Raw genomic sequence first — 144179 nt, 5'->3', positions numbered from 1 at the left:
AGGGAAGTACAGAGATTTCCCATATATCTCCTCCCTCATGTATGTATAGCCTCCCCGGTTATCCCAATCACTCAGTAGAATGGTACATTTTTTTTACCAAAGATGAACCTACATTGACACATCATAATCACCCAAAGTCCAGAGTTTACCTTAGGATTCACTCTTGGTGTTGTATATTCTGTGAATTTGGACAAATGGATAACGACATGTGTTATAATATCACAGAAATATTTTCACTGCCTAAAAATCCTCTGTGCTCTGACCATTCATCTCTCCCTCCCAACACTCCTGTCAACCGCTGATCTTTTTATTGTCCCCACAGTTTTGCCTTTTCCAGAGTGTCGTATAGTTGAAATCGTACAGTATGTAGCCTTTTGAGATTGGCTTCTTTCATTTAGTATTATGTATTTAAGGTTCCTTCTTATCTTTTCATGGCTTGATAGCTCTTTTGTTTTTAGCACTGAATAATAATTCTGTTGTCTGAATGTACCACAGTTTATCCATTCACCTGCTGACAGGTATCTTGGTTAACTCTGAGTTTTGACAATTATGAATAAAGCTGCTATACACACCTGTGTACAGATTTTTGGGAGAACTTCTTTCTCTGGTAGGCAGGCTATGTGGACCGTAACTATGGATGCAATCAGAGAAGAGTTAATGTAAGGTTTCCAAAACTAAGGGGCACTTAATAAGTATTTTCTAGTTGAAACAAATGAGTGATATGGAAAGAAATATCCCTCATATTTAATCCCCACATGGACAGAGACATCAAAGAGAAGCAAATCTGGCTGGTGTCTCCCACTGGGATGGGCAGCAAGAATGGTAATTCCTATGCCACGTCAACATTATGTTCAAAGGCACTTGTTTTCCACTATTGTATCCACGGGGCTTTAGGGTGCTGATGTGTAGCAGGTGTTAAATATATAATAAACCACTGAGTTGAGAGGACGTGGAGACCACGTCTCAGGAGGTTTTAATATAAGTTGTCACACATACAGCCCTGGAGGCAAAGAGCCCTGGATCTTAATCAAATATGGAACCAGAGAACCAAAGATGCTGAGAGTGAGAAACAGTTGAGTAGGCAGTACAAAGTAGTTTGAACACATCACAATCCAACAATACACGCCTGAAACAAGGACGTGGGATCTTACGTGTCATCAGTGGACACATGAGTATTTGAGCCACTTACACTCAAAAGAGATGGGATAGGGCAAGCCCTGGAATTTTCACTGGGTCACTGAATAGTGCCACATTTTGGAAGAAAATGATTCTCCTCTTGCATAAAGTAAACTTGGTTATACAAACCATCAGTTTCTTCTACCATATAACCCTAAGGTGAAGGACATACTCTCTTTTTCCTTCTGCTCCAGTGCACAGGACTAGCCAAAGAGTCATAAGCTTAACTGGCAGCTGTTCACAAACACCTGGTCTGTACAAAAATGTCCACTTGTAAGGTTAAATGAGATATCACACGTCAAGTGCTGGGCATGGTGCCCGGCACAGAAGAAGCAGTGAATTCAGATTAGCTTCAACAACATGATAAAGACAGGAGGACTATCCTTACATATTTAAAGACTAGAAAAACAATTTCTTTTCTTAATAAATATTACCAACAAGTGTCAGTGAGGTTTATTCAGATAGGGGCAACAACCTTGAATTGCAATTTTTATTATTGTCGCTGATTTTTTTTCTGAATATCACGTGTTTATAATGGAGTAAACTTAGGCAAACCCCTTTAATCAAAACCTTTTTAAAGCTTCTTAGGAGGCTTCATAGACAGTAAGAAGGAAATTCATATTTCTCTCCAACATTGCTCAAGGCAAGCACATTTTACTATTTCTCAAAACCTAATGTCTCCATCCAGGGAAAGCAAATTGAATTACTCTGGAGCACACGCAGGCATTAGCTCATCCGCACATTGGGGATGCTGAGTACACTGCAGTAAATGGCATGGATAGGATCCTGCTGCTCAGCCACAGAGGAACTACAGAGGGACGTTTGAGTGCTTCATTGTTACTGGGATTTATAGAAACCCTCTTCCCCATCCAAGCAACTTGCTCTTTCAGAACGTATTTTTGAAACATATTTTTTGTTTTAATAACGCAAGTATTTAAGCCATATTGTAAAAAAAAAAAAAAAAAAAAAACCTCTCAATCACTCAGAATTGCATGGCCACCTGAGCGCGTGAATTTGACATTCAGTCTCCCAGTGATAGACTGACACCACCCAAACACATAAAAGTCGAAGGGATGTGTGTGTGCGTGTGTATGCATCGTGTGTCTCTTCACAGCCAGAAAGTGGAGTAAGGTGTGAGCCAACCCACACAGCTCAAATCCAAGGAGACGTCAGCAGGAAAGGAAATATTGATGATCTTCAGTTTCATCCCAAATGCAAAAGGGACCCTCTCCAACTTGGCAAAAGTGAAAGCATGGTTATTCATTCCCCTCCCAAGGTTACAAAATGTCCCTCACATTCCCCAGGTGAGTTGAGGCCTGGACACAAAGACAGGCTGAAGCTTAGTTGGTCTGGGAGATTGAAGGAAGGGTCTTGTTAAAGTAGCAGATGAGAAAGAGGTGAGGGTCCCACTCAGCGCTTCTCGAAATTGCTGCTCGCTAGAATCAACAGGGAAATTTTTCCGATGCTCAGAACCAAGCAAGTAGACTGCAGAAGAGCTGCAGAAGAGGCCAGGCATGAGTACTTTTGAAAAGACTCCTGGATGATTCTAATATTCAGCTGAGGTGACATAAGCATATCTGGACAAGATAATTTTCCCACCCAAGGGTGAGACACACATTGCACCCCCAAGAGTGAAAAATACGTCTGCCTTGTCACTATCCTGAGCAAATTTAATCTGCACTTATTCACGGCTGTAATGAAATGCCTGGCACATATCAGGAACTCATTTATATTTAATGAATAAATGAATGAATGATCACTAGCTAGCAAAAATATGAACCATAAAATAAGCTTTCCCTTTACTCTGTGTAACTAACTCACTGCCCAGAAACCCTAAGATTTGCATAATATTTCACGAGTCATTCAACTTTTCATAAGTTATCATAAAGAATTTATGAAAAAGTTACAAAGATATATATACAAGGTATTCATCACACTGCAGTTCATAGATTTCATAAGTCAATTATGATATATCCTTACAATGGAATTCTATGCAGATGTTAAAATAATGCTGTAGGTCATTTTTTAATATAGAAAGCTGTCCATGATATAGATTATTGATAGAGAAAGAACACATTAAAAACAGCATGGATGAAATAATCATTTTGATTTAATAAATAAATAAATAGCATGTGTGTGTCTACAACAAAAAATTCAGGAGGTATAAATTTTAACGTGGTTATCTATGGAAGATGAAATAGGGATGGATTTCACTCTCTTCTTATACCTTTTCTTTATTTCCCTCAACTCACATTATTTTAATAATTGCAATTTCTCCATAGGTAAGATTTTTTTCCCCACAGTTGGGAGCAGCTATATTCCATCTCTATTCCAGATCCATCTTGAATTCAGAACCATCACCACTTGTGAAGAGAGCCAGACCAAGACACAACAGTGGAAAGGGAGAAGTTGATCGTTAATGCCCTTTTCCATACCTGTGGGTCAGCCGCCGTTAGTCCTGTTGACCACCCACCCCCCAAGTAAGTCTGAGGACTGATAACTTTGTTCCAGCAGATCCACTTACTTTCATAAAACCTATTTCTTCAGGATATCTGCTTCTATATGTGATGGAGCTGGGTTATCTAGTATCACTATTTCCTAATAGAAATGAGTGTGATGCCTAATCTGTCATCGCTCACTGTCAGAGATAGTTGCATTTTGAAGCAAATATTAAAACACAGAAATGCCTCTAATGTGACACGACGGCTTTCAGAAACAGGACCATGGTGAGGATCTTATTTCTCTCTGATGGGGTGAGAGAGGCATAGTTGAGGGGAGAAGTAAATGCTAGTAAGGATGGCAGTTAGGCTTGTTTGGGTGTTTTCTGTGCCTCGTACTGTACTAAGCACTTTGTGGGACCTAGGAATATAAATATTATAAACAACACCATGATGGAGCTACTATTACTATACCCAGTTTATAGACGAGAAAATAGAGGCTTCAGGAGATTAAAACCTGCCCAAGGACATACAAACAATAAGTGGCAAAGCAAGAATCATATGATAAGCAGCCTGGCCTCAGTTTCTGCTCTCTGACAGACTATACAACAATGTCGTATTATGTCATTTCTAGAGCTTCTAAAAATCACAACCTAATTTAATTCAATCTTCAATGCTGATTATGTTAGTTTTGGAGGTAGGTAGATATTATGGGTGAATAAAACATGACTGGGGCCCTCTAGGGTCTTAGACAGATGTAGAGATTTAGTCCAGTCGCGGAAGAATAAAAACAAAATTCTCATAGAATTAAAAACATAGAAGCATGTTTTACCTTCTAGACTAGTGGTTGTCAAAGTGTGGTCCCTGGACTAACGTCACCCGAGATCTTATTAGAAATGCAAATTCTCGAGCCCCAGCCCAGACCTGCTGAATCAGAATCTCCTGAAGTGGGATCCAGAATCTGCATCTAAAGAAGGCTTCAGTGAGAACCACTGCTCTAGGCGCCGTGTCATGTGATTCACAGCAGTTATCTCACTTAATCCTCACAACAGGCTTTTAACGTCAGTTCATGAGTCCAGATGAGGAAAGGGAGGCATGGAGATCTGAATTCATGCTCCCCAAAAGGCATAGCTAGCAAGAAATAAGGCTGGAAATCTAGCCAGCCTCAGCGAGAATCTCTTGCTGAGGTGGTGCGAATGGGATGGAGCACAGCTTTTGACTCTGTCACTATTTCAACACAACCTTCTTTGTTAGCATGTGGCTGCACTGTTAAAAACACTCTACAAAGGTGGACCAAGGAATACAATTAAATGGAAAACTAAGATACATGTGGGCACTTATGTCATAATAAGATTCTACTTATGAAAGGATGCTTTAGTGTAATTAGACTCCGGGAAGCCAGAAAAAAAAAAAAAAAAGTGGCTCTTATTTTAACTGCTTCACAGTAATGGAGGGTTGCTGGAGAGCTGAAGAGTTATTCATACAACAGATGCTGTGAAGATATGTGCTGATACCGTGGGTTGCTACATAACCCCACTGCAACAGAGCCTCCAGCCCTCACGCACATAGACATAAGTCCTCCCTAAGCAATGTCTAATGCTTGCAGCAGAACTATAAATCGAAGTTAATGGGAGAAAATGCAACTCCTCCATTCAGACTTTCTGAAAATATTTGCCTGCGATGTTTTGTGCAACAGAGATTGCAGACACACACCAAAAGACAGTATTTATTCTGGGTTGGCTTCATTTGGAGAGCTAGATTAGGGAGGGTAATCAAGTATTTCACTTTTACCTAGTAAATAAGTTAAATGGTCCCTGTGGTTATTCATTAAAACTTTTATGATATGTTCATCAATTACCAAACAGCTTGAACAAAGCAGAGGTAAATTAACTTTCTCAAATCCACATGGCTTGCCAAAAAGAGTGTACTCAAAGCAATTTCATTGGTTTAAAGTTCATCCAAAATACTATCAGCTTGGAGTCCAATTTTGAACTGTCAAGGGGAATATATGCAATAGTAATTTCAGATCATTATCATGGTATTCCAATGCAAATGGCCACAATTTAATTCATTATCACTAACATTACATCTTTATTTTGCTACCAACTGGTGACTGACATTTCCAGGGCTACAAGAAGCAAATGCTAATTAGACCATGGTGTACTCTTACCCTTTCTTCTTTTGCTGCATTTTTCCATCTTTTGGGAGACATCCTGGAGGCTACTTGTGACCAGCTCCTGGCGCTTGACACTCCTTCTCCCCTGCCCTCAGCCAGGCCACTGTCCCTGGGATAAAATGAAGCTCCTGTGGATTTCCCGTTCTGCACATTATGCCGCTGAAATGGAGCCTATGTAATGCAATGATCCCTTCCTTAAACCCCCCCACCCAACCTAATTTCGGAAATCTAAGGCACTCTCCAGGGTGACAGAGCACAGGCATGAACATGCAGACAAACTGCCATGAAAGTTCAAATTTGCATTTAGACTGGACAAAAGGGAAACACATGGCTTTCTGCTCTTCCTGGCGTCCTCCGAGTTTCACAAATTACTAATCTCTGAAATGATGCCAGAAGAGAAACTTCCTCTGCTCCTCTCATTCAGGCTCAGGTGGCCTCCATTCATCTCCGAAAGTGTGTCTTTTCACTCGCAATGTGAGATGAGAAAGAGTTGTAAAATCTCAAACAGCTTCAGTGAAATATGTTCAAATGAAAGCAATTAGTAAGTGTAAAATTGAAGATCCTCAGATCTTTGGGCCACCGATTCAGGGAAAAGATAGAAAACATGGATTTTCTTTCCGTTTCCCAGATAGGACACAATAATGCTGCCTTCAAGACAATGTCTGTCTCCAGAAGCTCCATGAAAATGTCATTTATTCTCTCCTTATTTAGCTATACGAATAATAATGATAGACGGTCATTATGTGCCAAGTCCTCAGTAATTGGCTTTTCATACTTCAATTTTCAAAACAATTCTGCAAGATAAGAATTCGGTTACCAGTGAGGAAGATGAGTCTGGCCAGTCAAAGGATAATAGTAACTCCACTTAGCCAGGGTGACGGGTACGTTTTAGTGGCTGCCTTCCCTTCCTAACATCACCATCCACCTCCCTTCCCATGTTCCCTGAACTTCCCAAGTCAACTATTTTCATTCAAATCCTCACATCAGGATCTGGTTCTAGGGAACCCAAATTAAGACAACAGAACATGGTACGATCCAGGAATTAAAAATTTACCTGCCCCATGTGTTGAATGTGGAATAAGTAAACTATTCCAGTATTACTAGAGCAAAAAGTAGACAGATTAATAAATGACAAGGAATAAAAAAAAATGGATAGATTTGAAATGCTTTTCTCTATAGTGAAATCCAGTTGGGCTAGAAAGTACTTATCCTTTAACATGATTGGTGCATACATAATTTAATTATAATTTAAGGTTTCAAGCACAGTTACAATTAGGTAGATGTACCATACTTGGAATTACGCTTTAGAAGGTTGGCACGGGCAAAGCCATTGCTGTACTTACAATGCCTAACGCTGGATGCAGCCCTCAAAAGCATGAACTTGGACCCCTCAAAGGAAGCACTTTTCAACAACAACTTTCCAAAACTGGTTTTCCTCATCCATCATCTAATCATTAATAAATTTCACATTAATAACTGTACATTTCAGACTGAGAACAAAAGGAGGCCCCATGTGCCATTGCTCCCCCTACTTCCAAAAAATAAGTGTCCTGCTGAAAAAGTACGTGCCCGGGGGCCTGAGACTAATAGGAATTTCAAGGCCTGTTTTATGTTTGCAAGTTAATCTTTCTTTGTCCTCCATCTCAGCCAGCAAACACAATTTCATAATAACGCAACTCATCTCAGTGTTTTTGAACTTGCCTTTGGATTGGGGATCATTGTGTCTTTGCCTTCAGATGCCTCACTTTGATGTATTCTATTTCAAAGGGAGAGATAAAACCCAAAGTTCATTCTCACAATGGGACATCCTTTAAAGCCAAAGAGAAATGTTGGTCCTCTTTGTGGCACACAGCAGCCCAGATTCACTTTGAGATGCTCTCTTGAAAGTCCCCGGGAAAGTGCAGAACGGCTTCCCGTGATTTATTTTGTGCCACTGTCAGGACAGAATTGCTATAGCTGTCTCCGTTGCACAAGTGGGCAGACTGAAGTTGTGAGAGCGAAGCAGGGCAAAGACCTCAGGGAAATAGGTTTCCTCGTTGCCTCTTCCTAATTACTAGCCATGTAGCTAAGCTCTTCAGCACTAATGGCTCCACTGGGTATAAATAGCATCTCTATATATCTTTGGAAGTCTAAATCTGGGCAGGAGAAAGGAGGAATCTATAAAAACCTACATTCTTATCTCCCTTTCTCTTTTTTTCTTTCTCCCTCTGAACTTAACTTCAATTATACAAAAAAAAAAAAGAGTCTTTTGTATACTTCTCCATTAGATGTAACACATTTCACTTTCTAAAATTGTTTTCTGTTGGTCCTTCAATCTGCCGTCCTATTTGGCTCTTAAATTTCCCATAGTCTCGAAGAAATCTCTTTGTAAATACTTTCCCTCCACCTTCAACTTCTAATAGATTGCCATTTCCATAGGGATGCAGAGGTTCTTATTTATTTTTCTATCCTCAGTGCCTAAAACAAAGTCTAGAATATATTATTCACCTAATACATGTTTGTTGAGTGCATAAGTGAAAAAATAATTGAATGGAATTTTTATCATTTTTCTTCTTTTAAGCTACCTCCTTTTTTTAAGCATGCTCACAGCTGTGCTATCTTGCCAAAAAAAAAACACTTAATGTTTTTGCATTCTGTACCCTCTGAAATAATTCACCAGTTTGAAAGCACAAGATGATATATCCCTTCCTACTCTCTTCCCTAGTGTGAGTATCTTTATAACCAAAGAAATGGAGCAAGGGACCAGCCTTAAAAAGATAAGGAATGCTATTTCAACCAAAGCTAAATGCAGGGGCTGTCACCCTCCACTCCATGCCCACTCCTACCCTTCTTGGATGACATGTCACATCAATACCCTGATACTGCTATGGTTCTCACTGGTTGAATCTCAACCGTGGTTTTAATGGCAGCAGTGGTATAACTGAGCATAAGTACAATCTGGGATCAATGGTGAGCTAATATTTTATTGAAAATTTGCGAAATATTTTCGGAGTGCTAAACCTGCAAGCCATCACACTACGCACTTAAAGGATTTTTCAAAAACAGATAGCAATCCAACACTCCAGAAACTAAGATTCCAGCAAGAAAATAAAACATGCAGTGTGGATAAATGTCCATGCTTCATGGTTGACAATGATTTATCCCCTAAAAGAGCTATAAAATAAAGTACCATTGGGAGAAGGATTTAGACTAGCTCGGTGGACCACAGAAAGCTTCAAAGAGGAGGTGGCATTGGAACGAAGCCTTGAAGGAATGAGTACGTATGTGAACACTTTTAAGTGGTATGCTCTTAAACAAATAATAAATTAAAAGTCCAGACTCACTTCATTTCTTTGTTGTAAATACCCCTACCACAGCCAGCAAACAGCTCTCAAAATTCCTGAAAAGTTAACAATTAGCTGTCTTGAACTAGCTCCAGCATGTCATTGCTTGATAAATTTCAACTTAGGCAATCCCTCTTATGAATTTAAATGCTGTATAAGAAATTGAAAAAATCCAACCATCCCCATACAGAAGGACATGTTGTTGCAATGAAGGAAAAGTAGTTTAGGGGCGAGAACCAGATAAGTACTAGTTGAAGTACTTTTAGTTGACCCCAGACCGAAAAGTCATGATTACACCCAGGAAAATTATCCCCCATCTCTGAGTAGCTCTGGGTCTTGGCAATGTGAAGAAGTGTTGGCAGCTTGACTTAGAGCATTTCATTAGAAATTTGAACATGTGTTCCTGTCTTCCAAATATAGGAACTCTACCTATAATACTATGGATTTGGGAACACTATATCTATAGAACTCTTTCTACAAAGATTTTTTTAAAGGCAGTCATGAAAGAAGGAAGGAAGTTAAAACAGAAGAGGTCTGAGTATTCCTCTATGAAACCTGAGTTGGCGGGAAGTCAGGGTTTCTTTGGGCAACTGCCTGATGATGGGAGAGAATTTGGCAAATGCAACCCAGCCTTCTGAATGTGCTTGTGTTTTTGTTTACTGAGCCCAAGGGTTTATTTCTCAAATGAATTCCTTTTTTTATTGTGATGGTAGTAATCATGGAAATCCTCCTGGTCATAAGCTCTGTGAAGGTTCCTTGGCAAAAGGGGCTATAAATATTGGCCCTATACCACATTTCAATATTTTGGTTTGAAACACAGTGGCCAAAAAGCTCAGGAAACGTTTTCAGAAAAGACCCATTGTTCTGGCCCTCAGCTGGAATCCTGAACAACAGGCTCCATGTGCTGTCTCGCTGCCATCATCCCAGGCATGAGTAGAAGACATTTCCCCAGTCACATTGCTCAGTGTCCAACCCCCAAAATGAGCAGAGATCTGTAAAAAATGCTTCTTTATTGAGTGAAAGGGTGGACTATTTGAACACCAAGCTTCCTCATCAATCTCTAATGCTATGAATCTTACAGCCATTCGGTTCTGAGAAAACTGACCTGCAAAGGAGAAAGGCGTGATGGTGAGTTCACTGGAAGGATGGCTTCTGAACATGAATTGGTCTCTAACTTACACAGGTATTGGATCACCCAACTCCTACCTTTCCTTCCAACTCTACAAATCTAGAAATCTGCTGTCAAAAGAGTTCTAAACTTCTCTTTCAGCACTGGGCTCTATCTAAAAGACTGGTAAACAACATTCATTCAATACCATTTAAGAAACATTGATTGTCTTCCAGGTGGTACCTGCATTTGACATTAGGGAATCAAGAATTAAAGAGAAAGGATCCCTGCATTCAGTTGCTCACAGTTGGATAGGAAAACCACAAACGAAAAGACAACTGAAATATACTATGTTAGCACAGAGACCCCTCCCTCATTCCCTCCAATGAGATCCAGTCTCCCAATGGTCGTTAGAATTGTGTAATAATCGGGCCATTTAAATACCTATCAGGTCAGCCTAGTTGCCCATTAGGTTTGGCCTAGACAGTGGAGCAGGTTATGCTAAACAACACAAGTCTATCAAATCACAGTGGAGGTTTTCATCTCAGCCAACCTCATCTTTGTTGATTCACTAGGTGCTTTCAATGTTATCTCTGTAACCACTATAGACATTAGGATCAAATAAAAGGGGTTTTATTCCCAGCTCTGCCACTCTCTAACTTTAAGATATGGCACGGTTTGCACTCAGGCATCAGCTTTCTCTTCGGCTAAGGGGAGTCTATTTCACTCTTCATCACAGGCTCAAAGGCAATGTCTGAGAAGAGGCCGCTTCATAAATGTGACCAATTATTCATCTGGGTGTTATGTTATATATGCATGCAGAGCATAGACCCTCTACTTGTTTTCATCTGTAATATTTGTGTGAAGCAGAGCTGGGCAAGTGTGTTCAAGAGAAAGGTCTACAGTCATTCTCACTGGATCTTTAAAATATTCATGAACAATTATGATGTTACCTTTAATTTTTCCTTTATTTCTTTCTTACCAAGGCTGCTATGTCTAATTCTGGGTATCAATCCTACTTTAATCTTCTCTTCCCTCTGTTTGTCTCAAATTATGAATGCCACTCCATTCCAACAAATTGTCCTAATTACTGTAAAGGGGGTTTATTCAGGTGTCTATGGAAACAGAAAAAAGAATCCAAATTTGGTCAAGTCAGGTGGGGTGTCAAGGAAGGCTTTGAGAAAAAAGTGACAACCCTTGTGTTCATTTTGAAATATAAGTGACCACTAGAGAGGAACCAAGGAGGGGCTCCGGTGTTCTGCAAAGGCCCTGGGACAGAAAAGCTCGTGCAGCCCCTGGTAGCTCATGCCATGTGCAGTGAAGAGCACAATATGAAAGGATGTCAGCTGGGACTGGCAATAGTTGGGACTAAATTTTGAAAGATTCTTGAACCTATGCTAAGGGAAGTGAACTTTATCTAGAAAGCAAGAGTGGAGTGAGCCCCTGAGGGTTTGAAGCAGGGGGCTTGCATGATCATATTTGCATTCTTTTTTTTTAATTTTATCGAGGTCATGTTGGTATATAACACTGTGTAAATTTCAGGTATGCGTCATTATATTTCAACTTCTGTATACGCTGCATCATGTCCACCACCGAAAGTCTACTTTCCATCCATCACCACTCATATATGCCCCTTTACCTCTTCTGCCCTCCCCCTACCTCCTTCCCCTTTGGTAATCACCAATCTGTTCTCCGTATCTATGTGTTTGTTTGTTTGTTTACCTTCCACATAAGAGTGAAATCATATGATATTTATCTTTCTCTGTCTGACTTATTTCACTTAGCTTAATACTCCCAGGTCCATCCATGTTGTCACAAATGGCACAATTTCATCTTCTTTAATGGCCGAGTAGTATTTCATTGTGTATATATATACCACATCTTCTTTATCCATTCATCTGTTGATAGGCACTTGGGTTGCTTCCAATTTGCATTCTCAAAGAATCACCCTGTCAGTGGCACTGGTCATAGATTAGAGAAGTGACAGACTGACAGTGGGGAACCACAAATTAAGCAGCCCCGCTGTTCTATAATGGCCTTATTCACCAACATCTTGCAATTTCTGAGTAATCGACACTCATGAAATAACAGATAAGTAACCACATATTCCAGATTAAGTTTGAATGGGAGTGGGTAAATAGGCAAGGGTGAGAGAAGAGTAAAGTGTGATTGGCAGATCTTGCCATCCATTGCCCTACTAATTGGCTATTCACATCTTGCTAGTTTTATGGGCATTTCCCATTTGAGAACAAATCTAAAGCTTGATTTATCCCCTAATTATCAGTGAGAGAGGAAAACAAACATAAAACAAAGACCTCACTTGAATTGTTTATTTCTTTTAACTACCTAAAGATTATAGCCACAGGCTTTTCACTAACTTATAGGAAAGGAAATACAATAAATAGACAGGTGAAGACTACTCCTCTAGGGGGTGTTGTGAAAGCAATCTAAAGCAATGAGTGTGTTGTGGAGACATTCAATATGCATCCATCTGCATATCTAATGAGTACCATATAATCAGCTTCCGGTACTAAAGGCACATTTCTGAAGCTCTCTTCCACTGTTCAGTTTGCAGACTGTCATGAAACCCCATCACATAGGACAGTCTTGGATAAAGGGGAGATGGCTTTAGTATTTAAGGAATTATAATGTATATGGGTGTTTAACCATACTGGTAAGTGATTAAAAAAATACTGAAATATAAAATAATTATAATAATATAAAAAATAATTAAAATATAAATGATATGCATATCTTGATTTTTAAAAATTATCTAATGATGAGTATTTACCAGGTGCCAGGCACTGGGATAAGTACTTTGCACTCATTATATCATTTAATATTTAAAGAAGATACTATCACTCCCATTATATAGATGAGGAAACTGGAGGTAGAGGAATTGTCCAAAGTCATCTCTGTCATTGGAAAATGACAGAATGTGGTTTCAAGTTCAGGTAAGAGACCCTTCTCTTAACTGTTGCTTAATATGGCCCTGAGTATGGGACCCTATACAGTCTGGATCCACTTAGCTTTCCACAATCTCCTGATGCAAACTTCTCTCCTCTCAAGAAGGTTTTGCATTCTATTCCTTGCTACTTCCATGTAATAAATTCTCTTTCTGGACTTCCCTTGCTGCTTCTTCATTCATCTGGTGATCCTCTCTTCTTATTTCAATATTCAGTTCAGATTTTATTTATCTCAGAGGCAGGAGTTCTTTACAAAAAATGACTAACTAAATAAATGAACTAATTAACCAAATTATTCCCTCTTCCACTTCTCAAATCACAAGTTAAATCATGGTTGGCATCATGTCTAGGACAACTGAATAAATATATATGGGTATAGAAATTAAATTTGTATATTGATTAACATAATAAAAATGCTAATAGATACTCCAGCCATTACTTAAATTAAAATTTTATGAGGAGTTTACAGCTGAAAAATGTGTTTCAAGAGTTGATATTTGCAGTCTGATGGTTCAGAAACGTAAAAATCCACAGAACAACCAAAGATGGGTGAAACTATTAAAATCACTCTTCCAGATGAAATATTGGCTTTATTTTAGGCTTTCCTTCAAAATCTGGATATATCCATTTATCATTTAATATTGTTGTGTAAAGATGAAAAAAAATTCAGTTATTTTCATATGTTTTCAAGAACGGATCAACAAATATTCCAGGAGACCCAAATATACCAGTCTGAAATGAGAATTGTAGATACGCTACTCAAATCCTAAATTAAGAAAGAACTCGTTGTCCAGGTGCAAGCACTGTGATGAGCCAGCAGCCTCCAGCTCTTAGCTTCATCAAGGTCATATGGGCTTTAGGTCAAGGTCCTACTCTTCCGCAAGCATCTCCTCGCCAAGGCCTGAGCAAAGCTGTAGTATAATGGCCTAACCATTTCTAACCTCTGTTCTGGAGCTCCAGGTGTTACTCCACAAAACGCTTTTTGTACTCCTTACTCTGTCTTGTCTTGTTTCCCAGAGAACCCAACCTGTACCTATTAGACACACAGACACACACACACAGACACACACACACAGACACACATACACACATTAGACCAGTAGACAGGGATGCCAAGATGGAAATCCAGGTTCTGCTTTCCTCCTCTCCTCACAAGAGACTATCTTTCTTGTCCTCATCACAGCTAGAAATGTGGATAAAAATATTTCACTTTGAATTGTTGTCCTGTGATCTGTTTACTTACTTTGCCCCCCAATTCCTTGTCTGTATTAAAGCAACACCAATAAAAAAACCCCGCTAATTCCCAGCTCACGTAAATTACCAAAAGCTAGGCTGGCATCTAGCATGCACTTAATACAAATTAGCTCCATTTTTCCTGGAGGAATTACTCTCATTTCATCATTTATTGCTCAGATATTTCTATTAAGTAATAATAATTTTCATAGTATCAAAAGTATCACATTCTATACTTCCTCCTTCTCAACTCTAGGTATGGGATCTATTTCGATAATATCTGTGAGTTATCCAGTTTTTAATGAAATTGATGTAAGCTAATGGGATCTACTTTGCTCCCCAGAGACCAATACTGGCTACTTACAAAAACCTCCCAGATAACTCACATTAGCGGAGTTTTTTTATGTACACATGGAGAAAATAGAAATAGCTGAATAGCTGAATGTGCTAGTTGTAGTCTTATCACCGAGATCCTTCCGTTCCTTTCTCTTTGGGGACCCTGATTCAGCAGCGAGGAAAGATGAGAGCTGTCCTGGAGCAGGAGCAGAGTCATCTTTCTGCCCAATGATAGCCCTTTGATTGAACGCCCAGCAGTTGGAGGTAGCCAACTGGCTACTTACAAAAACCTCCCAGTTTTTCTCATCTTTCCTCCCTGCTATTTTCTCTCATTTGTTCATTCCTAATTCTATTCCTTCAACAAAACATTTTTGAGACTCTACACATGCCAGGCTGAGTGGTGGATACTGAGTATTCAGAATTTTTAGAGTCCTTGCCCGCTTTGAGTTCACACTTTAGAGAAGATGATGGTCTTATTCTCCATGTTGAACTAAAGAAAAGAAACTTTATTTATTTTTAAATATGTCCCAGTGTCTTCCCACATGTTGTATTTAAAAACTTTTACTCTACTGAAAATCTAGCATTTAAACTTTGACAAAATTTAAACAATGTAAGAAAAAAAGGAAAGTTTTCTCCTTCACTCACCTCCTAGCCTCACTCCCCAGGGCAGTCACTGAAGGAATTTGATATGTACGTGTGTCCATGAATATGTGTACATATGTGTACATACGTGTGACAAAAGATGGATCCATATATTTTTACACTCAGGAATATATTACGAATGTCCTTTTGTATTAGTATATGTTTACTCAATTTAATTGTACAGCAACATTTTGAGGTAAAATTTATTTCTCATCTCCATCCCCCAGCCTCTCCTCTCGCTCAACCTGACGCTTTCGTCTGTAATAGGTTTTCCTCTGTGTTAGCCTTCTATTTCCCCTTTGGCCAAAGAATCAAGTAATCATGACCTTAGGGGTAATTTTGCCAGAGAGAGAGAGAGAGAATATCCAATAGTCCTCTTTGCTATGTCCTTAGGTTTTTCTTTTTAAAAATTGTGTCTGAAGTCCAACTTCTGTTCCTAGAGTTTTTGCTTCAATTGTACTCTTGGGGCCAGAAATCATAATGTCATCTCTCACAAGCACCTCACACAAGAGCAGGAAAATTTGTCAGCAGGGCAGATTTGTATCCCCTTCTGACTCCGCACCTTTGCGTCGGCCATATTTCCACCTTCCCTGATCTAAGGATGTGACTGACACAGATGTCTTCGGTCCTGAGCTGGCCAGTTCAGGCTATACTTGAAATTGGTGCTTGTCCTCATTTCAGCTCAGCTGCTCCCTGAAAACGGGGCCCATCCTCTACTGGGACACTGCAAAGAGTTTACAGTCCTAACCTCAGCTGTAGCTCCTCCTCCTTATTAACAAGGAAAAACAAAACGAGCAATGAGGAAGAGAAAGGGACACCTTTATTTTCTTTTCAGGGCCTCTGGAGGTTCACAGGGCTATTTAAAAAAAAAAAGAAAAAGAAAAAAGAAAGAGTATGGCTTTTAACTCTGAAAATATTCACCTTTTAACACAAGGACTCTGCCCTTGAACTTCAAAACTGTGTCCTGCCTAAAAGACCAAAGGGTTTTTAAGGTAGACTTGGCCTAATGGTTTCTGAGCACTTTTCCCGTCGATTTACTATTCTCATCTTTACATTTTTTTTCTGAGTGATCTATAGAAAGGATTGAACTGAAAGATAAGGAGCGCTTATAACAGATATTCAGAGGCATTTAAGAGGGAAACCCTCTGACACAGATCTGACATTCTCTCCATTTATACAATTGAGAAAACAAAGTACATGAAGGTAAGAAGCCTGTATCAAGCTTGGTTTCCAGCCTGCCCACCAGTGGGATAAAACCCAGCTTTCTGGTTGGTTACAGATGTGTGGGTGTCTTCTTTTCTGGTTATTAGTGTTCAAGTATATTGTGAGGTTATTGACACAGCATCAGACTGTGTAACATGCATAGTTTTGTTAATAATTGATATCGTGGATATTAAAAAAAGATCATTTCAAAAACTAATTCGGTAAAAAATACTGCAATTATGATCCAAAAAAAAAAAATCCCAGAAAAGAAGCAGTATGACAGATGTTTCCAGGCACCAGGAATGTACTACTTAATGTAGTTGAGGCCTGAAAAGTACAGAGGTTCGCTATTGCTGTTATATCATAGCTGCAGATTGATGGTTGGTAATTAATCACTCATTTAAGTCAAGTTAAGTCATTAAGTCATTCTAAGACTTCACTAATTATAGAAACATTGCACTAGAATCTCATTTAGAGCGTATCCAGTCTTAAAATGTTTACTCTACCATGCCATTTCACAACCGAGGGGCCTAACACCCAAAGACAGTCGATGATTTGCTAGACATCTTTGGGAACATTTGAGAATTAACAGGTGGCAGTGTGCTGACACATCCACATCCCAGCTTAACTCACCTTGTAATTCTATATATCTACAATAAAAGCGTATTTATGCAAAAGTACGTTGGGAATACAATACACTGCTTAAGAGCAATGACATTGATGATTCGGTCCAGCATTGATAACACCTCTAGGGCTCACTCGCTTCGTGGTCTTAAGCAAGTTAGTCACACACACACACTGGCTTCGTTTACTCATCTGTTAAATGGAGATGTTAAGTTAGCCTTACAGACTCGATGTGCTGAACTGCTCCATTCCATTCACATGGACCCCATATGGAAACGAGGCCTCGGGAAGTTCACCCACCTGACCTGCTTCCATGTGGCCAGTGTCATCATTAACTCTGCAACAAGGCGCACAATTGTAAACTCTTCAAAGTTGAAACTCGGAAGGGCAGGTAAGAGTCCTCTCTCCCACTGATCACTGTGAGCATAATCCACCATTATGGTATCAAGCTGCTGTACTGTTGGGCAAAGCACTTGCATTGTCTGCATCTGGAAACCTGTGCTAGTGACTTGGAACCTAAAGATCTGGGATATAACTCACTGTAAGCTACCAGTTTTGTGACCTAGAACAAGTCATTTTTTCTTACCTTCAATCTCCACTTATGATAACAGGTGATATTACCTGCCTAGTAGAAAGCTTGGGACAGAATAGGTGATCACTTATGAAATAAAAGCCCAAATTGACTGTTTCTATATACCACTGCAAGGAGTGCTTCGCATGTGCTGTTTCATCTCATCTTCACAACAATATGGGGTAGGTATGGTTTGTTTCCTGATCTATAAAATGGGGATAATGAGGCTCAGAAACGTTAAGTAATTTCCCCAAGGTCACACAGCAGCTTAGACTTCTTAGACTTCAGCTCCAAGAACTTCAAACTCTGAGCTTTTATTTACCATAATATACTTCTGTGGCTAACTAAATAAAAGAAAAAATGAGCTCTCCATGCAACAAGGTTTTTGGGTGAAAAAAATATTTCTTTTATTTAAAAGAACTTCATAAATGGAAGGCGTTATTATTATTATTACCTATCTGTTGGGACAAAAAACGAAAGTGTTTGGTGAGTGAAGTAAATGCCTACATTCCCTAGGCAGTGTTGGACCTGCCTGAAACTTCTTAAACTAAGGAAAAGGATAAGTTTGATTGCAAGGCATCCCGAGCTCAGAAACACTGACCGCATGACCGACGGGTCATTTCTATTTGACGTCAGATGGAGGTGTTTAAATTCTCAGTTTCAAGATTGATTGAAAATCAGATCATATCATCCTGTCTGCCAAATCTCAACTTTCAGCTATTATTCTCCTCTTAACTTTTTTTTAAACTTTCTCCTACAACAAAAGGAGAGATCTATTCTCTTATTCTTCAATTTTCAACAGCTCTTTTCTGGGATCATAAGCAATTGACTAAAGAAACAGATATATTTTTTTATAACGTGCTTTCCTCCTAAAATATGTGCTCTGTTGAGCAGTTTAGGACAAATCATAACACTATCATTTTTCAAATATTTAACCAAAGCATCCAAGGAATTATTTTCAATGCTTTTCTGACCTGAGATGTTTGGCCAGATTATACTATTTCAGTTTATAAAAACTATGACCAGACAGTAAAAAATAGCCAATTTACTGACCACTTTTATCTATCTCGAGGGAAAGGACCCTGGATTAAAGAAAAGTCCTTCACTTTCCACTTCAGAAATGACTATCTTAAATGGCACTTGCTTCACTTTAAATTGACGTTGTCTTTTTATTGCTGATATCCATGAGTTTTATTTGGCTCATCTCACAATTTAATCTTTATCCTCTTTGAACAATGTGTGATTGCTGGGTGGAAAGGTGGTTCTTCCTCACTCCAGAAGCTCTGTTCCATGTGTTGGGAGCTCTTCCAGCTTCTCTCCTCCTGCCCTTCACTGGGTCCTTCTCTTGTAGATAAAGAGGAAACTCTTGATGTGGGAGTTTGGGAAGACGAACTATGTGTGCATAATTTATCCCCTGGCTCTTTCCTGTCTTCCTTCTGGGCTCAAGCTCCCAGCAGAATTCATATATTATACTCTCGCCTTCTGGGCTTGGGGCTTGTCTCAGACCAGTGTTGTGTGGGACTGGATGATAAATTTGTTTAATTTTAGGTTTTACTATTTGAAGGACATTCTTCTGGAGACATTCTCTATATTCTTTAATATCAGCTTGCATTCATGGTAAAGATATTTTTGTCCCTATCTATCTTATTCCTTCTTCTTGGCACACCTTCAGTTGGCACGAAGCTGCAATGAGGTAGGGGGCTTCTATATATGAGACCACTCAACAAACCTCAACAGGGCCATCCCTGGTGGCCTAGTGGTTAAGTTCTCTGTGCTCTGCTTCCGTGTCCTGGGTTCAGTTCCCGGGCATGGATGTTAGTGGCCATGCTGTGGCAGCAGCTCACATACAAAAAAAGAAGGAGATTGGCAGCAGATGTTAGCTCAGGGCAAATCTTCCTCAGCACACACACTCAAAAAAAAACCCCAAAACAAACACCTAAACAGAGAAACAAGTGTTCACAACCAAAATAGGAGAATTTCCTCTTTGTATAAGCATCAGAATTCCAGAAAGAGTTCAATGGAAAAGGAAAATATAGGTCAGTAATCTCATGAGAAAAGAAAATAAACATTTGTCCCAATGTATTTTGGAACACCTGTCTCTAATCTACCCCCCAAAAATTGATCTCTAATAGTGGGGGAGTGGGGGAGTGAGCATGGGGGCTTAGAGAATAAAGGTTATAATAAGATAAAAGAAAAAGAACTCCTCAAGTCCAAAAGGGGAGGAAAGGCTATAGATTTTCCATATTTTATGTTCAAAGTTGTCAATACATCACAAACAATGGTACAGTAAATGAGAATATTTGCTCTGAAGCCATGATGGCTAGACCCAAATCCTGGCTCTTCTACTATGTGTTTGGTCTTGGGCTTTTCATATCACCTGTCTGAGCTTTAACTTCCTCTCTTGAATAGGACATAGTATCTACTATATAGAGTAGTTGAGGAAGTTTAATGAAATATACGCAATCAAGCATCACGCGTGAACATACTAGGGACTTCTTAAGTGTTGCATAGCAGTATTGTTACATTACAGGGTAGGATGGGTTTGTTGGTGGTTGTTTATTGGAAGTGAAGATGAAAAGATGATTGATGCAATGTTTGGTCTTTCTTATCATTTGGATAAGATGGTCATGATAAATCCGTGACCAAAACCAATAATGAACTCAACACATAAAGCACACCGAGAAATTTACCCACAATGTTGCAATCCCAACTTTTTAAAACGATATTGCAATCCCATTTTTCCCTGTTTTATTGAGAAATAATTGATATACATCACTGTATAAGTTTAAGGAGTACAGGATGATGGTTTGATTTGCACGTATTGTGAAATGATTACCACAATAGGCTCAGCTAACATCCATTTTCTCATACAGATGCAATAAAAAGAAAAGAGGAAAAAATTTTCTCCTTGTGATGAGAACTCGTAGGATTTACTCTCTTAATAACGTTCCTATATATCACACAGTACTGTCAGCCATAGTCATCATGTTGTACATTACATCCCTAGTACTTTTTTATCCTATAACTGGAAGTGTATACCTTTTGACTACCTTCTTCCAATTCCCTCTCCCCCCACACTCCACCTCTGGTAACCACAAGTCTAACCTCTTTTTCTATGAGTTTGGATTATTTTTTTTTTAGATTCCACATATAAGTGAGATCATACAGTATTTGTCTTTCTCCGTCTGACTTCTTTAACTTAGCATAATGCCTTCAGGTTCCATCGGTCTTGTCACAATGGTAGTATTTCCTCATTTTTTATGGCCGAGTAATATTCCATTGTATATATATACCACAACTTCTTTATCCACACATCCATTGATGGACACTTACATTGTTTCCATGTCTTGGCTGTTGGAAGTAATGATGTTCTGAACATGGGGGTGCATGTATCTTCTTGAGTTAGTGTTTTCATTTCCATTGAATATATTCACAGAAGTGGAATTGCTGGATCATATGGTAATTCTATTTTTAATATTTTGAGGACCCTCCATACTGTTTTCTGTCGTGGCTGCATCAATTTACATTCCCACTAACAGTGCACAAGTGTTCTTTTTTCTCCACATCCCCACACCAGCATTTGTTATCTCTTGTCTTTTTGATGATGGCCATTCTAACAGGAGTGAGGTGATATCTCTTTGTAGTTTTAATTTGCATTTCCCTAATGGCTGCTGCTATTGATCTTCTTTTCACTTACCTGTTGGCTTTTCAGTTTTCTTCTTTGGAGAAATGTCTATTCACATCCTTTGCTCATTTTTTAATTGGGCTATTTGCTTTTTTGTTGTTGAGTTGTATGAATTCTTTATACATTTTGGATGTTAGCTCTCTATCAGATATATGATTTACAAGTATTTTTTCCGTTCCATAGGTTGTCTTTTCACTTTTTAATACATTCTTTTGCTGTGCAGAAGCTCTTTAGTTTGATATAGTCCCACTTATTTATTCTTTATTTTGTTGTTTGTGTTTTAGGTGCATATCCAAAAAGTCGTTACCAAGACCCATGTCAAGGAGTTTCATTCCCACGTTTTCTTCTAGGAGTTTCATGGTTTCAGGTCTTACATTTAAGTCTTTCATCCATTTTGAGTTAATTTTTGTGAGCGGTGTAAGATAGGGGTCGAGTTTCATTCTCTTGTATGTGAATATCCAATTATCACAGCATCATTTATTGAAAAGACTGTCTTTTCTCCACCGAGTATTCTTGCCTCTCTTGTCAAATATTAGTTAACCATATATGCTTGGGTCTATTTCCGGGCTCTCAATACTGTTCCACTGGTCTATTTGTCTGTTTCTATGCCAGTATCATACTGTTTTGATGACTATAGCTTTAAAGTATAGCTTAAAATCAGGAAGTGTGATGACTCCCAATTTGTTCTTCTTGCTCAGGATTTCTTTGGATATTCAGAGTCTTTTGTGGTTCCATGTAAATTTCAAGAGTATTTTTTCTACTTTTGTAAAAAATGCCATTGGAATCTTGATAGGGATGCAATCCTAATTTTTTTAAATGAAGTAGTTACATTTAGATTAAGAGAATGTATTAGACAATATGATGGTATTTCATATCCCTGCAACTTTGCTTGCCCTCTCCACTTCTGCCTGGAATGTCTTCTTTTCACTTTATGATCTGCTGTATGAGACCAAGGTCCACAAACATCTTTTCTCTGAAGCCTGGCCTGATATAATTAGGGATTAAATTACAAATTGTTAAAGAAAATACAAAGCAGAAAATAATGAAAACGATATTCTTTAAAGAAGAATATGTATTATAGGTATCGTTTTCAAATTCTTTTTTTAAATTCCTCATTAGATTTTCTTTATACCACCAGCAGCAGTTGTGAAAACTTAAGTTGTTTCTCCGTAAGTGATAGATACTTTGGGAAATGCATCTGATAAAGACTTTGAAGCTCAATTATGACTGGAAAGCCAAATATATAGAACATGTCGTGCATGCTCTTACCTATTTAGACAAGACAAAAATGTGCTCTGGAAACCATCAGGTTATGAAATAAATAAAACTTTCTTATTTTCCCACAATATGGATTATTACAGCACTGCATGTGTCTGTTCTATTTTTGTGTTGCTTCATTCTGGTTCCTATTAATTCTTCAGATCCAAAGACTTCCTCTAAGAAGGATAAAAATACAATCTCTCCCAACAGATGTGTAGAATAAGTGCTTGTTCCATTGACTCCTAGAAGAGTCCTTTAATTCCAACCAGAAACCCTTCTAAATAATTGTTAGACTTTGAGAATGCTTGAGGAAGCAAGTTATACTGAGAAAAAGAAGTTGGAGTACATGACTTTTTTTATTACACAAATGGATATGCAGTTAACGATTCTGGTTGCTTCCTGTATTTTGGCAAGCTTGGATCCTAGGCCCTCAAAGATCTTCTAATATAGAGGAATTGTAACTGGAGTCTGTAGATCTGTAGAGGGTTGATAGATGGGCTTCAGATGGCCTATTTTTCCTTCAAAGAATATTTGATGTTTTATGTGTTTGTATGACTGCATTTATGAATTTTTCTGGGAATATTTTGTCAGGAAATTGGCATATACTGCAAAATTAAACAAACAAATGTACATAAAAATACATAAAGAAGTTAAGTACCACTGAATTATGAGTCCACTGAGCCCACTGCTACTGAGCCCACTAGATCTAAGTGATGAAGTCCCACAAAATATTAAGAAATCCAAATTATTTGATAAATCACATGAGATGAACCTGCAAATCAGTAGTGGGAGAATTCATATTGAAAGGGAAATACTAATAGTATTGATTTTTATCTATAAACAAGTTTTTCCTATGTTCATAAAAGTTCTGTATTATATCTACAGGGTGAGCTGGAACTGTTTAACCTCATAATTCCAAAACAGAATCACGTGTTTCTCGTCTTTGATTCCATCAGGTAGCTGGCTGTGGTTGGAGAATTAAATAGCAGTTACTAAACACATCTTTGGATTTGGGATAATTATTTAAACGTTAATCATGAAAATTAAGAATCCAAGTGTCTCAACTATGGGTTGCAGATTTGGCATGCAAGCTTCTCCATAGGTTTGAGGATTTGCTTGGGGTAGAGTACAATTGCCCAATATTCCAAGAATATAGACTTGAAAGGGTAGCTTTTTTCTCTCCCAGGAAAGCAGTGTCTGGTGTAAACACTCCTCTAAGCTTCAGTGAGAATAGAACTAAAAAGGAAGTGAGCTTCAAATCCCAGGCTTCTGGTTGTAACAGCAACACTCTACTTTCCTTCTATAAATAACAATTCGTGTAAAACAGCAGGACTGTGCTTGGCACACAGAACATAACCAATGTGCAATAAATGGTAGCTTTTCTTGTCATTGTTCTATCATTCTCACAATAATTCCATTGACTATTTAGCATTATTCTAATTTTACAGATGAAGAAACTGAAATTTAGGACTCTCAGGTAACTTTAAATAAAGCACAAAACTAAAAAGTGTCAAAGTTATGATATGAACCTAGACTGAAAGAGAAGTAGCTTTAAGAGGAAGAGAAGTGGAGATTGAGGTTTGAATACGTGAAGTTGGAGATGGCTGTTGGATATCCAGGTATGGATATTGAGTAGGTGATTGGGCCTGGAATTGTTACTGAACACAAATGCAGGTTTGTTTACCCGCTGCACAGGAGGGCTAAAAACTGGAGATGCCAAGCTTGTGGCAAAGAAAGAGGTTTATTATCAAAAGGCAGACAGGTGAGGAGATGGGAGTTAAAACTCACATCCACCTCCTCAAAGGGAACATGGTAGGGGTGTTTATCTGGGGTTTTAGGTGGGGGAAGGGAGCATGTGCTGTGGTTCTAGGTAAGGGAGGGGTGGGTGTGTTGGGTTTTAGGTAGGGGAGGGGAACATATGCTGGGTTTTAGGTGGTGGAGGGGAGCATGTGGACCTGCTGGTTGGCACCTTCCCACCAGCCTGCATTTGGCCTTGAAGACTGAATTTCTTTTCCCTTGACTGGCTGGAATTTTCTGATTAGTTCTCATCTTCAGCCTGACTTTGGCCTTGAGGCTGAATCTTGATGTCTGGACCTTGACTTCCTGGGAAAGACAGCTCACTCACATACTAAGGAGGGACAGAAAGACCTGGTTAGTTTTAAACAATAGTTGATTGTGCTGAATATGCACAATTGTAGTTAGCAAGGCTCATCCCAAAGGTTTTGCTCTCGGGCAGATTTTGTAACTTCCTCATTCATGGTTTCAGAATTTAGGAGATTAAGTTGGAGGCACAGACTCAGGAAATATTTGCATGTAGGTTGTAGTGAAAGTAAGGGAAATGGTTGAAATGGAGAAGGGTTAAAAAGGAGAATGCGGAGAATGCAGAGATTAAGAGAAGATGATCCATAACAGTATTGGCAGATGCCAACATTTAAAATACTAGCAGAAGAGTATCTCAGAAACTGCTTCAAATAAGAAAAAAAATCAGAGAGGGAGGAGAGAAAACAAGAGAACCTAATATCAGAGATGCCAAAGGAAATGATAGTTTCAAGAAAGGACTCAACAGCATCCAGTGCTACAGAGAAGTCAAATAAAAGAGAACTGAATTGAGTCAGTTGAAGTTGGCAAACAGAAGACAGTTTGCCAGAGCAGTTCTAGAGGTGTAGCTGGGGGAGAAAGTATATTGCAGTAGATTTAAAAGAAATGTAGGCAATAAAGTTGAGAATACTGTTCATAGCAAGAGCTTGCTAATGACGAAAAGGAGAGAGATTGGAATTTTAAAAAAAGAAAGAGAAAAAATATCCTCTTTGATCTTATTTTCACCCTCACAAGAGGAGAAAATAGACTTCAGACTGTGGAGGAGAGACAGATGAGGGACAAAATTAAAAGGGCAGGAGAGAATGAATCATCAACCAAACAAGCTCGCGTATGAGACACAAGGAGTGAGGTCAAGAGCAGAGGAAGGCAGATTATCCTCTGTCCAGAGAGAGGCTTCTTCTCTGAGTGTGGAGAGTGAGGGTGCAGAAACAGAAATGTCTATGACATGGCAGCAGGCAGGATCATGCTGTCCAACCTCCATTTCTGAGAAGGAAGAGGCTACGACACTGGATTAGAGTCCTACAACAGCAAGTCAGAATGAAGTGATTAAAGTTTGGAATGGATGCTTTGGGACATATGGGAGGTAGCTGACCAGAGCTCTATGAAGGATTGTGAATAGCTCTTAGGGTACATCTGAGGATAAAGAAGGTACATCTGCAAAATTGTGTAATTCCCTCTCAAAGCACAGCAGTCAGTGCGTAAGAATTGAAAAGGCAGAGTGATGTCTGACTGGATATTTAGTGCTCAAAGCTCTCCTGAAGGAAAGCATTATTATTTCCTCTTTGCACATGGGGGAAATGATGCCTTACCTAAGTGATGCAAAGAGCAATAGGCAAAATCGAGCTCTGATCTCACGTCCTTCGCTGTGGCCACACTTTCTGCACAGGTGTTCATCCACCGTGTTAACCTGCACCAACGGTTTTCAATAAGAGTGTTCAGCTTGCATAGAAGATGAATATTTACCTTGAACTAGAGCTTCTAATAATTATGTTCCCAGAAAAGGGCTGGCTTTAAGGACAATGGAAATGTCAGGTACTTCAGAAGATTTGTGTGTGTGTGTCTCTGTGTATGCGTGTTTTAATTCTTTTGTGAAAAATACATCTAATGTAGTGGAGCTTGCTTTGCCTTCAGTGGGGGCTTCTTTGGTTTAGGTTTTATGGGGGCCTCAGCCACTTCCCTTTATTTATAAAAAACAAAGAAGGAAATGTCTCTGGGTTTTCATCACTATTTTGTGGTTAAATCCCAACCTAAGGGATTACGAGTGCTTTTGTCTCTCCAACCCCATCCCATCTGATTCATTTTAAGATGATCTCAAAAACAGATTTCTAACTAGGAAAAGAAGGTAGATTGTAATGTATCATTTTTAAAAAGGATTGAAAAAAAGACTCGATGACTTCTTTAAAAATCAAATATTTAGTCAAAGTATTTTAGGCCATAATAGCCTTTGACATGCACAGGATTCGTGTTATTAGTCAGGACACAGGATTTCAGCTGTTAGAATAAACATTCCCTAAGTCTCAGTGGTTCACATTTGCTTCTTGCCCATATGAGTGTGAGCAGCTCTCTTGGTGCCTCTTCTCCAGCGATGACTCAGGGCCCCAGGCTCTTTCTGTGCACTGTCCATTATACATGGATTTCACGGTTGCCATAGAATGGAAAGAAATAACATGGAGGATCATATGGATGAATGTATTGCCAAGTCTATCAGTGTAATACAGTACTTCTGCCTCCGTTTCATTGGTCAGAACCAATCATATGGCCCCAATCCAACTGCAAGGGAGGCTTGGAAATACAGTCATCCTGCATGCCAAGAAAAATAAACAAGATTGATTAGGTTAATTAGGTTAATCTCATCCACAAGCAGATGACTAGACTACTGTTCTGCTATTATGGTATACATGAGCAAACTTTAAAGTTATACAAAATATCTAACATTTCTGGGTGATTATGTGCACTAAATAGAATGAATGAATTTCAGTGACTTGGTTTTTATTGCCTCTCTTCCTTGCAAATGATCACCTTCTATCTATTTCAACTTGGGTAGATTAGACGATGAAAAAGAGAAGCTGTTAGAAAACTAATGTTTACTGAGAATCAAAATGAGGAAACAAAGTCTCAGAAAGACCAGTGAAACCTCCAAGGCTGTTAAGAACTAGAGCTTGGATTGTACCAATGCCTCTAGGAACCCACAGCTTTGCATGCAATCACAAGCATTAGAAGGTTTTTTTGTGTTGAAATCTCACCCACATTTTAATGTTCACTTTAAGGTGTATTCGAGCCTTCCTATAGCCTTCAAACATGCTGCTCTCTATGTCTAGAATGTTCTTTGCTTAGTTGCAACTCATTCATCAAATCTCAACTTAAAGAAAGCTTTCCTGAAAGGATTACTCTTTTAACTCTATGTAAGTGCCTGTCTCACTTTACTTTTGTCTCTCCCAGCATCCTTTTTGCCTACTTACTATCAAGATGTAATTTAAAAACGAGAAAGCACCACAAAGAGGAAAATCATGTCTTCTCTACCTGAATGAAAGTTGGGATGGTGCCAATATCACTCTTTCACACCCCTATACCCAGGACTTCCCAGAGTCACTAGCATTTAGACGCTTGATAAATAAATGAATTAATATGTTGACAGGTTTAATACAGTGCCCGGAACACAGTATTTTCAATAAAGATACTATAATTACCAGATAGGAAATCAAGTCTTGGAAAAGTTAAGTAATTTGTCTGAGGTCCACTACTAAGAAGTGATGAATTTCTGACTCTGAAGCCCAGGATTTTACGCTACACAACATGGACCGGAATATTTATTCTGGTTGTCATGATCTCTTTACAAGGGCATGGTAAATGATGAGTCCTGGATCACTCGTACGTTTGCTTATGAGCCAAAAGTATGCCATGGCGGAGATGGTTCTGTGTCCGACTTTAATGCTAAAACTACAAATGCAATTTGACTGATCTCTAAATTTCCTTTTAATCTTCTGTGGCCATTTTGGGAAACACAATTAGGCACATGGCCAGCTGCCACACATCCCACTAGGTCCCTTAGGTGTCTTTGTAAATCCTTATAATAGCCCTTTGTGATGATTTTAAAGAGGAAAAAACTAAAGCTCAGAGAATCTAACTTTGCAATATTTGAAAATGTATAAAGTGTGGTGGTGCTAGGATTCAAACCCAGGTCTGTATCCGAAAGCCATAATTTTTTCTGTAAGCACAGACTGTCTTTGGATCCCTGTGACTATCTCTGATATTCATTAGGCTGAATGGTCTTGATGGCATGCGGCAATTTAACTCTGACATAGGGGAGACCATTACCTGCACCCACCGTTCCCCAACTTATTTTTTTTTAAAGATTTTCTTTTTTTCTCCCCAAAGCCCCCTGGTACATAGTTGTATATTCTTCATTGTGGGTCCTTCTAGTTGTGGCATGTGGGACGCTTCCTCAGCATGGTTTGATGAGCAGTGCCATGTCCGTGCCCAGGATTCGAACCAACGAAACACTGGGCCAACTGCAGCAGAGCGCACGAACTTAACCACTCGGCCACAGGGCCAGCCCCTCGTTCCCCAACTTTTGACATGCATGAGGACAAATACATCTTGGGAGGCAGTAAAAAGATTTATTTTCCATTTCCCCTTTTGGTACTTCTTCTCAGATAAGCACAGGTAGTTGTGTGTGTTTCTATACGTCTGTGTGCTGTTCATGTGCATATTTAAGTCTTAAAGAGTGATAACAAGATACATGTCTTTCTGTTTCAAATATTGTTCATGAAACCTTTAAAGAAATGGAGAAAAACAGAACCATTTCCCATTTTCCTCTTCCATTAGGAGTTGTTAGACAGGTGGTCCTAGTAATAAATGCATCATTCTTGTGACCAAAAACCTGAAAATCGTGAGGAATTATAAATCACAAGATTACAGCACATGTCCCAAGGAGAGGGCCACCATGAGGACTCTTGGAGTTGACAAGTATTCATTTTACACAACAGCCTCCCATTCTTTTTAGCAGCAGTTTCTCTTGTAAAGTGATTGTACACAAACATCACAGAGGTGAGACTCAGGATAAAGTGAATTAAAATAATTGAGGGATCCACGGTTGTAAAATCATTTTTATATATGTTCATTACATATTGACAACAGATTAAAATGGACTCCTTGAAATGACTATGACCGTAGCATTCTAAGCATGGGCATTTGAAATGCTTCATTTTTAGGGAATTATTACATTTAGAGAGTATTACATTTTTAGGGTAAGACATCAAATATGTCTCTGCTCAGCCATTTGACTTGGTTTTCTGTGTGTTGCTAGAATTCATTAAATTTCTTTATTTATTAAACTATTATTTCATTAGTACCTAGTTCCTAGATTTCCTCTGTAAATTCTATGCTTGAGGTGAGCTCTAAGAATAAAATAAAATGTCTGCCTTGAGGATTTCTCTATTTAATAGTGACACAAGAACAGGCACATGAATAAATCATTACGATTTTTTAATAGAGACCACTTTAAGCTAAATCAAGACAGGCTTGTGTCATGCTAGGTATTAATCTTGGGCCTGGCATTTATTTCTATGTGACCCTAGGCAAGTAATTAAAACTTGCTGTGCCTCTGAAGTACCCTCCACAGAGTAGGCAAAGGGTATTTTCCATTGATGTTAGTCTTGGTCACTCATCCTGCTTTGGGTAAAGGACTCTTAGGAGACACCATATGAGCAGAGGCTTTAAATGAGCTGTGTGCTTGGCTTGGCCTCTCACTCTTTCGCCATCTGTCCTGAGGAGAACACGTGTCAGGTGGCTGCAGATCCAAGGTGAATGAACAAACAGGTAGAATAGATCTGAACCCAACATGCAGCCCAGAGCCAAGCTCAGCAGAGCATCAGGCGATATGCAGATTTTTTGGACAATAAAATATATGCTTGTGCTATAAGCCACTGAGATCTTATGGTTGGTTGTTACCCATCAAAAGGTGATAAATACATTATGTATCAGTATAAGAAAAAGGTGTTTTCAAATGCATAGAGGGGATTGGTTTTCAAATGCGTAGAGGGAATTGGTTCTCTTTTTTTCTCCATTAGCTTTCTGACGCTTACATGTTTAGAAAGTGACATTTTTACAGCCTTTAGTTAATATCAGCGTGAGATCTTACTTGTGCTGTCTGAAATGCCTAAAATATGAAATTCAGTATGCTCAAAGCAGACAGTTAACTAGCACCCCCAAAATTGTCAAAGCTAATTTAGCAGAGAAGATTTCAAAGAAACTTTTGAAAATCTAGAACTGGATCATCAAAATCTTAAAAATAAATTTGATTCCAGTTTGGAAACGATGTTTAACACTTTGGAGATGAAGATCTTTATGTGAGCATGGGTGCTATATTAATAAATTGCCTCTAGGAAGCTTTCCTTGCTTATTTGGAATGTTTTAATAAAATCAAGAAGAAATAGATGAAGTACTTGTCCTGATTACTGGAGAAGGATATCTACCTGGACACAGCGATCTTTGTTCGTTTAAAAATTTTAAACTATGCAATCCAATATGCCTGAAAGGTCCTTGGCATGTGCCAATCAAAACCCAAGAAAATTGTGTCATTATCCCTCAGTTTCACTCTCTCCCTCCTCATGTTATCCATGCACATAATAAAACATTAGGAGAATTTTTAAAAAGCAGAGAGAGAGAGAGATGAAACATCCCAGAAGGTCAGAAATCAATGATCCTTTTATAGATGGGCCTCCTGGGAAACCCATATACTTTGCTTTTAGCCAGGGTCTCAGACTGCTTCTTAAATACTTGGGTTTTGATGATATAAATCAATAGTTTCTTTAACGGAGGTCCTCCAGGGACCAAAGGATGCTAACTTTGAAATATCAAATAATCTCTGCCAGCACAGGAAAGGCTTCTAAGCACATTCTGTGGTTATGCATTGCTATTTAACAGGCAAGAATTAAATTTCAAGAAGAATATTTTCACTTTAAGACACACTGCCTTATTTGGGTTGGCAAGGAGGTGCAAAACAGGAGTTCTTACATGCCGCTGGTGCAAGGAAACCTTGCTAAATCCTTTCTTAGCATAAAATGTGAAAATTCAAATCACGCATGAAGAGAAAAACTGCATACACTTTGACCATTGGCTTTTATCCCAAGCAAATAGTCTTCGGTGTTGTGAAGGATGTAACTTTATGAGTCCCGACGGCAATATCATTTATTTGGAAATAGCTAAAAGTCCCACTATGGTGTATGGGGTAAATTCTCTGTATAAATTCATAAATCAGAACACCGTCCTCCAGATGATTTTTGCAGAAATGATTTAGTGATACTGAATGGCATTTAAGCTATAAAGAAGCAGCAAGCTACAAAATGTGTTACCAAATATGCATGCAACAATCCCATTTTTAAGAAGTTTAATTAGACACGAAAAGGGTTAGTAAGATAGAAAAAATACTAACAGAGGTTATCTCTGGGTGTGGGATTATGAACGATTTTCATTTCCTGCTTTGTGCCCTTATTTTGTTTCTCATCAAACGTGCTACAATGAATATGTATATCTGTAATTAGATAGTATAATAAGTGCTACTTTTAAAAAATGATCCCTAAAGAAAGGTTTCTAAACCTCAGCACTATTGACATTGGGGGCTGAATAATTCTTTTTTTTGAGGGCAGCCTGTGCACTGTAGGATGTCTAAGAGCATCACTGGCCTCTACTCACTACGGGTCAATAGACCACTGCCACAAACACACACACAGTTGTGACATCCAGAAATGTGGCCAAACATTGCCAAATGTCCACTGGGAGAGGGGGGCAAAGTCACGCCCAGTTGGGAAATCATTATCTTAAAGTACCTACATATGAATAAAATTCAAAAGTCATTAAAGGTAGAATCTAAAACAAAGAACCATTACTAATGATTGTATATTTCTGATGTTCTAGTCTGGCATAAAATAAAGGCAGGAGGTAAGGTAGGAAGTGAGGGGTGACATCAGTTTGTTAAATTCAGTCTCCATGATGATTTTGAGAAGGAGACAGTCCTCAACAGGCAGAAACCAGCCTTTGTGGCCTCAATTTTCTTCCCCCATATTAGCTCATTGTTGTACTCCAGAGAGACTGCATGATGTTGTGAGGTCTTTTGTAAATCAAAGATACTCCCATAGGGCAGCGGGGCATGAGGTTGTAGAGGACACAAGCACCTGAACAAAGGGCTCTTCTCCTTGGGTATTTGTTAATTACCTATAAAACATGGTTCCTGTGTCACAGGAAAATAAGGTTACTTGTCCAAGTTGCCATAGCTAGGTTTAAATTCTGATTCTTACTTAGGCTATTCAACCATATTAGACTACCTTCTCAATTTTCATCTCCTGACATGAAAAACACATGTATTAAATGGTGTGCTGCCCACCTCAGGGGGCGCTGAGTTGTACACAAGCATGTGCGTGGGACCCTTTCTGGCAAACTTCAAAACACTGAAGAAATTTAAGGAATTGTTATAAATACTGTTATTATTTTTACTCTGTGGTAGACACATTTCTACCTCTAACGCTAGGAAAATATGTAGAACTTCAATTTGATTGCATATACAGAATTAGGAAGTTGGATAAGAAAATGGTTTTTAATCCATGCCAGTCATTGTTCTGGGTAAATTCACTTGTTTTGTTTAAAGAAATTTAGTGTCAAATGTCCAAAATGAGCAAACTTTTCCCTAGTGGTATCTTTTGCAAATAAATTAAAATGTGGAAAGATATATGAACCTGGAAATTGAAAGACACACAAATTATACTAGTGAACAAATGGTAGTGTAGTGGGTGGGAGGCTGAAGTTTTTAAAATAGACACCGTTATGAGACACTTTCACTGTTACCTCGTTTCTGCTCTATAAATCTGCTAATATAATATATTTGGCCAATCAAGCTGGTGTTATAATGAGTAACCATCAGATTCAATTAGATCATAGTTATAATGTCACCTTGCATTTAAAGACTGTAATCAGTGCTTTATGCTCTTACAGTATTTTTTTATAAAATATTTGTTGACTTCCTGGCTATTCTTTTTTTTTAAGGTACACTTTTTGTGTGTGTGTGTGTGAGGAAGGTTGGCCCTGAGCTAAGATCTGTTGCCAATATTCCTCTTTTTTTTCCTCTCCCCAAAGCCCCCCAGTACATAGTTGTATATCCCAGTTGTAGGTCCTTCTAGTTCTTCTATGTAGGACATCACCTCAACATGGCTTGATGAGTGATGCGGAGTCCATGCCCATGATCCAAACCAGTGAACCCCCAGGCCACCCAACCGGAGCATGCAAACTTAACCACCTGGCCACAGGGCCAGCCCCACAGTATTTCTTCATCTTTAAACACTACTGGGAAGTACTCAAGGCAATTCGATTGCCAGCATTTCAGTGCTTATTCATGATGGACACACATCAGGGGAGCATACCTCTGACATTTACATCCTTCTGGAACCACATTTCCCTCTGCAATTGCCATTGGCTGGGCAAGGACCCTCAAACATGGGGATGCACTACCCCAGGACTTACAACTTATTTCTGTGGTGTTACAAATCTCCCAACACAGTGAGGTGCGTTCACATGGCTACATGTCTCTATCCATCTTGCTGGCATTGCCCTCACAGACTAGGAAGAAAATTTAAGCAAGTTTTCCAGATCTGGATAAATGAAGCAGAGTCTTCCTGGAGGGAGGCTCAGTGGTATGTCACAAAGGTATGACAACAGAAAGCTAGTACTAGGCTGGCTCTGGACTTCTTTTATTTCCTCCAGCAGACAATCCTAGCAGTCCTCTCCAGGCTTTCATGTGCCCTATTCACTGTGTCTGGAACCTCACCCAACCCCCACCTCCGCACCCCTTACCCACCTTCATCTAAACAATATCAGCTCGGCATCAAAGTTCTACTTTTGAGGCTTTCCTACACATTCTGCAGCTCAACTCCCAGCCCTGGGTTGGGTGTCCTAGCTCTGTACTCCAATGTCCTCTTTTTATGATATTTATAACCCTCTAGTGTAGTTGCTGGTAACTTGGTTTCCAGAACAAACTGAAGGAAGGAAAACTGTTTGTCTTGTTTTCCAATATTTTGCACAGTGTCTGGCAAAATGATAGATTGTGAGTATAGATGTATGGATGATTCCAATACACTCCTAATCCATTTCATTATCTGGCTTTCTACATTAGTTGAATTTTGCTGTTTAGAATAAAACCCCCAAGGCCTAGTGGTTTAAGACAACAATTATTCCCTTAGCTGGAGTTTCTGTGGATCTGCTGGGTGATCATTCTGGTCTGGACTGGTCTCCACAAATCCCTGCTGGGATCCCCGATGGGTCGGCAGCTGTCTAGAGGTGAGCCTGAGATTCTTCACAAGGTAGTTGCAGAGTTCCCAAGAGCCGCAGAGGAAGGAAGCCCCTGCTGTGGAAGTACTTCCCCAGTCTCTGTTTGCATGAGAGATGAACCATTGGCCACAGCAGCACACGTGACCCCAACAAATCCTTGTGAAAAAGGACCACCCGAAATGTGGCAACAGTGAGATGTGAAAAAATTAGGCATCAACACTGCAGCCTCCCCACACTTTTGTTTCTCAGTGAGTCCTGTAACTGATTATGTCTTCCTTTCTCCAGATAGCCGGGTGTCTGCCAACATGAGAACCTTCTTTTCTTTATCAATAAGAAAAACAACTATGGCTCATTAATACCAACAGTGATTTACTCTTGAGAGCAAGTAGTGGTGGGGAAGAGAAGAGGAAATAAGATTTTGAGGCTACTTGCTAAATACACTATGTGTTTTCTACTAAGCCATTCTGCAGGAACAGTAAGAACTCACTTTACAAGATTTTTAAATACAGTTGTTTGTACTATCAGAGCAAAATTATGTACGTTACTTGAAATATGGTGATTCACCCATTCTCTTTTACTTGCCCCAGACTCTTTCCTTAACCTCTGATTAAATAAACTTGTGACAGTAAAGTGTACACTTCCAGCAGTGGCTGCTCAGTCACAAATTCTCAATACAACTTTTTTGGTAAAGCTGATTAAAAATGAAAGTGTATTATTTTAACTGGCTCCCTCCTTTTCTCCACACATCCTAAATCCCTTTCATTATCCAGCTTTTCTTTCCCAAGAAATTACAGGGGATATTTACAGCCTTAAGTCTCTTTAGCCAACTTCAACTGACCATGTCAGCCTGTGTTCACAAGCTGATTTCAGAGAAGCCCCTGAAACATAGAAGGATGTGTTTACTAGAATGTGGTTCCCTGGGGAGGCACCAGGCACATCTGTAATTCTAAGGAGAGTGTAATGAGGAAAAACTAGTGGCATCCTGAATGGCTCACAGCTGTTCTGGAAGCTGATAAATAAGACGCTCGACAGGAGATCCCTAATTGGAGCCAGTTTTTCTTAAGTGGATACACAATACGATGCAAGACTGGGTGTTGAAACACTGATAGTGTTGTTCACATGTAACTTAGTTTGTCTTGTAAACAGCTCCAATTTCAAAGGTAGCGCCTTCTTTTTTCAAAAGGGAAAAAATGTTCACTTCATCAATTTTTTTCACACTAATTAGAGGCAAGCTAGCATTATTTTTCCTGGTGTTTTTCTCCACAAAAACTCTGTTAGTTTGGTCCCTTCCTTTCCTTCTTTCTCTCCTTCCTTCCTTTTCTCTCTTTCTCCTCCTCCTCTGTCTTCTTCTCTCCACTTTCTTCCCTGCTTCCTTCCTTCTTTCACTCCTTCCTATCTTCAGAGATCCCAGTTCTTCTTCTGTGCTGGCATCAAAAGCATTTTGAATTCACTATTCCCTTTCAGACCCTGGCCACCTAACTCTAGTGGTAGGACTTACTTGCTTGAAGATTGTGGCCTTGCGGCCCTTTTGAGAGAATGTCTGTAATATTTCAATTTTCATCAAAGAAATGGCTAAATAGCTTCTAATAAGAAGATAAGAGATTTCACATGCAGAGAAAGGCTTGAATGTATTTCTCTTGAAACTGTTTTTACAAAAGCTGCTGGGAGTAGCTTTCCTCTCCTAGGTCATATACCTCCTTTGCATTATAGGAGAAGGCATTGCCCTTCTGAGGGACTTACCAGCCCCTCCTGGACCACCCGCCGGGGACGTTGACATTAGCACCATTCTCCATCAGACAGCTGTTAGAGAACTGGCTTAGAGACAATTAATTTTTAAAAAAAGAAAAAGAAAAACAATAACATGACCAATACACTATATAAAACTCACTATGCTCACATCTCCTGATGTTTAAAGACCGAGAGAGGAGGGGAGAAAAAAATCCAGAACTTTTTCAACAAGATACACGCCTTCCTTCTACAAATGGAGGCTTTTACTAGTTCCCATTTAAATAAAATAAAAAAATTCCTCCCAACATAGGACATTTTTGCTTTTAGAAATATTAATTGCCACAGAAATATTTTTTGTCTTTCCCCATTTCCATTCTATCCAGAGCATTTCAACCCTTCGCTCCTGGTATGAAATGCAGTCTAAATTCCAGCATTCAAACTTCATGTGACAACATGCATAGCTTCAACCATCTCGGCCATATTGCCCTTCAATAAATACAGTGCACTAGAACAATGATATGTTCACACTTTCGCAGCCCTCCAGTGCTCCCAGATTGGGGTGGGGGTGGGCATTCCATTCTTCTATACATTTAGCTGTGTTCAGAATGTGGAGGCAGAGTGAGCATCCCCATGAGCAGATATAAATCTTGAACTAAATGGAGGTTCGTCAGAAGTAAGGATAGCATCCTTCTGGCACTGATCCCTCTTTCCTAAGTTCCCATGTGAAATACCATGTGGAAAAGCAGAGTAAAGTAAAACTAACTTCAAAACACCAATAGAGTCCACAGTGTCCGTCCATTCATCAATTGTCAAAGTATTGTTTGTGGTCTAGGCACTGCTAACTGCTACCGATACAGAGATGAGGAAGATACTGCCTTGCCTCAAGAGTTCCACGGTCCAGTGAGCTGTACCCTGGAAACTAAGGTCAGAAGAGAAAAGAAAATACCAGCAGGTGCAGTTAGATGGTCTTAATGGTCCCTCTGGGAGTAGCTCCTTCTGATTTGGGAGGTAAGTTCTTTTGTGAGCAGCCGTAAAGTTTAAGCAGGAAGCGCCTGCACCCCTGTCCATCATACCTCATCCCCAAGGAAACACATTAGACAGGGTTAATAATTTTAAATACTTATCCAGACTGGTGATGATTTTTCTCTCATGTGGCTTGGATCCATGGAAAAAATGTTTATACCCCCACAAGGTCTTGACAGAAAGAAAGAGAGTTCTGGATCCTGACGAGATGCTGATTTTGGCATGACCTTTTAGAAAAGATGCCATTTCCAAGGCTGGTGGTGGACTGAAGGACAGTAACCTCTAGTATTGAACTAGCTAGAACCAATCACCAACTTGCTGATACATGGAAGTCAAGACAGATTTAGACAAAATGTTCCTGAGGAAAAATAAAGTCATAGCCATGCCAGTCAAGGGCTCAAAGAAAAGCCAGAGAGGCAGGAATTGTGAAATTTCTCTCCTATATCAATCGTTAACCATAAATATAATACTCTCTTCTTTCTCTGAAGGCTAGAGAGTATAGAAAAAGATTTTCCTTGACTCATTCTTCTCAACTGAAAAAGAATCTATATAGTGGGATTTAGAAAGCTAAGCATCCTTTGACAGATTATTTTCAATGAAAACATTTCTTCACCTCTAAAATGAGAAAAAAAAATTCTAGATGCTTACCTCACAATGGCTGAGGCTCAAATAAAGTTGTCATCCTGATATATATTTGGCGGTTACTATGCATCAGGGGAACTATTTCTTTTAATACCATCAAGAGTTCTATGATATATACGTTGTTATTATCCCCATTTGTATATGAGGAAACTGAAGCTAATAGAGAGCTAATAAGTAACATGCATAAAGTTAACAGCTAATAAGTGACAATACAGATAATAGAATTCTACGCTTTGTGAAGTTGCATGAATTGGCTACACGAAGGCCACATTCTGCCTTAAATAAAACAATAAAGCAAATGTTGGTTCCACTTTAATTTTAACATTCTCTGATGAGTTAAAATTAAAACAGGAACACAAGGACATTTATTATTAATTGCACATTCATTCATTTTTCATTTGGGTAGACATCATCAAAAGCCAAGTGGTGACTTCCTTGCACACTCATTTTTATACTGTGTTTATAGCTCTTTTAATAATGCAAATATTTATTATGGGCATCCCTGGAGAATCAAAGGTGCTCAACGAAGGGATTTTTAAATATCACGATCCACTGCCGAGTAAAAACACCAGGATACTTCTACTGTTTAAAGGGTCAGAGCCACAGGGTCTGTCAAAAGGGTCACTCAGCACAAAAACAAGGCAGAAGGTTATCCAGTTTCTGGAATAAAGTAGCAGCAGGTGTAATCTTCACCAACAGAGAGAAAGGAGGCATGAGGAGAATTTCTCCAGGGTAAGCAAAACCCCATCACAGGCCAGAAATGGCACCAAAGACAGTATTACACAATGAACTTGAAGACTGTAAAAATTCAGCTTTCCAAGTATTATTTCCCATGCCAAAAGTTAATTCCATTCAATTTTAATAAATATTTCAGGGTTTAATATATATGAAACATCACAGTAAGTCCTGGGCACTTTAAAAGAAAGCAATAAATTTAGTCTTCCTTCAAAAATCTTAGTCTAGTGGTAGAAGTAGGCAAAATTGAGCTTATAGAAGGACTTGCGGACTCTGCTAAGGATTTGAGACTTCATCCTAAAAGAAATATTAGTTAAGCCACTGAAAGCCTTTTCTTTTTTTTTGTTCAAGAAAAGTATGTAATTGTCTAGTAGCAAAATGGAAAATGAAATGGAGCATGCCAGGCTAGAGATATGGAATCCCCTTATTGCAATGGTCTGACCAAAACCTCATGAGGACCACACTGCAGCAGGAGCCACAGGGACACAGTAGACACAATGGATTTGAGACACATTTGAGGTTAAAAGCAGCTAATTCATGATTATTTGATGTGAAATATCCAAAGAAAGAAACGCTTAGAATGACTATAAGCTTTCCGTTTCAGGCACCTTGGAAGATGATGTAGAAAAAAAAAATGGAGACAGAGAATGGAGGAGAAATAGTAAATTGTTGGCTAATGGGAAAGATGTTGAACTCCATGTTGGACTTGAGTTTTGATGTGCCTGGGGGCATCCAAAAGGAGATATTCCGCAGGTATCTGAGTATAACATAATATCTGTTAATATTTGAGTATAACAAGTTATGACTTGTTCCAAAAATCCATTCCTTTGATATTTTTTTCTAATGAATTGTTCTAACCCATATAAGCCTTATTAGCAGGAGACCCACATCCTACCTTTTGAATCCTCTAAGAAACTTGGGAACTTAGCCCAAGGGAAATCAGTCACAGTTCCACACAGCAAGCAAAGGGTATGGTCAGTTCACTACGCTGTTTCTCATGGCTGCGCGATATCCCTGGTCCCTCTTGGCCTGAGAGATGATGTTTTTCCACTGCCAGAAAAAGGTCTCTGAACAAGCCTGCAAGGTGAGGCCATTCCTCTTCCCCAAAGCTAATCTTGTCAAAGGGTGATACGTACTGGGACTTCCAAATGAAGACCTTCAGTGCACTCCAACATTCTCAACTTATTTCTCTCCGAGCCTAGTTGAGCCAGAGTGGCTCATCACATTAGCTTCATCTTGGGTCAAAGTGCCTTCCTCCAGGTCATCCAGGTCCTTCAGCTACTCCCGGTGATCCAGTCTATGTACTCCACCTTCTCCTGATGAGTTTCTCTCTTTCTCTGGCAATAATCTTGGTTGGGGCTATCCTGGTTAAGAGGAAAACAAGAGCCCATTGTGAAGCACAGAAAGAACATGGTAGGCTTTCAATCTTTTACTTCCCAAAAGTCAGTAAGACTTGGTTTCATAGCTTTTCATACTTGGGGTCACAGAGAGCAACATCCACGATCAAGTCAGAAAAGCTCCAGATCCAACTGCATTTCCATGGCAAGCGTTCCTTATATTATTACTTTTATCACTGAGAGAAAGTAGACTGATCCTCAACAGGAAAATAGCATAAGCTTCTACAACTGACATGGACCAGATGCTGCCTCAAGATGTTCTTCCTTTAATAACAGATTGGACACAGGAGAGTCCTATTCAGTAAGTTGCTTCTGGTTATTTGTTTATCCTCCCGTATTTCTGCCAATGGACTTGCTGGCTATGGAAGACTGTGGACTCCCATGTGTAAGCCTGAACAGGACACTCACTCCTGCTGTTCCCTTGTGGCCCAGGCCCCCTGCACAACGCATATATTGAACAACTAGAGGAACAAGGCCTATCACTTAATGAGCAGCTCTAATGTTCCGGGCACTGTCCTCAGCAATCCAGAGCTGTTGATAAAAGGCTCCCAATGGGCATGTGTGTGCATGTGGAAGCAGGCTGGGTTAAGAAGGAGGCACATCCTTTCTGAAAACTACCTGAATCTTGACAACGAAGGCAGCTCCATTCTATCTTTCAGGAAAACATCCTCATGGTATAGACAGTAGAGGGAGCAATTCTGCAAAAGAAAGGAGAATAAGGGTGTGATAAATGCAGAATGTGTCTATGGAGGATATTTCTTTGTGAGAGCTTTGGATTCTCAAACTACAGAGATAAAACACTGCAAAATAAAATCGCTAGAAGAAGGGGTTAGCATATGATGCATATTAACATTTGACGTTTTAAGATTGAGACCCTTTATTTCAGTAAATACTCCATAAATCTCCTAGGCAAACCATCTCCATTTCCTGGATCTTAATTGACACTTAGCTCTTCTGCGAAGCCGCGTTTGCGGGTGTAGACCATCTGAGAGCACAGGCCTTCCATTCAAGGAATGTCTTCTGTGCCCACTCTAATCTATCTTCAACAAAGCAACAAATTCCTATTTAAAACTATTTAGCTAAATACTCCAGAGATCAAATATAATTTCCTTTAGTTGCTCTCACACTGTCACAATTCTAATTATGACACTGCTGGGAATACTCGCTTTCTTAAAAAATGTAAAATGCAACATAAAAATTTATGAAGCGAATTATTGCAGGTATTACTATTCAAGGGTGCAGTGGTCTCTCTGTAACTCAGTTTCCTCAACCAGCGCCCTTTTACACTTCATTTTATGGTCAATGTGACGCCTCACCGAAGAAAGAATATTAAAAATAATTTATTAAGATTAAATTGCTTCTTCAGAAGGCATGATTTTATCTTTCTCATTTTATAAGAATTCTATTTTAATTCGCTTCCTATGCCATCCCTAGCATGAACTTAAGGATTTAATGGAGTAAGGATTGAAGGCTGATATTGATAAAATGATTAATTTTATATTTGAAGGATTGGTTTGTTTGATTTAGGAGAGAATTTCAATGGTCAATTATCCCTGGACTCTATCTAGTACAAAGGGCGGCCAAATAGTCATTCTCATTCATTACTCACCAAAGTGAATTGGCAAAGGCATCTTTGTGATTACTCTTGATATATTTAAGGTTAATATTGGATAGAAATACTGTTGCCCCTTCCACAAAGAGAGAACAGATGCTTTTCCTAAAAAGGCTAATTTTTAAAAATATTAATACCTTAAAACATAGCTCTCCGAATACACTTAACAATGTTGACCACATATTCAGTCAACTCTACTTATTAAGTATGCCATGGCTTATCTGTCATCTTCTGAGGACAGTCAGTGTACTCAGTAATTGACTTGTTTTATTCGAGGTCTTTTGTGCATCCAAGTGGCTACATTCAAACACACATCAAAATTAGAACGGGTTTTAGTGCTTTAAATCAAATTCAGTGAGATTTTATTTCAGGCTTTAATAAAAGTGATTAACAAAATTATCAGAAACAAAGTTGACCAAAATGATGGTAGAGTGACTATTGTGGGCACACAAAGTCATAAGCTTTTTTTTATTTTTTTGGCTTGACGTATGCTAAAAGCATGTGAATAATTTGAGGCCATTTCTAAAGTGACCCAGAATCAGAGACAGTGAGGGAACCTAATCTAAAGGGATTTCAACAGATAGCCCCTGAATCCCAGAGAACAAATAATGTGTCTAAGTGTATGTAGAAAATGAGCGATAAAACTGGCCTGGAACTCAGATAAAGAACAACTCCAGAATTCCATGCTATTCTGTTAATTTAGATGGAGTGTTACCACAGGGAAAAATAGTTGAATAGAAACGTAAATTAGTTGTGCCCATTAATAGGAATTATTTAATATGCATTCATGATTCGACAGATATATGGAGAGCAGCAGAGTGACCAGGAGAGACAGAGAGAGAGAGAATCTTCTATGTACCAGGCAATGAGTCCTTACCTTTAAGAAACTTGCGATCTATTGGGAGATAAATCAAGAATATATGAATTATAATGCAGTGCCCTAAGTGCTCTGACAGGGAAATTTAATGTGATACAAAAGCACATGGACTGATATCTTACCAGACAGGGTGACCACCTGTCACCCTAGATCTTAAGAGGAGCTGATATAGCAGCTGAAACTTAAAGGATGAGTTGGAATTAACCAGTAAGGGAAAAAGGAGGAAGGAGTGTTTCACAAAACTACAAAAGTCTGCAAGAAACCAGGAATAATGTATCTTTGATAAAGTATGCTATTATGGGGGAATCAGAGTGTGGGCAAGAAAGGCAAGAGATGAGATCAGAGAAGAAAGAAAGCATTAGGTTACGAAGGGACTAGTAAACCATGTTCAATAGCTTAGATATTATTCTGAAAGTAATGCGGAACCATTCAAAGGTTAGAATAGAGCAGGACATTACCATATTTGATTTTCCAAAGAATTTTCTTTTTGGAATGTGAAGAGTAGATTGGAGGGGACTAGAGGTGAAAGGCAAGCCTTGCAAGACACAGAAATGAGCTTGAAGTCTGATAAAGACATATAGGCAAGATATTGATGGTGGTCTAGAAAGATCTTGTCACTCTGGATATGCAAAAAGGATTTGAAAATACATAGGAAATAGAGTGGACGGAACTTAATGATGTACGTGGTAAGGTGTTAAGGATGAAGTCCAAGTTTCTTGACTGTGCAAATGGAATGACTGGACCATCCACTGAGATTGACATGGCTGGAGAAAGAACTACTTTCTGGGACAACAGACGTGCTCAGTAATTGACATGTTTTGTTTGAGGTCCTTTGGGCATCCAGGTAGCTACATATCCAGTGGGCAGCTGGAGGTACACATATGGAACTCATTAGAGAGATCTGGGCAGGAAATGATGATTCAGAAATGACCAGCCTGTAGATAGTAATAAAAGCAAAGCCAGTGGTCAAGAACAACCAGAGAGAGTCTGCAGATTGGAATGAGAAGATGGCTAATTGCAGATCCTTCAGGAACAACGCGTGAGGCAGACAGCTTCAGTTATTTGGGAAAATCACTTATAAAAAAATGGAATTCCTTACAGTATATATTCTCTACAGATCAAATCTAGAAGTAAATATTTTAGTTCAATTTGTACATTGGTCTCATTAGTGATGGTTAGTCTTGAAAAGTCTCTTTTTGGAGCCAGCGGGTTTAAAAATAACACAGAATGCTAGGCTTTAATTTGACTACTGGATTTAATACATGTGACAACTTGTAGAAGTTAGATAGCCTTCCTGAGGCTCAATTTCCTCTTCTATAAAAGAGAAAAATAACCACCAACTCAGAGAATGGCTGTGAAGATTACGTTTTGTTGCAATTGGCAGAGTTGGAATCACTCCACATAATACCTGGAACATAACAGAAGTTCACTAAATATTAGTTCCCATTCTTTCCATTAGTTTATCCAGATGGGCCAAATGAATTAGTAAAACATATATACTGTGCAGAGCAACAAAAACTTTTATTTAACTATCTTATATGTTCATAGAAATAATTTTTAAAATTAGATTCAGTCTCAGTTCTTGAATAGTTTCCCCATATTTTAAGAATATTTGCTTTTTACTCCAGCTCCGAAAGAGAAAGTGGCTATTTATATTCAGGGTCGACTTGGTTTCATGAGCCATAATAGAGTCAATTTTTGCAGTTCATTGACTTGGCCATTGGGTAAGCCAAATCACCCATTAAAATACCATGGTCTAGTTATTTAAATTGCACAGATATAGCTCAACTAAAAAAAGTGAAATAAAATTGTATTCTGGATTATGTAATTGGATTTGGCATTTTACATTTTGATTATTTTGCTACAGGTTTGAGATTGGTATTACCGACCAGTGAACATATCTGCTATTCAATTTAAAATGCTGAAAATGAAAACATGTTGTTTTGCGTGGTCCAGCATATGCACAGTAAATTCAGGATAATAATTACAAGGCTTTAAAAGTAGGCATAACTCAGGTTAAAGGTCCACTGCTTCTCAGTGACCCGAGTACTGGATTTAGGGAAGCCATTTCCACGAAAGATACTACATTGGTGATTCTCAAATCTTTCTGTTGATAGAGCAATTGGAAATTATGATGCTCTGCAGAACAGCATAAATTATAAAATGTTAGACTTAAAAATAGTTAAATACATTATTCCTATGTAATCAGAGACTATCTTATATTAGCGGGAGGTAATATACAAGTCGTTACGGTCACAAGTTCCAAAATCAGACTGCATTTTACATATGGGGAAACTGAGGCACAGACAAAAAAAGCTCCTTAGCCAAGGTCAAGCAATTATGAAATGGCAAAGCCAAAATTCAAGCCCAGGCAATATTAATAGCAACTCTGTTGAAAAGTGTTCGTAAGATTTGATAAGATATGTCATGGGAAGTGTTTAGCACAGTGCCTGGTTACTACTATCTATTGACTCTTTACTAATACAGACAAGACATTGTACATGCCAATATTAAAAAATAATAATAAAGGAGGAAAAACCACAAGCGAGGGAATTCCATTTCCTATATTAATTGTCCTCCTGAAGTTTTGGAAAAGTTTTCTTTCATTTAATGGCAGAATGGTATTGCTACTGTATTTTCGTATGTGGTTACTTGCATAGCAAATATACGCTATTTGATTGCAAGACTGAGTTCTAGAAGGAAACTGCCTGGAATCTAATCATAGCACTGACATTTAACAGCTGTGTGACTCTGACAAGTTACATACACTCTCTGGGCTTCAGTTGTAAAGTGAGGATAAATATAATCTAGAGAGGATTAAATGAATTAATATGTTAACATGTGTACAATAATGCCTGGGATTCATAAAGACTCAATTAATGCCATATATTGCTACTATTACTGTTTCCAGCGGAGTCCTCGTACAATGCAGAATCATTGTAAATTCAAAGATAAAGAGGAATAATTTCTGATACCGATATACAATACACATACATGTACATAAAAAATCAGAAACTACTTTTCTACTGTGAGTAATTCACATAATTAAAAAGTCAGGCTACTTCTATATTTTTCAAATTAGAATTTAAAAACATACACTAACTCACTCTTTTTCACACAGGCTATAATGATAAAGAAAAAAATTCTAAAAGGTGCAAATGACATAACAAAGAAAAAAAATGAAATTGCAAATACGTTCTAACCTGAAAAGCCAGGAGAAATATTTGTGCTTTATGTCCTCCTCTCAGGAGCGCTTTTTCTCCCAGTTCTTCACAAGTCTGTTTTCTTTTTATCCTACAAGTCTTTCTTGAATATCACTTCTCAGAGAGAATATTCCTGAACCTCTGTTTAGAAAAAGCATCCCCTTTTCATTCACAATCAAACCTCCCTCCTGTTTATTTTCTCCATGATGCAAAAGACAATCGTAATTATTTGATTTATTTGTTTTTTTCTTCTCTCTCTTACTAGAACAAGAACTCAATCAAGAGTAGGATTTTTCTATATTGTGTCACTGCTCATTGATGACTTGCCTAATCCAGTATTTGGTATACATTGGCACTTAACGAATATCTGTTGACTAAATTAATAAAGAGCGTAATATCTTTATATGCAATTCGTGTTTGGTGCCTTATCTGCACAAAGATCCAATAACTTGGCCCTGAATTCATAAAATAAGAGATTTGGACATTTCTGCTTAACTGTGGGAGCCTCTTGGCTTGCAGGGAGCTCAGGAACCGGAAGGAAAGGGACGGTGGGACCTGAGAGGATGGACAGGGAGGCCCCCGTGGTGAGAGTGGTAGTACAAACACACAGGGAAATTCAAACGAAAGTCCACAGGCATTGGGATAATTAGAGGCGCTATTAGCTCCTGCCTCATCCTGAAATAGATTCTTAAGTGGTCTCTGTCTCTGCTTCCTCCCCATGCCTGCTGGAGAGGTCTTTCTGAAATAGAAATCTCACCAAGTTTGCCTGCTTAGGGCTCTGCACTGGCTCCACAAGGCCTTCTGAATAAAGAACAGGGCGTGTCACGGGAACGTCAGGATAGGCTTTCCTTGTCAGGCTGCACAAGTCGCTAGTCTTTTGTTTTCACAGATTCTCCACGGACTCAGAATCATTATGATAGATTCACTGAGTAGAAGATTTGCAATTCCAAGGACTTCCCACTCTCTCCCATTAATCCATCGTTTTGCACACAGCATTCTTCTGCCTGGAAAACTCATCCTTATCTTTCAAAATTTGTTTAAGTTCTTCCGGTTCAGAATGGAATACTGCACACTGACATTTGTCCTCAGGTGTGGCTTACAGATATATTCCCTCTTTTTTCATAGCCATCATTTGGACATACATCATTTAGATGAAACACACACATACACAAAGACCCAGACGCCCTTACTAAGAATAAGCATTAGGACTCTGAGAAAGAGGAGTCAAAAAATTCACATTCAAGGGGCTGACCCAGGGGCATAGTGGTTAAGTTCACGTGATCCACTTCAGTGGCCCAGAGTTCACAAGCTTGGATCCCAGGTGCCGACCTACACACCTTTCATCAAGCCATGCCATAGTGGCATGCCACATACAAAATAGAGGAAGATTGGCATAGATTTTAGCTCAGCCACAATCTTCCTCAAACAAAAAGAGGAAGATTGGCAACAGATATTAGCTCAGGGCCAATCTTCCTCACCAAATTAAATAAATAAATAAAAATAATTCGCTTTCCGGGCCAGGCCCATGGCCAAGTGGTTAACTTCCTGTGCTCTGCTTTGGTGGCCCAGGATTTTGCCAGTTTGGATCCTGGGTGTGGACCTAGCACGACTCTTCAGGCCATGCTTAGGCAGCATCCCACACAGCAGAGCCAGAGGGACCTACAACTAAAATACAAAACTAGGTACTGGGGGGCTTCAGGGAGAAGAAGAAGAAAAAAAGACTGGCAACAGATGTTAGCTCAGGTGCCAGTCTTTAAAAAATAATAATAATTCACATTCAAGAATAGAAATATTGTCCTAGCTATGACATAATCTATACCACTCTCCTGGTTAACAGTTGATATAGTATTTTATATTATTATGTAGAGTGTTATCAATTTTCTTTTTCTCAATATTACGCTTTCCAATTAAACTCTGAAGGCTCTCATTGGAATTTCCACCACAGAGTCATCTATCCCTTGATGGCCATTCCCTAGTTAAAACACAAAAAAAAGTCAGAAACTTTGAAATTAGTGCTGCTATTATTGTCATCATTATTTTTGTTGTTTCTAAAGCTAGTTCAGATTTTCAGATAGGACATTCTTCCGTAGTTTCTGCAGACGAAAAAAAGCCAGGGTAAAAACTCTCATATGTATTCACATTTCAGTATTCAGTTATTGAAGAACCAAATATAAGTCATTGTATTATATAGGAAAGAGGAAAACTGGAGAGAGAGAAGGCATAAGGGAGAAAAAACAAATGCATGGAAATACACATCATCGTGTATGTGTACTTGAGTGTGTGTATGTATTTCTAAATTGTATATGTGAATTGTATTAATATAAAAACTGGATAAAAATTGCATATACAGACATATATGTATATACATATAGAGAGAGTTATATACATATATATACAGATGGTTCTTGTTATTTGCAGTAGTTATGTTTTATAAAGTTTCCATAAACACTAAATTAGCAAATACTGCACGAGTGCTCCTAGGGTAAATACAAAGTTAGGTTCCTGTGAGCCTCTTGTCACAACATTTTCGTCAACTGATTAATACGTAACCTTATTTAATGTGTGGTTCTGTTTAAAGACACCTTATTTAATATATATTGTTGATTTATTAACACTAAATGCACAACCAACAGCATGAAGCTTATCTAACACACATATTTTCCTTGTAAGGCACATCCCAGCCTTCTTACTCTTAGGAACACTGGACAGCACTTCAGCACTATGCTTGGGCCCATCTTAAACAGTGAAATCACCAAGAAAAGGCACGAAAATGTGAAAAATATGGCACTAAATAGACCATGGAAAGGACTTGTTTACAGTATGAGAGCTGAAACGAGAAGGCATTGGGTTGCTCTGTTCTGCCTCAGCTGGGAATGTGCACGCTGGGTCACTCAAGTTCTTTTGCATGTCCACAAATGACCATGAAAGCACTTCAAGTATTGCTTTTGGGGTTACAAATATATTTTCAGGAGTAGGTGAATTTGCTAATACAAAAATCCATGAATAACGAGAATTGATTGTATGTAGTAGTTCCCCCTTAGCTATGGTTTTGCATTACATGGTTTCAGTTACCCAGAGTCAACCACGGTCCAAAAACATTAAACAGAAAATTCTAGAAATAAACAAATCATACGTTTTAAATTGTGCACCATTCTGTGTAGCTTGATGAACCTCCTGCTGTCTCACTCAGTCCTGCCCAGGACATGAATCACTGTGCATACTACCTGTCCATTAGTCACTTAGTAGCCATCTTGCTTATCAGATTAGCTGTTGCAGAATCACAGTGCTCCTGTTCACGTACCTCTTATTTTACTTAATAACAGCCCCAAAGCACAAGAGTAGTGATGCTGGCAATTTGGGATATGCCAAAGTGAAATTATTTTTTGTTAATCTCTTACTGTGCCTAATTTATAAATTAAACTTTATCATAGGTATATATATACAGGAAAAAACAAGTACAATTATGTGCTGCATAATGACGTTTTGGTCAACAGTGGACCACATATACCACGGTGGTCCCATAAGATTAATAATGTATAGCCTAAGTGTGTGGTAGGCTACACCGTCTAGGTTTGTGTAAGTACTGTAGAGGAGGAAGAAATTTTCCTCTACCCTTCTAGGTTCTTCTGGCTGGTAAGAATTAAATTGAATTGACATAAGACAGATTAACAGGAGAAAAACAAACAAAAGTTTAATAACATGCATGCATAGGAGAAACCAAGGAAAACTGAGTAACTCGCCAAAATAGCAGAAGCCCTCACCTTAAATACCATCCTCAACTAAAGATGAAAGAAGATGTTGGAGGTGGAAGATTCAGGGATTTCAAAGGGAAGGAAGGCAATACCCAGGTAGGTGAATAGGAGCAAATGTTTGGAAAACAAGAGTGTGTCCACAGCGGGGAGCCCCACACACAGATTTTCCCAGGTTGCTGCCCGTCTGCCTCTTAGTTTATGTTATGCTAAGGTGACAGCTCATTTCCTGAGATAGATTATTTTTACCTAAATTCATTTAGATCATTAAGGGGAAGGTGAAAATAAAAACTTTCAGAGTCTTTGTTTGTTAAAAGTAATCAGGCTAAAACAATCCTCAGGTTAAAGAGACACATTTTGGGGTGGCAAATTTTGTTCCCTTTCAGTACCCACTTTGACGTTTGCACAATGATGAAATCACTAAAGGATGCATTTCTCAGAACGCAACCCTGTCATTAAGGGACACATTACTATATACATAAGGTTCAGTACTATCTGTGATTTCAGGCATCCACTGGGGATCTTGGGACATTTCCCCTTTGGACAAGGGGGATTACTATGTATATATATATAGATATATACACACACACACATTATTATATACAACATACTACATGCAATATATATTCCATATAGTACATATAACTTCTGCATGAATGAAATCAACAGGGTCAATGTTCATCTTGTATCCTATTTGTTTGATGTATAAGATGAGCTAAAAAGTGATGCAGGCTCCATGAGCCAAGGAGTCAAAAGAAAAATTTCTTGGATTCTCAAGGTCTGACAGTAGTGTTCTTTTATTCAGAGGATAGTATGGAGACAGGACCCATGGGCAGTGAAGAGCTGTAATGTGTTGAGGGTTAGGGCTAAATTTATAAGGCATAGGTACGTGACTTATTTTTACCAGACAAAGGGAAGATGATGTAAAAAGTCATTAAATGGTATCAGCGCAGGTGGGGTCTGGTTATTGTGTGGTCGTATGACTTCAGATATGAATCGGGTCATATAGATCAGCACATAGGCCAGGACACCTTGGGCTTCTCTCCCTGGGGCAGCCTTGATCTACATCAAGAAGTATCATTAAAATAAAGCTTAGAATAGAAACCTACATGTATTTCCAGGTAATCTATTTAATCATGGTCCTTGAAATGGTGGTTAGAGGCTTTTTTTCAGAGAGATTAGGTTTCTATTACTTCTTCTTCTTTTAAAATGTATAACACCGCTGCTTCTTTTAAATAATAAAGATACCTATTATCATTGGCAAAATATGGAAAAATTTAAGAAACATAAAGTACAACTCACCAGTCTTCCTACGATGAGATAAAGATCTTTAAAAACTTGATGCATTTCTTCTCAGTGTCTTTTTTATGCAAGGTGTGTAAACATCTTTAAAAATAAAATTGGAATTATACTGTTTTCTATCCCGCTTTTATTGTTGTTTATTAATGCTATATCAGCATCCCCTCTTCATTCTATTTCAGCTTTCCTTTCCTCCCAATCTCTCTTCTCGGAAGGACACAGCCCTCTGAGATTGCTAGATGCAGTCCAGGCTCAGCAATCTGCTGCCTTTGCTGAATCAATGCGTGCGAGGGCCTCTGCTGGGGAGACAGAAGAAAAGTAAAAAGACTGTATTGCATGACTTTTTTCTTTAATTTTGGTATTCCTTGAGAGATTCTCACTTAGCTAGAAAGAGAATCATTTGCAGAGGTGCAAGGAAGCTTACCCTAAAATAGATTGCCTATATCATAATTGACCTTTGCATAAATGCATGCATTTCATAGCAATTCGGCTCAATCAAATTTCCTGGGCAGACATATTCACACAATTTAAACACCAGAATTAAAGTTTTACAATGTACATTTCAGTAACTCTCCAAAAGCCAAAAAGTTCAATCTCCATGTTCACTCTCTCATGACATTATTGTTTTCCAATACAATGAGAGTTAATGGTGGACTTTTCTGTCTTTGTGCGCTACAAGAGGTATTCTGGGCTGGAAGAAAGGAGCAATTCCCACTCTTTTGTTCTCTTACATGTTGCATGATTATCTTACAACAGACGATTACTAAGCAAATTTAATCAACTGCAAAAATATATAACACTATCACAGCAAAATTCTCAGATAATTGATATTTTCCTTTTCTAACACTTTATTCTTTACCCTAACAAAAAGAAACTACATAGTTCCAAAACCGAAGAAAACCAAGATATTTATGAACAATTAAGTGAATTGAGTCAATTTTTAAAATGCTATAACATATACGTAGTTTGTTTATTGTGTGAGAAGAATTCATTAACTACCCCACGAGGAAGTGCTGTAGACGGAAAAATTAATATATCATACGCTGGCATATTCTGGATTCTTTGAATGCCTTTTAAATTGCCGTGTGGTCATTCGGTAAATGTTGAAATTAAGCTAAGCTAATTTTAGGCTGTTAATCTTAAACTATATCCAAAAAGGTAATCATTAAAAGTTATTTACATATGGAAGTGAATTAAATTGACATGGAAATCATTTTTATTAACTATAAATTAAAACAAATGTTCTTCCCGGTCCCCCCAAAAGTGACAAATAATGCTGTTATTGTATTTAAAAGTGTTTAAAATCTTGTTGTAAATGGCATAGCTCTAGGCTTTAGCTCAATAGAACGGGGTTCAAAACCAGACTGGAAAATCCCAATTCAACAAGCCGGGAAGGTCACTGATTTCCTTTGCTTTTAGAAGCCGTCTTGCTTCCTTCAAAACACTATTTAGCCATGAATGGCTTCTTCTACCCATTCAGTGAAGTATTTGCTCCTTGTCATGGGACATGCCCATATAAGGGATGCTTTTGATCCACCATCTTTGAAACGATCAACAAATCATACTGACACTCCCGTGGATTCTAAGTCCTTGACAGTTGTGCAATGTGTGGTCCTCACTCCCAGAGGAAGAGGCAGTGAAGTATATACTTTTACTAACTCTAAACGTATTTAACATTTATTGGGTTCTTATCAACTTTGGAAACTCTGTTAAGCAGTTTACACATATCTCATTCCACGCTCACAAAATCCATACAAGATAATTATTAGTAGTGTGCCTCTTCAGGAAAGTTAATTAAAATTTGTAAACTTTCATTTTCTCATATTTAAAATGGGAGCTAATTAGCAAGAAAGCTGATTAGGTAGTACTAAGTGAGAGAGACAGGATTCCCATGCAGGCCTGTAGGTCCTGTGAACAAGCTTGACGTCAACCTATCTCGGTCATTAACACTTTCAACTCATTCACTCTGGGTAAGTAATCTGCCGGTTATCACGACTGCACGATAGAGATAATGTTACTCACTTTACAGGAGTATTGACAGGATTAGATGCCATACAATGCGTGGATCACAAATCAGTTCATGTGGTGCATCCTTGGAGCTTCGCATGTGTTAATTCCCTTACACAAAGAATTGGGCTATTAGTACCATGACTATAGTCAGCAAAATAACTGGGACACATGGCATAACAAGTATGTATGCTACATGTGGTGAAAACACAACCAAATATTTGCAACCAACACCGCCTTCGGCACACTAGTTTACATGTTCAACATGGCTACTGGGCGCCTATGAGAGGGCTGAAGTGGCTGGAAACGGTTGTATGTTGCAGAACATCATGTTGACAGTAGGGACTGTCAAAGCAAACACTGCACCAAAGTCAAACAGACGGAAGGCTTTCAGCTATTGCAGTAAGTGCAGTTCTCAGTGGGAGCTCACCTCCACTGAAACAAAGAGGGGAACTTTCAGACCATCTTGGTGAGGGTAACACCAATGAAGGTGGGACAGCTGATGGGCGGCAGCTCCACCTTCTCCCCATATCCTATACCTGGCACCACAAGCTATTGCCATCTTTTCAACTCTTGTTTCCATAACAGAAAATAAATAGAGAATCTAACAAGTCATTTCAAATAAAGAGAAAAATAATCCAAAGAGCTTGATTTAGTTACAGTTACTGAGGTCCTTAAATCACTTAATTACACAACAAATTTAGGTTTAAAACATGCGCATTGATATTTGTTATACAATAGCACAATGACATCCATAAAAATATTCCAAAGAGCCATCAACAGAGTTAGACATAAACAGAATATATATTAAATAAATAATGGAAATAGCCAAATCTTTTTAATATTTTTCTAAACAAATCCATATTAAATGCCTCTGTCACCAGCATGTTGATTTATGGCGATATTTAGTTTGGTGCATAAGCTTCATTTTATGACAGTTCAGTTAAGGAGACATCTCCCCATTTCTGAACTGTGTTGACTAGAAGTCTCCTGTGGAGTCAGGTTTGTCAGTTGGTTTATTAACCAAGTGTCATTTTATACCCTATTTTCTAAATTTTGGGCACCCAAAAGAGCTCAGTCTAAGATTCTCCTCTCTATCAGGTATCTGCCTAATTAGTCTCATTTTAGAATACCTATTATTCAATGCACAATAGAACAGAACAATTAATTTGGACCACATGCAATTATGCTGAAAGGTCAGGTGCTACCCATAATAAAACTCTGTTCAAAAGTGTGTTTGGGGAGAGCATTAATATGGTTATCCAGGAGACTTGAAGGGGCAGAAAATCTCCAAATGCAATTAAATGGGCTGTAAAGTAATCACTTGCAATTTTTCATTTCTAAAGCAGAAGACTTTTTGAATGTTGGGCAAAATGAATACTTCCAAGACCAATCAAATTTGGGAGATTTACATCAAGAGGTGACAAATTCACACTCTAAAGAGGAAAGCACATTATCTGGCCAGCAACTTCCTGCGTGAATTTCAAGTTGTAAAGAGCCTTCATCCAGCAGTTGTTACAAACCCCTCAAATACAGTTAATAATGAAAATGCTGGCTTTATCCACCTTGGGTAATTTGAACTGTATAGCCATAAAAATTACAGTTAGAAGTATGGATGTGTGGATTATAAAGTATCCCCAGTACCCAAAAGTCCATGAATTTATAATTCCGGGTTCTTCAACAATATTATGTTTGCCTGTTAAATGCGAATTTCTGAAGTAAATTTTACTCTGGAGGCAGTTCCAAAGATACCTCTGTCACTATTAAAGGTATATGTATACTTTATAGCCCTAGGCAGGTTTATAAAATGCTCATTGTTTGCTCCATGTGGAGAAGCTTTTGCTGATAAAAGAAAAAATGGTAGAGGGACAGAAAGGCAGACAAGTACACTAAGAATTGACAACAAAATGCTTTTTTCTGCACCAATCTATTATAGCATACATCTAGAGACAAACAACATTTTGGTTTCAGAATAAATAGAAAAAAAATATTTACAACATGAGTGATGGAGGTATTTTTGCTTATTTTTTTCATAGCAACAGAAAGACAGTACATCTGGAATTTTTATACATTTAGATTTCATTCAAGAATTGCCCATGCATTAAACCAGTACCTATTATGCAACGCAGTAGACTGTGTGAGATAAAAGCACGATTAAGGCATAGTCTTACGTCAACGATTTTCCTTTAGAATGGAAATACTGAGAGTGCATTTGCACACCAGAAAAAGGCTTGCACTCTGAAATTAACAGATCTCAGTTTCAATCTTGATCCAATTGTTTGACTAGCTGTATGACTCTGGGAGAGTTCCTTAAGCTCTGTGTGCCTCGATTTTCACATCCGTAAAATGATAATTTAAATAATAGCAACTACCCGGTACTCTCAACTTGTAGTGACAGGATAATTAGCTCAAACTAGCTTAAGCAAAAGGAACATTCATTTATTCATACAACCAAAGTGCAGAACGGTAAGAGTAGAATCATCCGGAGAAGGACTAGAATCTCGGACTCAAATTCCCATGAATTTTGGAATTCAGCAGCCCATCTCTTTACTCGTAATTAGTACATTTTCATTGGGACAATTTGCCTCTTTCTGTTTCTCAACTCTAGCGGTGTTTTGAAAGCTCTTGTTCCACCAAATCAAAGGAAAGATCCTGTTTTTAAAATACGAAATTAGATACCAATGTGAATATTTATTTAGGAGGGGTCCATGCAAATAACCTGAAAGTTACCCTTCGTTAGGTTCTTGTAAATCCACCTAAACTGTAAACTCCTTAAGATCAGAGAATTTTGCTTCTTTAAACTATGTACCCATCTTTTGTTTACTGAGTAGGGCCCAAATAAATGCCCCGTATTGTGTGTGTGACTGTGAGTATGTGTGTGAGTGTGTGAAGAACCCCAGATTAAAACCTCTCAGTCTCTATATTTCATAGATTACAACATCTAATCTCCTCAGAACAGCATTCAAGATCCTTAGCGATCTGTCCCAAAGTTTACCCTCTGATGCCCACACCCTCTTCACTCACTGTGTACTTCAGTTGCATCTAATTAACTGACATTTTCGAGTATGCTGGATACTTCTCCATCTCCAAGCTTATTCTGAGCATTTCCTTCTCCTTGATGTGACTTTTCCCATTTCTGCCTTTCAAAAGCCCCCTCTATCCTTCAGGGCCCGGCTCCGCTATGATCTCCACCATGAATGTGCTCTGATCTACCTATTCATAAGCTGTTTGAACAGGCATATTTAGTACTTCCAATATCCCCAGTGTTTGAGGTAAAGGGATGAATAGGTACGCTTCTTCCTTTGAGGGATTTACAGTTTAATGGGACGGGTTTTTCTATTACAATGTGATAGGATCCGATGAAGCCATGTATAAAGTACAACGGAGTCAACCCATCCAGACTGGGGTGGGCAAGGGCAGACTTCCTAAGGATGTACTGCCCAGTCTGCAACTGCTGCTTTCCTTCTACATTCCTGTTCAGCCCCCAAAAGAAACTCGACAGGGTCTGCAGCGCTGCTAGATGTTTACGTGTCTGGCTTTTTTTTAATCAAAATATAGTAATAACATTAATCATAACATAACAAGAATAAATTACTTTGGAGTACCTATTATTTGCCACTCCCTATACCAATCTAAGGGCCATCACTGTCATCTTACCTTAAATGTTAATGGCTGGTCTAATCAGAGAAATCCTTCAAGCAGAGACAGTGATTGGCTCAGGGAAGGTCACATGAACTGAGCTGGACCAATCAGACGTCATCCCTGGGATTGCTGTAGAATTCAGAAACCTCCCAGACTTTGTTCTGGCTATTTCATCTGCCTGGAAGACCATCTCTGCTTCATCTACCTGGTGAATTCCTGCTCATTTTCAAAATGTGGCTCTCATTTGTCCCCCTGTGATTAGTTTCAGACCCATCCACACACTGTTCATCTCTTCCTTTTTGACCACTGCTGTTTCTTAAACCCGTCTCCACCATGGCACCATCCATATGGTGTTACTTGCACCTCTACTGTACACTAAAACAGGATCTGCTTGAAGGCAGAGCCCATGGATTATTTACCTTTTCATTGCCAGTCTTAATTCCAGTGCCTGGCACACCTTTAGTAAATGAATTAATGAATGAAGTTATAAGGCTCAGTTGGATACAATTCCCTATGACATTTATCAGCAATAAATAGGTTCCCAGCTAAATGTCATCTCATAATTTCTTAAGATGCCTTGGGGTCATTTTTTCCCATTTCTTCCCCACATGCTGATTTCTACTGACCCCCTTACACCCCCATTTTTCTATTTTTCTATGTTACATTTTTAAATATCATGATTGCTGCTATATTCCTGCTGAAGTTTTCATTAATTCCACCCAACTTGCGGAATAACTGCGTTGAGAAAAGAACAGTGGTCTCATCCTCAGTCCCTCCTCTAACTTCCTCAGAAAAATATTAGAGACTTTTGGTGCCAGGCTTCTCATTTAACAACAAACTTAGGGGATAAGACGTCAGAATCATGGGCTTTTATCTGTCTCATTGTTAGTCTTCCTCCGTGTAGAGGAGAATATTTGGATTATTCCAAATGAAAGACAGTGAAGTAGATGTCTCTGATGCATGAATCCACCGTATCCGAATTTCTTAGCAATGATAATCCTGTCACAGCTGTTTGAATTTATTCCTTTATCCATGTGACATTTTAACATGAGACAAATCCAAGTTATTATAAATAGATATAAACCAGCCAGTCCAAAATGGCTGGTATTAGCAACTTCATCCTGCTGACAAGCCTTGTTTCAGAAATGTGTAAACATTATTCTTGAGCATTTGACTTTTTTCCCCCCTCCACAAAGCTGAAACTGCTTCAGGCTTTTGTCCTATAAAATTTAAAACTGCCAGTTTAAAATGTTTATTTAATTACATGCTAGGATGTGAAAGATGGAAATGTATAGCTATTTAACTAGCCAAGCGATGGAGAAAAAGGTGAGCGGTTGCTATTTGCTTGATTTTAGTGTTCTCTCAGTACCAGTGGCCTTAGTATCAAACAGGAGAGAGAGCTGCGGAAATTGAAGAATAAATTGAATGGATACCTGGGAAACGCATTTTAGTGGGAGGAGGGTAAGAGCTTTCAAGCAAATTACTAGTGTATGTATATTTCCCAGATGACTCTGAATTCTTTATTTGAACCGACATGGGTTGGATAAATATATTACTATCCTCCTTGCCTGGTACAAACAAGAAACAGACAGAAAAGGTGTAAAATTTAAACAGCATGTGAAGAATAAACATATGCTAGGGGACAGCCTGCAGTTCCTAGTTCTATAATGCTGAAGCATCCTCGATACATATGCGCGGCCCTACATAACATTTCCATTCTTATTTCTCTCCTCCTGGTGGGTAAGTGCTCAGCTAATGAACCCATGATGATTGTTGAATGAATTACACAGAAGAATGGCTTTTTTTCCCCCTTTATTTAGGCAGACCTGTTTTTAAACCAAACATAGAGCAATAAAAGCTATTATAAAGGTAGAATAAAATGACATATGCCGGGCAGCATTAAAAGACAGAAATGCCCAATGTTCTAAGAAATTGTCATCGTAGGTATTTATACCTGGGCACCATTTGGGCTTCCCAGGCAGGACTTGCTTGCACTGAAATATAGTCCCTTGAGATTTTCTGACTACACTGAGCAGAAGGATGAGTTGAAGTTAAGGCCAAGAGACAGGTGGCACCAGGTCAGTGAATCAGCAATCTGTTTGTTTCCAGGTTGTCCCTCGGAAGCCAAGATGTCCACCATTCCCTGGCTTAGAATTTTAGGCGTATTTTGTGTTATGCCCAATCATAGACAGAAAGTAGCTGACTCCCAGTCTCTGCAGGGCACAGGCTAGTGTCCCCAGGCTATCAGAGGCCCCGCAAAGCCAGCTTTGAACTAAGACGGTGATGTTCACATTTATTAGTTGTGCCACCATTTAATTAAACGTGATTTTTAAATGGAAATTGAATGCATAAAACATATAAAGTGAAGACATGGATCTGGCGGATGCTGACCAGATCCAATTCTTCACCAGCTCCTTCCTCCCTGAGGGAAGCTGTGCCAATCCCAGGCATATCTAAACTGCCAAAATCACATCGGCTATGCAAAATTTACTGTGCAAAGAGTCCACATTTATACTGAAAACCAGTATAATGACAGGATGACTGGACTGATATGAAACACCAGGGTTTAAGTCCTGGCTCTAACATGGACCTGATAATGAACAGTAACCATTGTAGGGCCCTAGAGAAAAATATATAAGGCAGCCGTGCTCACCTTTATTTATAATTTTTCTTTTTCCCACCATGGAATTTACTTGCATTTCCTCAAATGTTGAGTGACTTGGCCAAGGTCTCATAAAGAGCAAGTGATTCAAACAAGACCACACCCTGATCTTGCCCATTGAAACCAGGTGCTCGTCACAGAATATCCACTTATGTCGTAAAATTCACAAATACTTAGTCATCATATATCTTGGAAGAGAAGAGGATCTTGATTTAGAGGCTTTATTTTATAAAAGAAAGAAAAAGGAAGAAAGGAAGGAAAGAAGGGAGGAAGGAAGAAAGAAAGAAAGTGAGAGAAAGAAAAAAAGAAAGAAAAAGGGCAACATCCTACCCTGTATCTCTGGCCTAGTGAGCTGTCCTTCAGTAACAATTCCTGGACTGCTTTCTGACACTCAATCCTCTTACATTTTGCCCCTGAAATCGCTAAAGTAAATGTAACAATAACAACAAAAAGGATAACAGTGACTCTTTCCATATGAGTGATTCTAGGCACCACAGTAGTTACTCTCAATATGTTTAGAAGAAAACCAGATAAGGTGATATTTTACGTTTTCAATTGTGAGAACTGGGGCAAAGGAATGGTATTCAAGTAGTTAGGAGACCCCTGATGCTCACCCACCCAGATCCTTTTCTCTGGCTGTTGCCCCTATGCCTCAGCTGTTTTAAGGGTTGACTGCTACTAACTCAAAATTGCTCTCTTCTGAGAAGTGCCTTCTGCTGATGGGAGCCATTGTGTGTAGAAGTGTCTAAGAGGCCACATCTTTCTTGCTGGGCTGGGCCATAAATAATGACTGATAAAAGGGTACAAATAAACAGCTCCCCTTTCCTCAAGGTGAGACAGCTCTGTGATTCATCCATGGGATAGGACTTCCAATGAAAGAGAGTGGGGAGGTTGACAAATTTTCTCCCCATAAAGCAAGTATGAAGCTGGACAGGCCAGCCAAAAATAACCATTTCAGCACTCTGGAATTTGATCAAGGCAAATAATAAGCTCTCATACCCTGGAGTGTTCATATCAGCCCCACCCCACCCTCCACACACACCTCCCTAGCTTTGTCAAAGCACTAGTTCAACCAGGCTAGGCAGGCCATGAAAACCATGGCTTTGCTTCTGCTGCTAGAGAGGGTTCACTTGCTTTGGAGCATTGTTACTTAAAAGGACAATCTTGGTGTCAATCAAACAGAGAGGGCAAGTGCTCCCGCTGGCCTCAGACTGTGCTCCTGTCTGGCGGAAGCAATGGACCCAGCCAGGGGATTAAACGGTGAAGCAGCCATAAGGGGCTGAGAAGCTCGTCACATCTCCCAGGCTGATCAGAGGCTGTGCGCATGTACAGCAGAGATTGGAGAGGGTCCAACCCATGTACATAGTGCCCGCTAACGGAACACAGATGCACACACGTAGGAGATGCAATAAAGCCCAGTAGAAAGTAAGCATCAGACCAGACTTAAATACATGCTAATGTTCAAATGTACTCCTGAGCCCACCCACAAATCCGTCATCAGAGAGTGGAAACTCCACTGGTTCAAGTGTTTGAGCACAACCTCTGGCCAATCTTTGACTGATCACTGAGCTATGCAGACATAAGGGTGACCCCCCAGGAAGACAAAATTTAAAATAAAAGCAAGAGAAAAAAACTGAGCAAAGGCATCAGTGGCCACACGATACAGGAAAGACAGACTTCACAGATTTAGTTCGGGCAAGTTACTAAATAAACAGCAGCAATGCTCAAAGGAGAAAGAGAATCCAGAATTGTTACAATGTATTATCTAAAATGTTCAGTATTCAGCAAAAGATTATGAGACATGCAGAGAAATGAAAAATGTGACCTATTTTTAAAAAAATAATAAAGCTGTCAATAGGAACTGTCTTTAAGTGTTCTCAGATGTTGGATTTAACAAAGATTTCAAAGAAGCTATTAAATATGTTCAAACTAAATGAAACTATGTTTAAATAAAGGAAAATATAATGACAACTCAGTTAATAAAGAATCTCAATAGAATTAAAATCATTTAAAAAAACAAATGAAAATTCTGGAGTTGAAAATCTCAATGACGTTAATCCACAGATCCAAGAAGTTCAATGAGCCCCAAGTAGGATAAATATTTGAAAAATCCATACCAAGACACACAATCAAACAGAGACAATCTTAAAACAGTCAAAAGAAAATGACACAACACAGAGCGAAATTTACAGCTTTAAATACATATGTAAGAAAAGTATCAAAAACAGGGTAATAAAGGTAATAAAACAGAAAAATAAAAGCAAATTAAACCCAAAGCAAGCAGAAGAAAGGTAATAATAAAGATCATGGTGGAAACAATGAAATAAAATACACAGAAAAAGATAGAGAAGATACACAAAACCAAAACTTGTTTTTTAAAAGATCAACTGACATACTTTTACCCAAACTGACCAGTAAAATAAGAGAAAAGATTCAGATTATCAAGTTAGGAATGAAAGTGAGAATGTTATTACTGACCCTACAGAAATTAAAAGGTTTTAAGGGAATGTTATGAACAACTTAATGTCAATAATTTAGACTACTCAGATGAAATGAACAAATTCCTAGAAAAACTCAAATTACCAAAACTGTCTCAGGAAGAAAATAGACAACTTGAATAGGACAATAACATGTAAGTAAATTGAATTAGCCATTTAAAATCTTTCCACAAAGAAAAGCACAGAAAATTTTGCTGGTGAATTCTCTGAAATATTTAAAGAAGAAAATAATCCTTCATGAATTCTATCAGAAAATAGAGAAGAAGGGACCACTTCCAATTCATTCTGTGGAACTAATATTAGCTTTCACTAAAGCCAAACAAAGATATCCAAATAAAATCAATATTCCTTATGAATATTAAAACAAAAATTCTAATCAAAAACTGAATTCAGCAACATGTAAAAATGATATACTATGAATAAGTAGCATTTATCCCAGAAATACAAGGTTGATTTGACATCCAAATTTCAATTAATATAGTACATCATTTTTTTCTTTTTTTTTGAGGAAGATTAGCCCTGAGCTAACATCTGCTGCCAATCCTCCTCTTTTTGCTGAGGAAGTCTGGCCCTGAGCTAACCTCCGTGCCCATCTTCCTCTGCTTTACATGTGGGACGACTACCACAGCATGGCTTGCCAAGTGGTGCTGTGTCCACACCTGGGATCCGAACCGGCAAACCTCAGGCCACTGAAGCGGAACGTGGGAATTTAACTGCTGCGCCACCAGGCAGGCCCCTAGTACTCCATATTAATAGAATAAAGGACAAAAATCACATGATCATTTCAATAGATGCAAGAAAAACATTTGACAAGGTTTCTGGGGAGTGCTATCGATGAGTTTCTGAGATGACATTGGGGATGGGGGACATCATGGTGACTGCCAGGTTGATAAATTGAATCTAAAAGAGTGGAAGTGGCAAATGTCCTTACATATGGTGACAATGTGGACTTTTGAAAGGCAAAGAGATAAGGTCTACCTCAGAATAAGAGATGCCTGGCTGAGTTGCTCCCATTCCTGGATGACAGTGATGGGAGAGTGGGGTCTGCTAAGCCTTGTCGTGGAGGTCCTTCCTCATTTCACGAGCCTTCACCCCTCCCTAGACACAAGTCCATCCCAGAACTGGTCTCAGGTGAGGCTAAGCCATCTGGTCCATCAGTATCCCAGACACTCAAGTCGTTGTCCTTTCTTTCCCATCTCCACCTCTGTAACTACCATCCCTAATTTTGTGGGGGGTTTTACCAGCTTTACTGAGGTATAATTGACAAATAAAAATTGTATATATTTAGAGTGTACAACGTGATGATTTACTATACATATACATTGAGAAATGATTACCACAATCAAGTTAATTAACACATCCATCACTTCACATAGTTCATTTTTTCTAAGTCTGCCACCAGTAGTTTTAGAGTGCAAGCAAACAGGCTCTTCTCACTCCCTCTCTCTAGTAAGCATAGAACATCTTAGCAGAAATTCAAGTTTGATCATTTACAAAGTATTGAAAGTACTGAAGTCTGACTCTCAATTTGACTCACTACCTGCTGTGTGACCTTAAACACTCTAGACCTCAGCCTCCATATCTGTAAGATGACGATTGTAGCAACAGTACCTGCCTGAAACATCTATTGGGAAGATTAAGTGGAATAATGCACATAAATGCAAAACATGTAAGAGTTAAGACACTAGTAAGACCTAAATTAATTTTAGTTATTTTGTTATTAGGTACCATATTAGTCCCTGAATGTTAAAACTTTATACATGCTTTAAAGGATCTTTATATTCTGGTCTGAACACTTCTTTCCAAATGCATCTCTTACTAGATATCTCCATTCGCCCTGAACCCCAACCTAACGGAACTACTCAATATTACTTGGATAGTGTATAACGTGACTGTATGGAAAATACGACAGCATCCATGAAGTTAAACAAACAGTTTCTTAATATTACTTTGCACTGAGCAAAATGTAATTAAAGTGATTTAAAGATACCATGGATTTTTGACAGCTGTCTCCCCAGGGGGCTAGCTTGATGCAATATTAAAATATGTTTCATTATATCTAGTGGAAATTCAAGAGGAATGCTCTTTGCAATTCAAAAGGGACAAAAATCTCAAAATAAAAAATTCATTTCAATCCCCGCAGAGTTCATTATGAACAACAGAGTGCGAAAAAATTAAAACATTTAAATGTATTTAATAAGGTTCTATAATGGAATGACATCTATGTTTAGATAGATTCTCTAGTCTCCCTCTCTTTCTCTTTTATCCCTCCAAATTCTGTGCTTAGGGAAAAAGTTAACTGCTGATGTAATTTAATTGGTTAATTATGACTAGATTCACCAGTAAAGTGGAGAGTTGAAGCAATTATCTAGATTATTAAAAGTTTAGAAGCCCCACACCCCCAATATCTTGAAATTCCAATCAAAGTGGGTTGTGATTGTTACATTAATTGAGACCAAACTATTCACAGTTGTGGCAATGTGCATGCCTGGAGAATAAAATTGGAGTATTTAGGCCAGAATTAATGGAATCAGAAGAGGAAATTAAGGCAACTTAGTTAGAAAGTTGCTTAAATTTTTAATATTTTCTCATCCCTTCTCATATCCTGTACTTGAACTCAATTATGTATGTGTATATATGTATTACTGAAAGAAAAATACTTTTGCCTAATCATCTATAGAATTAGCTTAAGGCTATTCACCAATACAGTTTGTGGTATTTGTTTTGAAACGTTAAAAAAAAAAGGGTTTTGAAAACTTTTAAGCGTTTACTATATATTTAATATAACTATTAGGGTCAAATATATACTAGTAAAAAAAATCCTCAATATTGATCATACCTCACTCCCAGGGCCTTGGTATAAATGTAGGCTGAATCCTTTGGTCAACTTTGAACACAAAATGTTCCTATGCCATGTACCACCTCTACATTATTCATCTTCACACAACTGGAGAAGCTTAAGCGTAAATCTAATCCAATGAATAAAATGTGTGTACTTTATTTTCCTGTCCTTCTATTATATAGCTTCTGCATTATACTATTTTTTTACAATTTTATTTTCCCTTTTTCTCCCCAAAGGCCCCCGGTACATAGTTGTATATTTTTAGCTGTGGGTCCTTCTAGTTGTGGCATGTGGGACGCCGCCCCAGCGTGACCTGACGAGCGGTGCCGTGTCCGTGCCCAGGATTCGAACTGGTGAAACCCTGGGCCGCCGAAGCGGAGCGTGCGAACTTAACCACTCGGCCACGGGGCCAGCCCCTGTATTATACTATTTTTAAATATCAAAGAAAAATAAACTTCAATAATCAGATTAACTATAATGATCAGAATTTGAAATAATCTACTCAAACTCTTTATCCTATTTAGGTTCTAAGTACCAGTCCCCCAAATTATGGTTTAATTAAAGCTGAACTTAGTTAAAGGGCAAGAGAAGATATAATATCCACACACCTGGTAGTCATTATTTGCCAGTTTGTACTTCACGTAACCAATTTTATTACACACACAACACTTCTATTATCAGTCAATATTCTTAATTGTTGTGAAAAGCTTTGGGATAGATTTTTGGCCAGACTTTGAATCGTAATCTCATCAGGAATGTGTCTTTCTCCCTCATCATCTTTTGATTCTACATTCTATTGTGTTAGAGTCACAATCAGACAGGTTGCCCTTCATGGTGGCTTCCGGAATCCCTAGGTTTACAAAATGTTTCAGTAACTTCTGAGTAAAAACAAGTACCTATTTTAGCATGAAGATACTTTTTTTTTCTTTTTTCTTTTTTTGAGGAAGATTAGCTGTGAGCTAACATCTGCCACTAATCTTCCTCTTTTTGCTGAGGAAGACTGGCCCTGAGCTACCATCCGTGCCCATCTTCCTCTACTTTATACGTGGGACGCCTACCACAGCATGGTGTGCCAAGTGGTGCCATGTCCGCACCCGGGATCCGAACCAGCAAACCCAAGGCCACCGAAGCAGAATGTGTGAACTTAACCAGTGTGCCACCGGGCCGGCCCCACAAGTACCTATTTTAAATAGTACCAACGGGGGTTCCAATGTTAAATCCCACTGATCTGACTTAGGTTCCAATTTCCACGCCCCAACCAATTACTTGTATCCAGAAAGATGTAAGACTTCACTGTTCCATGTTTACTCCTAGACCTGGCATTGCAATGAGCCTCCCTCAAAACCTGCTATGTCAATCAGATTTTCTTATCTTGCAGTAATAGAGACTTTAAAATCACAGCTTGCAACAACAAAGATTTATCTATCGTTCACTTTTAGTTTTTAAAGATTGGCACCTGAGCTGACAACTGTCGCCAATCTTTTTTTTCCTTCTTCTTCTTCTCCCCAAAGCCCCCCCAGTACATAGTTGTATGTTCCAGTTGTGAGTGCCTCTGGTTGTGCTGTGAGGGACGCCACCTCAGCATGGCCTGATGAGCAGTGCCATGTCTGCACCCAGGATCCGAACCAGTGAAACCCTGGACCACGGAAGTGCAGCGCTCGAACTTAACCACTCGGCCACAGGCCCGGCCCCCTCTCATTCACTTTTGATGTCAGCTATGGATAGACTGTGGCTCTTTCCCACTATGTGTCTTCTCCATTCCAGGATGTAGGCTGAAGGCACATCTACTAGTTAGGACATTCCATCCCTGAGGTAGAAGATGAAGACAGAGAAATCTTTCTTGTAAATGACTCTGAGTTTTCTGCTTGGCAGTGGCATGTGTTACTTCAGCTCATATTTTATTGGCCAAAGCAAGTCACATAACAAAGCCTAAGGATGGAGCTGGGAAATACACTTCTCCCACAGAAAGAAACTACAATACAATCTACCATATACACAGCTAAAGAGTAGGCAAGGGTTCATCCCCTAAGGAGATTTCCAACAGGATTACAACAGCTTTCCACTACAATCATCTACTCTCATAGTTTCAAGCTCCAACTCAATTTTCAATGCAAAGTATCTCTTTATGCCAACAGACCTAATGTTAAGATCATCTTTGTGAATATTAGAATGTTGGGCAAGCCTTCCAGACCAGATAGGGTGATGCTTAGCAGCATGAAAACATGAGGGGGAAAGATGTGCTTCGAGAGTTATTTACAGGCAAAATGTGGAAGACCCAGACTGGATAATTAGACAGTGAAACTTCAAAGGTGGACTGAGACAGGGCAGAGAGGTAGACCTACATGACCTGATTTAGCAATGAGGGAACAGTAAATAAAAAAGGCAAGGTGAGCATCAGCCCCAGTGGCCTAGTGGTTAAGTTTGGGCCACTCCACTTCAGGCAGTCTGAATTTGGCTCCCAGGCGCAGACCTATATCACTCGTCTGTCAGTGGCCATGCTGTGGCAGTGGCCTACATACAAAAAGAGGAAGATTGGCAACAGGTGTTAGCTCAGAGTGAATCTTCCTCAGCAAAAAAAAAAAAAAAAAAAAGCAAAGTGAAACAGGAAGAATGACAAGTTCAGGATTAACTTCCAACATGCCTTTAAGTTTGAAGGATCTTGGTGCATTTTAGCATTTCCTCTTTAAGGTATACAAAACATTATTAAAGGCACCATTTCTTCCAGCTTCTGTAAAACTTTTTCCTTGGACCCAGGGACTACTCTCCTTCTCATTCCGTTTACTTGATGTCTAATTAATTGCTTTAATTGATTGATATCCAAGATCTAACTGGCCTAGTAGATCTGTGTATCTGATGCAGCTCCGTCTATTGCACGCAGTAGAATCTTTTTTGTAAATCAGTTGATCATATGCAAATGTCTGTTTCTAGACTCTCTAATTTGTTCTACTTTTCTATGTTTTTATCCTTGCATCAGATCCACACTGTCTTGTTTACTATAGCTAGAAATTTTTGATCAAAAATGGCACTCTCAGATTAATTTAAGCATTGCTCCAATTAGTTATTCCCACAATGGGAAATTGCTCACAATTAAAGATCTAAACAGCCCAGGAACACCATCCACATATTGCCGAATAAAACACTTCTGCCTAATAGTAAAGCTTTGAGGAGGGCAGGAATTTGATTGTGACAGGCATTTAGAAGTCATAACATGAGACCACCAGGCTCTAGGGTTGCCGTGCTAATTCGGCTCTTAAGGAATCATGGTGAAGAAAGCAAGCACTCTTACGGAGAAAAATAACCTTTCTATTCTTGCAACTGATTGCTGATGGTGTCTACATCAGAAAATAAATAAAGCTAGCCAACTTGAAAAGGAAAATTTAAAATAAACAAATAAATAGCTGCCCCTTTCTCAATGGGACCAATAATTACAGGACCACATAGTTTGCTTGGCTACCTGCATTACCCATATTTCACAGCCAACATTTTTGAGAGCTTTCAGCACTTTTAACTATTTTCCAATTGATCTGATTCTTCTAGGGAGTTATATAGGTCTGAGATGAGTTTTTTATTTGTTTTTGATTGCCAACAGGCTGCAAACAATAATACTTTAAAACACCTGAGTTAATTGAAGAAGTTTTTTTAGCACTTCTCAAAGCTTAACATGCATATGCTTCCTGAGGATTGCGTTACAGTTCACACTGTGATTCTATAGACGTGGAATGGGACCTGAGATTGTGCATTTCTAACAAGCTGGTCTGACGTCTATGTCCTTCTGCATCTTTTGTCTCTAACTCATAACAAGGACTCTGTGAATGTTTTTTTAACTGAGTGAATGAGTTAAAAATTAAACTCATGTAGGTTATATAATATATTTTTACAAAGAGGAGATATAACATACAGATAATTCAGGCCTTTCTCTTCTCCACAAACTGTTACTTAGAAGAAACTGGGAAGATCATTTTATTTAGACAGACAGTAAAAAGTGAGCAAATATAAGTAAAACTGTTACAGAATAAACCAGCGCAGTGCTGGGCACATAGTAATTACTCACTGTATTGTAGTTATTGCTCTTATTTTTATTTAGTCTACAGGCAAAATCTACCTCTATTGTCTGTATTTCTTAACCATCCCAAGTCTTTCTGCTGTTGTTACTTTTTTATTTCCCTTGGGGCCTACATTTTTTTAAATCTTTGCATTACTATTTCCTTCCACGGTTTGACAGGTGACACTGCGTCTTTGACCAGATGCTTCAAAGGATGGCTCCCTAGTTCATTTAGAAAGACATACTAAATCTTTGATAAGGCCTTGAAAAGGGACAGAATCTTTTAATGCCTGATCAGACTTTAGTAGCTGACCTATTTAATTGGGTGGCCAAAGGGAAGTGGGGAATGTCAAAGCTATGGGCTTGAATGTGCTGCAGTGAGCTCTGGATCACAGAGTCCTTGTATCTCAAACCTCCTAACTCAATGGAATGAGCCCAAGGCATGCATTGCTTTAAAAATAGTAGGGGGTCAATAAATGTGATATAAGTTAAACAAATGATTAGTTTCACGAAAGAATATAAAAATCTTGCTTCCAACGGCCACTCCAAACTGAGCATCAAAAAGTGAATCCTAAGGGTTAAAAAACAAAGTTTGGATTCTGAGCCCTCTTAAGTGACATCATTGGAAACTAGGTTCAGTCTCTTTCCCCAACAGATACCTGGGGACTCCATGTCTCTGCGATGCCGTAGCTGTGCTTATATTTCCAAGTGTGGGGCAATTAAAATAAAATGAATTGCAGACATCCCAGGTGATCTGCTTGGCTCTCCTATGCATCCTCTTCTACTACAAGTGCCTGGGTCACACCCTAAATCCAGCCAAGGGAGAGAAAGAACGAGAGAGGGAGGGAGCGGGGTAGGGGGCACTTACTGATGTGGGAGCAGACCCTGATATGTCTTTCCTAGAAATGTGGTTCACCCCTATATAATAGGTGCTAACAATATATTATTTAGACCCAGGGAAATCTGTCTTCACATTGTTACAACCTGACCTTCAATAAGTGTCTTACCTTTCACGAGCCTCATTTTTTTCATCTGCAAATTGGGATAAATATATCACTTTGGAGAATGATTCGTGAGGATTAAATAAGATAAGGTGTAAAGAACACCGTATTAGTCAGGGTTCTCCAGAGAAACAGAACCAACAAGATGTGTGTGTATATATAATGTATACACATATATAACAAGAGATTTATTATAAGGAATTGGCTCGTGTGATTATGGAAGCTGACAAGTCCCAAGATCTGCAGACAGCAAGCTGGAAATGTAGGAGAGCTGTTGGTGAGTTCAAGTCTGAAAGCAGGAAAAAAACAATGTCCCAGCTCAAGGCATTCAGGCAGGAGTGTTAGCTTACTCAGTTTTCTTGTTTTATTCAGATCTACAACTGATTAGACGAGACCCACCCACAATCGGGAGAGCAATCTGCTTTACTCAGTCTATCAATTCAAATGTTTCTCTCATTCAGACTCTAGCAGATACACCCAGAATAATATTTGGCCAAATTTCTAGGTGCCCTATGGCCTAGTCAAGAACACATAAAATTACCCATCACAAATATTTAGCATTTTACCTGGAACTTCCTAAGATCAATAAATCAGAACTGTTATTAGGATCTTGAATTCAGGCTTCAGGAAGACTTCCTCCTTTCCCTACTGGTTAAAGAAGTTATCTTCCCCAGTTCTCTTATCCATATGGATAAGATGTCCATCTAGGACAATAGAGACCATTCTAAAGCAGAATGTTTAAAGCAGAGAGAATTTAATACTGAGAGCCAGATGGGTGACGGAAGAGCTAGGAGACCAACCGGGTATGGAGCTGCAAGAAGGGGACTCTGTTCCACTCCTGGGCTGGAGAGACACCTGCCCCACAGGTAGGGGCCTGTGGACACTGGAGCATAATAGGCCTCTGGAAGGAGCTAGAGGCACAGAGAAGATGTGACCCCAAGCAGTGGGGCAGAGGGAGCATGGCCCTGGCTTCACCCCTCTTCCCACAGCCGGATCTCTGACCAGTGCCCTCAGTGAACGAGGCCAGCCAGAAGCTAGTTGACCCCAGACCTGGGAAAGTATCCTGTTACGGTCTGTCACTATAGCTGGCAGATTGGGGCAGGCTTAAGACAAGGGATAGATCTCAGGAACAGAACCACACAAGCCCTGACCACATGCGCCCCACTTGTCTGTCATTCTCTTGATGCCCCACTAGAGTGTAAGCTGCTTTGGGGCAGGGGCTCTACACACTGAGCCCTAAGCAGAAAAATTTCCAGAATAGGTTTTTCCTGAATGTACACAGATTTGGCTCAACTCGTTGAGGCGTCTTTGAATTCTCTCCAGGCAATATTTGTTCTGTTTCCCCTTCTGTATGTTTAGTACAAGGTTGCCAAATACAAGAGGCCCGATGAAACTTGAATTTCAGATAAACAACCAGTAATTTTTTGGTGTAAGTCAGTCTCATGCAACATACTCAAAGATTATTCCATTAGTTGCTGTTTATCTGAAATTCAGATTTCACTGGGCCTCCTGTATTTTTATTTGCTTAGTGTGGGAAATGCAGAAAGAATGTATCCCTGGCTATTTGGGATGTCTCTGCTTCACCTTGGGGTGTGGATCCTCCTTGCAGGTCACTTACTGGGGAGATAAGGGGCACCACGAGGCGTGATGGTAAAGTCATTGTGATGAGGGCAGCAGGTCCTCTGACATTTTTCACAGTCTTTGAGAAGGTCCAGCTGGTACAATGAAGAGCTTCAGCAACTCTCCATGGCGATTGAATGAGGCCAGGCATGTCAAGTTAGGATGTTGTCCCTGGCATGTAAAAGGGCAGGACGCTTACTGTGCTTGTTCACAATTAATTGAGGCTGACGTGCATCAACTGACAGCGCTTTAGGACTCCTGTAGACGACCCCAGCTTCTCTTCATGCTGTCCCTCCACCACCATATTATGCCCTACCTAACCCACTTCTCCTGGCTGATTTCTATTTGTATGGCATGACCTAGTTCAAGTGGGCCTCCTACAGGAAGCCTTCCCTGATGCCCCTTTTTGCTACTATGCTGATAGCCATCTGGTATGCGCATGACAATGTTATCCAGCCTGCCTGCCTCCAGCCCCGGCTGCAAGCTCCTTGAGGACAGAGCTTTTATCAGCCCTCTAATCTCAATGCCTAGGAAATTTCATGGAATGTCACCATGTAATAACAAACATTTGGCGAATGAATGACCCTGACTGACTGTCCCGTATATAGGAGTAGTTCGAAGTCATAAATAAGAAGGATACTAAAAATATTAACAATAACACCTACAACAACTGACGTATGCCAGACAGTGAGCTCAGACCTTCATATTTAATCCTCATAAACCATCCTATGGCATCACCAGTATTATCATCCCACTTTACAGGTAAAGAAAGTGAGGCATTGAAAGGGTGAGTGATTTTTCCAAGCTCACACAGCTAGAATAATGACGACCTGATATTAGAGAATAGTGATCCCTTGGAATCCACGGGGGATTGGTTCCAGGACCCCCACAGATACAAAAATCTCTCAAGTCCTTTATATAAAAAAAGCATAGTATTTACGTATACTACATACAGCCTCTCTTATACTTTAAATCATCTCTAGATTACTTATAATGCCTAATACAATGAAAATGCCATGTAAATAGCTGTTATACTGTGTTGTTTAGAAAATAATGACAAGAAAAAAAGTCTGTACGTGTTCAGTACAGATGCAACCATCGTGGGCCTTTAGATTCACAATTGGTTAAATCGCGGATGCAGAACCCCGCAGATATGGAGGGCTGCCTGTAACCTGAAAAGTCATCGCATCTAGGCCTCAGGGGAATACATATCTACTTATTGAAATCTCAGCTCTGACAAGCAAGGGAAAGATCAAAAGGAAACCTGGTCTAAAATGTCATTGAAACCCAAACACACAAGTCCTCCTGGCTAAAGGTGGAGAACGCCACCAATGCCCACATTGAAGCTACCTGAATTCCACGTTTGGGGGACTCCACAGATCGCCTCTCACTTGCATTCATATAATCATGAACTAAGTGAGGGATGGGTTTCCTGGGTCCCGCTATCTTCTTGTTCTCCTTGAAAACACCTACATTTGTTTTCCATTTCATCTGTGAGTACCTTAGGGCTTCTCTATGTATCTATCAGTTTTCAAAAGGAACATTTCTTTGTAAGTAACACTTGCCTATTAAAAAAATGTACTTTCTTCTTTCACCTTGATTCTTACTTTAGTTTCTTTCAAACTCTTTGTGAAGTTCAAAATTCTAAGAAGAAACCAATATTCCATCTCGCAGCCTCGCCGGCACAGTATTACTGCTAAATCGAACTGTGCTTACAGATAGCCATTCTCCTTTTGCTTGCAACTCGCCATATTTTAAAAAAGTAAATCCTTGTCCTTTCTCTGGTTTTTCCAAATTATTGGTGAAATGAACTGCAGACTTGAATGATACTACATACACCATCTCCAAGCAAAAACCCGTGTGTGCGCACACAGGGGAACTCACACACATGCAAACCATATGCACACACACACTTCCTCTTTCTTCCTTTTTTTTTTTCCTGCTGAGGAAGATTCTCCCTGAGATAACATCCATGCCAATCTTCTTCTATTTTTTTTTTTTTAAGTATGTGGGCTGCCAGCACAGCATGGCGACTAACAGAGCAGTGTAGGTCTGCACCCAGGAACCAGGCCCAGGTTGCTGAAGCAGAGCACGCTGAACTTAACCACTAGGCCGCTGGGGCTGGCCCCACACTTCCTCTTTCTTAATACCTTTATCACTGTTAGTTTGTCAGTAAGAATCATGGCATCTCAAAGTGTCTAGTGTTATGAACATATCTGTGTTGGATGCTAAAATGTCCCAAAAGCTCCACAATATATTCTAGCACCTAATTTTCTTACAGGAAAAAGCACAGCTTAGATACATAATATTGCAGATCTTTTTCTTTTTTTTCTTTTTTTTTTTTTTTGCTGGGAAAGATTGGCCCTGAGCTAACATCTGTTGACAATCTTCCTCTCTCTTTTTTTTTCTCCCCAGTACATAGTTGTATATTTCAGTTGTGAGCCCTTCTAGTTCTTCTATGGAAGCTACTGCACAGCATGGCTACTGACAGATGAGTGGTGTGGTTGCCTGCCTGGGAACTGAACCCAAGCTGCCTAAGCGGAGTGCGCTGCTAGGCCGTCAGGGCTGGCTCTGCAAATCTTTGTCTTGAAACCAGCTTCTGGATTCCCCAGTTCTACAGGGAAATAGACCTATAAATGGTCAGAAAAAGGAAAAGGTGGCTCAACATTTTTACCTTTCTGGGGCTGCAGAATATTTTCTAGTGTGTTTTTCTTTTCTAGGGTTTTCTTTGTCACCAACTTTGGCTTGTAAGTAAACACCGTATACGCAGTTACAGTGAATACAGTATTCATATTTTAAACTTGCGTGATTTTGAGCGCTTCTCATCTCCAAAGTGTTACTTTTTTTCCTTAAGACACGCCTCTACTCACTCTGATCTGCTGCTGGAACAGCTAAATATAGCATTAGAGGAAACACACAATGCTTCATAACTGCTGTAGAGCAGGGTTTCTCAATCTTAGCACTGTTGGCATTTTGGACGGGATAATTATTTGTCGTGGGGACTGTCCTGTGTTTATAGGATGTTTAGCAGTATCCTTAACCTCAACCCACTGAATACCAATAACACTCCCCCAAGTTGTGACAATCAAAAACGTCTCCAGATATTACCACGTGTCCTCTGGGGGAGCAAAATCGCTCCCAGTTGAGCATCAATGCTGTAGACGGAAAAAAATGGGGAATCAGGGTCTGATGAGCACCCATATGTGCTCAGCACTTTACCTATGTTTTCTAATTCTGGTCTTCCCAACAACATTCTAAGATAAGCAGTAATGTCCCTGCTTCACAGATGGAGAAAATGATACTCAGAGCAATGCAATAATATGCCCATGGACTCACCACTCAAAACTAGCAGAGATGACTGAGTCTGACTCTAAATCCTCTACTCTTTCTAGTCTCTGCTACCTGAATGGTTTGTCCACCATCTCATGAGAACTGCCCACCATTTCAGCGATTCTAAACCCTCTTTTCCTGCCAAGATACACTTGGCAAGAGATAGTCCCATAATCACCAGTAAATTTTGCTGTAACTCTATACCTTTCTCTCTTTGTCAAAAGGATATCTCATACTTGAAATGTTAGAGCAAATAACTATGATGATAATAACACATTTCAAGTATATAATGTAAATTAATCCTAAACAAAATTTTAATAATCTTTAGTTCAGAGAGGATGTGTGCCCCATCTTAATCTTCTTTTCCAGAGTTCTTGCAGATTAGGGACTCATATTTGGTACTAAACCAAATGAGATCAGTGTAGGAACTTTCTCATCGAAAGGTTTCCTAGAAGACTATTGAAGGATGTTTTGAAAATCTGAGACACTGGCTTCCTGTCTTCTACTCCCCACAAGCTGAAGACTTTCTCAATCTAGCAATCAACAGAGTGTGTTCAATAGAACTCTAGGATGATCCATGGGATAACAACCAGCTTTCCTTTTTAAAAAAATCTTAGATAAGTGTTTTTGGGTAGTGATTGAAAAGAGCAACAGTAAACACAGTTCGTCTTTTTGTGTTGCATGCACATTTAAGAAGAATGTTTACTGGTCTATGGGTCCCAAATTTATTTGATCATGGCTTCCCCTTCCCATACTCTGAAGGAATTGTGCTTTGAAGAATATATTTTGGAAAAGATTGTATCATATTTTCTCTTCTAAGAGTTTATGTTTTGTTCTGAATGAAGTCCTCTGGAGCTCTCTGACCCTAATTTTTTCAGCTATTTTTATCGCAATTTTCTGCACTTATTCTGTTTCATCAAATATTTTAAATAAAGGAACATAAATCACTTTTGGCCTAGCCATAATCCATGGAACCTTTGAAAAATCAGATATAAAGCATGTTATTCAGACAAACAGGGTACATAATGTTAACCTCCCGCACCAAGCAGGAAAGCTTACTGTCATCTTTCTCATTTTTAGTTGACAGTTTCTCCAGCAGAAACCCTACCCCTGCAAACCCACAAGATGTAGAGAGATATAGTATCAGTTAAAACTCATCTTTTGTCAGAGCAGATAAGCTATCAAATACATATGGCCTGCTGAAAAGATATGGAGATTAATTTTTTAAAACACATTCAAATGATTTAATACCCATCGTCACTTACATTCCATCTTTACTGATACAAATGATAAGGGTTTATGAAGGCATAAAGATAGAATTCAGACCTCAACACAGACATTTCTATTCAAAAAAGGTGCTAAGAGGGTAACCATATTTTAGCTGCCGAAGCAGTTAGTGTTAGCCAGCATAAACAAGAACCACATCAGGTCAGCAAGTCTTACGCCCCTGTGAACACAGAGCTTCATATTTAGAGAGGTATGTACTTTATGGTGAGCCCGGAGACACTCACCCAGGCCTGTGGATTCCTCCTTCCTGGTTGAGGCAGAGTGCAGACGTGATAAATATCATCACTGAATCCAGAGAAACATCCTTCTAATATGATAATACTAGAAATTCAGGGTTTTTTGCCTAGATCTATCTGTCTTTGTCACTGCATCTTACAACTGTGTCTGGCTGGATGGTCACCCAGTTTGGAGGGCGTTGTCTGTTTGGAATATGAACTATGTAGCCTGGCAGTGGGTTATTTATCTAATGAGTGAATTATTTGCTTGCGTACATTGTTACATGAGCCAGTTATAGCATCGCTACTGGTACCATCATCAACATTACTACTACAGAAAGCAGGAATGAATATCACTTGATTTTGGGGGGTCCGAGGGGGGTCAAGTGCATTGTAAAGTGTTCATTATACACATTTAGTACATTTAGTCTTTAATCTTCCCATGGTTATGATGATTTAATATATTGATCCTGCTATTCAGATGATGAAACTCAGCGTAGAGCAATTAAGTACTGCCCAAAATTATATCGCCATTAAGTGTCTGAGATGGGATTTGAACCCAAGCAGCAGCTTTAGAACCTCTACTCTTAACCACAAATTGATCTCAATAACAAGCAGTTGGACGTTGTTCATGAATTTAGTGGCCCGGGTAGAATGGGGTAGATGGCTTCATTTTTCTAATGAGGGAACTTCTGAAAAGTAAAAGAAATTAAAAAGTTTATTTACAAGAAAAGTAAATACACACTAACACCAGAAAGAGAGAAAGGGGTATTTTGATCAGTAAAGCCTAAATCGACTTTGAAATAAAGATTAAGGATATATGTGAATTATGGTGAGCACGTTTAGGAATGGTGGTCCTCAGTGCTAGACCTTGCTTGCCTCTGACTATCCGTAGAATCTTGGACAAGTCACTTCCACACTCTGGCTGACTACTAATAACACTAATAATAATAAATTAATTGTTCTAGAAATATGTCTCTAATTGCTTTCCACAATGTTTTCGCCTTTATACTCCTCAAGAAAGAATAATATGGAAACAGTTTCATCATTCAGGAGCGATTTGTATGGCAATCCCAAAATTCAGTTTACAAAAAACAAACTCACATGCTTAACAGAGGAATCTCGACTTCCACTGCAATTTTAAATTACTCAGAACTTTGATAAATCAAGCCTTAATTCAATTCGTCATCCGTTCAGCCTTCTCTTGCCTGTAACTTCAAATCTGCTTTGCATTGTTGTTATTTCTCATCAGTGATTAAGCAGATATCACACTCTCAGCTATCAATCCTCTTCCTTGATTCTGATTCTTCTTTTACCTTCCCACACTCTCTCTCCTCTCCCACCTGTCCGAATGCCCCGGAATTGTCTACATTCATTGCCTCTATGTCCTAAGCCCTCTTTCATCTCTCAAACTTCCATGGTCATATACTTCAACATTCCAATGGAGTCACTTTTTCCAAAGGTCACCAATGGCTTTCTAACTGATATGCCAAAAGGATCTTTACCATGCTCACTCTCCTCATCCTTCTTGTATTGGGAGACTATCTTACTTTCTGGTTTTCGTGGCCTCTTCTACTCCACCATCTCCAAATTACTGGAAGCCCTAGGAACGTGCACATTATGCATAGCCTCTGGTGAAGGCCTCTGGAATCTAATCCCAATTCAAATCTCTAACAACATGTCCTGCTCACTCTCCTTGAGTCTCAGTTCTGTGCTACACATATGCAAATGGACAATTGTAAAAATCTCCCCTTTTTTTCCTACATTTTCATTTCACTTTTGTCAGCTCCATTCCCCTAGCGAATAAAACCGGAAATCTGGTAGAACCCCTTGTTGCCTGGCTATTACTTTCCCATACTGCAATCAATAAGTCTTGATGATTTTACTCTCATTATATTCTCAAAGCTGTATCTTCCTCACCATCTTAATTTCCATTGCCTTCATTCAAGCAGTCATTATTTTTCTTCTAGACCACAAATTGTTCTGCTCATCTTCAGGCAAGCTCCTCTTCCTCTTCATCAGGACTTTTAGAATCATTCACAAGTCTGCAGAAGCAAAGAGGGAGCTAGAAGCTATGGGTTTCCGTGACATGTTACAAGGTTTTTTCAGAAGGTGACAAAATCTATGGGAAGATTTTAAGCATGAGAAATATGCTTGTATATTTCAGTTATATGATTATATGATTCAGTTATACGTTATATGATTACAGTTGTCTTTTATTCCGGCCACTCCGACCCTCACACTTCACACTCTGGCAACAGAAAATGCAGTGATGTCCTTCACCTTCACATCTGTACTGGTTCTTCTATTTTTGCCCTTCCAACTTCCCTCTCCACCCTTCTCTTGCTCAGAAGAACCAGGTTTCCACACCCTTTGGCTTTGTGTTTGGTTCAGCCTATGGGAAACTTTAGAACATCAGAGAGATGGAAGAGAGAGAGGTCAGGGTACTTATTTCCCTGGCTTCTTCCTTCCAGGCCATCGTTTGGCAATGGCTGTGTTTCCCTAATGAAGGCCATATTCCTCTTTGGAGCCATGGCTACAGGTCTTGTTTGGTTTAGGTAATTGCTCCTTCCTCTTGTTCCTTCAAACCTAACAGTGGTAACAGCTTCCAGCTTTACTTGACCTGAGGTTGCTTCATCATTCCTTATTGATTTTCCTTAACCCTGTATTTAGATTCGTAAATGGTCCCTTCATTAAAATCTCTTGGGGTACCCTTACTGAGTGTGCTACCTGCTGAGATCCTGACCTGTACAGTGCCTTTGACTAAAACATGTTTCCTACCTCCCTGTTCCCCACGCTTTTTATATGGTTAGTGTGTATTTATCCTTGGGTGCTCATCTTAACCTGAGAAGCCAGAAAAGGTTACCTATAAGGAAAACCTTTGAAATATATGCCAAATGTCTTCTGATATCTCTATCATTGTACTTATCACTCATTATCTTAAGATCTATTTCATCTACTAGAAAGTGAAATTCTTTAAGTTGAAGTTACAAATAGGTGATATTTGTTTTGTATACTCTGTTTGTAACTCACTATCCCATACATAGCAAATTTGCTTGAATAAATAAATGAATTATTGAAAAAGGTTTTGATCAGATTTCTAGGTTTCAATGACCTCAGTTGATATTGTCCTCCTGCCATATAATACTTTCTGCAGTTTTGACTCAGGTCTCATTAATTGGACATCTCTGGGAAATCTGATAATGGACATTCATCTTTAAAACTGAAACTCTCACTAGAACATTAAGGGGATATTAATCATTTATATATTGGTATGAATTAATTTAATAAAAATCTCGCCATTAAACATTAACTGATATCTGCTATAGTGGTAGAATTAGAAATTCATTTGGGGTTAGGAAATAGTTATTTGGTGCCATTAAGCACTTTGAAGTCTCAGTAGGGCACAGTGGAGTATTTTGTGATGGTCCAATGGTCAGTAATGAACCTATATTTCTGAGCATTGGCATAGAGGATCACAAGAAATTGAGCAAAGGGACTGAACTGTAAGAGTGCTGATAGGTAATTTAATCTTCACCTATTACTAAATATTACAGATTTGATCTAGGGAAAAACAGACCACCTTACTTTTTCCTCCTTCTCAACTTGGACTTTGGTTTTTTGTTTTTGTTTTGGGTTTTTTTTGCCTTTTTGCTCTGTTCGTTAGTAGTTAATGAAGTGTGAAGTCTTTGTTCTTCCTATTACAAAGATGGCTTTTAAAACCCAATCCATTTATAAATTGGACTGCCTGTAGTTTTACTTGTTAGAGGAGGACAGATGGGAGCTACACAATCCTCCTGTCCACTTCCCCCATCAGGTTTCTTGATTTAACCTAAATGTACCTTTTAGCTTTGGATAGTGTGTGGTCCTCCTTTTGGTCTGGGTAGTGAGATGCAGCCAACCAACTCAGTTCAATACATATTAATCGAGTACATCACAGGGTAAGTAATACGCATACAAAGAGGAAGCTGCCCACATCCACACTCAGCTTAATGATCTTCTTCAGATGGCTGGGTCATAGTGCATACTTAATAAAGGTTCAGTGCACTTTATTGACTTCAATAGAGGAAGAAGTGAAGTAGAAAGAGGAAATGGCTAAAGTATGCAGAGCCATCTTAAGGATCTTCCAGAGAGGCAACCCACTTGTGAGAGAAACAAATATTCCCACCGTCCTTAGGATCCAAGCCTGCACTCACAAAAAGTGTACGGGAAACTTTGTGGAGATCTGGAAGATGCAAACCAGGGTTGGATAGTTTCCCAGACTTAGGTAACAACATTGCACTATGTGAGCCATTTTGTGGAACTTGTGTGAAGCCTTTGTATTTTGTCGTGGAATAGCATGTATGCATTTTACAAGACGGACTGTTTTTTTCATGTAGGATTTGGAATTCATCCCTAGACCATAATAAAGAATATAATATTCAAGTCGGCTCAACTTTGTGTTATTGTGGTATTGGAGTTTGCGCACTGAAAGCTCTGTTAATCTCCACTAATTAAAAGTCTTTGTTTTGGGGGCGAGGGGGTGGGTGGAGGGAATGGGCAGATTATTGCTTACTAGAGTATAAAGAAGGAAGAGCTGTGCCTTCTAATAGAACCACCAAAACAGCTTTCAGAAAAGATAGGATATTTTTCCCCTGCTGTGCAGACATTTGAACTTGCTGAGGAGTCCAGCTGTTTAGCCTGTATGGAGGCTGAAATATCAGCAGCTCCGAATGACAATGAAGTCACAATTGGGAAGGGCATTAAAATGGGAACCACTTGAAGCAAGTGGCAAAGGGAAATCAATCAGCATTGTTATTTTTTGCTTCTCCTGGAGAGCTAGCAAGGCCATGCAGGAAGACAGTGGCAAAAATTTGCCTTTGAAAAATCTCTCTATAATTATCTGTCGAATGGCATAGTGTAACTCCCATTCCAGGAAAGGGCAACATCACCTCTGGGTGTCAGGTCCTGCATTTCATGATGACTATTAATCATTATAATGGCCGTAAGACCACTGTGCATCTGTCTAGTGCTTTGGCTTTTACGCTGCACTTTCACAGACATTACATCATGGAGAAGCAGTATGGTGAAGTAGAAGCATGAAGCAGTGTGTGGCAGGCTTTGATTTGAATTTCAACTCTGCTGTGTAGCCGAGGTAACTGTAAGCAAATTGCCTACTGCCCCTATGGCTCCTTGGCTGGAAAATGAGGATGATGATGATACTGATTGCAAAGGGTCATTGTGAAGGTTAATAGATAAAGTCTAGAAGGTACCTGTAATATGTTAGGTACTCAATAAAGAATGACCATTGTTATTACTAGTATTGTCAGATCTTCAAAGTTTAAGTCTCAAGTTAGAAAGAACATCAATAAAATATTCAGAAATAAATATGAGAAAACTGATTTCAATAGGATAACAGTAATTGCCTAAGATAACGTAGCTTGTCAATAAAAATATCAGAATTCCAGGGGCCGGCCCCATGGCCGAGTGGTTGAGTTCGCGCCCTCTGCTGCAGGCGGCCCAGCGTTTCGTTGGTTCAAATCCTCGGCACGGACATGGCACTGCTCATGAGGCAGTGTCCCACATGCCACAACTAGAAAGACCCACAATGAAGAATACACAACTATGTACCGGGGGGGTTTGGGGAGAAAAGGAAAAAATAAAATCTTTAAAAGAAAATTTAAAAAAAAATATCAGAATTCCAATATAGGACTTTCATGTCCTAGTCTTGAATCCTTAGGAAACCAGTATCTTAAATGACTTTTCCCATTGGGAGAATATTGACAATAAGAAGAGTTGTTACAAGAGAATGAGGACAGAGAAAACCCTCATCACTTTTCATTTTGAGAATATATATTTTGTATGAAATTAGAGTAAGCAAGCACACCGCATATTCCAAAAACAGGTCCAATTTCCACGTATTAGGACGCCATTTATCCCAATGATGACCTTAGATAAATAAGTTTTTATACGTGTATAAACCATTCTGACACAAAACAAAAGAACTGCATTGAGTTTAAGCCCTTTGATTCATCTAGGAGAAATTTTGTTTGTCTAGGATAAGTTATCTACATCTAATTACATCCTTGCTAGCCAAGAAATGTTGTGCCAAATTAAGCCATATAGTATGTTCCAGAGATACACACTATCTTGAGAAGCCAAGTGCCACACATCATACTGTCCTTCAGTTAAATAACATTTATTTGGTCTAATGCTATCAGTAAATTGTATAAGTGAAACTGAAAATATAGGCAATAGAGTTGAGTGAGGGGTTGGAAGGAAGCTACTGACGATCTTGTTAAATTATTGATTTACAAAGTCCACGCATAGCAAATCATTATTTTCTTACCTTATAGATCTGCAGGTCTTGTACTACAAAAGATCTTTTAAGCAGCAGGATTGATGCTTTAAGTTGGGAAATAGTATATCAATAAAGGTCAGTGGGACAATATGATTTATTCAAATACAATGCTACTGCAAGAAGTCAGTTTTCACATCCCAGAATAAATGGCAGGTATTTTTTTATTTGTGTTTAGTTTCTCCAGAAAACTTGTTTGAAATGTTTCATTATTTATCATTGATTTTTAGAGATGAAAGGAACCAATTTATTTACCTTTCATGATCAACTGGCCAGAGAAGGTAGAGACCTACAGCAAAAATCAATTGGCTAATAAAATAGTTAATTGACTAAGTGCACAATCAAAGTAAGGATGCTTAATTAAAATGGAGCTGACTGTATTTAATGAAATTCTGCCATGTAGATAGAAAGTAATGCTGGAAAGACATCTGCATTTATTGTTATATTGCAGAGAAGATGCAAATTAAAGTAGTCCGATTAGGACTTTGTCTTAATGTGCTCCACATAGGGGCACTTGTGGCCAGCACCGCAGTTACAAGAAATTCCAAAAATCATTGTTTCTCAAAATACGAGAACCCATTAGTTACATATTTCACATAGTAATATGGCATATGAAATATAAACAGGGACAAATTAGCTAAGAATACTCTAATTTTATATAAATCATATTTTTATTAAAGATACATGGTGATGAGGTGTTAGACACGGTATGGTGAAATTTGTGTGTATGAAGATTTTGCAAATTTACTTTTTTCGGTAAAATAGGAGAACGCCTGCAAATGACAACAAACCTTGCCTCCTCATACATTATTAGCCGTATCATGGCAATATGAGTGATTTTTCCCTAAGATTGTAAAAAATTTCTAAATTATCGGAGAAAACTTTTGCTATATATATGATTTTTAAATTTTTTTAATCAGTTTTACTAGAGTAAAACTTACATATGATAAGATTCACCAATTATGTTCTACAACTTGAGTTTTTTAACAGCATTATTGAGGTATGACTGACATAAAATTAACTGCTCATATTTAAAATGTACATTTAGATAAGTATACATCTCTGAAAACATTACCACAATCAAGATAATAAATATATCAGTCACCAACAAAAGTTTGCTTATCCCTTTTGTAATCACATCTTCAGCACCTAAGTTCACCCCACCCCATTTTCAGTCAACCACCAATCTACTTTCTATCACTATAGATGGGTTTGTGCTTCTAGAATTTCAAATAAGTGAAATCATACAGTATGTTGTCTTTGTTTGACTTCTTTCACAGCATAATTATTTTGAGATTCATTCCTGTTGTAAATCTTCTTTGGAAAATGTCTATTCATGTCCTATGCCTATCTTTTGATTGGGTTGTTTGTTTTTTTGATACTGAGTTATGATTCTTTATATATTTTGAATATTAACCCTTTATCGGATATATCGTTTGAAAATATATTCTTCCATTCAGTAGGTTGCCTTTATGCTCCCTGCTTTCAAACTATACCACAAAGCTATAGTCATGAAAACAGTATGGAACTGGCAGAAAAACGGACACATAGATCAATGGAACAGAATAGAGAGCCCAGAAATAAACCCACACCTATATGGTCAACTAATTTACAACAAAAAAGGCAAGAATATACAATGGGGAAAGAGTCTCTTCAATAAATGGTTTTGGGAAAACTGGACAGATACACGCAAAAGAATGAAACTGTACCACTTTCTTACACCATATACAAAAATAAACTCAAAATGGATGAAAGACTTAAATGTTTAAGACCTGAAACCATAAAACTCCTAAAAGAAAACATAGGTAGTAAAATCTGAGATCGATCTTAGCAATATTTTTTTTGAAACTGTCTCCTCTGGCAAGGGCAAAAAAAAGCAAAAACTAACACATGGGACTACATCAAACTAAAAAGCTTTTGCACAATGAAGGAAACCATCAAAAAACGAACAGACAACCTACCGAATGATTGATTTTTAAACGTTAATTCAACCTTGTTCTCCTGGAATAAACTCCACTTGCTCATAATATATTATACCTTTTATATATTGCTGGATTCTATTTGCTAAAATTTTAAGAACCTTTCCATATTCATGAGGGATATTGCCCTGTAGCTTTCTTTTCCTGTACTGGGTTTTTCTGGGTTTAGTATGAGTGTAATGCTGTCCTCATAGAACATGTGGGAATATTTTCCTTCTTCTTCAAATTCCTGGAAGAGCTTGCAAAGAATTGGTATTGTTTCTTCCTTAAGTTTTTGATAGAATTCTCCAGTGAAGCCACATGGGCCTTGAGAGTTCTTTGTGAAAAAGTTTTTCCTACAAATTCAATTTCTTTTATAGGGATAGGCTTATTCAGGTTATTTCTTTCTTCTTGAATGAACTTTGGTAGTTTATGTCTTTCCAAAAACTTGCCCATTTCATCTAATTTGTCACATTTATAGGCATAAAGGTGTTCATAGCATTCCCTTATCCCTCCAAGATCTGTAGTAATACCTATGAGATACTATTCTCTTATTCTGGGCATTGGTAATTTGTGTGGTCTCTCTTTCTTTACAGATCAATCTGGCTAGAAGTTTATCAATTTTATTGGTCTTTTTAAAGTACCAGCTTCTGGTATTGTATATTTTTCACAATTGTTTTTCTGCTTTATACTGTATTGACTTCCAGTCTGATTTTTATTAATTCCTCTCTACTGCTTCCTTTGAGTTTCGTTTGCTTTTCTTTTTCTGGCTTCTGGTTTTTTTTTAAAGATTTTTTTTTTTCCTTTTTCTCCCCAAAGCCCCCGGGTACATAGTTGTATATTCTTCGTTGTGGGTCCTTCTAGTTGTGGCATGTGGGATGTTGCCTCAGCATGGTTTGATGAGCAGTGCCATGTCCGCGCCCAGCGTCCGAACCAACGAAACACTGGGCTCTGCAGCGGAGCGCACGAACTTAACCACTCGGCCACGGGGCCAGCCCCTCCATCTGTGTACAACACTATTAGTTTCCAGATATTTGGGGATTGTTTAGATAACTTTCTATTATGGATTTTAAATTATTTTCATTGTGATTAACGGAATAGACTTTCTATTACTTAAAGTATTTATAACACTTTTTGCATTTAAACTTTTTGAGCCCTGTTTAATGGACTGAAATATGCTCTGTCTTGGTCAGTGTTCCACGTACACTTGAAAAGAATGTGCATTCTGTTGTTGTTGGCTGGAGTGATTTATAACTGTTGATTAGGTTAGGTTGGCAGATAATATTGTTCAAGAGTTCTATATTTTTATTGATTTTCTGTCTACTTATTTTATAAATTATTGAAGCAGGGATATTGACATCTCCAATCATGTTTGTGGACATGTCTATTTCTCTTTGCAGTTCTGTCAGTTTTTGTATTTTGAAGCAAAATATTCTCTTATTAGGTGCATAAACACACTATTTCTTCTTGATAAGTTGATGCATTTATCATTATGAAATCACCTTCTTTATTGCTGATAATACTCTTCACTCTGAAAGATACTGTTTTTTTTAGATTGGCCTCAAGCTGACACCTGTTGCCAATCTTCCTCTATTTGTTTTTTTTCCTCCCCAAAGCCCCAGTCCATGGTTGTATGTCGTAGTTGTAAGTCACTCTAGTTCTGCTATGCGGGATGCCATCACAGTATGGCTTGATGAGTCGTGCATAGGTCCACACCCAGGATCTGAACCAGCAAACCCCAGGCCACTGAAACAAGCACACAAACTTAACCACTCTGCCATGGAGCCAGCTCCTGAAAGATAATTTTTCTGACATTAATATAGCCACTCCCTCTTTATTTTGATTACCATTAGCATACCACACACCTAGGCTGTATGATACTAATCTTATGGACCCATCATCATATATGCAGTCCGTCTCCTTAGCCAAAATGTTATGTGGCGTGTGACTGTACTTTTACTTTGAACCTATTTGTGCATTTATATTTAATGTGGGTTTCTTATAGGCATATAGTTGCTACTGTATATTTTTTCACTGTTCTGACAATCACTGCATTTGTGAAAGGGGAAGGGGGCTATTGATATCATTTATATTTACTGTGATTAGTAGCATAGTTTGGTTCAAATCTACCATCTTGCTATTTGTTTTCCATTTGTCCCATTTGGTTTTTGTTCCTTTTTTTCTCCTTTTCTGCCTTATTTTGGATTGAGCATTTTTATGATTCTATTTTATTTCCTTTGTTGATTTGTCAGTTATAATTTTTTGTTTTGCTATTTTAGTGGTTACTTTAGGGTTTGCAGTCTCTGTCTTTGACTTATCACAGTCTACCTTCAAGGGCCATTATACCACTTCACATATAATAGAAAAACCTGACAATATACTTCCACTTCTCCCTCTCCAGGCTTTGCCACTTTTGTTGTCATACATCCCACTTCTACACAGGTTATAAACTTTATAGTACAGTGTTACTAGTTGTACTTTAAAATAAGTTGGTTAGATTATCTTTTAAATAGATTTGGATGATAATAGTAACTCTTTATATTTACCCACATAGTTACCATTTCTACTTGAAGAAATTCCTGTACAATTTCTTATAGGGACGATCTGCTGATGATGAAATCTTTCAGCTTTCGTATGTCTAGAAGGTTTCATTTCACCTTTGTCTTTGAAGGACATTTTAGCTAGGTGAGAATTCTAGGTTGACAAGGGTTTTTTCAGTATTCTAAAGGCATTGCTTGACTGTCTCTTAGGTTGCCTTGTTCTCAATGAGAAGTTCACTTCCATCCTTATTTTCATTTCTCTGTATACAATGTTTCTTTCTCATCTGGCTTCTTTTAAGATTTTTCTCTTTATCACTTTTTTTTAAAAAGTGAAGAAGATTGTCATGTGCCTTACTGTAGTACTCTTCATGTTTCTTATATTTGGGGTCCATTGAACTTCTTGGTACTATAGCTTTAGAATTTTTATCAACTATATATAAATATATTGAAGAAATAACGACTATAATTTTTTTCTAATTTGATAAAAATGCTAAATATAGAATTTCATACTAAATATAGAATTGCTATATATATAATATATATAAATATATTATTGAAATTTTCCCACAGCTCACTGAGGCACTGGTTTTTTTAGTCTTTTTTCTATGTTTATTTTGTGTGTTTATATTGTTGTATCTTTGAGTGCACTAATATTTCCTTTCGCAATTTCTAATCTGCCATCACTCTTATCCATTTATTTCAGACATAGTAATTTTTATCCCTGAATGTTTTATTTTGACTTTTATATCTTCCATGTCTTTACTTAATGTGTTCAATCATGACTCTAGTTTCTTGAACATTTCACTGCAGTTGTACTGTTTTAATGTACTTGTCTACTAATTATGAGTTGTTTACCACTTATTATGGGTAGAATTTTCCTGGTTTTCTTTTTCACATCCAGTAATTTTTAATTGGATGCAAACATTACAAGCTTTACCTTGTTGGCACTGAATGTTTTTTGTATTCCTATAAACACTCTAACTCTTTGTTTTGAAAACAGTCTGATACTTTTGAGTGTTGCGCCACCACATCAATTACATTATGCTATAAAATAGATGAATAAGAAGTGTCTATCAAGTTAGAAGCCTTGGGAAGTTTCAAGTGCTCTAAAGGGGGAAGATAAACTCTACAAAGTTTTAGATCCTTGATACCTAAGTAAAATTTTAAGGATCTCATGGTCAGGAGCATGCTGGGATATCTCCTCCAAAGTAAAGGATAAATTATTGCAACTTGTACTTTACTCCACAAAGAAGGAAGCCTAACACCTAGTGAGACTCTTTGAGTTCTGGAGACAGCATGGTCATTAATTGGTAGTACTACTCATCCATATAACAAATGTCACAAAAGGCTGTCATCTTTCAATGGGACCAGAGCATGAAAGGACTGTGCAGAAGGCCCAGGCTGCAGTGCAAACAGCTCTGCCCCTTGGGATATTTGAGCCAGGAGAACATGTTATTTTAAAGGAATCAGTAGTAAAAAAACATGCTGTGTGGAGTTTATGATAAGCCCCAAAGTGAAAAATCCCAATGAAGAGCCCTAAGTTTCTGGAGTAGAGCCATGCTGCCTAAAGCAAAGAATTACATACCTGTCCAGAAAAAAAAAAAACCCTGGCATGCTTCAAATCCCTGGTAGAGAGAAAGAGTGCCTGATCATGGTGTAACACTGTCCATACAGCCAGAACTGTCTATCATGAGCTGGGCTCTGTCAGACCCACAAAGCATTAAGATAAGACTGGCTAAGCAACAGTACGTTGTGATATGGAAATGATGCATCCAGGATTGAGTACAATCCTCTAAACCAGAGGGCACCAACGAGCTACCCATCCAGCAACCTAGACCTCCCAGGACTGTACCGGTGCTTCAGTCCCTGACCGACAGCCATAGGGGGTTTCCATTATGACCACCTGTATCTTATAATCAACAAAGATTAAGTGAGATAAGATAGGGTAGCTGTTAATGGCAATCAAATTATAGAAAGTTTTTAAAAGGCATACACATTTGATTTTAGTTATTTACAAAGACAACTCTATGAAAATAATTGAATTGATGCTCACAGTAAATTAATTTAAGCTTTTTAGCAAAGATGACAGTGGAAAGGGAGAAGTTCTAACATTCCAGGCTGTTGATGAAGCACTGATTATGTGCCAGAACCTATGATGGGCATGTGGTATATCTTATCTTGGTGAATCCATGAAACAAATCCTAAGAGGCAACTATCATTACCATTCATTTGAAAATGAAGAAGTTGACGTTCAAAGAAAATAAGAAACCTAAGTATACACAGAATGTTAAGGTGGGAGGAAAACTCTATCTGCCTTCAAAATAAATTGTTCCTGTACACCATTCTAGTTAGTAATGCAGGAATCGTTAAAATATAGTATGATATGTAGAGAACGCTCTGCAGTCATAAGTAGAGAGTTTGCTGCCAAGAACACGTCATAAGAGTAGGATTGCAGAGGAAGGACCTCGAAGACTGAGTCCCCACCTCACTAGTAGCCATCAACTCAGACACTGAACCTGATACCAACAGAAAAGAGCCCTGCAGTCATGGAACAACAGGCCCAGCCACCCTGGACCCTGGTCTCACAAAGCCAAGGTGGTGACTGCATAGTGGTTCTGGATAATTCTGCTGGGTGAAAGTACATCTAAATTCATGGGTGTTTGTCTTCTGGCATCTCATAATATAGCCCTATGCCGATCTTTCACGGTCCAGTAGGGCCAATATGTAGGCCCTACCTCTGCCTCAGAAGGAAATGGGTGAGAATCAGCATGTCCACCAGGAGGAGGAAAATTTACAGCAGCAGAAGATAAACAGAACAAATTGGGAACGGGGAGGGGAAAAGTTTTCTGCTTGATAAATAAAAAAATAAATATGTATAACATGCTATTCACTAATTGACCTTGAGACTTAAAAAATTACGTACATAATAAATAATATAACTAAATTACACACATGCATGCACTTTACACAGTTTAATTGGGGAAAGAGATATTTCATCACATTCTGAGACTTTCCCATTGTTATCCCAGCCTCCATTCTGCTCTTCCAATCATTCTAACGACTACTCTAGATTAATCTTCCATAAATTATTAATTTTAAGATAAGCATTGAGACTTCTTTATTTGTGTATTTCTTTTAGAACTTAGAGCTCCATCATGTTTGATTTGTTTAATGCATGTTTTTAAAACAAAGTTAAAGATTCTAGAAAATGAAGTCATCATATCTACGTTATCGTGGAATTTTAAAATTGAGAACTTCCTTGTAGACTATTAAGTACAATTGTCATACTTCATGATGGTGAAGAATTTAAATGTCACTGATTGGCACAGGATCACAGAACCAGGTAGTGGCAGAACTAAATTCATAAACAAATATTAAGCAAGTAGCTACATAGTACCTACTTGTTACTATGTAACAAGGCCTGGGATTATAACAAGGTCTTTCATTACCTAACTCACTACTCTTTCCAAAATACCTACGAACTAGTTTTCAGTTGCTCTTACTATAATATAAGCTCCAAGAGAGGAGAGATTTTTGTTCTGCTCACTTCCATATCACCAGCAAATTGAGCAGTACCTGGCATCTGAATATTTGATGAATATTTGAAGAATAAGTTAATGAACCCTCAATTTTCAGACTGTGTAAATATCTTTCAATGATCTACGAGTTACTTAAGAATCTTATTAGTTCATCGTGGGAATGTCAGTGATTATCGTCCACTTCAAAGGTGGAAGACTTCTGATCAAGTGTGTTTCTCTTTCTCATAAAAGTGGCATATACTATAGGCGGGAAGAGAACTTCGGCTGTGTGCACTTGGTGATTGCATTCAATATAAGCAAGAGTTTATTCCTTCTTTTTCAAAAAATGTTCATGTTTGGGGTGAATTTTTTGTTTCCGTCCCTTGTTGGGGCATGGCGCAAACACAGCCGGAATCTATAATTGGCCGTGCTGTGGCTGAGCCCTCACTTACCCAACGGAACATCAGCTTTGTGAAAGCAGCCTGGCTTTTCATGTTCACAGTAGTGTATGGAGTTTTCTAAAATGAGGCCCTTGCAAACCATTATCAATGAGAAATAATAAAAGACTAGTGGGGACCAGGTTTGCATTGCTTCTTTTTAAGGCTTTTCATAAAGGTATACTTGGGAATGCTGTTTTTCAAAATCCTGTCCTGACAAGTTAAGTACTAGCAATTCTTTGTTGAAAGAAAGATCTTTCATCTTTTTTTTCCTCCTTTTTCTATTTAGGAAAGTTTCCTTCCTCTGAGATAGCCTCCTTTGGTCTGTAATACGCTTATTGTATGGCAGGCAGAAATTCACAGGTTCATTCCCCCCACCACCCTTTATGCTGAACATGGGGAAATTGTTAGCTATATGTACTGCTTGAGTCTAAAGACAGGCCACATTCTTCATGTTTCAGTAATATTTATTAACTACTCATAAACATTTCCTGAGTGCCTAACATGTGCAAAGGGGCTAAATAAGAGGCTACAAAGATGAACCAATCCTTAAAATAATGGTACATGTTCAATGGAAATGACTTTTACTGCCTGGGTTACATTCCAAACACTAAGTGGACCCCTGGCGTTATATTTTAATATTCAAAACACCCCCGTAAATTAGGCATTAAGATTCTTGTTCTCAAAAAGAGATCAGAGAGACTTGGTGAGATTAAAAAGCTTTCCAGGGGCCGGCCTGGTGGCACAGCAGTTAAGTTCGCACGTTCTGCTCAGGCGGCCCAGGGTTCGCCGGTTCGGATCCCGAGTGCAGACATGGCACCACTTGGCAAGCCATGCTGTGGTAGGCGTCCCACATATAAAGTAGAGGATGATGGGCACGGATGTTAGCTCAGGGCCAGTTTTCCTCAGCAAAAAGAGGAGGATTGGCAGCAGATGTTAGCTCAGGGCTAATCTTCCTCAAAACAAAAAAGAATAAAAATAAAAAGCTTCCCAAAGGTCACAGGCATAGAAGACTGCATACTCTGATTTCAAACTGGTCTTCTTGCCCACAATCCACAGGTTCTCTCTGCTGTACAGATTATTCAACCTTGAGAACTTCAAAAAGGTAAATACAGACACCACAGGTCTGCAGCCTCAAGTGTGCGTATCATTGGATTACGTACCACAGCAAAAATATAATGACACTGTATAAATAAAATTTATGAAATAAGTTAAATGTATAAAATACATGATAAAATAAATTAAATTCATTTTAATTTGTAAATAAATTGTACATTTACAAATTATTAATACAATGAAAATTACTTAATTGATCCTGATAATTAAACCCCATGGCTTTGGGGGTTTATCAAGCTACTTTTAAAGGTTTGACTGGACAAGATTTTAGATGCGCTGATGAGAAAGAGAACGGTGCTTGAAAATTCTATCCAGGCAACCTCCAGGCCCCAGGCTTCTGATCTGCAACATGAAGATGCAGGCTCTGTCACTGGTTTGCAAACTGGGCACCTCAGAGCCCTACTCTCCATATAGGTGCCTGAGGGACTGGGAAGAAATCAAATGACAAGTACCCTGAGCCCTCACACTCTGATCCATCCACCCCCACACCTCCAAATTGAACAGCTGTACTTTTACCGGTTTGATATATTGGATTTCCGCTCCAGATTATCTTTAAAAAAATTCCAACTTCTAACAATAAATTTAAAAAATCAAGTTTGATAGAAACTTAACTCTAAGTTTTACAGTCTAAGGCCTCTTCACATTCAGTGATTCTAAAGCCTGTATAAGTAGTAAAATGTGTCCGAAGCAGCAATCACAAATTCATATTCCATCAGGGGCCAGGCAGGACCAATAAACTTGTAAAAAAAAAAAAAAAACAAAGCCTGGTTTGAGACTATACAGGTAATACTATTCTGTAGCAACCTGAGAGCATATACTCTACTTAACAAAATTTAAACTTTAGATTTTTTTTGTCTTTAACACTGTGATGACAAACGAGTCTGGATCTCTGAACATGTGACTTCCAGTCTAGAAATCACTAGAATGAGAAACTCTGTTCAGCAAGAGCTCCGAGTTACAGAAATTGTGAAGGGAAGGATTATGTCCATATTGACCATCTAGGTTTGAGCAAGCATCATTATTATTTCATTTAAGATGAACCCAGTGAAGACTTAAAATGCGACTATGGTCTGTGAACCTTGTTCCCAAATGTCCACATTGGGGGAATCTAAGAAAACAGATCAAATGCAAACATATGGGAAACTTATTACTCTTTATTAACCCTCAATTTTCTCGTAGGTAAAAAGGACTCGACACCTAGCTCTACCATTCCCATTGCCCAGCTTGTGGGATCTCTGTCTCCAGTTGTGGTCTTGGGTGGGTTATTTTCGAATAACAGGTCCTGGACTCTCCACAATCTTTTGCTAAGGATGAAGTGCTTGCATGTGTCACACACACACACACACACGCACACACACAGAAGTATGAGGTGGATATGCTGAGACTTAATTCCTGCTGCTCATTGTTCCCCGCATCAAAGGGAGCCCGCCAGCCTCTTCTTTGTGAACGCGCTAGTCTCAGAGCAGGGTCAAGAACAGCCTTCTTCCTCTGGCTCTCAGCATTAGCTGTCTTATGTTTGACACCTCGTGCTGAGAGGCCTTACTTGGCTGAGAGCTCTGCACTAACTCGGCTCAGTCTGATGAGCCACTTGGAAGAACCAAGTTGAGGCTGTCTCGAAACTGCAAAAAGAGCCAGAGGGTCAGTGTAGTCAGTTTGTAAAGAATCAACCTGGCTAATGGAGGGGCCAGGAAAGTCCAACTTACTAGTGTAAGGATGTCTTCTGATCCTGCAGGGGAAAGGAATTAACACTTTTATTTTACAAAAAATGAGCTTAGTAACTCTGAATCTAATTTTTGGTCCATTCCATTTTATTCCACCTTGGAAACGGAGAGGTTTGCACAGAGTAGAAGAGGATGGGTAGGATTATGCCAGCATAGTAAAGCAGAAAGGCCTTAGAGGAATAAGGAAATTGTGCACTAAATTGTGGATACAGGAGAGTCAAAAGCATGTTTGGGAAGGGTACACGTGGGGGTCAGAAAATATGTCACTGACCATTGTTTACTCCTAGAGCATAATGATAGTTACAATACAGGGTTATCATTGATTAAATTAGATGCTGCAAGTGAAGAATTTCACAGTGTTCTTGGTTCATACTAAGTACTTAGTAAACATTGATTATAATTTTTTTGTCAATATTATTAGTGGAAAGAAAAGCTTTGACAACACACTAACAAAATCAATGTTTTATAAAACTTATTAGGTGACTGTGTAAGCATCTTACATACATTAACCTATTTAAGTCACATACAACCCTGTAAGGTAAATACCATGACTATGTCAGATGAGGAAATCAAGGTAGAGAGAGGTGAAATAGCACACCCAAGATCGTCCAATTGCTAAGTGGGAGCCAGAATTCAACCCAAGGCAATGTGCTTCTGAATCCTTGTTTTGATCACCAGGCCCTACTGTCTCTCCAGAGCTTGAATGGCCAGGAATGCCAAGTTAGGGAACATCAATTCCCTTCTCTCTTCAGTGAGAAGCTATTTATGAGTTTTTGAGAGAATTGAAATGGTTAAACCATGCCAAAGTGGAAGAAGCATTGAAGAGCAGAGAGACTACAGATACCAGAATCCTTTAGGAGGTCATTGAAGGGCAAGAGAAGGCACTGATCAAAAGCAGTGATGAGATGAAAGCAGAAAGGAGAGAGACAACAGAACCAGTGCAACTGACCTGAGGAGTGAGAGGCAAAGGAGAACCTCAGAGAGCTCTGGAGCTTTGAGTTGGGGCAAAGAGAAGGAGGCGGCACTGTTGCCCCTCCCCCCTCCAAAAAATGGGGAAATAATCAGGATTAAAGAGAATAAATTTAGTTGAAGTGGAAGTCCTAGAAGGGTATCACATAATGAAATGAAAATACTGAATAAAAAGTAATGATCACTTTTTTGAAACAGTGATTTGAGTATCAACACTTATGTCCAACTTACGGGAGTTATAGCGAATGAAATAAGACAAGAAAAAAGGCATAAGGATTAGAAATGATGAAATGAAACAGTCATTTTTCACAGATGACATGATTTTAATTTATAGCCAAACTATTAAAATGAGTGAATGTAAAAAAATAAGTGAATGTAGCAAAGAAGTTGAATATAAGGTCAGTATATAAAAATTATACAACAAAAATAGAAAAGTTAATTTGTACAATAATATCATTTACAGTTGCCCCAAAAACATTAAATAACTAAAGGTAAATCTAATGAAAGATGTGCCAGACTGCTACATTGAAAATAAACTTTACTGAGAGAAATTAAAGAAAATATAAAGAAATTACAGATAGGCAATGTTCATGGAAATTCAATATTATAGACATGTCAGTTCCCTCTAATTAAATCTATACATTGAATCCAATCCCAATCAAAATCTCCACAGGGGTGTGTGTGTGTGTGTGTAAAATGACAGGCTAAGACTAGAATTTATATAGAAATGTGAAAAGACCAAATATATTTGAGACAATCTTGAAGAAGGACAGAATTGGAGGATTTACATTGCCAGATATCAAAATTTATGAGGCAGTGATTAATACACTGCAAAATTGGTGCAAAAATGGATAAACCAACCAATGGAATAGAATACCAAAAAATAGACTCACACATAACCATTTGTTTTCTGAGCATGTTTATGCAGGACAGTGGGGAAAGAATAGTCTTTTCAGTAATTAATGCTGGGTCACTTACATATCCACAAGAGGAAAAAAAGTAACTGTAACCTCTACCCCACACCATACACAAAAGTTGATTCCAGATGGACTGCAGATCTAAATATACAAGAAAAAGATTTAATAAACTTTTAGTAAAAAACATATGAGGAAAACATCATCACTTTGGGATAGGCATATATTTCTTAAACAATTTCCCCACCATTTCTAACCATAAAGGGAAAAAAATGATAAACTTTACCTCATTAAAATTAGGAAGTTCAGTTCATCAAAAGAGAACATAAAGAATGTGAAAAGGCAAGCCAGAAACTCAAAAAAGATATTTGTAATACATCTGTAACAGGTTGAATAGTGTCTCCCAAAAATATACATCAAGTCCTAACCTTTGATACCTGTGAATATGATCTTATTTGGAAATAGGAAATAGGGCCTTTGAAGATGTAATTAAGTTAAGGATTTTGAGATGAGGTAATCCCGGATTTAGGATCCATGATCCAATGCCCCATTCTGGATCCAATGACCAGTGTTCGTATAAGAGAAAAGAGAGTGAGAGTAGAGACAAAGCAACACAGGGAAGAAGGCCATGTGCAGATTCACGTGAAGATGCAGGCAGAGATCGGAGTCACGCAGCCCCAAGCCACGGAATGCCTCCAGCTGCCAGAACCTGGAAGAGGGAAGGAGAGAGACTCCCCCTAAAGCCTCCAGAAGAACCACGGCCCTGCTGACACTTTGATTGCAGACTCTGGCCTCTACATCTATGAGACAATAAACTTCTGTTATCTTAAGTCACCAAGTTTGTGAGACTAATACAACACACAGTTCACAAAGGACGTGCATTCCAAATACATGTTCCTTTAGATATATCAATGAAACAAACAACCAACATAAAAATGGTCAAAACGCTCGAACAAGAAACTCACATAAGAGGGTATGCAAGTGGCCAGTAAATATATGAAACGATGCTCAACTTTTTTTACCATCAGGAAAATTAAAATCAAAATGTGATAAAACTAGACCGGAATGGTACAAACAAAAAAAGATAGGCAATACGGAGAGTCAGCAAGGATGTGGAGCAACTAAAACTCTCATAAAGTGCTTGTGGTGGGAGTATAAATAGACACAACCACTTTAGAAAACTGTTGGGTAGTATTTACCAGCGCTAAGCATACGCATAACCAATCATTTAGCAATTCCATCCTCCTAAGCATTTTACATAATTCTCAGGCTGTCCTCACAGTAATCCCTGAGGCATATCTATCCATTTTACAGATGATGATAAAGGGAGTTGAGAAAAGGTGAAACAATTTCCTCAAGGCCTAGGATTCATGCCCACGTCTGTCTTGTTGTAACATCCCTGTGCCATGCATAAGATTTTTTCTCAGAGAACACATGAGACGTTCGGGACTACAGATCCGGAGAAAGCCAAAAGCCCCACAGTAAAAAGAGGTAAAGCCAGGGAAATGCACAGTATTTGAAGTGAGAATAAAAAATTATAAATTCTTTTTACTGGAGGAAATCTCTAGAATCATATTGTTCCATACCCACCCCTTCACGAAACAAACAAGTCTTCAATCACATGGCCAACCAGCAAAAGAGGTAGGTTAAATTCCATGTTCTCTGACTCCCACCTCCATATATTTGCTTTTTCCCCGTATAATCCTCCAGTCCCAGACCCTCCCAATATCTATACCTTGATTAAATACCTAGTTACACAGAATTGTCGTAGAAGTTTCTCTGTATATTGTCAAGATGGACAAAGCAAGCAAACTGACAGAAAACCAGTGTTCTAATTCCATCATCCGCTCTGATGATCAAATGGGATAGATTACGTGTGAGGTGACTGACTGCTTGTTAACCAGTCGTTGCTATGAGCACATTACCATAACTCAATCTGACCAAAGGCCTTTATTCTTCCCTCCCCTGGATGTCTCTATCTGGTGCACGTTTCCTCATAATGAGTCATATCTCTGGATCTCAGAGCACTTTTAAAACATCGCACTTCTACTCTGAAGCATTTTCATTGCATTTCTGTGGACCATTTAAATCTCTTCTAAGTTTGTCATAAATTGAGGTGATCCAACAGTTCCAACTAGAAGGAAAAAGTTGAGCCCAGTAGGGGAGGCATTAAACCTCCTTGCAAGTCAGCAAAAGCAAAAGTGACAGCCTGGTAGCAATTTAAAATTACTCTGAGACCACAACTGCCAATTAAAATAGACTTTCATGGTAACAGATGAACATCTGGTATCTTCCGTGTGGAAAGAAAAATTAAAAAGAGTTTACATTTCTTAGTAATGAAAAACTTAGATATAAGCCTGCAATGTTTTAGTTTGGGCTTTGCTGAAATTATGTATTCTTTCATTATGCCTTCCAACAGCGCAATGTTTCTTTTTTTGTTGTGTTTTTAATAGCCACAAAATGTTCATAACAAAACAGACGAGGCAAAAGTCAGAATCCATGATTCATTCACAGTCATTCTAAAAGCTGCACATTATCTTCCTCTCATCCTCTGCAAAAATAGATTTGGAGGAGATTATCCTAAAGATGCTATTTTGATGAAATGTATGTGATCTGAATTCTGCAAAAGCATTCCTGGAAAAAAGACTCTCAGATCTCAGATAAAGAAAGAGAGAGGGAAGGAGGGAGGGAAGAAGGGAGGAAGAAATAGATACGCGTGCACACGCGCGCACACACACATACACAATCTAGACTCCTATGAATGAAGCTTGATTCTTGCTTTATACTCTAACGCCCTGTATATGATCAAGTCTTTAAACAAGTGCATTCTTTAATAAGTTGTAGGTGACTAGAGGAAACAACACCAAGCATTATCTTATCTTTTATGATAAGGATACCGTGATAACTAACAACCCATTTAGAGAAATACATCTATGTTCAATATTCAAACTTCTCTTTTGAAAAATCACCTCTTACCATCTCAATTCATCCATTACATCCAGCAATACCCATATATGCCTCCTTTATAGCAGTTAATACTGAACCATATTTCTTATTGTCATGTCTTATTGTCACGTGCCCCTTAATAAACTTTGACATAATTCTTTCTACTTCCTGTCTATGACCAAAACTAGTACCTAACTCAGAAAGGACATCAAATAAAACTTTGATGACTAAATGAATAAATGCTGTCATGAAAGTCCAACAGAAAATTAGTAGGAAGGGAACCCCAGTCATTTCTGCCAATCAATTACTGGTAAATCTCTTTGATTTCACATGCAAACCTCAGTTTCTCCTCGTCCTCAGAACCTGCGTTTTCTATTTCTTCCGTTTCTTTATTAGTGCATAGTCTAGGTAAATTCAGTAGTATTAACAGGCAGCATGTTCCACACTTCCTTGTCACACACATGTGTACAATGTACTCCTCTAGAAAAGCTAGACTTTGCCCATCTTAGTTAGGTAGCATCCATTCCCCCCATATCTTTTGCTTGCCACCTGCTCAAAAACAGTTTTTGATGTCGCTTCCTTCCTGGACATGCAATCCACCTGTCTTTATTTTGCTCAATAAGTTCAGCCTTTCTTCACACTGCTCCTCAAGCCTGTGTTGAGAGGAGGAGACAAGGTCTGTGAACCAAAAGGATAAGAAGCAGCAAAGAAACAGGCAAAGCAACCATGTGACATGAAATTCCTTCTGGCTGGCACTGTGTGTCCAGTGTGTGGGGTAAATTACATCACCTCTACCTTTGCATACAGTAGTATTAAAATACAGAGAGAGTAGGTAATTTTTCTACACATGAAGATCTCAAAGATCTATCTTTTGGTTCACAGAAAATAAATATGAAACCTTATCTGCCTCTATTAAACCATAAGCTCCTTCAGTGCAGGGGCTGTGTCTTATTCATCTTTGTACCAAACCATATCAGTTAATCCGCTCATGATTGTTAAACGAACGAGCAAAATGTGCCCAGCATAGGACTTCCTGAAGCTGTTGCACCTAAAAACTTTACCCTCCCATCGTCTCCTTCAGGGAAAATGAAGCATTTAATGTCTACAGTTATGGTCACATATTATTAATGTCTCCATTTTTTTAGACAAGAAAGCTGAAGACCAGAGAGTTTAAGGAATCTGCCTAGTGTCACACAGCTAATAAAGGACAAAAACAAGATTCAAACATTAGTTCTATCTAAATTCCATCATGCATGCTCTAAACACTTAAACTTTTTCTGTTTATTTTCTGAACCATTCATACAAAGACATTTATATTGCCTACAATTGCGTACCCAAACACAGATAGGCCCTAGCCTCAGGCGTATCCCTTATTGATCGATATACAAGACACACACGGTTAAAAGTTACCTCATTAGACCCTACTCATAGGTGGGTATCCAACAGACATTAGAGAAAAAAATTAGTCCAATCTCTTTGTTTTACCCGGATGGCAATAATGTTCCTGAGAGATCACGTGATTTCCTCAAGTCCCTCCAGTATGGGATGCTAGAAATAAAAGTCAAACCGAGTGTCTGTTCACAAGTCTCGTCTTCATTCTGCCACACCACTCTGCTTCTGTTAGTTAATTGCTGCTTCTCTTATTAAGTTAATATCAGAATGGCCTTGATTTAATAATTCAACAAAGCATTTAGAGCACCTTTTGTGCTAGGCACTGGGATTGCTGATAGGGGAGATAGAAACAAGACGTGTTCCCATTTCATGTTTAACTGGCCCCCTTAAATGGAAAAGAGGTCAGCCTTTGTGAGTTAGACAAAACACACACATACACACACACACACACACACACACACACACACACGCTCTCCTTGGTATTTAAAGGAAACATCTCATTCATCCTTAAGTTTCTTGCCCCTGTCCATTGCCTTCCTCTTTATTCTCTCTGGCCAGAGTGATCAGGTTAGGAGGCTGAGCTAATCCTGTTAGTGCCGAGATGACTTTTCTCACACTTGGGTGTCCCATAGCTCTTAGAAAGTCAGAAGGAATTACTGGGCATTGAATTCACCTTGCCAGAAAGATGACACACAGCGGGCGGGAGGAACGGGGAGTGTGGATGCCCAGCCGACCTGTTCTTTAACCTTTCCCTCTGGAAGCCATTCTTCCCTCTGCGGGTGTCGGCACAGGCCAGAGGCATGGCTAACTCTGCCCTTGAGATACAAAGAGAGCAAAGTTGACGTCAGCTGTTTCTTCCTGAGCAAACATCCCACTAATTCCACAGCCAGACAGCTTGCAAAATTGCCTTTGTAGGACTGCTGAGGTCTCCTTTCCCGTCAAGTTCACTTTGTATTTATTCAGCAAGGATGCACCTACCACAGGGTGCACCAGGAGACACCGTGTCAGAGTCATGGCGAGCCCACTTCACGGATGATTAGCATTCTCTGACCCAGCCACCATCTTCAATCACTTGTAACTGTAGACTTGTGGCTGCAGCAATTACTTCTTTTCTTCAGAACCTTTTCCTCCTCAACATCAGAATAAGTTTGTTAAAGCACTCTGCTTCAAACGGTGCTCTGCTTGGAGCAGCTCTCTTTGACACAAAGTCTATATCGAGATATACATATTCTAAACACACTCTGCAGAAATTTGAATTCTGTGGATCCCATGCATATCCCCCATTAAGAATCATTGAGGGGCCAGCCCACTGGCATAGTGGTTAAGTTCACATGCTCTGCTTTGGCGGCCCGGGGTTCACAGGGTTTAGATCCCAGGTAGGGACCTACATAGCACTCAGCAAGCCATGCTGTGGCAGCATCCCACATACAAAAAATAGAGGAAGATTGGCAAGAGATGTTGGCTCAGGACCAATCTTCCTCACTGAAAAAACAAGAATCATTAAATGAGATGAGTGACAACTTGTGTATTTGATTCTCAATCTAAAGCAGAATTCCTAAAACTAATTCAGTTGATTTTTTTTTTTTGAGGAAGTTTAGCCCTGAGCTAACTACTGCCAATCCTCCTCTGTTTGCTGAGGAAGACTGGCCCTGAGCTAACATCCATGCCCATCCTCCTCTACTTTATACGTGGGACACCTACCACAGCGTGGCTTTTGCCAAGTGGTGCCATGTCCACACCCAGGATCCGAACTAGTGAACCCTGGGCCACCAAGAAGCGGAACATGCAAAGTTAACCTCTGCGCCACCGGGCCGACTCCTCGCTTGATTTTTATTGACATCTACCATGTCCTAGGCATTGTGCTAGATGAGTGTTTCTCAAAGTGTGGTCTGAAGATAGCCAGTATCAGCAGCACCTGAGACTTGCTAGAAATGCAGATTCTTGGGCACCACCCCAGACCTACTGAATTAGAATCTGGTGCCAGGGGCCCAGGATACTGTGTTTTCATAGGCTCTACAGGTGATTCACATAGGACTTGAGAAGCACTGTGGTGGACTAAATATAGCTCAGCTGTCAGTGGGAAGGCTATCTGGCCCCTGAGATCTAATAATTGTTGAAACCTGGATTCCATGGCCTGGTTGGATTCCTTTGCTGGGACTGCCATAACAAAGCGCTTCAGACTGGGGGCTTACATGACAGACATGTATTGTCTCACAGTTCTGGAGGCTGGAAGTCCACCATCAAGGTATCAGTAGGGTTGATTCCTCTAAGGACGGAGAGGGAAGGATCTGCTCCAGGCTTCTCTCCTTGGTTGTAGATGACTATCTACTCCCTGGGTCTCTTCAAAACATCTTCCCTCTATGAATATCACTATCCAAACTTCCCGTTTCCACAAGGATGCCAGTCATACTGGATTAGGGCCTACCCACCCTAATGACCCCACTTTTACTTGATTACCTCTGTAAAGACCCTATCTCTGAATAAGGTCACATTCGGAAGTACTGGAGGTTATAGGACTTCAACACATGAATTGGGGACCGGGACACAATTCAACCCGTAACACTGGGGAATTTCCTAAGTTTAAGTAGTCTGATTTTACAAATATTGAGCACTGGGTTAACACTGTGGCTTTTGCCTGCATCGCCCTGGATGTGATGCTAATCCCTGTCTTTGGTTCCCATGTGAACTCTAATAATGCCAAATTTTGGGTGAGTTTTTGTAGATTTTACTGTGTCCTCAAGGTGGATGTCATGGGGAGAGGAGTGTTGCTTATGGCTTAGCATCTGCCCCTTACTCTTTCCCTTCCTCTCTCTGTCTTCCATTCTTTACCCAATTTTTTAAGCACAAACTCTTTGCCAGCATCTGTGCTGACTACCAATGACTCAAAGATGGAAGAGATACCACCATGATCCCTCTCATGTACATCGAGAGGCTGTGCTTTAATGTTATCACTCCTGATTTAAGATAACATGGTTAAAATTGGTGGCCATGTAACATTTGCTCCTGATTTGCCTTAAAATTTGTGGCACAGATCTTGTTAATCATGCCACTTATTTCAAAAATCACATTCTTCCTGATGCAAATAGTTCATGGGCTACTGACTTTCAGATGCTTGAATGTTGTGAATGATCACGAATTTCTTTACAAGGAGCTGAAATGTAAATCACATATTCCAGCACAGCTCTTTATTGTTAGGGTGAGTACTTTCTTCCTCCTTCGATGAACGTTGATCTTTTATTACTACTTCATTAGACGCATTGTCAGTGTTAACATCAATGTAAACCTCCTCAACTTTTTGGTGGGTGAGGATTGTGATACAAATAAATCTCATAGAGCCCTTTAAACATGTAGTAATCAAGCAACATCTTGTACCAAGCATAATACCTCAAACTTAAAATGCCCCAACAGAACTTATGACATCACCCTCCCAAAATCCCTCCCTCCTTGCCTTTCCAAATAAATGGCACCATCATCCTCCAGGCGTTAGCACCAGCTTCTCACCTTTTCTTCACTTCCCACATCCAATCCATCAGGAAATGTGTGCGATATTACCTAAAAAATAGATCCTCAATCGGGTCACTTCTCTCAGCCTCCATTTCTACCGTAGTCCCAGGCACCACATTTATTGACTGGATGTCTCAACCAGCTTCCTGGCAGTTCCATTTCACCTCTCAATCCCAACCTTTCCATTAATGCACTACTGCCAAAGTGATCTTTGTAAAACTTAAAACATGCCACTTCACTTCTTTACTTAAAACCCTCCACTGCTTTCCTAGTGCATTTGAAATAAAATTCAAACTCTGTACTCTGATTTACAAAGCCATGCACAATACTTCCCTTTCTGACTTCCTCTTATATGATGTTTGTTAGGCCAGACACAGTACTAAATACCCAACAAGGAATGTCTCCTTTGATCATCACAATAATGCTTTGCTAGAGTGGGTGGTAGAGAGAACACTAGAGATGAAGATCGAATAAAGCTAAAAAACTTGCCCAAGTGCACATATCCAGTAAGTTCTGCAATTAAGATTCTTACCCAGTTTTTAACAATGACCAACACTAAGTGCACACTATGTGCCAGACACTGGACTAAGTCCTTTATACATATTTTCTTATTTAATATTTATATCAGCTCTGTGAGCTATTGTTATGACCCTCATTTTATAGATAAGAAAACAGAGACTCAAGGAGGTTTAATAACTAGCTTATGGTCACACAGCCAATAAATGGCAGAGCTGGGATTTGAACGTAGGTGGGTGACTCCTAGTTCATGCTGTTAACGCTAGGTATATTGCTACTGTCTTACTACCACTTAAATTCTCTACACTTCAGCTTCCTCATCTTTAAAATGCAGTTAAGCTACCTACCTGTAAGATTGTTTAAGGATTAAAGGGACAGGTATACATGAAATTCAAAAAAATAGAAAATAATTTCCATTTAATCATTAAAATGAGAAAGAGTCTGTCCCAGGGCGTAAGTGTCTGAGATAAAATAAGAAACACAAACTTCCCTAGTCAACAGTAGATTAAGACAGGTAAAGGAAGTAGAAATAACACCATCAAGAAGATAAATACAGATTCATGCAAATGTAGTTTTCACACAAAAGGCCCTGGGGAGAAGGGTGGTCAAACTGAGACATAGGTGATCTAAAGCCCAATTTCTTGAATATACTCAGCCCAAAGCAATTTGGTTGAAGTGAGATCATGGTTCTACAATACTCATTTTCACCTCTTCTGTGTCCTCTCCCACTGCACTAAATACCCAGCCTTCCTGATGCAAACCTGCCGCCAGAAGCGCAGTGTGATCCCTGGAGGAAGCCACTTGGCATCTGACTCGGACATGGTGCAAAGTCCACGTCCTGCTGTCTTTCACAGTTTTATTTGGAGATGATTCACAGGATGGCTCCTGTGGTTCCTGGTCCAGCCAGGGGACACAAGAGTGGCAATTTGACTTGCAAGAAAAATTAATTTTTCTATCTAAGTTGGCAACTACCATGACCCATCGGGCACCCCCTGTCTCCAGCTGCACTCCACCATCTATGGAGAGGAAAAGACAAAACTGTCTTCGAAGTCTCTCTCTACATAACGCCCAAAATCTATTGCAGCAGGTGTTAGTAGCAAAAAAGGATAATTCATCCATACTGATGCTTTTGTAGCTGCCAAAGAGTTCCCTGTCTTGGTCTGCTCCTGCCACTCTTCTCCTCCACCCACTCTGTGCAAACAAACCACCAGTCTTCTGTTTCTCCAACTCCCCAAGCACCATTCCAGCTCAGGAACTTGAACACATGTTTCTTCTGCTTGGAACACTACCCATCCTGCTTTTTATGAGGTGAATTGTGTCCCCCCCAAAAAAGATATTTTAAAGTCCTAACTCCAGTACCTTAGAATGTGACCTTATTTGGAAATAGGATCTTTATAGAGATAAGCAAGTGAAAATCAGGTCATTAGGTTGGGCCCTAATCCAATATGACTAATGTCCTTATGAAAAAGGAAATTTGGACAGAGACAGGCACACACAGAGAGAGGACAATGTGAAGAGACTCAGGAAAAAGATGGCCATCTACAAGCCAGGAATGCCTGAGCCTACCAGAAGCTACGACACCTTAAACAAATCCTTCCCTGTTTCCTTTCCCTATTTCCTCCAGAGGGAGTATGGCCCAACTGACACCTTGATTTTAGACTTCTGGTCTTCAGAACGCGGGACAACAAATTTCTGTGGTTCTAAGTCACCGGGTTGTGGTACTATGGCACAGCAGACCTAGCCAACAAAGATACTGATCTTTGTATAGCTGTCTTCTTTTCATCCTTCAGCCTCACCTTGGCATTCCCTGACCACCCTGCCTAAAGTAACTCTGAATTTCTGTATGTCTGCACCTTTTTGTTTCCTTCAAAGTACTAAGCACAGTTGATACCTACTGAACCTCTCTCACTTGCTCTCTCCCTCGCTCAGTGTGTGTGTGTGTGTGTGTGTGTGTGTGTGGAATGTAAATTTTATCAGAGAAGGAACATGATTTTCCTGTTCACATTTATATTCTAAGCATCTGGCATAGCTTCTGGCACCTAGTAGCTGCTAAAGAAAAAAACATATTTAATGAATGGAGAAGAACCTAAAAACAAACACTGAATGAATTTAAAAAAATAGCAACGAAATAAGTGCAAATAATGCCTTCTGAGACATGTTCTAGAAGCTTGATGAGCCTTTCCCAAAAGAATGCAATTTAAAAATGTAGCCCCAATGGAAATTTGCCCCAAAATCTCGATAAGAGCCTTCCCTTTCTCTTGGCATCAAGTATCTCAGAACTTTTTGACCAGGTTACATTTCACCAGACTAGTGAGTTTGTGGGGAGCCAGTCAATAGTCATTTGGAGCCTCTGAGAAGTCATGCTGAGCCAGGCTCTGTAGGCTTCTTCCTTACTAGGTGGGAAAAAATTGATCAAACAAGAGAGTGCTTCATGAGATGTCAGGGAGAGTGAAGGGAAAAGGAGAAAAGTTTGGTTGTGTTATTTACCAGCCCCTGCTAGCACCTTCATGCCTGGAAAATCAGCATCAGGGAAGAGAAACTTATAAAAGCTGCCTCTCATTGCCCACAGCTCAAAGGTCAGAATTGAATAAATGCTAATATTGCACAGAAAATTGCCTCTGAAAAGTTCCTCTCGGCTTAGATCTATACCCAACATGCAAATACAGTAGTGTCTTATTTTTCCTCTTAACTGCTGAAGGTTGTAGACATCTCACTTTCATGCCTACAGTGATGAGAATTTTGATCTTGAACTCCAATTCTGGATCCCACAGTTTAAAAGTCACATGTCCGAAACAGGACACAATCAGAGGAACGTCATAGGTAAGACTATAGAAACAAAGGTAGAAGGAGGATGTAAAACCATGGAACATCGTGATGACTGAAGAACATAATGATACTTATCCTAGAAAACAAAATGTGTTATGATCTGTGGTTCAGGAGGAAAGAACCAGGGCCAGTGAATAGGACATTAGATTGAAGAGGACTTTGGCTCAACCTGTAGAACCTTCTAAATTACAAAAAGATCTTATATTAAAATGCACATGCTTAGGAGCAGCTGAGCTACCTGTGTAAGAAGAGGCCACTCCCTGGCCCATTCTATAGAAGAGTCTCATACAGGAGTTGGACAAGGCATCTATTATTCACCTCTAAATGTCCATTAGCTACTATATCGCCATGCACAGAGTAGACACTCAATAAATACTTTAAATGAATCAAACATAATCAGAGTAGCATGAAGTTGAATATACAGTTTTTCAAGCCCGAGATGACAGCCATTCTATAGATTCTAGTAAAAGACACAGAGTAGATTTTTTTATAAAGTACCGTTTGTAATTCAGTAAATTGATATATTGTCCCTGGCATAAATATTTTATTGTTCTCAAATTATATTAATGTGCTTAACTGGAACAATATTATTCATTCTACAATATCAGTATTTTTGGTCACATATTTTGCCTTCCAGCTTTTCTTCTCTCCTCTCTTTGATTTTTGCTCTTTCTGCCATCCTTCAATTTCTGCCATTGCCCATCTCTGGAAAGTAAGCTAAGCTGCTCTTCACCTCCCCTTGAAGTCTTCCTTTCTCTTCTTCTAAAACATTTTTAAAGTGCATATTAGATGCCAGAAAAATTAAGGAAACATGCTTTTTTTTTCATTTAATGATCTTATCATCTAGTGGAAAGAACAGACAGGTGAAGCAATAACTGCAATAAAATATGCTAAGTGTGGGAGCAGGGAATGGTAAGGATAGAGGGCCACAGGAGCACTGAAATGGAGCACCAACCTTAACAGAGATAGCCCAGGATGCTTTTTAGAGGAGGTGATGCTCAATTCCATTTTAATATCATACCATAAATTGACTCGCCCAAACCCTGGTACTGGAAACAATATCTACTATAAATGGAAGGTTAAGGAAAAATCAACTTCCATATTCTGAAGGAACAAATTCCTAAAACACTGGCTTTGGAAGTCAGAAGTAGCCTCTATTCCCGTAGGAGCCTATAATAGTTATGCCTTTTCATTCTAGTCATCTTCACAATGGGTACTAATTGCTGAAGGGCCATATTAATCTAGTAATTCACATCAGCTATTAGGAATGGCTAGAGAGAGTGAGAGTCAATATGACCACAGACTGATTTCTATAACTTAAACGTTCAACAATTGAAAAATTGCCTAACTAAACTGCAATGTATCCCTAAGATGAAATCTTCAAAATTCAATAAAAAGAATGCCACAGATCTACTTTTATTAACTTGGAAATATTCCTATGACATATTTTTGAGTGGAAGGGCAGTTCCCAGCACAGCGTATATAGTACTGTTTTACTTAGGTGAAATGTGCACAATCATTGAGGTCACAGAGACATGGAAAGGTATATCTGAGTAGGATATTAATCAAAATGCACCATTTTTGCATACCCTGGATGGGGAATTTGTGTTGCATTTATCTTTCTTCTTTGTGCAGTTGTGGATTTATTTGATTTTTTTTTAATTAGTATGTCACTGGAAGAGAAGCAGTAGCATTTAAGAACAGGGCTCCAGGATCTATTTAAATTCAAGCTCTTTCGTTTGCTAACTTAGAGACCACAAGCACATAGCCATCCTGTTTAGGCTTCAATTCCTCATCTGTGAAACAGGGAGAGGAATAGCCTAAATATTGAGAAATATGTGCAATATGCTTAGGATGGTCCCTGTAAACAAGTGTTTAATGAATTTTAGTAATTGTTACAAAGATTATTTAACAAAAACAACAAAATTATAATTTAAATTATACAGCTTACTCCTTTACCTTCTTCAAATCTTGAGTCAAATTTTGTCTTATAGAACACTCCTCCGGCCAACCTAAAATTGCAAACAATCCCATCCCCATCCCCACCAACACAGACATCGTCTCTCCCTCTTTTTCTTTTTTCTCCATAATGTCTTTCCGTATTTTATTTTTCTCCTTAGCACTCATCACCACCTAATACACTATGTTATTCATTCATTCTGTTTACTATTGGCCCAACAGAATCTCAGGCCCCTGATGAGAAGGCTTCTTGTCTACTTTGTTTATTGATGCATCCTCAGCACCTACAGCAATATTGGCCCATGGTAGACAGTCAATAAACATCTGCTGAATAAATGAATGTTAATAGAAAGTTTGCAATGGCATCATAATTGGTATATACTGGACATATCCATTCAACTTGTCCTTTTAGTAGAAAGTGACTTGATCAGAAAGACTCAGTGAAACCCTATCAGGCTGTTGTACATGTACTGCCACTGACTGAACTAGAGGAGCCTGATCCAAGGGGGGCCCGTGAACCAGCTAGGGGATGACGCACAAGTGATCTCGCTCTCTTACTCAGTGAGGGCAATGGTGAATAATAATGCCAACCATACTGGCTTCTTCTGGAGCTTTTTCTAGAGCCTATGGCAAGGAGGAGCCAGGTGATGAAGGGAAGAGAGTAGAGTCACAAAAGGAAGGAGAGAGACCATAGAACAAAGTCAAGAGGGAGAGAGCAAAACTAATTGGAGCTGCCTCAACCTCTAACAACTCTCAGTTCCAAATCTAGGCCAGAGCTACCTTTCAAGAATGCACACCCACCTTTGGTTTCTGTTTTTTGCTTGGTTTGTTTCCTTTAAGTGAACTGACTTAGTCTCTGATCCTTGCACTCCAAAGAGCTAAATTAACAACTGAAAACGGGTTAACTAGAATAAGTAGTTTACAAAATTGTACACTGAGTATACACAGTTATTATTATTACTTGCAATAAACTTAGAAATAAAAGACTAGACGTAAATGATCCATCATGTCATGTCACAAATAGTTTCTTCTGAATAGTGGGGTTAAGTTATGATTATTTTTCTTTTGTAATATATTTTAATATTTATCTTCCAAACTTGCTACAGTGAGTATGCTAAGAGCAAATATTTTAGGCACTTAAATACCACTACATAGTGCCTAAATATGTATCAGTACTCAATACTTACATCATTGTTTGTCCATTTATTCATCAAGAAAACTCAAATGAAGTTCTGATCATTTGCCACCTATCTCTACGGAATAGTAAGTAGGGTGATGCCATTAGTAAGTTTCGAGAGTTATTTTGAATCACTGGCCAGAATATCCTTACAAATTAATATTATATTTTAAAATTACTGTGACTTCTAATAATACTTTCTTACGTGGAAATTAATTGCTTTTGAGAAGGACAAGGTGTAGAAAGACTTTTTCAGCTGTACTTTCAGGGATAATGCTCAGATTTCGATGTTTTTACCTGTAGGAATAAGATGAAGGTCAAAGGGTTAATTCCACTATCATTAATATTATGATTCTAATTATTATCATTATACATTTCTATAGCACCTTTCATCTTAGAGACTTGCAGTAACTAACTGCTTTGTCTGTAAGCTGATTAACTCTCCACTGAGTCTGATGAAAATTTCTAGATGAAAAATAAAGTAGATTGTCATAATGGGGTTCACATATTTCCCCACAAAGAGGCATGAATCTAATGTGGCTGGTTTCACCTTCTTTGAGTTTGATGTAATCTGAGCTGAACAGAGACTGACTGAAGAGCCCTGAAATTATCTCCCCCAGAATGTGAAGAGTGACAGTATCTGATCCAGCGGTTCCAGCGAGTGCATTCAATTTTGAAAGGCCAGTTAGATAAGGGAATATTGGCACAACTCTCCAGATGTCTGTTCCCCAATTAACAATGTCATTTTCTGTTTTTCTAAGTAGAGACCGGGAAACTAGTTTTGGCACTACCAGCCTCTGCTTGGAGCTTATCCTTTTCACAGATGGTGATTGCTCCAATTCCACAGCTTTGGAAGGATATAGGGATAGCGATGGAAGGGGATGTAGAGAATGAGAATAATAATATACAAATACCTTGACCATAGGATTCCTTCAGGCCCTACTATGCCCAAGTTTCTACTTTACGGGAGCCCATAGTTTAGTAAGAAGACAGACTCCTCTCTGGACACACTAATGAAAGTCAACCACATGGATTTTCCTACTGATTTTCTTTGACTTTATGTGGCGTAATGAATAGATACCTGAGGAAACAAAGAGGGAAATAAAGGATCAAAACTAAACCGAGCTTTTCTGTTGAGGAATTTTAAACTTGGAACAGACTTCAGCAACGCTGTCGGCTACTCCTTTGCGGCAGATCACAGACATATCACAGACACTTGGCAAATTTTAAGCTTACGTATGTTCATCTGTGTGTGGTGTGGGGGATATATGGATTTAAGTGCTAAAACAATTACATGTATAAAGAATTTAAGATGCACATCCATCCTACTCTTTGCCCCAATAACCTTCTTTGCAACCAAGGATAGGAATGAGTTCCTAATGTGCAAGATATTAGAGAATTACCTCAAGAAAAACATCAAGACAGGGGACTGTTGTTAATCTACAATGGTTATTCTGGTCTGCATATAATGCCTTAATCTTAAATCCCAATTATCTGCCCTCTTATTATACCAATCAATGGTTCAGACAGCAGTCTACCTCAATACTTACCAGCTGTTTGAATTCTAGCCAATAGCCTACTTTTCCACTTCCTCTTTTCTTGATAGCTATTGGAGAAACAATTGCATTTCAGTCCTGGACTGATCTATGAGTACATGGCCAGGGGCCATTTTTTGTGACACAGTTTTTCTATTCGGTAGTAAGACTCTAACAAAGAAACTGTTAGAGTGTCTGGTGTCAGAAACTTTGACATCAATTTGCATGTAACCATCAGACACCAGCCACTGAGCCTACTTTTGGCTCTTCCCAGAAGGTCAGATGCTGAACCATCAATAACTGGCAACATTGACAAGAAGATAGAGCTATCTGATTAAAACTCGATGGAAGCTGTCATAGGAAAGAGCTTATCTTTGCTGAACACACAGCAGTGTTTCTCTTGTAAAATATGTCTTTTGGGCAAAAAGTAATCATGTCCACTTGTTTAATTGATGGGGAGTATTCAAATTTTATCTGGACAAACCTAGAAAAAGAAATAGACGTTGTCTGTATATTTGTATGGCGATGGGGCTAAGAGGGTAAAAGCGTGCAAACAGACTGAATTTTTAGGAGCCAGACAAAAGCAAGTTGAGGAGACACTTAAAGACTGATACAGAAATATTCAGAACAGCTTTATTTATAAAAGTTAAGAAGTGGAATCAACCCAAATGTTCACCAACAGGAGAATGGCATATTCATATATGAATATACATTGTATGAATTATTGATTGATTCATACATTGTATGAATAGTATATTCATACAACTTGATATGTCATGGTTTATTACTATGATGGCACACTATGCCACAATAAAAAAAACCCAGCAAGCTATTGATATATCAGCAACACAGATGACTCTCAGAAATGTTATTTTGAGAAAAAAGTCAGAAACAAAGGAGTACATACTGTATGATTCTATTCACATTGAACTCTAAGAACAGGCAAAAAATTTTTGAATGGTAATCCTACTTGGGGCACAAATAGTTGTACCCATCATTCTACACATAATGAAAACTGAAGCTTCTGAAGCAGATTGGCAAGGTTATGAGAATAATTAGCAACAAAACTGAGATGTGGATTCCCAGACATAGGGTGTCTCCTCTCGGCTCATATTACTTCAGTCAGCATATGTTTATGGAGCCTACCCTTTGTTCCAGGTGCAGCATTAGGCATGGAAATCAAATGATAAATATAAAATTGGCTATGCCTAATTGGCAATATAGCATGGAGAGTAAGAACATATTTATTGCAAACCAAGTGTTTTGGATTCATAGTATGGACTCAAACTTCTTAATAGGCTATAAGTTGTTCATCTCACACCCTTAAGCCCTCACCCTTACTCTACCCAAAAAGAGAGGAATTTACTAGGCAACAACTCAGTCCTCGGGTCCTGATTTTCTCCAAAGAGGATACAGAGACTAGAAGTCTGTCCTTAAACACACCCGTGTGAAAGGAGCTCGCCATTTTCTGCCACATTTCCAAATTTCTCATCTATTCCACGAAGTAAAATCTCCCATAGTTTGGGAAATGTAAGAATTTATTTCTTCTCTCTTTATTAAAGCTACAGTTGTTATTAGCTTGTTATTCCAAACTATAGTTGTTTTAGCATCTACTTGTTTCCCTCACAATACTGTGAACTCCTTGAAGACAAAGTATTGTTTCATTCATTCCCATATCCACTGAGAATACACCCTCACGTCCCTATTGCCTGAACACTACACTCTGCCTGGCAATCTGGACCCTTTCCATCAGCCACTGCTATATTCTTACTCCTATTTGATACCTAGGCTCTATAGCCATATGAATATGCTCTGGGGGAACAATGGCCCCAGTGAAGGCTTAGATCTAATATAGGTTATGTGTGGGTTGTTCTCGATTTAGGCCAGAGTCCCGAAACTTCCTATGTTCTCCCATGACCTCAGAATCACCCATTCTAGTTCATCATCTACCCTACCTCATTTAACTGAAAGATCAGGTCAAATATCAGGCTCTTAAAAGAGGGAGGCAATGTGGAAAGGATAAAACTTTATCTGATTCAGCACATTGCCCTTGACCTCCTGGAACCAGCCACCTGAGCAAACAAGGAAGCAAATATCCCTCAGGGCTAAATTCTCAAGTTCTGACGTGAAATTACAAAATACAACAGAGTAGAAATGGAAGGCAATTCTTGGAAGATAATTCTCATACGAGATGTCAAGTATTGAGCACACTATGACAAAAATAGCCAATGAAAAAATAGACAACTCAAACTGACTGTTTGCTGTCAGAAAGACACAGAAAAGCCGGATACCTGAAATTTTCTTTCCTTTTCTTTTCTGTTCAACAGTGTTGAATAGGTAAGCAACAGAACAGATAGAAAGAACAGAAGTGATGCATGTGTCCACCTAGCACCACTAGATTAATTAGATGGGAGAGATTATTTGCCAAGTTGCTGTGGCCCAAGAACTGATGCTTGGAAACCCTCCTCCCACCCCACATGCCCTCTTCTACCATTAGACAACCAAAAAGTCAGATGCTGCAAAGACAACCTACCTTGGAGCCTCAGGCATAAGAAAATAAAAAAGGGTTTAATATTTTTTGCTATTGTTGTTTGGTTTTGTTTGTAATTTCTTTAAAAGCATAGCATATCATTGAGAGCACATTTAGATTTCAGCATAGCAGTCGAAACAAATAAACTTTTAAACCCAGCTGTATTATTACTCTCTTGCCATGAGCATGTGTTCAGCTTAAGAATATTTATTCAGGACCCAAGAAATAGCTCTAGGCTCTTCTTTTTTTTCAAGTTCAGTCACGAGTTACAAAGAGCCTTCATTATGAAAATTTAATTGAGCCACGTGTTTTTGTGTCAATATGCACTGTGAAATATTTTGCTTCTGCCGGTTGGAAAGACATTATTCTTAGTTAAGCTTATAAGATTCTACAACTTTAATTCTCCTCTACCATTCTGAAACAGATCTGGTTTCTGGCAAATTGCGTCAGTAAGTAGAATTTATTTTTTCCTTGCAATTGTTTTATTTTCCTAAAAGATATGTGCAACATGGAAAATGAAGCAGGACTAGAATAAATGGCTGTCAACTCAACAAACCTTAAGTAAATTTTACGCCTGGTGCTGCCATAGGTATTCAATATCACTAGATATCTTACCTTGAATAATTACTGATGGACATTGATTTTGTCTTCACTCTTCACAGCACAGAAAAATTAATGTGAAAGTCAGACTCAAATGAGTCCCAATGGTGTCCTCCGATCTCTGCTGAGAAGCACATTTCAAATACAGAAGAAACGGCAACCAGCTGAGACCTAGTGTATCTTGGATTGTAACAATTAATGGATATGAATGGCCCTCACAGGAGAGCTTGGCTTACCTTTATATCAACTTTGGAGGTGAGAGTCTGAAGCAGTTCATGCAGGTTAATATGTAATGGTTTTATGATTTGATTAATCCTCACCAATTAAAATGATGATGTTTCTCTTTTTTCACATTATATCTTCGTAATTATTCTTTTGGGTATGTGGATGTAACAGTGAAATGTCAACAAGGGGGCAATAATTGTAGGAGTTTAGAGTCAGGGAAAAAAATGTTTTCCTGAATGTAGTTTAAAAAAAAAAAAGAAGAGAAAGATAGACTGTAATGTTGTGCTTAGTGGAAAAGCAGCTGTGAATACAGAGAATGGCATAGCTCTTTACCCTTGATTCAAGAAGGCATGCTGGTGATCTGTTATGTTAATATGTTAACTCCACTCTCCCATTTAATTTGCTCAGATTAATTCAGACCACATGATAGAAGACTGAAGAAAATATGAGCAACAATTCTAGGTGAGCTTTGGACTATTAAAGACGGTGATTCTTTACAGATAGGGAATGTTTCTTCTTTGTTTTTACATCTCCCAGCACCTACCTCAGTTCACCAGGCAGAGGAGGTAGGTAGGTGCTTAGTAAATTTTGAAGTGCAACCAGTGAAAGACTTGCCTACCATTGTCTTCATGTAGCAGATATCCTTGGCGCCCCATTCCTAAGCCGTTGGCTCTCACTTCTGAGCCCTGTATTCACCAATGGCATTTTAAGGCAAACACTTGCGGGCCTCTGCCTGCAGATTTTTCTCATCACTCAAGTATTCTTAGCCCACGCAGGGCAAGCCGTAAGTGCTAGGTGTTTGTTATCACGAGAAACAGCCCTCAATGAATGACAGCAGGAGTTGGTGGAGAGAGAACTCAGTATCCTCAGATCTTGGGTGAGACCACTCTGAGGGATAGCCAGCAACGGCACCCGGAGTTCCTTAGTGGGAGCGACCCCAGGGGTCACAGCAGTAGTCGCCTGGTTCATGCACCCTAAGTTTTCTTCCTTCCCTTCCCTGTCTCACTTTTGCACTCCCCTACTAGTACCTCCTAGAATCACTTTCCAAGTGCTTCATCTTGTCACAGGTCTGCTTCTAGGGAAACCCAAAGTAAGACACATTATTTGGCAACATCCCTCAGGATGCTAAAAAAAAAAAAGATGGTACCTGGCATCCTGTGCCACGCCATGCTTTAAAAGGCAATGCAAATAGGCAGCTGGAATGTTCAGTCAGAGTAGCTGCAGCTCAATACCTTCTCATTACACCAACACGTTTCAAGCATCTATGTTAACTACAAATCTCCTATAGAGATTTGTGTTTACAGCACCTGCTCCGGGACTAAAGCAGTCATCACAAAGGCAAAAACGTTCAACACGGTTAGTCAGAGTGCTTCACCAACAGGAAAAAAAAATCCAAATCCAATCATTTATCTTCAATGCTTTTCTAGCCCAATCTTATCCCTTGAGCTGTCTATGCAACACAGACTGAAGAGGAGACTCTGCAATTATTTGGTGTAATTTAATCAAAATAGACGGTAAATCAAATAACACAGGCGTAAAGTTACATGGGGACTTGATTTCATCTTGTTGATGATACAACTGCCAAATTACCACTTTAATCTCTCCTGAATCTTTGCCTCCGTTAAGGGAACCAGTTGTAATATCATCGGATTTTCATTTTACCATTTTCACATTCAACAGAGTTCTGATCAGTTGGATTGATTTTCTCTTTCCCGGTCAATCTCAGGACTTTGAAATATAATTATAAATATATTATGTCAAATGTCAAGACTAGATTATGTTTAAAGTGTATGTTCCCATAAACATCCAATGAAAGGCAAGGGGACAAACACAAGAGAGAGTAAAGGATCTTGAAGCTGCTAATTAAATTAACTACCAATTATGTGACCTTGAACAAAGTTCTTGATCCTTCTAGGCCATTTTTTAATCTATGTACAGGGAATAGCAATACCTAATTTTCAGGAGCTTTATGAAAATAAGCAATCATATATTTAATGCTGCTACCATACTGCAGGTGCTTAGAGCTGTGATTTTTGTTTTGGTAATGCTCAGTCTTTCCAGGCTAATTTCTGCTCCAACTGTATTAATTGCTGCTGAAATTGATTCTGTTTCTTTGGAAAGCTGTGCATTCCATGTTTCTCTCAATTCACATAGGACCAGTTTTAGCCAAAGCTTTCACATGTTTACAATTTAATCAAGTCACAAATAAGACTTTGCATGGGCAGCCCACGAGGTAGAATTGGAGGTATCTGTTTTCCTAAGTAAAATGGTTTCCACAGAAAGGAAGCACAATTTTAAGATAAGCCTAACAATTTAATTAAGTGTAATGTGTCACTAATCTAGGAAGAAAAGTAAATTTGAAATTATTCTTTTGGAGTTTGCATTTTAGAATTCAGCCTATTAAATTGCCAGCTGTAACAAATAGCTATTATAGTATTTCAAAGATTAAACGTGATAACATAATTAAACCACATAGCACAGTAGTTGGCACAAAAGGCATTCAAATAAATACGACAACTTCTTAGCAAAAGGAAAATATGAAATTGCATTACCATTCTTGCTATATCACGGTACAAGATAATTTGGATTGACATATACTACTTTATCCAAACGTTATACATCAGAGATACTAAATATGTAATGCATCCTCACGCATTTAAGACCCAGAGACATCATTTATAATGAAGCAGAATTTTAAATACCTTCTTCACTTTTCTGCCCATAAACCATATTTCCTTTCTGTCTTAAAACTAAACAGGCAGGAATCATTCCAAACCACTCATCTCAGTGATTTAAATTTAAGATTTTTGTTTTTAGGAAGAATAAAGTATGCCAATCTAAGGGCTTGTTTCCTCCTCTGGACTCAGATTGTCAGCATAAGATGCATCCCATAGCACACAGCCAAATTTGCAAAAATGATCCAAGTTCACAAGAAAACCATTTATGTCTAGGAAGCATTCTAAGCTTTCCATTTGGGATTTGTATTCCAAGGGGACATGTATTCCAGCTAAGATAAGACATCGCCTGTATCCTATTTAAACGTCCAACAGACCATGACATTTTATATCTCTGCCACAATAACACAGTGCACACACACACACAATCACACAGACATGCACAAGGCTATAGCAAGCACTTTTATTTAATATGCCTTTCACTTTCAAGCTCTCTACCAAGCAACTGAGTGGAAAATTAGTACTATGTGAGAAGAACCTTTTCTTTTTCTTTTTTTCTTTCTTCCTTTTTTTAGAATAAACATATTCATCTTTATTTTGATTCTTTCAGACAAGCTCTTTCACTACTTGTAAAACTTAGAAAATTGGCACAGTGAGATGGCATCTCCAGGGTCTCTTTAATTTCTGTAAACATACATCAGTTACAAGGTGAACCAATTCAATCAGAAGTACAGGTTAAAACATTAGCTTTCTCCTTGCCTCTTTATTCCGATGAATCCTGTCAGGTTTGTAAAGGAAGGTTCTAGAATTGGGTTACTTGATAAGCTATGAAAACATTTCAGTATGTTGAATGGGTCACTTCAGTGGGAAAAACAGAATTTGCATAAGATTTTCTTGGATATCTCTGTATTTGCATGGCTTGTTCAAAAATTGACCCACACTGTTATTTTTCAAAATAGAATTTTCTCTCATTCAGGCCTCCTCCCTTTAGAGTCTTATTATAACTTGACAATTACGATTACTACAATAGTGATCTTTTCTACTACCCACTATTGATAACAGCAGAGAACCTTCATATGAAGAATCTTCTATTTTCAGTTACGCATGCCCATGAAATAAATGAATATGAAGGTTTGAGTCCTCCCCACCTTCAAATTAGCAGGTATGTTAACTAAATTTGGATGGTAAACCATTTAATAATTCATCAGAAAATAAATATGACATAAAAGATCATTGCAAATTTGTACTGTTTGCTTTCCTCTTAATTATAACTGAAGAAGAGAGTTGGCTCTGTGGGTTGCTAATTAGGGTGGAAATGGGAGTGGGAGCTCATTTTCTAGAAGCACAATTTCTGGGCTTGGTCAGCTTGAACTTCAACACTGAAAATGAATCCAGCAATCATGATCCTAAACTATAAATGCTCCATCCTGGAAGCAGGATGAGAGTCAGGACTCCTTTCCTATTTCAATAATAACCTATTGCCTGGCACATACCAATAGGTACCAAAGCCAAATTCTTTGCAAGAAAATGAATATTACATCTCACTGCTTGAATAATAATTAAATTTGGACGGTTAACTACACTAGATATGACAGTCTGTTAGGGAATGTTCCATTAGAGAACTGAAGTATTTGGATATATTACAGTGACAATGGACTTGAAGGCCCTTTCTGTATGAAAATGCAGATACAATTTCAGAATTCTCTTTGCAGAGCCGCGCACTCATAAACATGCCTAAAGCTCTAAAATATCTGCAGATAAACTGGATTTTGTGATGCCAAACAATTGTCTAACAGGTCAAACTTTTAAGAGAAAAATGTTTAGCAAACTTGTACCTATCTATCTGATTATCATGAAATTCCCTACAGGTTATCACCATTTTAGGGATGAGGAAACTGAGGCACAAAGTGTGTCAGTAACTTAATAAAAGTCACATGATTGAGTAGATTGCGTTTTCCAAAGATATTCACAATAATACCACCATATGCTCTTCTACAATGCAACCTTGAGTTGAAGTCTGCGTCCCCTCTTCTTTTTGGGGGGAGATCTTGTAACTGCTCTAACCAACAGAGTATGGCAGAAGTGAAGCTATTTGACCTCCCAGGCTGGGTCACAAAAGGCCATGCAGCTTCTGCCTCATTTTCTTGGGATGCTCACTCTGGAGGAAGCCAGGCAGTGTATAAGAAGTCCAACTACCCTGAGACCGCCATGTGGGAGAGGTCACATATGGGAGCTCCTTAGACAGCCCTAGCTAAGCTTCTAGCCAACAGCCAATACCAACTGCCAGTCACGTGAGTGCGCCTTCTTGGACGTCCAGCCCAGCTGAGCCTTCAGATGACTGGAGCCCCAGGCAACATCTAACTGCAACTGCATGAGAGAGCCCAGGTGAGAACTTCTTGGTTAGGCCCCACTTAAAATTTTGACCTACAAAATTATAAGCAAAATAAAAACATTTTTTTAAGCCACTAAGCTTTAGGGCAATAATAACTGAGACGTGCAGCTAGCAAATCATCAAGCTAGGATTTGGAGCTATGTGTGTCTGATTCAGGGTATTGTTTTTGCCAATTACATATTCTCAGGGGCATATAATTCCCATTATTTTTTGCATTTAGAATGTGGGGTTTCAGTGGAGAGAACAGATAGTTTCCAAATCACCTTTCCTTTAGTGAATTAAGTGGTCAGATAGGCAGGTCCAATCAAGTCTAAGGTGCAGCAGAGCTGGCCCAGTGGCGTAGTGGTTAAGTTCCCACACCCCACTTAAGTGTTCATGGGTTTGGATCCCAGGCACGGACCTACACACCACTCATCAAGCCATGCTGTGGCAGCATCCCACATACGAAGAAAAAAATGGAGGAAGATTGACACAGATGTTAGCTCAGTGACAATCTTCCTCAACAAAAAAAGAGATAGAAAAAGAAAAAGACTAAATTTGTAGCAAAGATCAAAGAAAGTATGAGGTAGCTACTGAGACATAACATTCAGTAAACCATTAAGCTAAACCAAAAGTAAAAAGGAGTCTTTAAGGCGCTGGAATCTAACTCAGTTCTTGTGTTAGTGATTAGTTAGGAGACAAAAATGTACCAAAATAAAGATCTCTACCTTCTCTCTACTCCCCCAAAACATCCTCTATTATACCTCTCAGAAATCAAATATGACAAGTAATTGAAAAATAGACAGCTATTTAGATTTTGGCTTCAACACAGCTCACAGACGGAGGGGACAGTTAATGGATGCAGAATTCTAGTGGAGGCAAGCATCTTTCAAAAAGGTGAAGCAGAGCAATTGAATTTGTTCTTGTCAATCATCATCAAACAAGATATATTGAGTATCCATGGTGTACAAAGAATCCTGAGACGGGGGAAAAAAAGGAACAGAACATAATTTCTATCCCCGGAGAGCTCTGGCAAACTTTCTAGGGATAAGACAAGCATATGACAAGTGATGGCACAATTTACCTACTTTCTGCTTAAACATGTGTACTTCCACAAAGGACCAGAGGGCATCACAAAAACAGGGAGAGAAGAATTCTGATATAAGAGAAGTAATCTACCATTTGAGGGTCCAAAGCAGACATAGTTTTTAAAGCAAAACTGTCAGATGATTTGTACTTCTCTCATTTGCAAATAAAAGAACAGAAGTAGAGAAGTTAGCTGATTTGCTCAAAGTTGCCCAAGAGCGTTGGGTTTGTTTTTGGAGCCTGTCAACTTAGAACCACGCTTTCTACTCATTGTGCAACAAAGATGAGGATGGACAAAGATGTAGAGTAGAAACTAAACACCAAGCTCAGGACGGCTCTCAAAATGCAAAAATAAAAAGAATTAATGCCGAACAAATCAGTGAAAAAACAGAAGTGCATCTCTGTTCATCTTGATGATCACTTGATCTTCTGCATCTTTTAGTTTTTTTCCTGCCTTTGAGTTGGATTGAAGCTGGAATTCCCACCACTTACCCTCCTAATCCCTGAGAGCATCTTTATACATGCTACCTTTTTGACCTCTAACTTGCCTCCAAGTCACGTATGCGTAACAAAATCAAGTGCATTTGTAAAAACTTCTTGTGTGCATTTGTGTTAATTCCTTGATGAGAGCTAAGCCTGAGCAGTATCCACGTTCATCTACACTTTACAACTGTTTCCTCCACATTAGACTTGTTCATCTGATAGGTAAGAAACCCACACAATCATTAAAAGAATTCAAAGAGAAAACTGTACCCGGACCTGAACTTGACAGGCATGTTGTCCTTAAGCAGGGCTTGAGAGTGACATCAAAATGGTAGAGTGAGGAATATGCAATAAATATGGAGAGGCTGGAGTAAGGGAAAGTATACAGGTGTGAGGTGGTGGGGAAAGAAAACTAGGTTATATCACATTATGATACAATTTATTTCTAGGATTTTTTTTTAAATGATGGAATGACTTAGATCAACAGGAAATGTGGGAAGAATATAATTTCAGAAACAGGTTGAAGTTTGTTCAGAAACTACCACAAAATTTAATTGTTTTGTCTTTCAGTAAAATGTTGTTTTGACCTAAAATTTAAAATAAAAGAGAAACTTATATCAGGCACCTATTCTGCCCTAGGCATTTTGCTGTGCACTTATGTGTGATTCACATTGATAATTAATAGGGTTTGTGTAGAAATGCTAGCTAAGTGGTGGAGACTCCGTTGTGGGCTAAATTTCAGGACAGGCTAAATCCTATCTTTGCAGCGTGGAAGCTTTTTCCCATCACAAGACAGAGGATGCAAACCCTGCAGAGGTGAAGACTGGAAAAGACATTTGTGTATTGAAGACCTTTTCTCGGATGCCAACTGATGTCTAGGGCAGTTACCTTAATGGCCCCCTCCATTCCCACGAAGTACTTAGTGCTTTCTGGAGAGGTTTTCTATCCTTTTAAAAACAACATTACTGGAATTCTATTTTTACTTTCTTTCAGAGGCACTGAAGAAAGCATAGGTGTTTATAGCTTAAGTTTGGTTGTTTTTTTTTAAGCCAAGTACTCTCTAACTGTATTGACTATACGGGATTTTTTTTTTCAATTCTCTCTTGTAGTTTACCCTTTGGTATCAAATTGATGATGGTCAACACTAGTTAAGCAAAATCTGTCCTATTTTCCCCCATTTGCCTTTTCAACATACTTCATTACCTGAAAGTCGTTTATATAGAATAATAGCATAAAAACATGGCTCTGGAACCAAACTGTCTGAATTACATTCTCAGCTCTGTCACTTATCGCGTCACAAGTGATCTATGGAGACGGCACCGACTCTCTCTGTGCTTCAGTTTCCCTATCTGTAAAAATGGAGATAATAACACTATCTCCCTAATAAGGTCATTTAAATGATTCAATGGGGTAATATTTATAAGTGCTTTGGGAAATTTCCAGCACAGACTAAGTCCTTTACATGCGCTAGCTATTGTAAGTATTGGGGTGGAAGATCCAAAAGGACAGGCATTTTGGTCCATATTGTTCACTGTTGTATCTTCAGTAACTAAATCGTGTCTGCCACATAATAGATGTTCAATACATAGTCGTTGAATAAGTATAGAATTTCATTGGCTTATTTTACTTTCATAATAATAAGGGAGCCCCTGCTAGAATTCTAGTATTCCAGAAAAATGTAAATAAAAATTTAACAAGAGAAAACATTAAATTCTGCTGCAGACTAAATATTTAGACTCAGCCTTAATGAATCTTACCACTGAAGTATTGCTAATGGCCCAACGGAGTAAACATACAGCCCAGGCCATTTCAAAATGAGTTGTAGTAATATTTGTGGTTGTAGCAAATATCTATTATTTACCAAAAAGTAGGTAATTGACATGCATAATCTTACTGAATGCTGGCATAGCCTACGGAGCAAGGTGATTGGTATCCTGATTTTGCAGGTGAGGGCCTTGAAGCTCAGAAAAACTAAATAACTTGCCCAAGGTCACACAGCTAACAAGTGACAGAGCCAAGTGTAGACCTCAAGGATTTCGGACTCCAGAAAACAAGTTTTTAACCACTTCACTGTGTGCTAATGTATTCATTTAATAAACAATGAGTTGAGAGGCTAAAACACGTCAGGCTCTATTTTGAGTTCCCTGCAAATAAAATGTAGTAGAGGGACAGTTCCAAGGAAAAACTGGCAGCGTGGCAACAGGAAAATTAAAGGAGAATGTGAGCATCTTACTTACTAACATGAAGAGATGTCTACACTAAACAGGATGATGAATAAACAGGATGTTGAGATATTCCCACAAAAGCTGAACTACAAAGCGAGTGATTGGAGAGAAGGGAAGAAAGCAGACAATCACAGGTCAAGTGAATTAAAAAAAAAGCAGTCCTGAGTGAAGCCTGTGGCTTGTCTTTGGCTTTTACCTTTTCTGTTTGATTCGGTTTATATGAAGGGATGGCGCTAATCCACAATGATGCTAGACTGCCCTCTATACAGAGCATACTCTGTCAACTGGTGACTCCTAACCCTGCATACATTGAGGTCCCTTACTATGATACAGTTATGATTTGTTCAAATGTTCCTATCTCTCACTAAATATCTCTTTGTGGGCAAGGACCATGTCTTTACTGCGTTTAGCATCACCTTCTCAACTTCCTCAATAACACAGTTTGTATAGTAAAAGTAGAAAACACAACTGACCGATGAGTTTATTACAAGTTCAGTGAACTCTAGAAAGTTGGAGCGATCAACCCAAGGTGTGGGATACGGTTTGGGGTTGAGCTAGTGCCCTGGCAAAGGAAAGCCATCATGAAAATCCCTCAACCTACAGGAAAGCTTACATGGGCACTGGAAAACCAGATAGATGGATCAAGGCAAATATACCTATGGCAGCTGAGGTAAGAAAATGTTTGTGACTTTTGAGGACATTTTCGATGCAGTGATTCAGCATTCCTTATATAAACATCTATATATTGCACTCTTGCACTCATGTTAGAGTTTAGGGCCAGGCAACATGTAAGCTTTGATTTCATCAGATGGCAGAGCTATGCACGCTCTGACTCCCTTTTCACATTGTCTTCCAGGAAGCTCAAACTACTAGTCTTAGCCTCAGCTGCCATACGTATGTTTAACTTGAATTCCTATTATAATTATCATTTTTTCTCCATTGTCCATTTTAGCTATTCATTTCTTCATTCCCTATTACCTTATGAGGAAAATGTATTTGTAGTTTGCTTAAGATTAGCATCTCCCTCTACCTTATTAAAAAGATAATAAATACTGTACTTGGATAGGCACAAGTGCTATGAAAGAAATTTAAAAATTCCTGAAGTAGATCATGGATTACATGAAAATTAATGCTATTACCTCTGGATCTACATTGAAAAGCTTGGCTCCTTCAACCCTACTGAAACACAGAAGTACATGCTTGAACCTTGAGGACATTGTGCTAAGTGAAAAAAGCCAAACATGAAAGGCCACATATTATATGATTCCATTTATATGCATAATCCAGATAAGCAAATTCATGGAGACAGAAACCAAAATGGTGGTTTGCTTTGTAAAGAGGGGGAGATGAGAATGGATGCTTAATGGGAATGGGGTTTCTTTTGGGGGTGATGAAATGTGCTATAATTAGGTGGTGATAGTTGTACAACATTGTAAATGTACTAACAGCCAATGAACTGTATGCTTTAAAATGGCAAATTTTATGTTATGTGAATTTTACCTCAATTTAAAATAAATGCACATAAATATACTAATGGAATCTTTTGCCCACAGAATTCCCTTTTTAACTTCAACTCCAAAGCCTCAGGATGTTCATCTGAAATCAAACACACTAAAAGTTGCCAGCGTTTACTCATAGAGATCAAGAAATGGAAGCAGAGAAGCCTGAATGGTTTGCGTCTTAAAAAAAGGAAGTAAACCTCTTCTAAAAAGAAAAATCAAAATGTAAGAAGAAATTCTGGGCCACTTTTTTCCAAATTGCTTCCAGCAGAACAGCCCTAGTACACGGTGTATCTTCATTTTCCTAATAAAATCTTGAAAAATACTTTAGGAAAACTAATCTTAGATGGCAAAATAACACTATTTTAAATTTTTGAGTAGTTATTAAAACAGAGAAAATAACCAATATTTATTTACAGCAAATAAACCAAAGAAAAGAATTGGTTACTTAAAACACTTTTAAAAAAATTATCATTATTTACTCACTTTAAATAGTTTGGTCTTCTCCATACTACTAAACAAGTCAAGCTCTTGCCAATTTTTCTAACCCCAGTACATCCCTCTGTCCACAGATATTTAAAGTACTTCACAATGTCCTCCCTCTATCCCAGGTATCCAAGTGCTCCCTCCGCATCTCTGCGTAAGACAATAGAGATATTGGCACCAAAGAAATAAAGAAAGGGTGACGCTCATAAAGAAAATAGAGAAGAGATGAGGGCTAGGAAATGTGTTGGGGATTATGACACTAAGAGCTTAGAGTTTTTTGGCTGAAGAGGATCAGTTGTGTAGGACTGTTAGTCATAGTTGACAGCTCATGTACACAACCTGCCATTCCACAGCAGCATCAATATGTGGGTTAAGGTGATAGGCTTACAGTCAGACACCCCTGGGTTTGAATCCAACTCTCTATGAGTATGGTCAAGTTTTTACCTACTCTCAGTCTCCGTTAACTCTTATGTAAAATGGGACTAATAATATCTATTTCATGAAATTATCATGATGAGTAAATAATGTTATGTTACCAAATCACATAGCATGGTGTAGAGTTCACAGTAAACATTGAGCATTACCAAAAGAAGATAAACATCACCTACTATCATCAACACTATGGAGCTTATTTATCTATGACTATGGTCCAAAGACATTTTAGATTGTTGGCTTTTATATTAATATTTATCATGTTGAACATTTGACAGGCATTCCAATGGCTCTTTTGGCCATTTATAAAGTTTATCTGCCCATTCTATTTTTTTTCTTACCTACTTGAAGGACTTTTACATTTATACGCTCTCCATCTTGTAGGGTATCATTCCTTCTCCCTTTTTGTGACCTTCAATATTCTACCCTTTGCCTTAAGTAGACTGATTTCAGTTTCTCTTGGGGGTCTCACCACAATTTCCCACCATATTAATGAGCCAAACATTAGTCAACTGGATAACTGAAGAGGACAGTCCTTTCACTTCCACTTCCATTTGCCTTAGAAAAGGCTAATAAGTTGATTCACAGCCCATTGCTCAGGGATGAATCTGGAGAGTCTGTTCCCAGCAGGCCGGGCATGTGCCTTCTGTGTAACAGCTGTCTCTTTGTGCTATAACTTCAAGCACAGTGTTGTGCTAAAACAGCAAGTAATGTGATAAAAATGAGACAATTCAGCTTCCCCTCTGTGCACTGGGGCATACGAATAGAAAAAATAAAGAAAAAAATCTGATTCTTCATCAGTGAAATAGAGGAACTGCCCAAAAACAGCTGGGTAGAGGAAAGGTCTGGGAGATGGTCTTTCCATTTCTCTTTTGCTAAAGAGAAACCCCAGTTATTCTCTGGCTTGCCTTCTGATGTCTTGCCAGTAGCATTAGATTCTCTGAAATGAAGGCAAAGAGATACTGACAGCTGTGCCCAGCATGGAAACTGCCAAACTGCAGCAGACTTTGTAGCCTGTCATGAGGCATCAAGCCAAAGGAAGATATCAATGATGCACTTAAAAAGATCCAAAAACAACTCGCACATATCAGAGTATTTAAGGGAAATGGAGGGCAGAGCATTTGGAAGCACCGTGGGCTCTACAGTATATTTCTTTTCTCCAAAACATGAGAATCATAGGGTTTCCATGAATGCGGTAGGTAAATGGATCCAGTAAAAGAGTATATCACTGTGCATGGTATCAGATGAAATTCAGGGAAAAAAGAAAATAATATTTTTTAAGTAATCACAGTGCTGGGCAATTTCACTATATCATTCAAATGATCTTCACGCTAACCTTTTGAATTAGAGAGAACTTATTAGTTGATAGAATCAATTTCAAACTAGCTTACACAATAAAGAGAATTTATTAGCTGGTCTAGATTCATGAATATTAGATACCTTAGAGGACACTCCTGTCAAACTTACATTATTTTGTCCTTGGATAGAATTCCTCCTTGTAGAAGGGAGAGTCAATTAAAAGAGGAGAGTCTTGAGCTTTCTCCATAGTTAATTCTCTCCATTTGGTTTTTGTAAGCAAACTATCACCATTTCTTCCGTATGTCCTCAAGATTTCTATCGCCACACTGCTAAACAAATACCAAAGATCCTTGTTGAAAGAGAATGAGGGAGGAACACTGGAAGAGAAGGAAAGAGAAATGATGGAAAGGTTACAGAAGAAGGAGGAAACTATCGATAGAATGAGAAAATAAAAGAACGTTCCAGTGTGCTCCATTTTCTCTCTAAACACAATTGATTAGGATTTTATTAGTCTACAAGAACATGCTAAATCTGTGCTAATATAGTAGCCACTAGCCAAGGTGCTTACTTCAATTTAAATTAATTAAAATTAAATAAAATTAAAAATTCAGCTCCTCAGCTGCACAAGACACATTTTAAGTGCTCAATAACCAAGTCTGGATAGTGGCTACCAAATTGGACAACAGGAATATAGAATATTTCCACCACTGCAGAAAATTCTATTGGATATCACTGATCTATAAAAAAGAGAAACCAACTTGAGCTTTTTTAAGCCTTAATTTGGTGAGCAAAATAATGAGAAACACTACCCGTACAGGAAGAAACATAGAATTCAGACTTGAAAAACAAAAGAAAAAAACTAACTTTTTGATGGGAGAGGGTACTGCATCAACAAGGTATTAAGGACTAAAATAGTCAGAAAATCAGTAGACATGAAATAGATCTGCCTTTAATGGATAATCTTTCTATACTAGAAAGAAGTAAGAGGTAAGATTAGAGCTGGGAAGTGAGAAAATGGGATCTGTAATATGGGGCCCAGGTGACACATAGAGTCAAAGTTTAATCTCAAACTTGGGGATTAGAGATATGCCACTCAAAGTCAGGGATTTTCATCTGCCTAAAAAAATGCAGTTAGTTTTTTTGTTTTCATGGAACTGGAATAAAGTATACTGTAAATTGGCTAATTGATCAGGTTGCTTTATCAGCTTCATTTCTTGAGATATTTGCAAGACTAGAGCTTGCAAATTTTGTTATAAATTAAATGCTAAATAACGTATTTTCTCTTAATTTTCTTGAGTGAGCAATCACACTCATATGGAGATATTTGAGTAGGCAAATAGTTCACAGATGTAGATAGTCATGATCTTAAAATGGAAATGATAAAAAATTGTTTGAACCCTAGATTTACCATGAAATATGACACCCAGATGTCACTAAGTGTACATAACCTGGAAATTTTATAAATCTAAACCTCTTTGTGATCTGAGGCAAAATTTGTTCTCTCTCTAACCTTCCAGATAGATGACCACATTGACGCTGGTATCAGAAAGTCCTGTGATTCTTGATACACCAACTAAATATGAGGATGAAAGTCAATATTTTCTCTTTTTTTGCGACTAAAGAGTGACCTATAAAAGAAGGTAAAGGATTTTTAACTTAAAGATAAAAATGTATTTCCAATGTCCTTGACAGATATTTTTTAAATGTCAATGTTTAAAATAAACATATTTTTTATTTCTACAATAATATACTCATTATAAACAGAAAATATAGAAAAAAGTAGAATAGAAATAAATATTCAAACATATTCGCACAACTTAAATACAATCTCTATTGACAATTTAATGTTTCTTATTTTTAACTTTTTTGTTATTTGTAGCTTAAATAATGTTTTCTTATCCTATATTTACATTTAGGGTTATTTTTAAGTGCTGTCAATATTAAAACTTTGCTTATATCGTTTTATGTAATATAATTTACTTAACCATTCTCTTTGTATTTTTTTAACTTTTGGATCATCATAAATACAATAGCAACAAATATTTTATGAGATAAAAGGTTGCACAAAGTGTTGATGATGTGCTCTTGGTGAGCCAAGGAGTCAAAAGAAAGATTTCTTGGACTCTCAAGGTCTGGTAGCAGTGCTCCTTTATTCAGAGAATAGCATGGGGACAGGACCCATGGGCAGTGAAGAGCTGAAGCATAGGGACAGGACCCAAGACCCATGGGCAGTGAAGGGATGCAACATGTTGAAAGTTAGGGCTAAATTTTCCTTTTTTTTTTTTTTTTTAAAGATTGGCACCTGGGCTAACAACTGTTGCCGATCTTCTTTTTTTTTTTTTCTGCTTTATCTCCCCAAACCTCCCCCCGTACACAGTTGTATATCTTAGTTGCAGGTCCTGCTAGTTGTGGGATGTGGGATGCCACCTCAACATGGCCTGACAAGCGGTGCCATGTCCACACCCAGGATCCAAACCCTGGGCCGCCGCAGCGGAGCACGCAAACTTAACCACTCGGCCACGGAGCCGGCCCCAGTTAGGGCTAAATTTATAAGGCATGGGTACATGACTTACTTTTAATAGATAAAGGAAAGATGATGTGAAAAGTCATTAAAATGGTATCAGTGCAGGTGAGGGTCTGGTTATTGTGTGGTCGTATAACTTTAGATATGAATCGGGTCACATAGATCTGCACGTAGCCGAGGATGCCCTGGGCTTCCCTCCCTGGGGCAGCCTTGATCCACATCATTGAGATTTAGCGATTTTGTGTTCAAACACTGATGTTAGATTCCCTGGGTTGAAGACCTGACTCTACTATCTTCCATCTGTGGGATCTTGGAAAGCTGCTGCAGGAGTAGAAGACTTTCTCCTCCTTTCCTTCTAGGTTCTTTGGCTGGCCTAATAATTAAATTGATAGAAGACAGATTAACAGGAGAAAAACAAATACAATTACATATGGGAGCCCCATAAAGATTCGAGGAGGAAGAAATATTTCTTTATTAACCTTGGTTCTTCTGGCTGGTCTAAGAATTAAACTGACATGAGACAGAGTAACAGGAGAAAATCAAACAAGTGTAATAACACGTATACATGGGAGAAACCCAGGAAAACTGAGTAAGTCACCAAAGGACTGAAGCCACCACCGTAAATATCATTTTCAGCTAAAGACAAAGCAGGATGTTGGGGGTAGTGGTTTGGGACTTCAAAGGGGAGGAAGACAATTCACATGGAGATGGAATGCAGATGTTTGGTAAACTAGTGTTTGGCACGCCATGCCGAGACAATGGGACATGGAGAGAACTTTGATCAAACGGGCCTTGCTAGGTTCCTCCCTGTCTACCACACCTAGTTCATATTCTACTATAGTTCTTTATGGTAACAGCTCCTTCCTAGAACAGGCCTTCTATCCTAAACTTTTTTAGGCAGTTGGGGGGAAGTTCAAAATTTCTTCCTGAGTCTTTTGTTCTTAAAAATAATCAAGCCAAAGAGACACATTTTGAGGTAGTAAATTCTGCTCCCCTACAGAGATATGAAGACTCAAAGGGCAGCCAGATAATTGAAGGTTGTGTACCATCCTGAGCTAAGGAAAGAGGTAGGGGTCTGAGAATACAAAGGGAAGGAGACCATTCACAGGAAGGCAGAGGAAATGTTTGAAAAACAAAGGTTGCCCTGTTATGCAGATAAGTTTCTTAGGTAAAAAACTATCTGTGGTAATAGTTCTCTTTCTGATATAGGCCCCCTTTCAAATGTAAATTTAGGCAGTTGAGGGGGAGGTAAAGAGCATTTCTTGAAACTCTTGGTTTTTGATTGCCTTTACCTCAAAATAATCCTTACGCCAAAAAACCATATTTTTGGATGGCAAAATCTGCTCTCCTTCACTGCTAAAATTCTCTGTGCCTCAGTTTCCTCATTTGTAATATTGAATTCATAGGATTTCTTTAAGGATTAAAAGAGATGACAGCACCAGGCATAAAATAGCAGCCCATTGTCTTAATAAATAATAGTCTCTCCATAAGATAGATTCCCAGAACTGAAATTACTGGATCAAAGCTATAAAAGGTTTTAAGTCTCTTAAGAAATCTTACCGGATTTGCTTTTTTAAAGGTTTATGTCAATGGTTGCGCCACCAGTCATTTTTGAGCATGCCCATTCACTTCTCGGTCACCAGCACTGTTTCTACTTGATTTCTAATATTAAGCAAGTAACCATGCAAACAGTAGCCTTTTTCAGCCAAAATAGAAAATAAAGTTCTACAAAAAAAAAAAGCCCAAGTTAGCATCTTGCTCTAAAACACCTGGAAGGAAATAAACGGAGCATCTATTTTTAAATATTGAGCACCCCCTTCTGAGAGGCCTTTATTGCTAATGACATTCTCAGTGGGGAAAACAGTGTCCTAGCAGCAAATGGAATATTGCTGTTTATAAGTAAAAGTAAAAGTATTCAGGGGATTTAGAAGGGCTGAATGGAAATGATAAACATCAATGATAATAAGAGTTTCATCTTTCTCCCGTGTTGCAGCTAAATAAAGCTTTACAGTAGATCCCAGCTGAGGGAATCTACTGGCGGGTTTTGACTTCCCAGAATTTCTATCACATTTCCCAAGGTTAAATGCTTTGCCTTGAGGCAGCTGCTCAAAATGATAAAGGGGACACTGTAGGACAGTGGTGCTCTTTGTAATGTTAATAACCCTTGATTCTGATATCTGATGCAGCTCTGGGGAAACCTGCCAGTTCCAGACATTAAAATCTAACTCAGTTAAGTGCACATTATTGCAAAAAGAAAAAAACTTTTTTTAAATTTGGCAGGAGCAGGATGATAACTTGAGCATTCCACATATTCAGAGGCTTGCTTTATTTATATCACTGTATTGAATTTCCACTGGATAACATGTTGTGATATAAAATTAATGCCCTTTTTTCCTACAAAAACAGATGGTATTTTATTTCAGAATTCACATGTATTTATAGGCTTATTGGACTCATTTTTATGGTATAAGCTAACCAGGGTAGTGATCTTTTATCATATTTTTTACTTATTTATTTATTTAAGATTTATGCCCCATCTGGCTTCAAAGGGGCATGAGAATGTCTGCAGATAAATGCGTAGGTAAAAGGAGACATAAACCCATCGTGAGTTTAATCAAAAAGAGCGGAAGGAATAAGCACATTCAGAAGCAGAATTAATGCAGGTACTGCTTTGGGTAAAAAATGAGGTCCTCTATATTTTCTAATTACTAATTTAGAAAAGAGGGAAAAAAACAAATATTTCGAATCATCATATAAATCTCCACACCCCCCCCAACTTCTTTTAAATAGGAAGCAACATATAAATCTATCTAAAGAAGAAATGAATGTGATGAAGTTACGGGGCATCACAGGGGCTAAGAAGGGAGGAAAAGAAAAGGGGAAAGATATAGTAAGAGAGGGCTCTAAAAGGAAAGGAGCATGGCTTTCATGGGTTATGACGCACTGTGGTTGGTTTAAGGCAGGCGATAATGAATAAATGAATTGCTATCAAGTGGGATAAGGTTTGGCCAATAGCAATTGTTTAGTAAATGTTGAAAGCAAATGAAAGTGGGTACTTTCACGTTATCTTCTTTAAACGACACAACTGACTTGAACTCCCTTTCAAAGACACTGAGTTAACCAAGTAATAATATACTTAACCAGGATTTTGCAGGAGACATTTTCACATTATTCAATTCACTATCACATTAATTCTCAATAAATGTTGAGGATGAAAGGAACACTATAATCTGTATTCTGATGATCTAACTTGCAGGATAGAATTTCAAAAAAGCTGGAGAAATTGATAAAAAATAATAATATCGACTTTCTCAAATATCTACCCCCTCATAAATGATAGAATTTTTTTTTCCGTAAGACGATAGTGCCACATACCAGGGCTCATTCATTCACTTATTAATTCATGGAAAGTATTTCTCCATTTTGTACATACGCTTAGTCATTTTCATCTAGTTATCACCTCAAAATTTGTATATATGCTATTTAAGTTTTATTTTTAAACTATAGCCATTGTAGCCATTTAAGCTGTATTTTCAGTAGTCAGATAAAATGACATCAGAAGATTTCAAGAATAAATTGCTATTGAAGCAGAGAGAAATATGTTAAGACTAGAATACTCATGATCCAGCAAGAGCAAAATTACAGGTCATTTTTCAAAATAAGTCAGAGCTAGCTGATAACATAAAGTTAATCTGGTTGCATTCACCCCTCTTCCAGAGGTCACTAGAGAGAGAGAATGACTTGCTGAAGGTCATGAAACAATAAAAGGAATGCTGGATTTACCATGGAGTTAGACATTACATCTGCCCGTAATCCTGACCTTTGGGTTCTGCCTCTCCCCATCTCTAGGATTATTTGGGGGCTAAAATAACAGGTCTTATTACTAGAAACATGGATCTGCAGCTAATCAGTCTCCCTTCCTTGAGTATGACTCTTTACTGGGGACTCAGAGACACAAATAGTTGCCTCTGAGACCTCACCCATGATACTTTAAAGAGATGTCCCACAAATTTCTGCTCCTAGCGTTCTAAGAATTTTTCAGGCTGCTCTCCTTCCGGAGATGCAAATTTTAGTACTGTGGTACCCTGTCTCTTTCCTATAAACTCCCTTTGGGCTACAGATAGCCAGAGTTGCTTTTGCATATTGCAAACAAAAACCATTACAGTAGTCCCCCCTTATCGCAGGGGATATGCTCCAAGACCCCCAGTGGAGGCCTGAAACTGTGGATAGTACCAAACCCTATATATGCTATGTGTTTTCCTATACACACATACCCACGATAAAGTTTAATTTATGAAGTAGGCACAGTAAGAGATTAACAACAATAACTAATAATAAAATAGAACAATTATAACAATATATTGTAATAAGAGTTACCGTAAATATTTGCAACCTCAGCGGATGATTTTTTCTCTTTCCTTATTAAGTCGAGAGCTGTCACCTTTTCACTTAAAGCACGCACTTTGCAGCTTCTCTTTGCCATGTCTGAATTGCCAGCGTCATTACTCTTGTGTTTGGGGCCATTATTAAGTAAAATAAGGGTTACTTAAACATAAGTAGTGCAATAATGTGATGGTCGATCTGATTACCAAGATGGCTACTAAGTGACTAACGGATAGCTATACAGCATGGATATGCTGGACAGAGACAATTCTTGTCCTGGGCAATATGGAGCGGGACAAAGTGAGAGTTCATCATTCTACTCAGAAGGGCACTCAATTAAAACTTACGAATTGGTTATTTCTGGAACTTTCCATTTAATATTTTCCGACTGCAGATAACTTAAACCACGGAAAGCAAAACTGCAGGCAAGCAGGGACATGATATACAGCCTAGATTTACTTTTTCCCAAAATGTCAGAGGATGCTCAGCATGAGGTAGGTCAAGAAAAGCCACTCTATCTATTATTTTGATTGATTGACTCTAAGGACTTCTTTCTTCTCTTCAACAGTAGAGTCTGGGAAAGGAGCTTGTGTACAAGTGGCTTATTCGGAAAGTGATTATGGGAAGCAGGAGTCAGGACTAGGGAGGATGAAATAAACGGGGAAGGAAAGCCAAGGAAAAAGTACATTATGGAGTTGGCCATGATGATCCCACTGGACCCTTTGGAGAACGCATACAATTACTCCCTGGAGGCATAAAGGAAAAGATGTCCATTGACTCCTGTTGCCCTTTTACTGAGAGTTGCCTATGGGCGTTACTACTTTTCCACAATTCCTGTCTGCCCAACAGTCTCCTGCAGGTATGAAAAGCCATTGAGAGAAAACAATAGCTAAGACAAGAACTAAATAATAAAAGGAATTGATTAAGTGAAATGGTTGTAAAGTAGAGAAAGACAGAAAAATACTCCAAATCTATACATTATCTAATTTAATACTCAGGTGTATATTATTCCAATTTACTGACGAAATAACCCACATTCTGAAAGTTTAAAATGATTTTCTCATGACCACAAGCTCAATAGGTAATGAAGCAATCATTTTATTGTTAAGTTGGGGAAAGTCAATGACCAGTTTCCTCACTGACTCAAGAAAAATATTTTAAAATCTCAAACACACATTCTCCATCTTTTCCCCCTCAGTCTTATCAATAGCTATGTGTGGGGGTTTTCCCCAGTGTCTTTAGGCAGGCATTTTTGTTTTATTTAGCATGACTTTTCTAGTTCTATTAGCTGGGAAATAAAGAGGCAAATAATAACAATAATATGAATATGAATAACATTAATTGAACACTTACTAGACCTAGGCAATGTTGTAATCCAAGCTATTTACATGCATTTACTGATTTAATTTTCACTGCAACTCTATGCCATAGCTCTATTATAATATTTGTTTTATATATCAGAAAACAGGCACAGAGGAGTGAAGTGGAGCCCAAGATTATCCAAGAAGTTCCGTTCTAAAATGGTGCCTTAACCACTGCCCTACACAGCCACATGTTATCCACATATCTGTACCATTCAAAGTAATCCAGTCATGAGAAGTTGAGTGAGAGATTGGGGGAAAGCTAGGGTGTTTTCTGCCTGAGTTCATTTCCAAAGCTATCTTGGTTTTGACCACTGAGTGATTGTTAATATTATAAATTAATACTGGAAATACAAACTTTCAGTACTATTTTTGAGCTCTGGTTATGTGCAAAGTGCTTTACATAACTAACTTATTTCATCTTCTCAGCAGTCTTAGGAGATAGGATTTAGCTAGGGGATGGAGTCCGAGGCTCAGAGACATTCAGTAACTTACCAAAGTTCAAACAGTTGGAATGACAGACATAAGTAAATTAGGATTCTGGCTTAGACTTCAAAGCCCATTCAATAAGATAAGCTACATAACACTCAGCCCATCACATGCTCCATAAATTTTAAAGTTTTTTAACCTCTATCATTATCATCATGAATACCATCATCATCATCATCGTCATCGTCATCGTCGTCATCATCATTATCAACTTTGCCGTAATTAGGCCCCTGCCTACCTTCCAAATCTCACTCTGATGGTCTTATTAATAATGTGACATCATTTCTATTGAAGGCAGAAATTGGCCTAAATATCATGGACTTTGCAGACCTTGGTAAAATTATGTAGATTCTAATGAGTAAATTATTATCCCTTGTCAAAATATTTAAAAAGAAAATTTGCATAGTACTTGTGTTGGTTGACAAAAAGTAGACATTCAATAAACGGTTGCTTTGGTTCACGTAGTACTATAAGGTAATATGGAGTCTATCTCCAGTAAGGTCCAGCTGAAAATATGTGGCACTTTGAAACTAGGTTAATTTGAGGAGAGTTTAATAAAGGAGCAATTTTAAAATGTGAGAAAGAGCATATATAACCCATGGAAGACATTACTGTACCTTGGAACTCTATTTTGATCCCTAGGACTGATTGGGTAAGAAGAGGGGACGGTTTGCTGAAACTGGACAGAGAGTTTGCCTATGTGCAGAGAACCATCCCCTGGGAGCTGAGAACTTCAGCTGAAAGAGTGAACAAGCCTGCAGTGAATCACAGCGAGGATCCAGGAGATTAAATACCCCAAACTCACTCTTCACCCTCCTTCTTCCCATGGATATAGACTATACAAGTTAACATCTGATGGCACAAGACAGGGTAGAAAAAAGGCAGAAAATATTCCACTGAGGGTCTATTTAAATAGGTTAGCCTCTGTATATATGCACAGAAACACATAAACATACTTACGTTCAGCAGTGAATTAGATATAAAGTTTTCTTCTATTATATCAAATGTTGTGATAACAGGTTTCCGGTAAATCACCTTAAGAGTCAAATTTGAGTCCACATATTTGTTTTTCTTGTTGTTAATCGCTTGACGGCAAGGACTTATTCCTTTTTGTGTCTTAGTCCTCGCTGACATTCAATATGTACTTAGTTCAATGTAATTACTCCATGAATGCTTATTGTGTTGAATTGAGTTAAATGATTGTGGAAGGCCAACCTTTCATTAAATAAGAAATCTCACTTATATAGTACTTTGGATTTATATCTGGAAAATAACTGTAAAGGAAAGGTTAAAGGATGTACTCAGGACCACAGGGCTGATGAGCCACCATACTGGGTAAGACCCAGGGTCCCAATTTTTTTTTTTTTAATTGTAGTAACACTGGTTTATAACATTATATGAATTTAGGGTGTACACCATTATGTTTCGATTTCTGTGTAAATTACATCACGTTCACCACCCAAAGACTGATTACAATCCATCACTATACACATGTGCCTAATCACCACTCCTTTTGCCCTCTTCCCCACCCCTTCCCCTCTGGTAACCACCAATCCAATCTCTGTCTCTATGTGTTTATTCGTTGTTGTTTTTATCTTCTATTTATGAGTGAGATCATATGGTATTTGACTTTCTCCCTCTGACTTATTTCACTTAGCATAATACCCTCAAGGTCCATCCATGTTGTCACAAATGGCCAGATTTCATCCACTTTTTATGGCTGAGTAGTATTCCACTGTGTATATATACCACATTTTCTTTATCCATTCATCTTGTGATGGGCACCTAGGTTGCTTCCAAGTCTTGGCTATTGTGAATAATGCTTCAATGAACATAGGGGTGCATATGTCTTTATGCATTCATGTTTTCATGTCATTGGATAAATACTCAGCAGTGGAGTAGCTGGATCATATGGTAGCTCTATTCTTAATTTTTTGAGGAATCTCCATACTGTTTTCCATGGTGGCTGCACCAGTTTGCACTTCCACCAGCACCATATGAGAGTTCCTTTTCCCCCACATCCTCTCCAACACTTGTTATTTCCTATTTTGTTAATTATAGCCATTCTGACGGGCATGAGGTGATATCTCATTGTAGTTTTGATTTGCATTTCCCTGACAGTTAGTTATGTTGAACATCTTTTCATATGCCTGCTGGCCACCTGTATATCTTCTTTGGAGAAATGTCTGTTCAGATCTTTTGCCCATTTTTTAATTGTGTGGTTAGTTATTTTGTTGTTGAGATGTATGAGTTAGATATTTTGGATGTTAACTCTTATCAGATATATGGTTTGGAAATATCTTCTCCAAATTATTAGGCTGTCTTTTCATTTTGTTGATAATTTCTTTTGCTGTCCAGAAGCTTTTTAGTTTGATGTAGTCCTATTTGTTTGTTTTTTCTGTTGTTTCCCTTGCCTCGTCAGACATAGTACTTGAAAATATGTTGATAAGATATAGTGCAAGATAATGGTCTACTTTCATTCTTTTGCATGTAGTTGTCCAGTTTTCCAAACACCATTTATTGAAGAGACTTTCTTTTCTCCATTGTATGTTCTTGGCTCCCTTGTTGAAAATTAGCTGTCCATAGATGTGTGAGTTTATTTCTGGGCTCTCGATTCTGTTCGAGTGATCTGTGTGTCTGTTTTTGTGCCAGTACCATGCTGTTTTGGTTCCTATGGCTTTGTAGCATATTTCGAAATCAGAGAGTGTGATACCTCCAGCTTTGTTCTTTTATCTCAGGATTCCATTGGCTATTTGGGGTCTTTTGTTGTTCCATATAAGTTTCAGGATTCTTTGTTCTATTTCTGTGAAAAATGTCATTGGAACTTTGACAGGGATTGCGTTGAATCTGTAGAATGCTTTAGGAAGTATGGACATTTTAACTATGTTAATTCTTGCAATCCAAGAGCATGGAATATCTTTCCATTTCTTTGTGTCTTTCTTTTCTTTCAACGTTTTATAGTTTTCAGTGTACAAATCTTTCACCTATTTGGTTAAGTTTATTCCTAGGTATTTTATTATTTTTGTTGCAATTGTAAATGGATTTTATCCTTAATTTCTCTTTCTGCTACTTCGTTGTTAGTGTATAGGGACGCAGCTGATTTTTGTATGTTAATTTTGTATCCTGCAACTTGACTGTATTCATTTATTATCTCTAAAAGGTTTTTAGTGGAGTCTTTAGGATTTTCTATATACAAAATCATGTCATCTGCAAATAGTGAGTTACACTTCTTCTTTCCCCATTTTCTTTTTCTTGTCTGATTGCTCTGGCTAGGACTTCCAATACCAAGTTAAATAAGAGTGATGAAAGTGGGCATCCTTGTCTAGTTCCTGTTCTTAGAGGGATAGCTTTCAAGTTTTCTCCATTGAGAATGATATTAGCCATGGGTTTGTCATATATGGCCTTTATTATGTTGAGTTACTTTCCCTCTATACCCATTTTATTCAGAGTTTTTTTCATTAATGGATGCTTTATCTTGTCAAATGCTTTCTCTGCATCTATTGAGATGATCATGTGATTTTTATTCTTCATTTTGTTAATGTGGTACATCATGTTGATTTATTTGCAGACATTGAACCATCCCTGCATCCATGGATCATGGTGTATGATCTTTTTAACATATTGCTGTATTCGATTTGCTAATATTTTGGGGGGTATTTTTGCATCGATGTTCATCAGTGATGTTAGCCTGTAATTTTCTTTTTTTATGTTGTCCCTGTCTGGTTTTGGTACAGGGTAGTGTTGGCTTTGTAGAATGAGTTAGGAAGCTTCCCCTCCTCTTCAGTTTTTTGGAAGAGTTTGAGAATGAGGGGTATTAAATCTTCTCTGAATGTTTGGTAGAATTCACCAGGGAAGCCATCTGGTCCTGGGCTTTTATCTTTTGGGAGATTTTTGATTACTGTTTTGATCTCCTTACTGGTGATTGGTCTATTCAAATTCTCTATTTCTTCTTGATTCAGTTTTGGAAGTTTATATGATTCTAAGAATTTATCCATTTCTTCTAGATTATCCAATTTGTTGCTGTTTTCTTTTCCTAGTATTCTCTTATAATCCTTTGTATTTCTAAGGTGTCCATCATAATTTCTCCTCTTTTATTTCTGATTTTGTTTGTTTTAGCCTTCTCTCTTTTTTCTTGGTGAGTCTAGCTAAAGGTTTGTCAATTTTGTTTATCTTTTCAGAAAATCAGCTCTTAGTGTCATTGATTTTTTTTCTTTTAGTCTCTATTTCATTTATTTCTGCTCTGATTTTTATTATTTTCTTCCTTCTGCTGATTTGGGGCTTTGTTTGTTCTTCTATTTCCAGTTCCTTCAGGTGCACTGTTAGGATGTTTATTAGGGAATTTTCTTCTTTGTTGAGGTAGGCCTGAATTGCTATAAACTTCCCTCTTAGAACTGCTTTTGCTGTATCCCATAGATTTTGTTATGTTGTATTTTCTTTTTCATTTGTCTCCAGGAATTTTTTATTTCTCCTTTGATTTCTTCATTAACCCAATCGTTGTTCAGTAGCGTTTTGTTTAATCTCCACATAGTTGTGGCTTTTCTGATTTTCTTCCTGTAGTTGATTACTAGTTTCACACCCTTGTGGTCAGAAAAGATGGTTGGCATTATTTCAGTCTTCTTAAATTTATTGAGATGTTTTGTTGCCTAATATGTGATCTATCCTGGAGAATATTCCATGTGCATTGGAAAAGAATGTGCATTCTGTGTTTTTTGGATGGAATGTTCTGTATTTATCTACCAAGTCCACCTGACTAATGTGTCATTTAATGCCAATGTTTCCTTTTGAACTTCTGTTTCAATGATCTATCCATCGGTGTAAGTGGAATGGTAAAGTCCCCTATTTTTATTGCTATTTCTCATTTTATGCCCATTAATAATTGTTTTATACATTTAGGTCCCTCTATGTTGGGTGCATAGATATTTACTAGTGTTATATCCTCTTGGTAGATTGTTCCCTTTATCATTATGTAGTGCCCGTCTTCGTTTCTTGTTGCAGTTTCTGTTTTAAAGTCTGTTTTGTCTGATATAAGTATTGCTACTCCAGCTTTCTTTTCTTTGTCATTTCCATGAAGTATCTTTTTCCATCCTTTCACTTTCAGTTTGTGAGTGTCTGTAGGTCTGAAGTGTGCCTCTTGTATGCAGCATATACATGAGTCTTGTTTTTTTATCCAGTCGGCTACCCTATGCCTTTTGATTTGAGCATTTAGTCCATTAACATTTAAAGTAGCTATTGATAGAGGCCAGCTCCATGGCCGAGTGGTTAAGTTCACGCACTCTGCTGTGGTGGCCCAGGGTTTGGATCCTGGGCGCGGACACGGCACCACTCGTCAGGCCACGTTGAGGCAGCGTCCCACATCCCACAACTAGAAGGACCTGCAACTAAGATATACAACTATGTACAGGGGCGGGGTTGGGGAGATAAAACAGAAAAAAAAAAAAAACATTTCCTTAAAGTAGCTATTGATAAGAATGTACTTATTGCCATTTTGTTACTTTTTTCCTGGGTGTTTTAGTAGTTCTTCTCTGTTCCTTTCTTCTTCTCTTGCTCTCTTCCTTTGTGGTTTGATTGCTTTCTTTAGTATTATGTTTGCATTCCTTTCACCTAATTTTTTGTGTATTTATTAGAGGTTTCTGGTTTGTGAGTACTGTGAGGTTCATATATAATAACCTACATATATAACAATCTGTATTAAGTTTATAGTCTCTTTAGTTTGACCTCTTTCTAAAAGCTCTACTGTTTTGCTCCCCTCCTCCCACATTTTATATTTTTGATATCATATGTACCCTCATTTTTGTGTATGTGTGTCCATTACCCTCTCATTATGGAAATAGATAATTTTAGTACTTTCATCTTTGACCTTCATAATATCTTCATAGGTGGTTGATCTGCTACCTTTACAGGTGATTTTATTGCTTTTTTTTTTGATAATTTTCTTATTCCTATTTGTGGTCTTCTCTTTCCCACTTAAATAAGTCCCTTTAGCATTTCTTTTAAGGCTGGTTTCTTGGTGATAAACTCCTTTAGTTTTTGCTTGTCTGGGAAACTCTTTATCTCTCCTTCCATTCTGAATGATAATCTTGCCAGGTAGAGCATTCTTGGCTGTGGGTTTTTTCCTCTCAGCACTTTAAATATATCATGCCACTCCCTTCTAGCTTGTAAGGTTTCTGTTGAGAAGTCAGCTGATAGCCTCATGGGGTTTCCTGTGTATGTAACTTGTTGCCTTTCTCTTGCAGCTTTTAGAATTCTCTCTTTATGTTTAATTTTGGACACTTTAATTATAATGTGTCTTGGAGTGGGCCTCTTTGGGCTTATCTTTTTGGTGCTCTCTGTGCTTCCTTTACCTAGATGTCTGTTTCCTTCCTTAAGTTGGGAGAGTTTTCACCTATTATTTCTTCAAGAAGATTCTCTTCCCCTTTGTCTTTCTCGTCTCCTTTTTTGGACACCTATAATATGGATGTTAGTGCACTTGATGTTGTCCCAGAGGTCCCTTAGACTGTCCTCTTTCTTTTTAATTATTTTTTCTTTTACCTGTTCAGCTTGGGTGATTTCCTCCCATCTTTCCTCCAGCTCATTGATCCATTCTTCTGTATCATCTACTCTGCTATTGAGTCTCTCTTGTGACTTTTTCATTTTCAGTATTGTATTCTTCATTTCTAATTGGTTCTTTTTTATATTTTCCAATTCTTTCTTGACATTCCCACTAGTTCATCCATTCTTCTCCCAAGATCAGTGAGCATCCTTATGACTTTTAATTTGTACTCTTTGTCAGAGACATTGTTATTCTTTGTTTCATTTAGTTCTTTTTCTGGGGTTTTGTCCTGTACCCTTACTTGGAAGGTATTCCTTTGTCTCCTCATTTTGCTTCTTTCTCTGTGCTTATATCTGTGTATTAAGTCAGTCAGCTATGTCTCCCCATCTTGGAGAAGTGGCCTTATATAAGAGATGCCTTATGAAGCCCAGCAGTGTGCTCCCTCTCTCCACCAGTTCCAAAAGTTCCAGGAGTATCCCCTGTGTGGGCTACATATGTCCTTCTGCTGTGGCAAGGTTGCTCTTGCTGCAGGTACCCAGGGAAGCTAGACTGTCCCCCTGACCAGCTGGTTATAATGTCTAGCTGCCTGTGGCTGCTATGGACCCTTTAGATGTTTTATCAGGCATGGGAAGTCCCAGCACAGTTGGCTACAATGTCTAATAGCACATTCCTGTTGCAGTTTTTCTGTTAAGTGAGTAGGTCCCCATTGTGTCTGGTTACTATGCTGAGGGGCTTACAATTACTGCAGGCCTCCAGACTGCAAGGCTGTTGCCAGCTGTCTCAGGATTGCAAATGAGTGGGGCCAACCCTAGGCTTGGGACTACCCAATTGTTTCAGGCTTTGGAAGGTGTGGTCAGTCCCCTGTGTGGCTATTTGAGAAGCATGTCTTCTGTAGCTGACAAGCCCCACCACCTGCAGGGCCACACACCCTGTCAACACCGTCCTGCCCTGTACACATGCCCACACCACTGGAGCAGACCCAGTCACCCCCTACAGAGGGTTCACAAACTCCACCAATGCAGGCCTGCCCCTCATGCATGCTCTGCCCTACAGAGGGGGGACCCATTCACCTGGATGCAGAGGTTCCAGGCACCCTGCCTATTTGGGCCCACAAGCTGCCCAAGGGCTTGCTCTTGTGTGGGGCCAGTCCCTAGGGCGGGATGCCTGTCCTGGCTGAGCTGTATTAAATGGGTGCTCTAGTGGGTGGGGCATATCCCTGGGCTAACAAGCCTAGAGAAGAACTCCAATGGCTCTGCCAGTGTCTATGTCAGCACACCTGTACTAGGTCACAATAATGGCTGCCGCCAATTCTCAGTCCCTGGGGAGGTCTCACCTCTCACTGTGATGCACCCAGAGCCTATCAAGTGAATCTCTTTTCACCAAAGGACTGTGCACCTTTCTTTCTGGTGAGTTTAGTTTGCTTTCCAAAATAGGTGAATTTTTCACATGGGCCCTTTAAGAGCAGGCTTTTATTCCCTTATGTCTGATAGCTTTTCTAGGCGTATTCCCCATTGAAGTTAATAGCCAGCAAAGCAAGATATTATGACACTTG

General features: G+C 38.6%; 1 long non-coding RNA gene across 1 annotated transcript; it reads right to left on the bottom strand.

Moving 5' to 3' along the window:
• Nucleotides 1-38344: 38344 nt before the first annotated feature.
• LOC111772769 (uncharacterized) lies at nucleotides 38345-128969 on the bottom strand. The gene is made up of 5 exons (XR_002806791.2): nucleotides 128852-128969; nucleotides 127510-127718; nucleotides 50923-51215; nucleotides 40798-40877; nucleotides 38345-40146 (listed from the first exon to the last, which is right to left on the bottom strand). It is a non-coding gene; the product is annotated as an uncharacterized lncRNA (long non-coding RNA).
• Between the last annotated feature and the right edge of the window lie 15210 nt (nucleotides 128970-144179).

Source organism: Equus caballus, chromosome 3 (assembly GCF_041296265.1).
Source record: "Equus caballus isolate H_3958 breed thoroughbred chromosome 3, TB-T2T, whole genome shotgun sequence".
NCBI classification, from domain to species: Eukaryota; Metazoa; Chordata; class Mammalia; order Perissodactyla; family Equidae; genus Equus; species Equus caballus.
The sequence above is the reverse complement of the archived record's forward strand: the minus strand, read 5'-3'. Positions and strand labels throughout refer to the sequence as shown.